This window comes from Schistocerca piceifrons, chromosome 1 (genome assembly GCF_021461385.2).
Source record: "Schistocerca piceifrons isolate TAMUIC-IGC-003096 chromosome 1, iqSchPice1.1, whole genome shotgun sequence".
Taxonomy (NCBI): Eukaryota; Metazoa; Arthropoda; class Insecta; order Orthoptera; family Acrididae; genus Schistocerca; species Schistocerca piceifrons.
Window position 1 is genome coordinate 367,861,429 of NC_060138.1, and position 144,179 is coordinate 368,005,607.

At 41.5% G+C, this 144,179-nt stretch overlaps 2 protein-coding genes across 2 annotated transcripts; one reads left to right on the forward strand and one right to left on the reverse strand.

Annotated features, from left to right (window-relative positions):
- The first annotated feature begins 32,555 nt into the window (after nt 1–32,555).
- LOC124786459 (ribonuclease P protein subunit p14) lies at nt 32,556–59,489 on the forward strand. The gene is made up of 3 exons (XM_047254264.1): nt 32,556–32,713; nt 32,912–32,999; nt 59,130–59,489. The coding sequence occupies exons 1-3, from the start codon at nt 32,682–32,684 to the stop codon at nt 59,340–59,342; spliced, it is 333 nt and encodes a 110-aa protein (XP_047110220.1). The 5' UTR covers nt 32,556–32,681; the 3' UTR covers nt 59,343–59,489.
- Nucleotides 59,490–64,460: 4,971 nt separating this feature from the next.
- On the reverse strand, nt 64,461–110,380 carry LOC124717081 (tetraspanin-3-like). The gene is made up of 4 exons (XM_047243782.1): nt 110,260–110,380; nt 99,049–99,129; nt 87,014–87,127; nt 64,461–64,587 (listed from the first exon to the last, which is right to left on the reverse strand). Exons 1-4 carry the CDS (start codon nt 110,335–110,337, stop codon nt 64,507–64,509), a joined length of 354 nt encoding a protein of 117 aa, XP_047099738.1. The 5' UTR covers nt 110,338–110,380; the 3' UTR covers nt 64,461–64,506.
- Between the last annotated feature and the right edge of the window lie 33,799 nt (nt 110,381–144,179).

Here is a 144,179-nt window from a genome sequence, read left to right on the forward strand (position 1 = left end):
AGCACCACTGGTGAACCAGCTCAAGAATCATGAAGATGATGTCTATAATTTGAGTGAGATGGAGTTTTCACTTACAAGTAAGTATACGCTCATCTCTTTTTTTACTTGAGTACATGTATGTATATAAATTTTCAGTACTTATTGAACATGGTGTTTTTTTTTCACTTGCTTTCCAGGAATATTAGGAAACCTAATGCAGTTACCTGCACCATTGGCTGCACCGGCGCCGACAGCCGCAACGAAACAGTGCATGTTCAGATTTGTGCAAACAGCAACACCAGCATCACCAGTGCCTGGAACATTGCGACCACCAGAGCTATCGATATCTGCATCGCTGACATGAAGGCCTGCGTGAGCTGCAGCAGCACTGTTGCTGACACTGGGTGAGTCCTCTGTAGTTTTAGAGATCATCTATCGGTCAGCAGCAACCTCTCTGTCCATTCTGACAGTGAATATAAATATGTTCCGGTATGGTAGACAGAATTATCATTTTCAGTTATTAGAAGCACATTTGGAGGCAGGATACTGCTTACCTGCATGAGTGCATACCTGTTCTGGAAAGCGAAATTTCCATAAACTTCAATGTACTGTGATATACTGTCATTAAGTGTAGCGCTACATTTATAATGTGAGTTCACCCTCCTACCTAAGGAGGGCATCTCCAAGAATGTGATTACATATAAGCAAAGTTATAACAGCAAGATAATGTGGGACACCTCAATTGCTGACTGGTTTGAGGAGTTTACCCTGGATCCAATACAGAACTGATTTTTTGAGTTCCAAGTAAGCTCTAAATAGAGTCATGTAATTCGATGTTGACATGCTTGCATTTGATCCAACTCGTGGTCGATCCTCCTTTATCCACCTTACAGAGGATGGAGCTAAAAAAGGGGGCATTATTAGTGTCAAAATGGCAACGGCCTTGCCACAGTGGATACACTGGTTCCCGTGAGTTCAAGATACCACTAAACTGGTGACGTATAATCCCGAAATATCTATTCATGTACACGGCATGAAGGAATGTAAGTCAAATGATGGAGTGTTACATACAGTCATTGGGCTCCTTTACTTTGCCGGGCTCACTGGTCGGCATCAGAAACATGAAGACTTGTTGTTAATCTCCCAACGGCCTTACCATAGTGGTAACCTGGTTCCCGTCAGATCGCCGATGTTAAGCGTTGTTTGGCTGGGTGATCATCTGGTCTGCCGAGCGCTGTTGTCAAGCGGGGTGCACTCAGCCCTTGTGAGGCAAACTGAGGAGCTACTTGATTGAGGAGTAGCAGCTCCGGTCTCGCAAACTGACATACGGCCGGGAGAGCGGTGTGCTGACCACATGACCCTCCATATCCACATCCAGTGACCCTGTGGACGGAGGATGACATGGCGGCCGGTCGGTAACGTGGACCTTCCAAGGCTTGTATGGATGGGGTTTAGTTCAGTTCTGTCATTAACCTCACAGGATGAAAAGCAGCACTACAGCTGTATCAATAGCACATGTCAAAATACCCACTCAGGAGAAACAATAATTTCAAGTATTTTCTCTACCTTCTGCTGTGTACCCTGACTTATGATGTCTTCTCATCCTGTGACGAACGACACGTACATTTCGCGGCAATGTAACCCAGTCTTAACCGTTTTAATTTGTACATTGTTGATAATCCTGTGGGATTTTTGCTTGCTTAATGTGAAGACCTTGCAAGGAGAGTTGATGAGATTTATAGCATCAATATTCCTATGACCAAAATGCAGGAAGAGAAATTACTGTACAAGAGAGGAGTTCGTTGTTATATTTGTGGACAGCTATTAAATAAAAAAAGCAGAAACACTGGATGGAGATCGTTGCCATGTAACTGGCAAATTCTGCAGTGCTGAACACAATGCTTACAGTTGAATTACCAACTCCCATGACACTTACCCATTTTCGGCCACAGTTTAAGTGAGTATGATACGTAATTCCTAGTTGTGCTTCCAGCTGATTGTGATCTGAGCAAAGATCAGGTTAGTGTCCCACCCAACAGCACAGAGGTATGCATTAATTCGTTTTCGAGGAGAATCATCAAAAAAATTATGTTGTCCTTCTTGGACTCACCGAGATTCATACACGCACCACTACACAAACTTGGTGAAATGATGGGTGAAGTAGATTTACAACTAACTCGAGCTGCTTTTCCCAGTGATGCTAAGTTCCAGTTTGTAACGGAAAAGTGAGTTTTCCCATACGAATATCTAGACTGGAGGGAGAAATTCAAAGAAAACCACATTGCTCGACATAACCGCATTCGCCAGAAAACTTTCAGGCACTGAAATACTGGAAAGAGAGTAGGGGAATGCACTGAGTGTACGGCAGAAATTCAACATATCTAATTTAGGGGAACGAGCAAAGCTTTATAAGGCCCCTGGCGTACGCTTCCATGCAGACATTTTCGAAAACTTCTAAAATGTATAACTGGAAACATATCATGTGGATCTTGCCAATTACTATGCCTTTCCAGAGTTTTCATGGGACGGCCTGATAAAAAAGACATCTGACAACATTAAATTCTTGACAAATGTCGACTTGCTGTTGTTGTAATATGAATCTGAGACTTGCGGGTGGCTTTGCCTATGTATCCACAAGCACACCGAAGCAAATAACCCACCAATACATCAGCAAGTCAGTGAGTCTGGCAATGTAACTTACATCATGTACTTAGTTGTAAACAACGTATAAAGGCATCCTGTGCAGCAGCCTTTACCTGTTGAATGGTTTCTATAGCTGACAGATATGGAATTCATTTGACTGAATCAAGTCAAAGATGTACCAGAAGATTCTGAAAAGGTAGATGTATACTCATGAAGCAGTGAGTGCAATGGAGAGGAAATGTCCAATTGATTCGTATTTTTGGATTTCCAGAAAACTTTTAATACTGTTCCTCAGAAGTTCAAATTGAGTGCCTACGCAGTAATCGTCTCAGTTGTGCTGCTGCATTCGTGATTTCCTTTCAGAAATGTTACAGTTCATAATAATTGACAGAAAATCATCGAGTAAAATGGAAGTGATATCTGCCGATCCCAATCTGTAAAAATGATTTAGTTGACATTCTGAGTAGCTACCTTAGATCGTTTGCAAATGATGCTCTCTTCTACAATCTAGTAAGTAGCTCAGAAGATCAAACCAATTGCAAAGTGATTTAGACGAACTATCTACATGGTGCGAACAAAAAAGAAAACAACTTTATGAAGTAAGACATTTGTCGCATGGTTTCCGCGCTTGTAACTGCCTATTTTACAACCCTGACCTCTCTCGCTACGTTATGCCAACACCATATGGGGACAATGTTGTGGTGGTGTTAGCTACGCATCGCCCTCTTCCCACAGCAATGAGAAAGCTGATTCGCTCAGTGAAAGTCATCGTAAGGTAATTAAACATACATTGACGAGTACAACTGATATGTAATCTACAGCATTATTTCCAAACTGCTATGGAGTAGACACAAATAAATATACGGTTTGGAAAACGAGAAAATTAATTTTATTTCTTGCGACTACCGCAAAAACGCGAAATATCGACGCGTTGCTCCAAACATACATTTTGCATGCACCAAGAACATGCACGGAAAGACGAAATATGATAGCCCTGCGAGACACAGAAGTTATTAGACGCCCTTAAACAAAATTGAGCCGGTATTAGAAATGCAGCGGGCCTAACATTAGTATATTTCGAAAAATGTCACGCATATTTAATCAAATTTTGAAACCGCGGAGAGGAAGACTGATAATGTACTGCTGACTGCAGCTTGAGAGTATTGTCACGGAAGTAGACTGGAAGCTGCAGTGACCTGCACACAATAATTTTCTCTGTTGTTTTCCTGTGAAATACCTTCCACTGATAGAAAAATTCTGACTAATAGTTGAATTACGTTCGTCTTGCCGGGTGGAATCTGAAGTATCTTCACTTCTTTGTTAGGATGGTTTAATGAACTAGAACGTTTATAACCTGACCACGACTCTGGAAGGAAAAAAGATTTGTTCCCGCAGAACTGAACAAAAGCATGATGCATGAAAACTGTAAGGTTTTCATTTCCCATTTTTCCGACTTCGTCGCGTCTACCACAAGATCATTTGTGTAGAACATTATTCTTTTGACACGTGGTCCAAACGTCCTATTGATTCTTGAAGACATACATCTAGTTTAGGCAGTAATGAACCATCCAGACTAATTATGGGCATTCTAGTTTATGAATGCAGTCGTGGACTGCACAGTCGCTTCTATATATTTTTCCCCTTTGAATGAAAGTGTTCTTTTAGCACACTTTTTTTAAACCTGACTAGTCTACATTATAAACGTTAAGATTCACTAAAACTAGGGATCTTATGCTTTGCATTCGTAATAAAAGCGTCAATCTTTTCGGCTTGAATACTTCGTGTTCCGACCTGTTCCTCGAAATAAATTTTGTTATTTTTCTTGCAGCAGTTTTATGTGATCTTTTGAAGCGAATAATCCAACTCTGAGAAGCTGTAAATTCTTTAGCGTTTATCGCGTTGGCAATATCTAACGGCCAATCACGTAATGTCGTATCGCTGACACTACATGACTTATCTGGCTTCGGTAAATAGCTCAAAAAGTTGCGCAGTTAACTCCATCGCAATTTGCAGTCGACTCTTACGACGGCCAGACTTCGTTTTTCCATCTATCAACAGAACGGATAAAGCGATATTTACTCTGAGCAGTACTGATACGTAGGCGTGTCTTACCACTGTCGTTCAACCGACACATCACCGGTTTTTCTTTGTCTGATAACGTAATTTTAGTTCCAGGTGTTGCTTTCGGAGACAGTTGATGATTATAAGTGGCACAGTCACTCAAAACGTCTCATGAGTACAACTTTCTTCAGTTTCTTCATCGTCTGAGGATTCGTAGTCTAGAATATCAAGTGTTTCAGCACATGTCTGCAATGTTTACATGCTCGTTTAGAAGTTGAATTTTCATTTCGTACATCACATCGTCTTAACGCATGTTTTGTTGATGCCTCATTTGGCATTTGTTGTATGTCTCCAAAGCAAGCAATAAAACATTGACAGGATTCGACAACCCCTGCGAAGGGAGACTGAATGTTCAGCGTAAAGTAACTTGAGGGATATAGATGTAAATGTACAGAATATGTTTTACAAATCGAACCAGCATCAGGGTGAAATGCTTCGAAATTCAAAGAAAGTGCATCCCAAAGAAAGGAATATTAGTTTCCCTTTTTCACCAAATGTTTGCAGCGATATTCTTCTTTAGTGAACGGTCCGATAACACGCGAGCAATGTTCGTCAGACCAACAGCTGGCGACTCGCGGATTCCAGGGCTGGCCAGCCTTCACTTGCTAGCACCAAGCAAGAAAAACAGCCGTTTTCGTGCAGGTGACTTTCAGTTCATGTCAGCAGCTACAATTCTGCGCACAGACCTTTTTCACAGTTAACTAACAACGGTAAAAAAAATCGATACTGTTTCATCGTGACAAACCCGACCACTCCCTTGTAGGAGGAACAAGTTAAATTTCAGTTACACAATAAAGAACATAAATCTAAAGATTGTCATTTCATCTAAATACCTAGGAACTACAAATACGTTCAGCTTAAATCGGAATGATCACTTAGGTAACGTTGTGTTGTTGTTGTTGTGGTCTTCAGTCCTGAGACTGGTTTGATGCAGCTCTCCATGCTACTCTATCCTGTGCAAGCTTCTTCATCTCCCAGTACTTAATGCAACCTACATCCTTCTGAATCTGCTTAGTGCATTCATCTCTTGGTCTCCCTCTACGATTTTTACCCTCCACGCTGCCCGCCAATGCTAAATTTGTGATCCCTTGATGCCCCAGAACATGTCCTACCAACCGGTCCCTTCTTCTTGTCAAGTTGTGCCACAAACTTCTCTTCTCCCCAATTCTATTCAATACCTCCCCATTAGTTATGTGATCTACGCATCTAATCTTCAGAATTCTTCTGTAGCGCCACATTTCGAAAGCTTCTATTCTCTTCTTGTCCAAACTATTTATCGTCCATGTTTCACTTCCATACATGGCTACACTCCATACAAATACTTTCAGAAACGACTTCCTAACACTTAAATCTATACTCGATATTAACAAATTTCTCTTCTTCAGAAACGCTTTTCTTGCCATTGTCAGTTTACATTTATATCCTCTCTACTTCGACCATCATCAATTATTTTGCTCCCCAAATAGCAAAACTCCTTTACTACTTTAAGTGTCTCATTTCCTAATCTAATTCCCTCAGCATCACCCGACTTAATTCGACTACATTCCATTATCCTCGTTTTGCTTTTGTTGATGTTCATCTTATATCCTCCTTTCAAGACACTGTCCATTCCGTTCAACTGCTCTTCCAAGTCCTTTGCTGTCTCTGACAGAATTACAATGTCATCGGCGAACCTCAAAGTTTTTATTTCTCCTCCATGGATTTTAATACCTACTCTGAATTTTTCTTGCTTGCTCAATATACAGATTGAATAACACTGGGGCGAGGCTACAACCCTGTCTCACTCCCTTCCCAACCACTGCTTCCCTTTCATACCCCTCGACTCTTATAACTGCCATCTGGTTTCTATACAAATTGTAAATAGCATTTCGCTCCCTGTATTTTACCCCTGCCGCCTTTAGAATTTGAAAGAGAGTATTCCAGTCAACATTGTCAAAAGCTTTCTCTAAGTCTACAAATGCTAGAAATGTAGGTTTGCCTTTCCTTAATCTTTCTTCTAAGATAAGTCGTAAGGTCAGTATTGCCTCACGTGTTCCAGTATTTCTACGGAATCCAAACTGATCTTCCACAAGGTCGGCTTCTACTAGTTTTTCCATTTGTCTGTAAAGAATTCGTGTTAGTATTTTGCAGCTGTGGCTTATTAAGCTGATAGTTCGATAATTTTCACATCTGTCAACACCTTCTTTCTTTGGGATTGGAATTATTATATTCTTCTTGAAGTCTGAGAGTATTTCGCCTGTCTCATACATCTTGCTCACCAGATGGTAGAGTTTTGTCAGAACTGGCTCTCCCAAGGCCGTCAGTAGTTCTAATGGAATGTTGTCTATTCCCGGGGCCTTGTTTCGACTCAGGTCTTTCAGTGCTCTGTCAAACTCTTCACGCAGTATCGTATCTCCCATTTCATCTTCATCTACATCCTTTTCCATTTCCATTATATTGTCCTCAAGTACATCGCCCTTGTATAGACCCTCTATACACTCCTTCCACCTTTCTGCTTTCCCTTCTTTGCTTAGAACTGGGTTTCCATCTGAGCTCTTGATATTCATACAAGTGGCTCTCTTTTCTGCAAAGGTCTCTTTAATTTTCCTGTAGGCAGTATCTATCTTACCCCTAGTGAGATTAGCCTCTACATCCTTACATTTGCCCTCTAGCGATCCCTCAAAATGGTTCAAATGGCTCTGAGCACTATGGGACTTTACATCTGTGCTCATCAGTCCCCTAGAACTTAGAACTACTTAAACCTAACTAACCTAAGGACATCACACACATCCATGCCCGAGGCAGGATTCGAACCTGCGACCGTAGCAGTCGCGCCTAGCGATCCCTGCTTAGTCATTTTGCACTTCCTGTCGATCTCATTTTTGAGGCGTTTGTATTCCTTTTTGCCTGCTTCATTTACTGCATTTTTATATTTTCTCCTTTCATCAATTAAATTCAATATTTCTTCTGTTACCCGAGGATTTCTACTAACCCTCGTCTTTTTACCTACTTGATCCTCTGCTGCCTTCACTACTTCATCCCTCAGAGCTACCCACTCTTCTTCTACTGTATTTCTTTCCCCCATTTGTGACAATTGTTCCCTTATGCTCTCCCTGAATCTCTGTACAACCTCTGGTTCTTTCAGTTTATCCAGGTCGCATCTCCTTAAATTCCCACCTTTTTGCAGTTTCTTCAGTTTTAATCTACCAGTTTATAACCAATAGATTGTGGTCAGAATCCACATCTGCCCCTGGAAATGTCTTACAATTTAATACCTGATTCCTAAATCTCTGTCTTACCATTATATAATCTATCTGATACCTTCTAGTATTTCCAGGATTCTTCCATGTGTACAACCTTCTTTTATGATTCTTGAACCAAGTGTTAGCTCTGTGCAAAATTCTACAATGCGGCTTCCTCTCTCATTCCTTCCCCCCAATCCATATTCACCTACTATGTTTCCTTCTCTCCCCTTTCCTACTCTCGAATTCCAGTCACCCACCACTATTAAATTTTCGTCTCCCTTCACTACCTGAAAAATTTCTTTTATCTCATCATACATTTCATCAATTTCTTCATCATCTGCAGAGCTAGTTGGCATATAAACTTGTACACCTGTGGTAGGTGTGGGCTATGTGTCTATCTTAGCCACAATAATGCGTTCACTATGCTGTTTGTAGTAGCTTGCCCGCACTCCTATTTTTTTTATTCATTATTAAACCTATTCCTGCATTACCCCTATTTGATTTTGTATTTATAACTCTGTATTCACCTGACCAAAAGTCTTGTTCCTCCTGCCACCGAACTTCACTAATTCCCACTATACCTAACTTTAACCTATCCATTTCCCTTTTTAAGTTTTCTAGCCTACCTGCCCTATTAAGGGATCTGACATTCCACGCTCTGATCCGCAGAATGCCAGTTTTCTTTCTCCTGATAACGACGTCCTCTTGAGTAGTCCCCGCCCGGAGATCCGAATGGGAAGGGGAAGGTGAATCAAAGACTGCGTTTTATCGGCAAAACACTTACAGGACGCAATAGATCCATTAAAGAGACAGCCAACACTACGCTTCCCCATACTCTGATAGAGTACTCGTATTGCTGTGGCATATAGTATCTTCACCAGATAGGACTGAAGGAGGACATTTCACCGAAAAAGTTCAAAGAATGGCAGCTCGTTTCGTGCCATCGCGAAATAGGGGAGAGAGTGAATTTGGATGGCAACTATTAAAACCAAAGCGTTGTCGTTACAGCGAAATCTTTTCACGATATTTCAGTCTCCAACGTCCTCCACCAAATGCGACTCCAATAACATAGGGAGAGAAGCTCATCATAGTAAAATAACAGAAATCAGAGCTCGCAACGAGAGACTTAAGCATTATTTATTGCCATGCACTGTTCGAGAGTGGAACGGAAGTGTAATTGTGTGAATATGGCTCAATGAACCCTCTGCCAGGCACTCAAACGTAATTGCACAGTATTCATTTATATAATGAGATTTTCATTCTACAGCGGAGTGAGCGCTGATGTGAAACTTCCTAACAGATTAAAACTGTGTACCGGACCGAGGCTCGAACGCGGGACCTTGGCCTTTCGCGGTCAAGCACTCTACCGACTCTTTTCTTTCTTTTTTTCAATTTGTTCGTTATTGTTCGTTGCGTTTGGTCTGGGCGGACGCCATATGACATCCGTTCAATTTGATTCGTTTATTCCTTTACTCAGTTTTTATTATTATTATTATTATTATTATTATTATTACAGAGGGCAACCGGCCCTCTGACTGAACACGCTGAGCTACTGTGCCGTCTGTCAACTGAGCTACCCAAGCACAATTTACGACCCGTCATCACAGCTTCAATTCCGCCAGTACCTTGTCTCCTACCTCCCAAACTTTACGGAAGGTCTTCTGCGAAACTTGCAGACTAGCTGTCCCGGAAGAAAGGATATTGCGGAGACACGGCTTAGCCACAGCCTGGAGGATGTTTCCAGAATGAGATTTTCACTCTGGAGCGGAGTGTGCGCTGATATATGACATTTACATGTCGGGTAAATGTAGATTTTATGTGAATGCACGTACCACTAGTCCGTGTGACGTGCACAGCAATTTGCCGCTATGTCCAGAGTGCTGATTTCTGCGAAACAGTTCCCACCCCAAGCTGTTAACAATGCTGTTACGAAAAATAAGGTACATATTACATTATCGTAATTTCCAGCAGCTACTCAAGTTGGGGTTGAAACTGGATAGAGCCACCACCACTATTTCCTACAAGCAGCATTTCTGGTTCAAGGAATGTATTCATATGCACATCAGAGAAAAGTGTTTACAAACCTTCGAATGATGCAGTTTTCGGCAAAACTATAGAAAATTTTAGAGAACATCACGAAATTCACTTACACTATGTCATCAAAAGTATCCGGACACCTGGCTGAAAATGACTTACAAGTTCGTGGCGCCCTCAATCGGTAATGCTGGAATTCAATATGGTGTTGGCCCTTAATGACAGCTTCCGCTCTCGCAGGCACACGTTCAATCAGGTGCTGGAAGGTTTCTTGGGGAATGGCAGCCCATTCTTCACGGAGTGCTGCACTGAGGAGAGGTATCGATGTCGTTCGGTGAGGCCTGGCACGAAGTCGGGGTTCCAAAACATCCCAAAGGTTTTCTACAGGATTCTTCAGGACTCTGTGCAGGCCAGTCCACTACAGGGATGTTACTGTCGTGTAACCACTCCGCCACAGGCTGCGCATTATAAATAGGTGCTCGATCGTATTTAAAGATGCAATCGCCATCCCCGAATTGCTCTTCAAAACAGTGGGAAGCAAGAAGGTGCTTGAAACATGAATGTAGGCCTGTGCTGTGTAAGTGCCACACACAACAACAAGGGGTGCACTCCTCCTCCATGAAAAGCACGACCACACCATAATACCAACGCCTCCGAATTTTACTGTTGGCACTACACATGCTGGCAGATGACGTTCACTGGGTATACGCCATACCCACACCCTGCGATCAGATCGCCACATTGTGTACAGTGATTCGTCACTCCACACAACGTTATTCCACTGTCCAGTCGTCCAATGTTTACGCTCCTTACACCAAGTGAGGCGTCGTTTGGTATTTACCGGCGAGATGTGTGGCTTATGAGCAGCCGCTCGACCACGAAATCCAAGTTTTCTCACTTCCCGCCTAACTGTCGTAGTAACTGCAGTGGATCCTGATGCATGTTGGAATTTCTGTGTGATGGTCTGGATAGACGTCTGCCTATTACACATTACGACCCTCTTCAACTGTTGGCGGTTTCTGTCGGTCAACAGACGAGATCAGCCTGTGCGCTTTTGTGATGTACGTGTCCCTTCAACGTTTCCACTTTACTATCACATCGGAAACAGTGGACCTAGGATGTTTAGGAGTGTGGAAATCTCGCGTACAGACGTATGACGCAAGTGACACGCAATCACCTGACCACATTCGAAGTCCGTGATTTCCACGGAGCGCCCCAAGCTACTCTCTCACGATGTCTAATTTCTACTGAGGTCGTTGATATGGAGTACCTGGCAGTAATGGCAGCACATTTTAAATGGGGCACAATATTCAGTAAAGATTTTGACGGTTTGGAGACGACTGAGGTTTTGATAGATATCACGAAACCTGTTTATGTGAATATGTGTATATTACACCCATCTAAACTCCACATCTATCAGTTCCATCATGAGTTGCGAAAACTCATTTCATGGATCCAAAGTTACTGTATAGAGATGCAGACAGCTTCATCTGTTGGGTGAAGTAGTAAAGAGAAGCAATAAAACTGCACCCTGATGCCTTTGATACGTATGGATATGCAGCGAGTAATCCTTATGGCATGACGCCAGCTAACAATAGTGTTATAAGCTTGATGAAAGATAAGGCAAATGGGTCACAAATTTGAAGTCTGTATGCACCTACTAGAAAATGTATGCATGCCATACAGACACAGTTGCTCTCTCTTGGTTAAAGACTACTTGAAGTGTCTGCACAGTGGTGTTGGTGGTGCTGGTGGTGCTTCATATGCCCCTCTATATATGGTGTACCAAGTCAGCATTCAGTCACGAAGACATGAGGTGCACACTGTATTACAGCTGAAAATTGGTCTGTTGCGACATGACAACAAGCATTCATTTGAGCTGATGAGACCAGAATCCTACCATGACACACTACTCATTTGAGTGATAGACTGTATGCACGAGTGTTGTATATATGATGAAAATGTGTGTGTGTGTGTGTGTGTGTGTGTGTGTGTGTGTGTGTGTGTGTGTGTGTGTGAGAGAGAGAAGCAGCATGATCTACTTACCATGTTATGCATATATCTGTATTTATGTATATATCTGTGATTGTATGTGAGAGTGCATGTACAAGTGTGAAGTGTACTGTTTTGCACACCATGTGTATGAGTACACAGGGTTCTTTGGTAAGCGTGACAGCGTTACGGAGATGTTTAGCAAACTCAAGTGGCAGACTGTGCAAGAGAGGTGCTCTGCATCGTGGTGTAGCTTGCTGTCCAGGTTTCGAGAGGATGCGTTTCTGGATGAGGTAGCGAATATATTGCTTCCCCCTACTTATACCTCCCAAGGAGATCACGACTGTACAATTAGAGAGATTCGAGCGTGCATGGAAGCTTTCCGGCAGTCGTTCTTCCCGCAAACCATACGCGACTGGAACAGGAAAGGGAGGTAATGACAGTGGCATGTAAAGTGCCCTCCACCACATACCGTTGGCTGGCTTGCGGAGTATAAATGTAGATGTAGTTAGATGTAGATGTACATACTGTGTTTGTGAAACAGGGGGCGCACTATGCTTATATTCTATGTATTGTTTGCACACTGATTAAGTTTCACTGCTTCTGGCCATAACAAAATGAGATCATATTTAGTTTAATGTTGTGTCTCACAAGGGGACTAGGTTAAAGTGCATAATCTGCATTCCAAAAAACATCTGTCAACTGTGATACAACATTATAAATTGTGCAAGTACTGTACTAAACTGTTGGAAGAAGAAAACATAAAAGGGCTTCAACTGTAGAAAACACATTAACCTGTGAGATATATTTCGTATGTATTTCTTTCTGGACATTCTTAAAGTATTTTTTGTAAATATTTTGTATACAGCTTTTTGTATCTTGTTTTTTCTGTGTATGAAGTAGTCCTACTTGTGCTGAAGAACATATTATGTGAAACATAAAGCGAATTAACTACTCCAACATGGGGTACAGATATTCTCTGTAAAAAACATATTATCTGAAATGTTAAATCTATTTTGGAAAAAAGAGATGAAGCAAATAAATACATCTGCACTGCACATCTCTTTTTCTATAAGAATGGGCACATGTACACTATTGAGTGTGATCAGTTTTACAGTATGCAAGCAAACATATGCACAAAATATTCAAGTATACAGTAGGCAGGTGCATCTGAATTGCATGTGTCCAAGAAGAGATGCATTTACACTTCATTAAAAGTGTTGAAATATGAACACCTACACTTAGCACCAAACACCTAGGTGAGCAGCAGAGTGGCCTGGCAGGTCTCAGTGCTGCACATGGCTGGCTGACGGCGGAGGTTCTGTCCATGCCTCTCTTCTGACATGGCACATGACCCAGTAGTGGTCCAGTGGAGAACTATATGCGTGGAGACTGCAGATGAGATGATCCCCGATGTGCTATTTGTTTAAATAAACACATAAACTTTCTCACTCTATTCCCTATAGTTTTAAACTTAGGGCAAGTCAGCTCCAAACTTACAGTGAGAACCATGTCAGCTGTTTCAGTGACATAGAGGTGTGTGGCAAACGGTTTAAACACTGAAAACTTGGCTAGCAAGATTTTAAACTTTTGACAAGTGGATCTTAACATCAAGGAAAAACCGATGATTTTTTTGAATTTGCCAACAGTTCTTATGTTTAGGAGAGAATTCTTAACTTGAAGCAATTGACATCTGACAACCATGCAGGCTGCACCAGGATCCCAAATCTGTCATCTTTAGTTCTAACGTCAGATAGTTAGGGAAAACCCAGGAAATTCGACGGCTATGCAGGCTGCACCAGTATCCCACTGAGCACCACCTTGGATTTTCAACTAATAAGAATAGTTGCTTATCTCAGATTTTTTAAATTTGCTATCTCTTTTTTAATGTCCCACCATTTTACCTATAAGAAAATTTGGCTACTTTGAATTTCTCATCAAATTTGAATTACCCACCAATTTATACAAGGGGCAATTTGCCTGTGTTAGAGGGGCATAGGGAAATAGGAAATATAGCAATAATGCACGACATCATTGAGGAGAAGGGGAGGGGATAAGAGGGGGGGGGGGGGGGAGGAAAGGTCGAGACTCTGTCAATGACGCACCTAGGGCATGAACCGGCTTTGTTCTTGCTCTTTTTCTGTGAGGTGCGTGTATTAATTCCTGGATTGCCATTCATGGTCTTTCTTGATCATGAATTTGAAATCAGTATGAAGAAATAGTGTTGGATGGAATTGTCCTTCAGTAATGCTCCTCTTTGCTAGGTAGTCGACTATTTCATTACCTAAAATTCTGTGAAGACCTTTTATCCAGTAACAAGTAGATGTCTATGTCATTTTTCCTTGGTTCTTTGATGGTCTCCGATCTTCGATATATCCTAAATATATCTGTCAGACGGCCTGTCGAATTTTGGATTTTGCAATTTCTCCATAATGTTTTGGGAGCTCATGACTATCGGCATGAGCGTAAATGTCTGTGCACCATAGCAAACAGCCACCCTTATGGTCAACAGCCCCCTGTATAGAAGGAAGTGCAATCATTTTACAGATGCCATTAGAGTGCTGAAGAAGACATATCCCAATTCCTCTTCTGTTTTAGGACAAGCATATGTTACTCTAGTTCATAACTGATGTGCTTCCCATTTCTTAAAATGAATGACAAATATCCCACTAGCGCTGCATTACAGAAGATTTCATGCCAAGAGCAAGGTAATTTCCAGTCCTGTAGAATTATTGTGAAGGAATTTCGCCATTTCTTGCACTTTCTTACAAGCAGAGCAGTTCAGTTTGTTCTTTTTATGTGAGATTTTTGTGTTCGCCCTGAGAGTATAGTCACTGTCTTTATGGAGTTAAAATCAGAGATATGATACACAAGGCCATCAATTTGCTTACATCTTAGTCTAAACAACAACAAAATATCAGAAAACACCTATTATCTTAACTTTTACTTCATGTACTGAAGCAATTAAATGGAAAGATATATTCATTGAACTGAAAGCTAATTTTGTTTTGAATAGTTCCCCTGACATATGTTATGCTGTACATAAAATAGAGATTTTTCTCAAAATGCAAATGAAATCGATTTACTAGAGCACTGTCAATAAGATAAAGGAGAAAACAAGGCCCAAGAACCATTTTCTGCTCTAACTCAGTACTTCTAAACAAACAGAAGGACTAATTTTAGTACGTATTGCCACTTCTAATGACACACAGGAAAGGATAAACACCAGCTGTCACCCTCTTAATTTTCGTCACAATCCTTTTCAATGACCGTCGGTCACGATCACTCAACTTACACACTTTCGTCCACGTTGTGAGTTAGTGGATGATGTTTTCCTCTTCCCCTGTACAAGGTATAAATCTTAGATATGATGCGTTTTGAAACAACATACGCTTTGGCCACCTTGGTTAGGGGAGCACCCACCATACGAGCGCCAACGATTTGCCCACGTTCGAAGTTACTTGGCTGCGACATAATGCCCTCACAACCCCACAGAACGCTGTTATAACCACGGCTGACACTTGCTTCGTATTGAGGGCATTAAACACATGTCTTTCATGCGCAACGTACAGACTCGGCTAGCATCTGCATTTATGTTCTAGCATGCATTTCTCTCCGCTTTTCCATATTTTTTGTCCAGCCACAGTATGTCACTGCTATATTGCTTACTCAAATTAATCTGTCACTCTATAACTGGCCACCAAACCCTTTATATTTGTTCAAAATAATAAAATGTTCCACCAATGGATGTCACTCTATCAGAATGATAATATTGTTTTGTCGACTGATTTCACCCTCTACAAATAAATTGAATAATCACTCACTGTTGCCCTTACAATCGATGGAATACTTCCAAGCTTATTTTAATCACATCAGCTGACAGTTCATATAATTTTTGCTGCTAAGGTGCATACGATCGTTCTACGTGAAACCCAGACAACGTCTCTGTCCTCAAATTCTGGTGTGTGGTGGGCATTGCTCGTGCATTGTCAAACCTAATAGCCAGACACGACCCTGTCGGAAAAAGGCGCGCTCAGCTCCTAAACGTTCTAGAGAACCAGCGACACATAAGGAATACGATTTGCTATGTCATATCACTATTGATGGGCGTATCCCTTACAAGATGTAAAAATGATTTGGAAAGTGTTACCCAAAAAACCACAAGTGCATCATCAAAATATAAGTGTATTGATTACAAAACAATAAGGATGTGCAAAGATATGTCTTACTAAGAAACGACAATTTGCAGCCATATTTATACAATATAAAACACGAAAAATCAGCTGCCAATAAAGAGTTTGAACAAATTCATAGCATCAGATCAGTAAAATATCATCTTTTAACTTAGCCAGATCAGTATGCAAGTATGTATGTGCTGTATGTGAAATGTGCTGTCCAATAAAGGAATTACAGTAAAAGGTCTCCATATAAATAAATGGTTCGATCTGATTAAAGAGTGTGCAAAGGGCGTTCAAAAAGTTTTGCACATTCGGTTCTAATTTTTTTATTTTTTGCAGGAGAAGAATGAATTTTTTGGCGAACATACTGGGAACATTTAGCTATGCATTGAGCCTACTGGATGTGGCCTCCGTCAGCTGTGACACATCTGGCCCAATGTGCTTTCCATGACGTAAATGCACTTTGGTAAAATTCTGGGGATTGCCTTTTACACCATCGCTTGACACAGGAAATAAGGTCTTTCTCACTATCAAATGTTTTACCGCACAGGTGGGCCTTCAGACGACCAAAGAGGTAAAAATCTGATGGAGCCAGGTCCGGACTGTAGGGTGGACAAGGAACAATTTTCCAACCCATTTTCCTGATCTTCTCCTGTGTCATAAGGGCTGTATGGGTTTGGCATTGTCATGGTGTAGTCTGATGAGCTGATGCTGAATCTGTGGTCTGTGGGTCTTGATGCGGCATTGCAGCTTGTCCAATGTCAAACAGTAATGCTCCCGGTTTATTGTGGAGCCAGGTTCCAAAAAGTCAATGAAATCCCAGAAGAAGGAGCCATCACCTTTCGGCCTGCTGTTCGTGAAAGTCTTGGTTTCTTCTTCTGAGGGGAACCCGGATGACACCACTCCATGGATTGGGTTTTGCTCTCAGGTTCGGGCAAAAACAATGATGTTTTATCCTGGGTAATGATGCCATCAAAGCACTGTTTCCACTCTTCACTAAAGGTCTTCATGACACCCTGGCACACATTCTTCCTCATCGTTTTCATTTCTCTTGTCAATAATCTGGGCACCCAACGTGTACAGATTTTTCTGTACCCTAGTGACAGTACCAGTGATACCACACTATCCAATGACAAACGAGTGACTTCAGCAAGCTGACGTGTCATCACACATCTATTATTTTGTATGATTTGATCAATGGTCTCCTTATTCACATCACTCACTGTCGTTGGCGGTCTGCCACATTGTGGATTGTCCAGTAGAGAGAAATCACCTTCTTTAAACCTCTGCAACCACCGCTGGATACTGCTGCGATCCAATGTGTTCTCCCCATAAACAGGGAGCAACTTCCTGTGAATGGATGTGGCAGAGTCACCGCCGGTCTTGAAAAGGAACTCCATCACCGACCATTGCCGCAACCTGACATCTACTTCACGGTCCATTATGTCTGACCTGTAAGCAAAAGAAAATACTTTTATATACTGCCTTATAGCTAAATTTTCCAAGGATGTTCACAAAAAATTTCATTCTCCTCCAGCAAAAAATTAAAAAATTAGAGATGACTGTCCTAAACTTTTTGAACGCCCTTTGTATTACTGATAGCTATAAAGACGAAAAAACGTCTGGTGAATTCTTTCATGGAGCAGTAGGTCATACATAATTTTAAAAGTTACAAGAAGCTATTATATTGTAAAGTTGAAGATACCCAAAGCATAATAGAGGGTGCTTAAAAAACTGTACTCTATTCTTAGAGGAGAAAGTACTGATGAAAACTATAAAGAAAATCATATAAACATTTCTTCAGGATCAAATACTTGTAGAGATAAGAGATAGGGATCATTTTACTTCTCTTGTGAAGACTCAGTACTCAGTGGTTAGGTTGTCTTCCTGCTGACATTCAGTGCTCATTTCTTACTGGTTTCGTTTGTCTCTATATGTAGTCCTCTGACTTCGTTGTTGTTGTAAGAATAACTGTCTCCTGCAGCAGCAACACCATGCATGTTGGTTTTAGACTGTGCTAAGATGGGAACAACAAGATCAAATAACATGGCCTCCACATCCATCTGACCTTAATCTTTATATTTCTAGCTGTAGGGACATTTAAAAGCATTGGTGTATTAAACAGAACTCAACAAGAGTGGGAACCCTGTGCAGATGTCCAAAAATTAGAGCATCAAGTATGTTCACACAAGTTTGAGACACTTTGAGAAGGAGAACGGAATAATTTGTAATAATGAGTTGTAGCCACATTGACTACCTCCTGTGTGTCAAGAACGAGAGCATAGGAAAAAATGAACCTTGCCTCAAAAAGTATTTGTTTCCATCAATATGTTAACTGACATTATTTCTAGTTTTGATCAGTGTTATCTCACTTTAAAAAATGGTATCCTCATTTTTCTATTCTTTGTGTACTGAGGATGAAAGAAATCATAGACAGGTGGGAAAGAAGTTTCAGAATTAATGCTTGAACTACTATCACTGATCTCACAATTCGTTGAGGGAACTGAGCTTCTAACACATTATACACATCAAAAACCATTATGTAAGTGCACAAAAAGTGAAACCATTTGTTCACCAGTAAGGAAAATAGTTACAGAAGACTGATTTTTATCTTTCAGTAAGTCAACAGAGATGTTTACTTACAGGAAAGTTGATGTTTACTGATGCAGTTTTATCTTGTTTGCTTCTAATGACAAGTACATATTTAGCAGGCACTGAATGTGGCCCTACAGTTAAACATGGAGGTTGTTCTGTCAAACATGCTTCTGATCTTACACATAGGGCATATGCAATTGTTGCTACTGGTAGTAGTTTAATTAAACAGTAGATTCTATTGTATGAAAATGTATAAATATGCTCTTATGAAACTGGATCCACTACTTGATCAAGCATGATAGCGTCATAGAAGATGTTTTGGCTGAAACAGCCCACTTTAGAATGAGAGATCTAACTGTCATAGAAAGCAGTTTGTAAGCACAAGGCAAACTGAATACTTCCTGGTGATATTTACAGAATAGACTTTTTAAATTGGTCATGGAATTGTAATTTTCGTACTTCTGATGTAGTACAGCCACATCTTAAGAACTGTAAGACTACCCTTCATTCTATATTCGAATACATGTTTTCTGCAATATCACTCAAGATCATGTGTGTTGTCTTGTGCAGTTAGTACGCTTGCTTAGTGCTGTCACAGATTAAAAAGATCGAGAGAAGCATCTTATACTAGGCTTAATGAATGCTACTGTGTTTCGATAATTTCTATTAACTGGAAAACAAAAATAATTCCCAGTCCATAAGCACATGTCCTAGTGCAAATTGCTTGGTAATCAGCGAGTATGTTACTCTTCATTTGCACAAGGATCATGATCAAATCTATGATCTGCTATGCGTGTTCTATTCTAATTTCTCACCTACATTCACCATTTGGCTTTACTACTCTTGCATTTGCCGTGTTTGAAATTAAAATTATTGGATATGAGGACTGAATGTTATGCTAAACACTGTTTTTCATATGATTCAAACATGATTCAACACCTTTGTTCCATCATAAGTGGGTTTTCTTCAATTCTGTGAGATGTGAACATATTTTAAGAGATGACTGACCTACCGAAATTAGGCTTAAAGATAGTTTTTTATTGTTTTTGTTATTATCTTAATTTTAAATTATATGGTTATGCAGGACCATTTCTACATTGTCATGTACTGGTAGCTTTTCAGCTGCAACCAAACGATGTAAATGTGAGTTTGGTTGGCGAGTTAACACATCACTTCATGTTTGCGTAGAGATATTTTGTGCAGTTACATTTGTAACTAATAGTAACGATGGTTATTGTTACCTTTGCCACGAGAGTGAAGGTGGACTAACAGCTTCGGAATTTACCAATACACTCGTGCATTTTATAGAAACGTACATCCGAAAAGATTCAGAAGTTACATTTTGCTTTACAAATACTTGTTTCTGCATTCTTGTGAGTTATTGTGGACCACAAAAAATTGTACAAAATATGAGTAGTATTTGTGCATGGTTCTCAATAACTCATGAGAACGCGAAAGAAAGAGGATCTGCCAAAGCAAAACATAATGTCGCTAGGCAGTGAAAACCTTAGAACTCAAATTGGTCAAATTTTACAGGAGAAACAAAAAACTAATTATTGAAATCACATGGGGACCTGATTAGTCAAATGTAGTGGTTTCTGCCACACAATATGGGTCCGATCATTGGTACATAAGACTTTATTGTGCCCTTCAAATTGTCTGCCTGTTTTTGAAGTTGCGAGGTTTTCACAGTTATTTTTTTGGTAGTGATGGAGATCAGAGGCATGTAACGAGTACACAGCTAAAAATTGAAATGAATGAATGTTTAATTTGTTTTAAAAAGTACTCACTTAAACTTTGCATTATTTGTGTATTATGAAACATCTATAAGATTACAGATATAAAGTGAAATGAATAATTTCACTTTGATCAAAATATTGGAATCTGGATGTTAATAAATTACAGTGTTTAAAAAATATGTTGTTAACTTTAATTAAACTTTTATTACTGTAAACATTTTGTGCAGTTTATTAACATTTATTATTTTTACTATTACTGCTACTGTCACAATCAGTCATAAGTGGCTGTAAACAAGTTTATTTTCGGCTGCATTTTTTTAGGCATGGACATGTTCTCTATTTGCAAATGTGAGGCAGTGTGTCATAAAATGAACGCACATCCTTAGGAAGGACCAGCTTTAATTGTTGCAAATGCGTAAACTTTTCTGCACTGATCTTTAGTGGTGAACTGTAGAGAGGGGCACTGTAAATGAGCTGGGTGTGTTTGACATCCTTCTTGTAAGTGGTTCCCACGTATCGCTGAATTTCAATTTATATTCCATTTTTCCGGAGGGGTCATACTAGAGACAATGGTTATCAGTCACTGTTGGATCCCCAATCTTGGATCCTGGCCGAATAGACGAATACAACGAGAGTTTATCACAGGACTTGAAAAACGTGTGGTCCAAATAATTGACAACGTAAGGTCTAGGACTTTGTCTTGCGGTAGTACAAACTTCTACATAGCAGGATTATAAATGTGTTTGTTTTTTAACTTCCTTTCAATGGTGGAGTGCATAGAATCACACTTCATTTGAATGTGACTTTTCTCCAGAAATTTTTGCACTATTGTAATGACTTTCTGATTGGCGAGATGAGCCAGTGCATTACTCATGACTGAATTTCGATTCTAGTACGTGCATTCGTTGCTATAGAAAAAAGCTTCTGAATATTTTTGGACGTACGTTTCTATAAAATGCACGAGTGTATTGGTAAATTCCGAAGCTGTTGGTCCACCTTCACTCTCGTGGCAAAGGTAACAATAACCATCGTTACTTTTTAAATCATAGATGGCAAAGTTGTGGACCTTTAGTTTGGCTTTACAGTACAGTGCAGATGCTTTTAGTCTGGGAGAAAGCAGAAGTGCTTGAAGGTCCATAGTAAAACACTCTAGCTGGTCCTAATTTATCACTATTTTTCGCTTCCCCTGCCTCTGTTTTTCGGGCCATATGCAAAGAGAGATTGCCTGTCTGGTGAGAACGACAAAGATCGCACTGGTCCTTTTTAGACATAAATGAGTTAAGATTATTTTCATCGAATACCTATCAGAACTGTTTGTAAGCAGCTGGGATTTGTCCTCTTTTCTTGCAAAATTCTATATATATCCTATGTAGTTCTGATTTACTCTGCCAATTAGGTTCCAAGTAGAGTTTTGTGAAAGAACGACGGCAGTAATGCGATTCCAGTTTCGGCACTCTGCAAAAAAATCTGACGCTGATTGTCGTCCGCCTGAAACTTTCGTAGGTCTCTCCTGCATTTGAGGCCCTTCTCCAAGCGTTCTTCCTGATGCACTAGATGCCTATGTTCTGACACTCCATTCGCCTGAGCACAGAGTATTCAGAAACATAGTCTTGCAGACAGTTTTTCTCTGTCCTTCTATTACATAATTGTAATATAGTGTGTTAGAACGGTGAGATTTATGAGATTCTGAATTATTTCTGTCTTTTAACTGGAACAGGGTAGACATGGCTTCACCCCAAGACATATACTGCCAGAAATGATTAAATATTAGCTGTCTCTGCTCTTCTGTAATATCCTTGCAATTCCTGTTCCGATTTAAGGAAGAATGTTTACAAGTACATCATGGTTTCATTTCCCTCCTACTTCTGCTAATTGTTGGTTTCTTTTTGCCAAACTCATATTTTTGCATTCCTAAATAATCCTGTCCCCTATTACGTTTTTCTTTCTGCAAACTTTGAAGCGATTGATTGCTTTTCCTTTTACGGCGCTGCTTAGTACTTTTTACTCCCACATCAACTTCGTCATCGTCGTCTTCCGTGCTGTTGTTACTGCTATGGTCATTTTTGTTTTTATCTGGATAATACACATCACTCCTGCCACTGGAGATGTCATCCTCGCTGCTGTGTTCGGAAATACTTTCAAACTCAGAAGTGGAATTCGCCTCTGTATTGGCTTCTTTTTCCGCATTATCTGTAGTGTAAACAATAATGTCATCAATAATATTTAAATAATTTAATCACCTTAACTTTCAAACAAGGATCTTACTTGAAGTTACAGCAATATAAACTACAGTTTACCTTCATTTTGTTGGTCTACTCTTTCTTTTGGTGGAGGACAAGGAGGAACCTGACTAGAATCTTCCTCTGGTGATTTTATACGATATGACCCGTTGTCGACTTGTTTCACAAGGTGAAGAGTGCATTTATTCTTTTTACCCATAGCTGAAAACAAAGTAGTTACTGTAGAATGTATAGGATTCTGTTAAGTTCTCGTATGTACCGAGTGCAGTTTGCTTTACGCACGATGAAAAACTCGTAAATCAAAATTGTATTTAACGAGGTCATTATTAATTCTGTATATTAAAATACAATACATAACTGTACCTAGAAATACTAACACATACCTGTTGCAATAAAGCAGTGTTCGGTCTGTCAGTCAAAAATGTTACTATCACATCAAAAAACGTTTTAATCTCGGAGAATGTGTTCGCCCTGCACACTTACAATGGCGATTACCGGAGATGTGAGGTTTACACCACAAACTACATATCGCTGGAGTTGTGAGTTTTTCATTATTGCCGCCTGATGGCGACACCGTACAACTCGAAGAAGGAAGGTTTCAACAGGCTATGTGGCATAATTGTCTACATTTGGTAATGGAGTTACGTGGATTTCATTGTCAGATGGAGTTATGAGGTTTTCATTGCCTAGCGACGATAAGTGAACGCAAATATATGCATGAAATGAACAGTGTTCAGCAAAGGCGTTCCTGATTTCAAAAATAAAATCTCGATAACTAAGAGTGACAGACAAGTGCACCAAAATGTATGTTAATTGTGAAAGCTGCAAAAACTTTGCGTAGAAGTTTCGAAATAGTTTGAAAAGCTGCTAACATGTGGCACTGTATTCTTACTGCTTTAGTGGGCATAAGTAAACTCCTCATCTGCAAACAGTCCTTGCAGTCATATCACAGTCTTTTCGAAATGTCCATCAGTAACATTACAGAAGCGGTGCAAACGAGCAATGAAAGTTGCCATCACATCCTGTATTGTCTTAACGGAAATGGATTCAGATGCCACACAGCTCACCAATTCAATACCGTCCAGCATGGCAGAATTTATTTATTTATTTATTTATTTATTCCATGTGATCTGGTGGTACACAGTGTGTTGCAGATGTCGGAAAATATCATTTAACATTGTTAACATATATTAACATAGGCCTACAGTATCCTAATGTATTATGTTTCTCAATGTTTTCAATTTAACGCAAACAGCAAGATTACTGTTCTAAGTATTCATTTACAGAGTAAAAACAGTGACACAACAAATATGACTTCACGGCTTTGCTAAATTTTATGTTGTCTTCGATGGACTTAATACTAGTGAGAAGATTGTTGAACAGTTGGAGGCTCATGTGGAAAGCTCCCTTTTGTACACAGTTGAGTGTTTGTACATATAACATGCAGGTTTGAGTTTTTCCTGGTGTTGTGTTCATGTATTTCATTATTTTTTACAACTCTGGTGTCAGTTGGCACTATGTGGTTTCCGAAAAATTTTAGAGTCTCAAGAATGTAGAGGCAAGGCAGTGTAAGGATTTCCAACTTTCTGAAGATGGGTTTGCAGGAGTCTCTGGGTTTGCTCACAGTAATAATCCTCGTTGCTCTCTCCTGGATTCTGAATGTGCTCAGAGCAGTTGGAGAATTTCCCCAGAATATTACACCATATTTTAGGTGGGCTTTTTATGTAAGCGTAGTATGCACAGGTTAATGTTTTCAGGCTAGCACATGTTTTCAGTACTCTCAATGCATAACAGCCAGTACAGATCCTGGCATTTACCTTTCCTGTATGTGTATTCCATTTCAGGCTATCTTGAACCCACAGACTCAGGAATTTGAAAACAGTGGCGGTATCTATTGACTGGTTATTTACAGTCACAAATGGCTGAGAGGAATTTGCATTTTGTGTTGTGTGAAAGTTCATGGAAGCTGTCTTTTTGGTGTTGATAGTTAATCTGTTGATTTTATCCCAGATGCCGAGTTGTTCAGTGGCCAAGTTCACAGCTTTTTTCACAGCCTCTGTATTCTCCCCTTTGAGGAGTACAGTCGTGTAATCAGCAAATATTATTGTTTTGTGTGCATCAACATTCAGACTCAAGTCATTAATATACAGGAGGAAAGAGTAGGGGTCCCAATACTGAGCCCTGTGGAACACCTTGCATTACAGTTTTATTACTTGATAGTTTTTCGGTTATTGAGTTGCTTTGTCTATTAGTATATTTCATGCTGACATTCTGCATCCGATTGGTTAGGAATGTAGCAATCCAGTTGTTTGCAGTTCCTCTGATACCATAGTGTTCTAATTTTTCCAGTATATTTTGTGGTCAACAGTGTCAAAAGCCTTTGACAGATCCAGAAATATTCCTGTTATGGGTTGTTTTCTATCTAACAAATCTAGCGTATTTATGCAGTCATATACTGCAGTTTCAGTAGATTTGTTGCTTCTGAACCCATGTTGAGCTAAACATAGTAAAGCTTTTTTTTCAATGAAGTCCATCATTTTTTTGTACATTATTTTTTCAAAAACTTTAGAAAAGCAGGATGAGATTGAGATAGGCCTGTAGTTATTCATACCTTTATTATCACCTTTTTTGAAGACAGGAATTACTTTAGAAAGTTTCAGAGCTTCAGGGAAGATACCTGCCTGGTAAAAACAGTCACCGAGGTGAGTTAATGGTTCAGCAATTGTGTGTTCACAATTTTTGATTACAGCTGCTGGGATACCATCAATTCCAGCTGAATATGACTTTTTTAACTCTCTGAGGGCTTTTGCAACATCATTTTCAGTGACTTTGGTAATGAAAATTGACTCTGCACATATGTGATATTTTTGGTTTGCTGGTTGGTAATTTGTGTTAGGAATATTTTGGACCAACTTTTCAGCTATGCTCGTAAAGAAATTGTTGAATGAGTTCACAACAACTTCGGGATTAGATATAGATTCATTGTTGAGTTTGATTTCTATGTTCATGTGTGAAGCTTTCATTTCCCCTCTTTCCCTTTTTATGATATTCCACATTGCTTTTACTTTATTGCTAGATTTGTCAATGTACTCATCATTCTGCACCCTTTTTACTTGTCTTATCACTCTTCTTAGGATACATGTGTAGTTTTTATAGTATTCTGTTAATTGGGGGGAGTCACCACTTTGTGACTTGACTCCGGGAAACAGTGTCTTTCAATATTCCCCACAGAAATAGTCACAAGGACCACGTAGTGCGAATATGTAGGCCACTCAATCATTTCGCCAGTAAGCTTACAATCATCCAACGCAATGACTCTATTCCTGGAGTATTCATCAAAAAAAAAAAGTTCAAATGTGTATGAAATCTTATGGGACTTAACTGCTAAGGTCATCAGTCCCTAAGCTTACACACTACTTAATCTAAATTATCCTAAGGACGAACACGCACACCTATGCCCGAGGGAGGACTCGAACCTCCAGCGGGACCAGCCGCACTGTCCATGACTGCAGCACCTTAGACCAGCCAGCTAATCCTGTGCGCGCGTATTCATCACGAAAGGGAAATACCTGTTCAATGTGATGTGTTCTAGCACCATCCTGCATGACCACTCTGTGACTGGTCAATCCTCCAACACCAGATGTGTGTCGACAAACTGTTCCAAAATTGCACCATAACGTTCACTGAAAGTTTCTTGCATGAAAAAAGGGCCAGTAATGCTCTACTGCATATTCCAACCCAAACAATGACCTTGGGAGAATACAGTTGTTTCGCCGGCCGCTGTGGTCGAGCGGTTCTAGGCGCTTCAGTCCAGAATCGCACTGCTGCTACAGTCGCAGGTTCGAATCCTGCCTCGAACATGGATGTGTGTGATGTCCTTAGGTTAGTTAGGTTTAATTAGTTCTAAGTCTAGGGGACTGATGACCTCAGATGTTAAGTCCCATAGTGCTTAGAGCCATTCGAACCATTTTGAAATACAGTTGTTTTGCTTCACGCAAATGGGGATTTTTGGAACCCCAAAATCGCCAGTTTTGTTTACACGACTCCATTGCAGTGCAAATGTTCTTCATCTGTGAACCAGCCCACATCAAATCCTTCATGATCAATCATAGTGAGAATGTAGTATCTTAAGTCAGCCCTCTGTCGTGCAGCTCGCATAGTTGTGAATGTAAACATGTGTCAGCTTTGTCTCAGTATTTTCTGCATGCTGAAACGCTTCAAACCAGTCTCTGCTGCAGTTACTCAGATGGGTTTCCTTGGATTTGCTGAATAATTCCAGAAACTGTGGCGACATTTTCAGGAGTAACTACACTTTGCCTGGGGCCAACATTCCTCGACAGATCAACAGTCACACTCCTTGTACATTGGAGTCTGGTGAAGAGCCTGCATATAGTTTTAGCATCATGTCATTTTGGAACATTAAATCGTATTTGAAAACTCCACCTCATTGCCATGTGGCTGTATGCTACACTGTGGTATTCTAGCACTAGAAAACATGTTGCTCAATGGAATACATGATTTCTACATCATCCTTTGGTATGATAACCATCTTTCAGGTTTCAATGGTGTAACTGTTCGTTCTGAGCTGCTGTGCGCTATTTATAGGCGCTATGCATTGCGATTACAGTGCCATCTGTTAGCAGCTTTTGGAACTATTTCGAAACTTATGTATAAAATTCTAGCAGCTTTCACAACAAACATGCCATTTGTTGTAGTTGTCTATCGGTCTTAGTTTTCAGGATATTAAATTTTGAAATTAGGAACACCTTCACTGGACACACCATAGGTATTGTGACCAAACAATTACGTTTAAACGTGGAATGATAAGTTAATTCACCAATCAAATTAACATAAACGTGATTTGTGTATGGATGAAAACGTAACAGTACATGTTAATGTACAAATGGTCCTGCAAAACTGTATAATGTAAAATTAAGGTAATACCAAATACAATTTTCATAGATTAGTTATTATTTAAAACATGTTCACGTTTCACAGAACACAATCCAGGAAACCATAAAACTACAGCTAATGTATAGAGAGAGAATTATTGACTGAAATTCTTTTACAGTAACTTAAAATGTGCTTTCTCACAGTAACACATAGTTTCATATATACTTAGCCAGTAACTATCGAGAATTTAGCATATATTTCTATGGACTTTAACTACTAACATTTCAGTACTACCATTCCAAACTAAAAATAAAGCAGTTGGAAGGGAATATCCATATCTTCCTTGAAGAGGTACATTTAGCAATCTAAAATATAGCTGTGACAACTAACTGAAATAATGTACCATACTGTTAATTTTCAAATATAAATTGTCTCAAAAAAGTGCAAGTGATTCACGAACGAGAATATTCTAATAAATGCCTGATGTGGCCTTATAGGCAACATATGAAAATAGATCTAATTGTGCACAGCTCATAGTTAAAGACTCTGAGACAGAGCCACCTGAAAATATACACTGTGATTCATAATGCCACCAACAAACTTTCTGAAACTTTAAGGGAGGCCTTCTGATTATTTTGATGTAAGGGGCCCATGATCTCTAGTGGCTCAGTAGAAAGTAATAATTAATTATGTTTAATTCAGTTTGCTATAGCAATCACCCTTGTTTCTGTGAAACAATTTTCACAATAGTGAAGAAGCCTTTAATCCACACATGTTATAAAAAAGTATATATATGTGTGTGTGTGTGTGTTTGTGTGTGTGTGTGTGTGTGCATGTGTGTGTTTCCCATATCCCCTCCTAAACCACTCGATCAATTTCAACCAAACATGATACACATATACCTACGAAACTTGAGAATAACAATGTACTGAGGAGCAGTGAAGATCAACAACGACACAGTCCCATGAGGCTGCTAACTCGTAGGCGGTCTCCTAATGAGCTGTAACGACACAGTCCTATGAGGCTGAGAGCTCGTAGGTAGTCCCAATAAGGAAACCTCAAACGATGCCTTTGTCTAATGTATGACCATAGCAGCAAATTTCTTTTTTAATCATTATTTCATTATCATCATCAATGTATATAAGGTATTCATTTTAACTGAAGACATTGAAATATCTCGAAAACTACACATTGGAATAAAAAAATGCTACAATCCCAATTTGTCTCAGAGGAGGTATCCAACGATAGCACACTCGATCCCCCATCCCAGCCCATCTATGGATTATAAGTGGCCAACCTGTTCATGAAAGTAAGAGTCATGTATCTGCCTGCATGTATATGTGTATTTGAATTTACAGTGTCAAGTTAGTTATTCTGTTTTTAAAAAACTTGGTATTGTATTTTTATTGTCAATATCACATGCACTTTTCTCCTCAAATGTTATATCTATTAATTCACAATTATGTCACAATTGAAACATTAACAAAACTACAACAAAATCGATAAGCTGCAGCAGAAGAATAATACCTGCTCTACATACTGCGTTTTTAGCCTGGAGGTAATTAAAGCTGTGCTTCACATTCTGCAACATGAAAAATATAAATATATTCGTAACTGTTTACACTCAATGAATAAATCTAATTTCCACTTTATATCTGAGTAACTTACCCACTGTTTTACAAGAAGTATTCACTATCTTCCTGCAGTAGAAACAACAATGTCAAAATAGTAGAATTAAATTTACAGAAGTAAATTTACTGAAGGATTAATTTAATTGAAGGAAATGAAAATATTTCTTGTTAGTAAAAACATAGTTTTCATATCTGAGTTATTTATGGATTAATATAACGTAAATATTGAACAGGATAGCATGTAAATGTACGTGCGAATAAGGACATTTGAATTAATGCTGTTAGCTATTATAGCTGTTACTGGATGTACTGTGATTAGTGTTACCAGGAACATTTAATTTAATGTTGTATTTGTGCTTCATGTCAAGGCAGTAAATAAACTGTACAGCCAATATGGAATCAACCAAAAGTTGCACAGCTGTTATAGCAGATGCAACTAGATTTCCTTTACAGACATTGATGCCTTGTAGTGAGAACCAAGACAGTTACATTTAGCATAGGAACTCATGTTTGGAAACGTACTGTTTTCCTGCTACATGCAAAATACCCCAGTACATTTTCAAATCTTAAGCATTTCGGCGCCACTGAATAGAATACTGATCATCTAATGCCTTGCATCTACTACAGGTTTATTTACATGCCACTCAGTTGAGTCTTCGATCTGCTCAGAGTAGTTTGTACCTGCTGTTGTGCTTGTGCTCTTTGTTCATGTGCATAACTGTGAAGTAGTAATCATCCACTACAGTACAGAATGCAAGGTGTACGTACAGTTCTTCTCTAGGGTGTTGCTGTTGACTGTGGTGAACTACCTATTTGCGGAATACATGGCGAAGCTCAGTGCAAACGGAGGGCTGCTCATCAATTGTATGTGGAGCAATTTCCACACTGCCAAACACTTCTACAATCCCTCTTTTCTAAGGTTCACTAGGTGGGCCTCAGAGACAGTTGCATTCATCACCAGCTTGGCTGACTGTTGTGCTCCATGGTGGTGCTGCACACCCAAGTTTGAAGAGGCCATACTCCATGGAGTGGAAGGAGACATGACAATTAGTACCAGAAAAATAGCAAATAGACTGAATGTGGATCACTGCTCTGTCTGGCCTGTTCTGCATGAGCACCAGCTACACCCATACCACCCCAAGAAGGTACACGCAATGCAGCCATGGGATTTTACATCCCAAACCCATTTCTGCAGGTGGTTCTTGCACTACTGTGTATATGAACCCAACCTCCCATGGCAGATCCTTTTCGAGCATGAAACCAAGTTCACCAGGGAAGGTGACCTCAGTTCCCACAACAGCCAGTTTGAGATGATGGAAACGCTATGCTGTGTGTCCCCATAAGTTTCAGAAATGATGTGGCCTGAACATTTGGCACGATTCATGGATGCATATGTGGTTGGGCCGTACATTTTTCCATTACATCTCACAGGTGCTGCGTTCTTGCAGTTCCTTGATGATGTACTGCAAGGGCTCTTGGAAGGTATGCCACTGCATGTGTGTCAAAACATGTAATTGCAGCATGGTAGTACGCCACCTGTTTTTTTTTTTTTTTTTTTCAAATGCAGTATGATATCATCTGAACCAATGGTTTGGGCTACAATGGATTGACCGTGGTGGCCCAATTGCATGGCCTGCATGGTCTCCCGACCTGAACCCACTATATAAGTACCTGTGGGATCTTGTGAAATCCTTGACTCCTATGGCATACACCTACTCGTATGGGTTACAACTCTGTTAAATTGGGGAGCATATGTACCAGAACATGATACAGAGATATTGTATTTGTGGTGAGGTCAGTGGTCGTTACATCAAGCCCTACTTGTACAACATGCAGTAAGTATCAGAGAGAAACATATATTGTGGTATTTTGTGTGTAGCAAGAAAGCTGTGGTTCTGTATGTGGAAAATAACCTCAAAGTCTGTAAAGGGAATTTAATCACCCCCTGTGAATCAAACTTAAAAAATATGCATATCTGAATGGTGGCTGGTTGTCAGAATTAATAGACACACAGAAAAATTACAGACCAGTAATAAGTAAACCTGTGATTAAAATATGTGAGCATCTGAATGATAATATGTCAGTCTCAATCATTATGCATAACATATAAGATTACACAATAATTTCACACAATGAATTCTCTTGTCTAGAAACAGAATAGGAGCAATGAATTAAGAAATGATGTGTCAGTTTGGATTTAATTTTTTTTTTCAGTGATTCACTTAGGTTGGGTCTACTGAAATGCGATTTTATATTCCTATTTCCATATACTTGAAGCTGATTGCATAAATTGTTTGCTGATTATTTTTCCTTATTGTAACGTTAGCGACCATTTTACGTTTGACTGACAATTCCAAATATTATTTTGAAATGTGTAAACGTTAAAAAGAATGTTTGGTACTGGATTTTAAGCTATTTGGATGTCAGTTTACAGACTGAAATCCCTCATGTAAATTCAGTTCGCCTTGATATTGCAGATGGCTTACATATTACTAATTTTTCAAAGAAAGAAAACAAAATATTTACTAGCAACCCACACTAAAACTAAAGTTCGCAGTGTTGTAAACAAAGAGGAAAACGTCACTCAACTCCAAACAAACTTGCAATGATGGAGGTACCGGTACCGTATATGACTTTCGTAAGCATTGACACAGTTCTTATGGTGCTTCTATTCTGTCACTTGTTGTTAATATACGTTTTATAATATCAATGCTGACCCTTAGACTACCGATTTTGAAGGTTATACAAATTAAATGCTAGATACCATGAAAATCCATAATCAGATTTTGAAAATCTCAGTCACTGGCCGTGAATGATTGGTACGTAAAATTGTGCGTAAAAACTGTACCTGCTATATGACTGATTACAAACGGCATATTTTACTGCATTACATCTCTGAATTAAAATAGCATAGAGGACCTCACTTAAATTTAATAAAATGGCATGTAAATCCCTTATTAATTACATGAATTAAGATTTACTTAAACTGGCCACAGAATCGACTCAAGTGGGACCAACATCGATTTCTTAGTTTGCTGGGTATGACGCAACTTCATCAAATAATTATCGATGAATAAGAGACGGCCATGGCTGCAAATACTTTCATCTGTGTGTACCATTAATGCACTTGCGTTAACTGATTCTGGCTGCAGAAGCTTACGCACTTAACAGTTTTTTATTTCATGAGCTTTTAAAAATGGCGGCGTTTATTTCATCGGTCATCAATTTAAACAATCGATGAGTGAGAGTATATCGATAGTGTCTTAATTTCACCCTCTGCCCGAAGATCACCACGCTTCCCGCAGTTGGTTAGGAGGAGCGTGAGGTCGTGAGGGTGGGTGTCAGTTTATAGTTCGTTTCTTTTTTGTTCTGCAATGAAGGAGCGTAGCGCCTTTAAAGTAATCTGTTTATAATGAGCGATTATTACTATCTGGATGTTTCATTGTTAGTAAAGCTTCTGTTTTTAGCGTTTGTATGATTCAGAGTTTGGTTACGTTTTGTTAAACCGGCGATGCTCACCGAGCGCGCTTAGAAATTGTTTATACTCTTCTTCTTGTGTATTAATGTTACAATATTCATAAATCTGAAGTTTACAACTTTTGCTATAAATAAAAAAGTTTTTAAACATCGTTTCTTGTACAGGGAAGTGATACCGGCAGAGAAGGAGAAGGTGTCAGCTGTATATTTTAAAAACCATGTTATGCAGTCCATGAAAATTTTATTTGGAGAGGTACGTATGTGTAACTTGTTTTACTATTTAATGACAGCTAGCAGACTTTCAAGAAGTGCTTCGCCCAAAGCTAGAGTGGTGGTTAATTTATTATTCGTTGATAAAATCAAACAGACAGAAATAACTGGCTTCGTTTTTGTCGACTCATTATGAGGATAACGTTATGCTTTTTAGATGATGCAATCGTGTGCGTAACTTAAGACATAGTTCGGAGTGGTGCACAGTGTCGTGCTTTTATAGAAATGACTCGTAACCGGTCTTAATATTTTGCAGTGCATAGAAAAAAAACTTTAATGAAAACGGTGTTCTTGTTTTTCTGAACATTTACACGTAGGAAACCCATCTGTAATTCAGAGATGTAGTAACAGATCAGTCTACCTGAGCAATATTTGTTTTCTTTTTCTTTTCTGTATTTTTAGCGGCCGCATACAGGCCAAGTATCATTGAACTGCGCGTTCTTTAAAACACCTAGTGAAGTTGTTTATATCGAAGATAGGAAACCAGTCACTTGATTACATTGCCTGCGAAAACAGTTTTTATCTTTTTTTGTCTTATTAGTGCCAGAAAATGATCCGCATTGCCTCTTACGCCTTACCCTAGAAATTAATTTTTTGTTGAAATAATGTGTTACGAATACTGTTTTCATTAAATATTGCACGAAACCATTCCCTAAACGTTTGCTATGAAAACCGTGCTGGTATGTTTATAAACAAGCTGAATTGTAGAGATAATTTCCTCTGAGGGAAGGGGTGGAGGGTCAGTCAAGTAACAAGTTTTTTCATGTTCAGTGTTAACTATGGGAAAGTGTTTTACACTCTTCAGTCAGGAAGCTTGTAGTAAAGAAGGGCTACTCAAGTGTTAAGACATGTGGAATGATATGACGTGAGACGTTGCATCAGAAAATATTTTAAAAGGAAATAGAAATGTTGAGGCTTTTTTTATTCACTTGATTTTAAATTATTGTGCTCTAACTTGTGTAATTAACTATAATGTTCTTTGTTTTCAAATCATTATTTATTTTTATAACAGAGATAACCAGTTTTGTACACAGCTAATTCCTTCTCCACCCACTTTTGTTGTTCGCTATCCCATGCCCACCAACCAGCTTCCACCCAAGTGAATGGCCACATCAAACTGTGGTCAAGAGCTCTCTAATGAAGAGCACAGATGAGAATTGTCTGTGCAACACAGCCTTCATTCTTGTAATCGTTCTGACATCACTATCTGCTAGCTCACTGCTCTACCTCCACCCTGCGCCAGCAGTTTGGCTTCACTCGTCCAGCACTCATTACCCTCTTCCCTCCATTCTTCCCATTCTCTGGTCTATCAAAAGTATTGATCTGAAAGATATCAAAATTTTCAGTTTTGTTTATTTGCCTGAGCAGCTCAACAGCTCTACTGTTCGGTGAGTTATTACATTTATTCCTAAATATTTGTATTCTGCCAAAACTTTCCACTATTTTTAATCAGTTGTCATGGCTGATTCTATTATTTCAGTCCATGGTGAGAGTGGCTCATAGTTTGGAATATCTGTGCATTACCTTTCTATAATAGGGACACAACTCATGTGTGCCTTCTGCACCTAAAGAAAATTTTGTTACATCTTCTCTGTGATCCTTGAAAAAGATAGTCATTCACAAAATTTGTTAGTTCTTGTTCCTTTGCTGTTATTTTTGTGTTGTTGTAATTGTTTGCCTTTTTGGTTTCTTGTTTTATGACGTTCCATGCTGCTTTACTTTTATTTATTGTATTATGTATCATTTTATATCCATAGACAGTACCCTGTAAGCGTTATGTAAGTGTGATGATAATTTGGAAACTTTAGATCAGTACAGTGCTTTTCTTTAGAATGGAGGCACAATATTAGTGTCCATGGGCTATCTAATACCTGCAATTATTGATTTACTTTCTTTAGTCGCTGCTGCTGCAGAATTGGTCTCCGCAACACATAGTTTGAACATTGTGCAGAATTTAGAAAAGTATGTAATTTAGGCTTGCAGAGGATTCCTTTAAGTCCCCAGTATTATCGCATTTTCTGAGCCTACCTTTAGACTTATGTTATCTTAATGATTTGAGAAGCCAAGGTCTTTTATACGGGCCGTGATTCACTAAAGACTTAACGCCTCTTTTAATTTGTGAAAAAAGATTTTTTTTTTAAGTAAATGATAGCATCCTAGGGGGCACATACTTTTGTTACATCATGGAGTCTCAACTCTGGTATCGGTAGAGATATTGAAGCAAGTATGATTTTTTTAAAAATAGAATGGTGTTTCTTGTATCCATTCCAAAAGCACTTGAAAAGGCTAGTACAGTGATATAATGCTTATTAATTTTGAGGTTGAAACTTCGCAAAAGCAACAGAAATATCCTAAAATTAAAAGGCAGGTTGGACAGGGTGGTTGTTGTTATAAACACATTCATGCTAGGCTACTTCACTGTATCAAGCCTTTCGACTATTTTCTTGCCTGCACTGCAAAATTAGCAATAAGTGTGGCTTATATTAGCAGGTCATTTCTGCTTAAACATTCCTTGCATGCAGACATGTGCACCAATGAGGAGAAGTATGGCATGCTGGATTTTTACAGCAAATGTCAAAAAAAATCCAGTCGAAATGGTATGATGGGGAATTGGAATCTCTATTCTGATCATTGCAGTCCATTGGACCAGACACTGCACAAATTATTAGGTCACTAATATGAGCAAGCAGCTTCAACATCAAACAGAGGATGAGGATGAATACTGCAACTGACTGTGCAAATGAAGAAGCTGCTCTGGCTATGACATTCATCAGTCTGCATAGAAACACAAGGCATATTGCCAAGGAATGCGGGATCAGACGGACAAGTGTTATTCACATCTTGCATTTACATAAATTTCATCCTTATCTGTCACTACATTAGGCACTTGGAGGATTGATTTGAAATAACAAATGGAATTTCGTTGATTTCCTCTGGGGTGCCTGGGAGCTGACACCACATTTTTCCAGTGTGTGGTTTTTACTGACAAAGCAGTGTTTATGCACCATGGTAATGGAAATATACGTAATATGCACTACAAGGCAGCTGAAAACCTATGGTGGCTCCATCAGGCTCAGCACAACTACTAAAGAACGGAAATATGTGGCGCGGCATCATAAAAAATTCAGGATTACAGAAGTGTCTGATTCCACTTGTCTGCTTTGACCCATGACATCACCAATATGGTGGAAACAACCATTCTCAACATCTCCAATATGGCACCTATAACATCATTACCTGAACAAGACATCAAACACGAAAATACATATAAAACCAACAAACACATCTCCCTCCAAAGATATAATCAAACTAACAGGACCAGTGTGGGAAATTGGGGGGGTTTTCAGTGGGGACAAAATAAATATGAAAACACACACACACACACACACCACGACCCCAAACCGCACAAAACGACAACATAAAACCACCACAAAATTCCCAAAATCCGCTACACTTACAATATCGACAGGAATAGCTCACTTCCCTTCACCTACATAGCTCAACCGCAGTTGTTGATACCACAAAATAAAAACCAACTATTCCAAAAATTATAATCACACCGCAACTTTTGATACCATAAAACCAACATCTAAAACAACAATAATTGGAATGGGGTACTTGCCTTGACCTATATAGGTCAGCAGCAGCTCATGATACTGAAACACATGACGACTCACTGGAATCAGACACTTCCCGTGACCTGTGTAGGTCAACAGCAGCTCGTGATAGCAAAACACACAGCTACGATGACACATTGAAATCAAACTCTTCCCTTGACCTATATAGGTCAACAACAACTCATGATATCAAAACACACACAGCTACGGCGACACATTGGAATCGGTCACTTCTAATTACCTATATAGCTCAAATACAATTGATGATACAAAAAAAATTGAAATTGAGTACTTCCCCTAAGATACACAAATCAACCAAAAGTGCCGATGCCAAAATATCAACCACCAACACCTGCAGTAAATAACACTGACCCAACAACACATAAAAATCCTGCGAACAGTAGACCCAAGAAAAGACTACTTACCCCATAAAAAGTTCCGGTGCCACACACACAAACAAACAAAAACCCCAACTCGCATATTCTGCTTGCATATGCCGCATTTTACTATCTCCGCGACAAGCCCAAGAAATTGCAGAAACTTAATGACGGACAACGTGTCGTCCCCCATTTCGACCTGCAGATGCACACTATTAAACTTAGAAGTCATATCCATACCTAAAAAAAGAAGCCACAAATTGAATTGAATGACTTACTGTGCAACAAACAGCAAACCAGTAACATCAAATGACTCCACAATAACATAAATACAATGGAAACTTAATTCTTAACTCACTGAAACTAATTTCCGTTCTTCTATAACAGTCACAACCGATAAATGCACACTTCAAGCACCGACACCCAAATGAACCCACACACTACACAATGTGCAGACCATACACACACCACCAGAGAATGCCACAAACCACAAGAAGACGAAATCTACAAACACAACACACTCGTAAACTAAACTCCGCGCCGTCGTGACCACCACACCCTTATGTCACTGGTCAATGCCGACTGGTGGGATTGGGCGCCTCAGTTGACCCAAAAATTCTACTGAGATATCTTGGAAATACGTATGCAAACTTTCTTATGAATGATGCCCTAACTACGCAAGACTATATGCACCATTAAATCGCCACAGCATGCAACGTGATATCATCCAGTGTTCTTTCATCTGTTCATCTATCTCTCAAACAGTTATTGCAAATATGTATGAAGTTGATGCTGAACAATTTGGGCACATGCTTAAGTAAGAAAAGTATTTATTTTATTGGTGACATGTTGCCAGTCATTCTGAATAAAATGTTTAGTTTATTTCAAGTGTAGTCTGCATAGTTTCAATTTCAAATAATTTGTCCAACATCATGTGTTTTGGCTTCTAAGAAGCATTCAGGTGTCTCCAGGCAGAGACAGGTCAGGATGTTTTTCCTCCAAATTTGCAGAAGTTTATGCAGCAGTTTTGTCCCCCAGTTAAATAGGACTGTTTATCATTTTGAAGTCTGAGCAACTGACTTTTTTGTTTTGGCTTTGACAACATACCTGCATGTGAAATAGTTTTCGTATATCACATCTGATGCCCCAGAAGCTAACATACGCCACAATTCCATATAGAAAAATCATAGCTGATTCTTTATCTGCTATGTAAGAAATGGGAGTTTTATCTTAGTAGTGTAGGCCTGTCTTGCTGCATATAATGGGGGAGCCTGGCATGAGAACTCTGCTTAGTGGTATTTATACTGCCACAGCCGACTCTGACCTCATTGCTTTCCGTTTTTAATGCGTTATTTCAATTCCTTTGTGAAAGATTTCGATGCCAATATTAACAAATGATATGCCACTGTAATTCTCTTTCAAAGAGCTATTGAATGCAGTTATGAAGTATGCAGGTCCATTACAAAAACCATACTTCTTTCAATGTCTCGGTTGAAACCAGATTTCAGAGCATTATCCACACAAAAGCTGGCATGTCTCTCAGGATACTAGCAGTTGCGGAAAACCTCTTTTGATATCTGGAACCTTTCAGGGAATAAAAAGGGTGTTATGTGAGCCACAGTGTATATAGGCCTATATTGCAGTTTTTGCTGCTGCTATCTGTAATTGCATGGTCTAAGACTGACAGTACCTTTTTATAACTTCTGTGACAGTGTTTAACACTTGTGTTTTTACAGGTATTCACATACCCACATATAATTATGTAAGTTTTGTGAGATAAGACTCTGTCGAGTTAATTTGTTAAAAATCTTGTCCACAAATGTCTCTTGCCTGCTATAAATGCATCATCCATCCCTTCCTCCCTCTCCTCTTCGGTAATTCTGCAATAACAGCTTGCCATTCTGTAAGATGTGAGCGAGCACCGAATGCTGTATTTCAGCAACTCTACACTAGTGCTCAGTCACACAAACAACATATTGTTCAGAAGCTTTAGATCCATGACAAGTTATTGTACATCATTTTTAATAGACTGTACATTTAGATGAAAGATGGACAAGTCTGTGTATATTTCTGGGATGTTTATCCTTAAGATTTCTTTTTGTTTGCCGTTACCTGTGGTCATACGCCCAGTGTGGTACATTTTATCTAAAGTGTACCTGTTGCAGAAATCTCTAAATCAGTTAAAACACATGGTTCCCAAGATGAATCCTATAAGGACCTGGTTCTTCTGCCCATAAACACAGGGACTGAACCATTCAAGGCCCCATCCCAACCCTCTACACTTAATTAACCCCACTAACCTCACTTTCCCAACACTATTCAGCCATACCTAGCTCCCAGTGGTCTTAAAAAGCACCAGTGCAATGTGTGTCACATCAGCAGTCACCCGTATCATTTCCAGCTCCCCTTGAACTCCCTCTACAGCATTGTCAATGCGTGTGCAATCATGGTACTGGAATAGCTCAACCAGGCACACATTTGTGCCCCCAGTTAAGGGGCTTCAGTGTTGTTCAGGTCACCACCTATGTCATATATCCTCTCACTTTCGAAGCTGTTCCCTGCTCCACTTACTATTACCATCTGATCATCTTTATTTAAATTTTACATGAAGTCCCTAAACCCTCTATCATCTGATTGGACCTTGCATTTAGCTTGAAAAAGCTAGTGTGCAGATACTGATTCCAATTTCTCTTGTAACTGAGGACCTTTATCTGTGGCATGACTACTACCTTGCAGTCACAATATACATTTCCCTCTAATGAGCATTGTTCCTATTTTTCCTGGTCATGGACAAAGTCTTCGGCAAATATCCTACTTCTGTTGCTGCTTGAGGCTCCTCTAGACTTCCCTCCGGCAGCTGGAAGCTGTTTTTGGGACTTGTATGAAGTCGGTCCATATCCCCCACCTCCTGGTCTTCTTACCAGCTTCCAAGTTCCAACCTCATATCTTCCACATTCCCTGCTTACATTCTCATTAACTACTTCCTTGCTTCTTCCAACTGTGCCTGAAGAGCACAGATTTTTCTTTCATGCTTCTATATTAAACTATTCCTACTTCACAACTAGCAGCCCCAAGATGGGACATCTGTGACATCCACAGTGTTCTCCCCGCTACACTTACACCACTGAAACCAGTTACTGTAACCTTCCCTATGACATCTCCCACAGTTCTCACTCATGGTCAATAACAAAAAACTAAAGTCTAACTCCTAGCTAGTAATGTTTTGAAGTAAAAAAAACAGGCTGCTAAATCTGTCAGATCTAATTTTTGGAAGGTAGTGTTCAATGCGGGCAGGATGCTAGTTCTACCACTATTTGAGAAAAAATAAATCTATTTTTACTTTGCAAGCAAAGTACAGAAGTAAATGGAGTAAAATGTTTGTTTTAGATTTGATAGCCCGCTATGAAACAAAACGTAATTTTTAAATGGTTTATTGTGAAGCAGTAACCTGTCCACTTCTATCATCATCATTACTAATAGCGATTTTGATTTATAAGGACACATACTATTAGTTCTACAAAGGAAAGTACCCACCTCAAACAGCTGTTTCTGAATAAAAAAAATTAAAATACAGAGAGGTTCATGTTCTACAACCTGTCCAGGTGATTTATCTGTAAAACTGCATTGGTGTAAAATTGACATTTGAAAATCAGTGAACCAAAGGCTTCAGAAGCTAAAGTTGTTAAAGAGAAATAAATACGGTGTAACAGATAATTATGATCAGCAGATTCACAAGAGTTACAAATGAGGTATTATTTAGTGAGAATCCTGAACATCATCCATAGAAAGAACATAATGTTACCTTGTACAGTACAGAAGACAGTACAGCCTAGACATTATTGGGAGAAGAAGACATGGGGAGGAGGAGGGGGGAGGGAGTGTGTTATGCACATGTTTTAAATTCCAGAACAGGTCAGCTGATCATCCCATTCCATAGTTGCCAGAAGGTGCATTTTGTGTGAAGGCAATGTAAGACTCTTGGTAAAAGCTTGGATTGTAAGCAAATTACTTCATGTTCCTGAGTTGCAATATTATACATGTAACTGGTCTACATATAGCAGTTGTTTTATTGATAATCTAAAGCTCATTTGTCTCAGGTTTGATATCAACCACTGTTTTGACTTTGGATAAAACTCATCAGCTATGGCAGCCCAAAACTTAACAGTGTAAAGTGACAACCTTATTCTGCCAATGACTGTGTCAAAAAAGTACAGAGGTATAGATAATGTCCAGGGCATGCTGTTGTCATTTTGATGGGAAACTGATAATCACAGCCAAATAGAATGTTGGTCTGGAGTACATCATTGTATAGAGGCAATTACAGACGAGAGAAAATTGTAAAAGAAGGTGATTGAAATGGTTGAAATGTAATATCGGGTGAGGCATAAAGGATGGGTGTTAAAAAAAATCGTTACTTGTGTTTAAAAAAAATGTATTTACAGAATAATAATCAAATGATACTGCCATTTTATACAATTAATGCTTGAAAACGTCATCTCCCAGGTGATGGCCATTTTCAGCGATGCACTTTTCAGGCTGCTCTCAGAAGTTGGCTTCCACTCCCTCCAGCATTGCTCCGTCATTTTGAACATCTTCCTCACGAATTGCTTCCTTCAGTTCTTAAAGTGTATGTAGTTTACGCCCATTACTTGTGTCTGGATGTAACCGCATAAAAAATAGTTGCACATGGACAGGTCTGGGGAGTGAGACGGCCAAGAATACAAAAAACAAGTCTGAATAGCTTCCATTGACTTTCTTGCTGTGAGAGTTGTGAGCCTGTCCTGCTGAAACCAAACATACTGGCTAGAAATAAATTTTCTTCTAGTTCAGGTAGGAAGAATTCAGTGATCATCTGTCTATAACGTTCTGAGGTTACAGTTACAGTGCTCCCGTTATCCTTTTAGAAAAAAGTATGGACCAGTAACATTTGTACCAGCTACAGCACACCAAACATGTGGCAGCTACAGCACCCTAGTCAGCCAGCTTGGGACTATGTAATGGTCTCTCATGCATTAGTTTCAGGTTTTCACTGGCCCATTAATGACTGTTCTGCTGATTTACCATGCTGCTTTAATGAAAATGAGCTTAATCACTCATAAACAAACTAATGTCATTTTGATGAAGTATGACCATTTCCTGAGCAAAATTTAGCTGCTGTACATAACCTCTAGGGCTAAGTTGTTGCACCATGGCCATTTTGTAGGTATGAAATCCTAAATCAATATGCAAAATACACCTTACTGTACGATTACTTAGGTGCAGTTCAGCAGAGTGTTTCCTAGCAGATCAACCAGGACTATCAAGTATGGCTTGCCGAGCTCTTTCAACATTTTCTGCAGTGCATACTGAGCAAGGAGCCTCTAGCAGTTTTCTATTCATCACTGTTCCTCGTAAACGAAATGATTCAACCCAACGTAAAATTATGTTACAAGTGGGAACACTATCATGTCTCATGAGATTGAAATGGTGATGAAACTCTCACTGAACTGCAATGATAGACTCATTATTATACACAGAACTATCATAAGCAAACACACAGTGGTGCACAGTCCAAGGCTCCATGACCTCGGTGAAACAAAATGGCAGGAGCTACCAAACACACAGCCACATTAGTCCAAACAATCCTACTACCTGTGTCTGAATACTATCTGTTCTAAAAATGTCCATCCTTTCTCCCTCACCCTGTATTACAGAAAGCTGCTGAAAAATATTTTTGTCATTTATTTAAATCAGAAACAAATGTAATACGTAGTAATCACCAGTAAAAGCAAATTAAAGAATTATCAACTTCAGTTGCAGTTGAAGTCACAGGCAGATTATCTTCTCTGTAAGATGCAGGTCATAGTAGACAATTTAGTACAAGTTTTGTTGTCTGTGCTTCTCTGCTGTCACAGGTGGTTTTATCCGCAGAGGAGTGCCATTACTGGAGATCACCCCTGGATCTATGCAAAAATTGACCCATGCCTTTGGAGAACAAATCCACAATCATAGGTTTTCAAACAGATTCAAACCCACCCAGCTATCAGCAAATTTACATGCTGTCCCACATAATAAAATAGTGGTTTGGCCGAATCCATCCATATTATGAATATAACATGTAAGACTACTGCCAACAGATGGTGTCTGCTAAATTTGTACATTTGACTGAAACGTATACACCCACACTGAATAGTTAATTGTAAATTTTTTGTGAGATTACAGTTCTTGAAGATACTTACTTAAAATATGTTGTTTGGCAAGTTTAGAAGACATCGTAAAAACATCATAAAATGTTTGTAATTTAAAAGACAGAAGCGCCAATATCCACAGCGTTGTTGTAAACCTGTTGTCCTTGAGGCTTGCTTCCTTTTTCATGTGATCGCTGTTTTGGAGTTGTGCTGCGAGCCGACCAGTCATCTCCTAACTGTCGCCATAGGAAGAGGACCAGTCATCTTGAACAGCCATATATGACAAATCACCTCTGCAGTAAATAGTTATAAGTACTGAAATGGGCATTATGATTGATTTCGTCATTTAGGATTAGAATCAGATATTGCTTTTTGTGACCCAGAGTCTACTTTCAAAGTTCCTTCCCTTCCATCCTATCTAATTTTGACTGTAGTCATTTCATTTAACCCTGCATACAAACCCGTATCATGCCTGCTATTACAGATTTTATGATTGAGCTTGAATTTTAACAAGTTATTTGTACAAAAGCCAATTTTAATATTTGCTTTATGAAAACATCCCATAATTTTCCATGTGAGTTAAAACTACATACTTTTTGTGGTTATTACATTCTTAGCTGTGACTTCCACTTGTTTTTTAGTTGCTTTTCCACTATCTCATCATAAATTTGCACCACATCCTTGCTCCCATATGAATTCACCATAGCCAACTGCTTTAAAAACGCTGTTCATTTTGTCCTTCCTGCTGGCTTAGTGGCAATCTTAACAAGCTATGAACCAATGCTGTAAAATATTCGCACTTGTATTGTGGATGGTGACCTGAACGTTCATTATTATCTGTACATTAATGTTTTCTGAATATCTAAATTCATATTTTTTATCATTATTTACTAATGTTAAATGTAATGTACTAAATGTAGTTGCTCTCCTCAAAGCCCACACCAATTAGTGTTGTCCAATGATGTCAGGTATTATTATTATTATTATATATTTAATTTTCGCAGCTAATTCATAACTGTTCTTCACATTGAAAGCTTGACAATTTATGTATGCTGCCTTCAATCTATCACTAATTCTTTATTTATCTTGTAATGGGGACAAGTGCTGTAAACAATAAAACGTATAGGTGTTTTCTGTATATGTAGCTACATTAGTCAGCATACTTCAGGGATTTGTGGGTTCATTATTGAACATTTGTTTTCATCCTCTGTAAAGTGAAACATACTTTTATTTATATTCTGCTGTATAACCAGGAAATTTCAAACTGATGTACACAGAAAAAATATATAACAGAATATTTTCCTTATGGAGGAGGAAAAGTTTAAACGTAAAATAATGTACCCACAGCTCCCCGAAATACGCTCACAAATAAATCTACATGAATATGAAAAAGTCTGTACTTTCTATTGTGCATAACATCTGTTGCCCACATTATAAAATAAATAAATAAATAATGGATTGAAGGTAGCATATACATATCATCACTCTTTCAATATGAAGAACAGTTATGAATTTGCTGAGAAAATTAAAGATACAGTAATATCTGAGGGTGTGTCACTGCCACTGTTGGACATCACTAATTTGTATACAAATATTTCTGTGAAAGAAAAATAGAAATCCTCAAAACACAAAAGTAGCATTAGGAGAAGTCAATGAACTAGTGGTAATGTTTCAATTGATATTGTTGTTCAAAAATCTACCCACCATATGGCGACAGGGGAAGGAGCCATTGGCTCCAAAAGCTTTCAAAAGTTAAACCCTTTTATGTGTGTGTTCCCCTACCACTGCATGGTTTATATTATGTTATCAGTACTTGATTATGTTCGTTGTGATATTATTGTTCAGTTATTTCACATGCAGCAATGAAATTTATTTACAGAAAGATGAGTGAACAGTAACAGTTTAGCTGGAACCCTGCTGATATTTTTATAAATTACTTAGAAAGCAACTTCTTTGCTGAAAATGCCAAAATTACAGAGAAAGTCATACATTACAGGAGATATGAGTATATTATGCGAAGGAGAAAAAAAACTTAAACCATAGAATATAAAATTAATTCTAGGAAAACCACATTAAGTAAAGAATGATGAAAAACTTGAATTTAGCATGTGCCGACCACAAATAAAATTGTTTTGCACCATTCCATCATTGGTAAGACCATATCTGTTCCTTTGTTATTGTTTCAGCCAACACAGTGATAGACTGTGTTGTCATACGTCCAAGTGAACAACAGTAATAAAAAATAAAAAATGAGCTAGGCCAGAAAAAAATTGCAATTCGTGCAAGAAAATTATCGGAATTACAGTCTAATGGCACATTCCCACAATAAGGCATTTGCCTACAAGTTAATGAGTGATCTAATAAGTGGTTGGCTAGGATCTGATGCAACAGTGCTGTTTAATCAGTGGAGATCATTACTGTGGGTAGATACCTGTCCATTACAACAGATTGGTGAAGTGAAAATTTATTTCATTATTGTTTAATTAAACAGTGCTTCAGCACATATTATGCAAGTTTATTTTATTGTTGCTTAATTAAACTAAGGTTCATCTACGATTTAGCTCTTACATGTTTCTTTTGGTAACAAAAAGACAGCTATTCTTTACATGTGTACAAAAGTACTTTGTGCACCCACTGGTGCTACGAAAATCTGTGTGACCACTTGAGGGCTAAGATTGCCGCTAAGGCAGCAGGGGGGGGGGGGGGGAATTTAAAGCAAGTGGCTGTGGTGAAGGCATACAGGAGCAAATACATAGTGAAAATTTATGAGATTAAGAAAAAGAAACTGAAAGAAATAAGTAGAAGTCACATCGTAGCCTGAAAGCACTCAATTGCGAACATAAGCAAAATTTGGACAGCATACATAGGGCTCAAAAGGGACGACCCTTTAACGTCTTAGAGGAACTTGAAATCTATAATCACAAAAAGCAAGATTAAATTCTAATTCTGAATGAGCAGAGTGAAATAAATCATAATGCCTATTTTAAGGCTACGATTACTTACTAAGATAATGACTGTTGCAAATGAATGTCCAAGGTGATGGGTGAGAGTGTGTGTGTGCAGCAGTGGGCAGTTGGAACATATATTTATTTATTTCAAGTTTGTGCTACCAGCCACTTTTTGTATAAACAGTGCACAAACATAGCCATTATGGCTGAAAATAATTATGGAACATATATTCTGTGCCTGACATTGGTGAAGGGGCCCTCCTGTCCAGCCCTCTACTCATGGCAGCAGTCAGCCCATCACTGGTCAGCTTATGGTACAACACCAAAATAGTGATTACATGATGAAGCAAGCCACAACGAAGACATGCTTACAGGAATGTCATGGATATGAACATCGTCCATCTTTCAAATTACAAATATTTTAGGTTGTTTTTCATAATGTCTTTAACTGCGACAAACCACATATTTTAATTGAGTACCTCCAAGAATAGCATTCTCACCAAAAAAAAGAAATTGTTATTAAGTTAGTGTTGTTGTATACATTTTATACAAATGTGAGAAATGCACCAGATGACACCTGTCAGTTGTAGCTGTAGGGACTATGTTAGTAATGTGGATTATACCAAACCACTTATTCTTTTCATTAGGGCCTACTTAGGACCACAGGACTCATTTTGACACTTAGTCTATTTTTTCTTAGCCCCAAAAGCTTTAATTTTCTGGCCGTGAGCAAGCTTTCTCTCCTCTGTTACTTCAGTGTACTGATTCCTGTACTTTTTTTGCTGTTGTGGGTCATGAGGGAATATCCCTTGGAGAGTGATCTTCCAGAATTTGGACTGATATTGTGTGGTTTCCAGTAGAATTTAAAATTGTTCCAGGTCTTATTTCACTGTGGTGAAACATTTGTTCTTGGAGGCTTTCCTTCTGTCTGTCATGGTGAAGATCCTGTTTCTGAGTGGATGGGTTCTTGTGTGTCAAATGTCCATAGAAGGCCAGTAACCTTGTCCTTATAGTTGTGACTTCTTGGTGTGGTCACTGTTGTCTGATCCTGTGGGCGGCATCATCTTCTCTTATTGGTTCTAGTATTCTCCTTAGTATTTTCTGTTCCTTGACCTCTAGTTTCCTGAGTGAACCCTTCCTGTTCATCAAGAGCCATTCAGAGGCACATAATATGGAGGGCTTTACTGCTGAGTTTGTAATGTTTAATATTCTTGAAAATATGAATACTCTTGCAGGAGTGGCACATCTGGTATCTATTGACAAGTTCTCACTCCCATTTGAAATCCACCCTCCTAAATGCTTGACTGCTGGAACTTTACGAGTAGTGGTGCCTTCTAGTGGAATTGCAGATGGGGCTTCCCTTACGTTATTAATAAAAGTGTATATATGCTGACTGTCAGTCGTGTCTAGCTCCAATGCTTTAGAGGCTCTGTAGTTGTTGAGTAGCCTCCTCTGTATTGTTGGCTGCAAAGGCTAGGCAGGATATGTTCAGGTTATCTTTATGTACCCAAACTTCACTTCAGTTTCTGATGGTAGTGTGAGTCCATTCACTTACAGATTTTCCAGTACACAATTGAATAGATAGACAAGAGGCCATCGCCTTGCCTAATTCCCTTTCAGTAATGAAACTTTCAGAGAGCTCACATTTAAATTTGGCTTTGGGGGTTCTGTTCCTATTATTATTATTATTATATCAGTGTGGCTGTATAAATTTTATTCAAATGTGACAGTTGTACTAGACACCTTATATCACTAGTATTCATAATGTTGATGTGGTGCAGAATGTAAATTGGCAGATAAGTGGGCAGGCTAATCCTGGAACCAATACATTGAGGCACATTCTGGTACATGGCGTGGTGTGGTAACATTTTTTGTTTTCTAGAGTATTTGCTGATTAGGTACTTTACTATTTTCTGCAGATCAGTGGATGGTTCATGGTGAATGGAAATGGGTCATTTAAAAATGCGATCAGACTGATGATAATGCGGTTTGATACCTTCATTCTGGAGTGGGAAGATTAACTCCAAAATGAAGACTGTTGAGTGCCCTCCACACAAACCAATTCTGTTCACGCCCAGGTGGGAGGATTTACAAAGAGAGGGGCTGGTTAGAGAGATTCTCAAGTTGAGAAGTCCACAATTTTCTTCCTTGCTATAGCTGCTACCATGTGCATGGCCAAGGTGATCCTCAGGAAACATCTCCTGGAGATAACCGTGGGGCTGCTACATGTGCTCACATAATGGGTGGTTTTCTTGATGAGTCTGATTTGTTCTCTCTGCATTGGCAGCTACTTTACAGTGAATATCTGGTGGTGCTCTACTTGGGAGCTGATAAAGTTTTACTAGTAGCATACATTTCAAATGACACGCAATAAGCCTACACATTTCATTTTGGTCCTTGTCAACTAAAATTGCTCTCCCAGGGGGTCCACAACTCTTTTGTGGATACGTGCGTGGCGAGCACGGGGCCCCGAGCTATTGCAGCCTTCTTTCTCTCCAGGGCTGCATTTCCTTCCCCTTCCCCTCCTTTCCCCTCCTTGCTCCTTTCCCATCGCCCTCTCCTCTCCCTCTCTTGGTGTCCTTGCTTATGTTGGCCCCCGCTATCCTCCTGGTTCTGTTGGTTTTACAATTCGGCTTTGTTGCGTAATCATCTCCTCCTTTTGGCATTCCTTGGTCCCCCTCTGGGGTTTGACCTCCATTACAAAATTTCTCCTCCGTAGTGTGAGCCATTTGGGGAAGAGCACCTCACCTAGTGTCTCCGACGTGCGCCCTCCTAGTACGTTCCATCTTTTCTTTCACGTCGTTGTCTGATGCTAGGGTGCATAGCAAGCACGGTAACCAGTCCGTGTGGTGGGGTTGCTATGTACCCTTTTGGTTGAGCCCCCTGAACACACAGGGATCACACTTCTGATACCTGAGCTGTGACCTCCTCATGCATGCCTTGGAGTGGTTGCTCATCATCCTGGAGCATCGGAACTCCCGGCAATGGCCGCCGTGCCAGATGGCCCTTGCTGTGGCTGAGTGGCGCCCGTGAGGAGAGCCCCTGATCGGAGTAGGTGGTATCAGGGCGGACGCTATGCAAATGAAACGCATACGGGTCCAGAACTCTGGCCGTTCTTCTGCGGCCGTCTCTCTGCGTGGAACTGATTCTTCAGGTGCTGCTTCTCTTGCCCCTTTGGCCTTCCCTTCCATGGCTACCCCCTGGGAAGAGGGTCAGGCCCGTCGGCTAGGGGCGAAACCTTTCCCCCCTTATCTAGTTTGCACCAGGACTGATGGAGATACTTTCACCAATACCAAACCTTTATTCTTTGTGGAACACATTGAAGACAAGTTTGGCGAAGTGGAGTCTCTGAGCAAGATGCGGTCAGGTTCGTTGCTGATCAAAACTGCTTCAGCTGCCCAATCTGCAGCCCTTCGTGCCTGTACCCATCTTGGCACAATTCCTGTGTCCATTACCCCCCACCAGTCTCTAAATATGGTACAAGGTGTGATTTTTCACAGGGACCTCATCCTTCAAACTGATGAGGAACTTCGGGACAATCTTGGACGGCGGGGTGTTCACTTTGTTCGGCGTGTTCAGAAGGGTCCTAAAGACAATTGCATTGATACTGGTGTCTTTATCCTGGCCTTTGAAGGGGATACCCTCCCTGAGAAAGTTAAGATTATGGTTTATCGATGTGATGTGAAGCCGTACATCCCACCTCCTATGAGGTGTTTAAAGTGCTTGCGTTTTGGACACATGTCTTCCCGCTGTTCACAGGCCCCTCACTGTGGTGACTGTGGACGTCCACTCCATGAGGGGAGTCCCTGTGTTCCCCCTCCTGTGTGTGTAAATTGTCATGGTAGTCATTTTCCACGTTCACCAGATTGCCCAGTATATAAGAAGGAAAAGAAGATACAGGAGTATAAGTCCCTCGATCGTTTAACCTACACAGAGGCCCGTAAGAAATATACACGTCTTCACCCTGTGTCCATGACATCTAGTTACGCCTTGGTTACATCTTCACCCCTTCCTCCCCCTTCCTTACCCCCCCCCCCCCCCGCAGACCCCCCCCCCTTCCCCTGCAGCTCCCGCACCTCCTCTGGAAGAAAAGACGGTTTGTATCAACTTTTGGCGATATAAAGCGTTCCTTCCGCCATCCTTACATCTCGGTCCCGTTGTTCTCCCATTCGTGGAAACAACCAAGTTTTTAGGGCTCACGTTGGACAGGAAACTGTGTTGGTCTCCACATGTCTCTTATTTGGCGGCCCGTTGTACACATTCTCTTAATGTCCTCAGAGTTCTTAGTGGTTCAACTTGGGGAGCGGATCGCACTGTCCTGCTTCGCTTGTATCGGTCCATAGTCCGATCGAAGCTGGATTATGGGAGCTTCGTCTGCTCGGCCATCCCTCTTACGCCGTCTCAACTCCATCCACCATCGGGGGTTACCTCTTGCGACCGGAGCCTTCTACACTAGTCCTGTCGAGAGTCTTTATGCTGAAGCTGCCGAATTACCATTGACCTACCGGCGCGACGTACTGCTGTGTCAGTATGCCTGCCGGCTGTTGTCTATGCCCGACCACCCCTCTTACCAGTCCTTCTTCGCCGATTCTCTTGACCGTCAGTACGGGTTGTATGTGTATGCCCTGCTGCCCCCTGGAGTCCGCTTCCGTCGCCTGCTTCGACAATTGGATTTTGCCCTCCCTACCACCTTCAGAGAGAGTGAGAGCCCGACACCACCTTGGCTCCAGGCTCCGGTTCATATTTATCTCGACCTCAGCTCACTCCCGAAGGAGGGTACTCCGGCTGCAGTGTACTGCTCACGGTTTGTCGAACTTCGTGCTCGACTTGCCGGTCACACCTTTATTTACACCGATGGCTCCAAAACTGACGATGGTGTCGGCTGTGCCTTTGTCGTCGGGGCCGCCACCGTTAAATACCGGCTCCTCGACCAATGTTCCAGCTTTACGGCCGAGCTTTTTGCTCTCCATCAGGCCATTCAGTATGCCCGCCGCCACCGCCATTCATCGTATGTACTCTGCTCTGACTCACTCAGTGCTCTTCAGAGCCTTGGAGCTACCTATCCGGTCCATCCCTTGGTTCAACGGATACAGCAGTCCCTCCATTCTTTCGCTGATAATGGTTCTCCTGTCAGCTTTCTGTGGGTTCCCGGACATGTAGGAGTGCCTGGGAATGAGGCTGCAGATGCTGCAGTCCTCCTGCCTCGGCCAGCCTCCCATTGTGTCCCGTCATCTGTCGTTCATGGGGATGTTTGTAAGAGGCTTGTGTCGTTGTGGTGGGATGCTTGGTCATCCCTCCAACGAAACAAGCTCCGGGCAGTAAAACCGCTCCCAACTGCTTGGACAACCTCCTCCTGACCATCTCGGCGAGAGGAGGTCCTTCTGACCAGGTTGCGGATTGGACATTGCCGGTTTAGCCACCGCTACCTGCTCTCCGGTGACCCAGCCCCGCAGTGCCCTTGTGGTCAGGCATTAACTGTGCGCCATGTTTTATTGTCGTGTCCCCGCTTTAGTCAATCTCGTGTTGTCCTGTCCCTGCCATCTACTTCACCGGATATTTTAGCTGATGACGCTCGAGCAGCTGCTCGTGTTCTGCGTTTTATAACTTTGACTGGCTTGTCCAAAGACATCTAACCTTTTTACTTATTTTATCTGCATCTTTGTCAGGTCTTTCTGGTGTCCCCCCTCCCCTTGAGTTTTACTAGATTCCATGTGCTCTAACAACAGTGACTGGGCGCTAATGACCTCAGTAGTTGAGCGCCCTTAACCCCCACCAAAAAAAAGAAAAAAGGAACCTCCTCTGGGCGCTGCTCCCCCTCCCCAGCCGGAGAAGTGTCCCACTCCTTCGGCGTCTGCCGCTCAAGGGCGCCTCTCCCGGGATGCACCTTCCTGGCCAAAGGTCTGCTGCCGCGGTCTGTTGGACCCCAGGTCGCCCGGTCTCTTTCTGTTCCTGATCTTGCTGCAGCTGGCTCCTTTATGCCACACAGCCCTCCTCGATCTCAGCCTGAAAAGAAGAAGAAACATAAGTCCCGGGACAAAGAGCCTCTGGTGTCACCGGAGGTCCCTTCCCCGACTTCACAACCAGATTCTGACCTGTCGTTCATGGATGTCGCCCCCTCCTTGTCGGTGACGGGTGGGGACCCGGTGGTATGACTGGCTTTAGCGTGTTCAGCCCCCATTTAAACCATCACTCTGTGGTTCTCCAATGGAATTGTAATGGATACTATCGTCACTTTTCAGAATTGAAATCCCTTCTTTCGTCCTGCAGCTTGTGTGGTTCTCCAGGAATCTCATTTTACTGATGCTCACTCACCGACCCTCCAAGGGTTCCGTGTTTTGTGTCGAAATCGGGTCGGATCCCTGCGGGCTTCTGGTGGCGTTTGTACGTTAGTCCGTACAGACATTGCTAGCACGTGGATTCCTCTTCAAACTACATTGGAAGCGGTTGCTGTTAGGGTCCACTTAGACTCTGCGGTCACAGTTTGCAATCTTTATCTCCCTCCTGACAGGATTCTTACACCTGCTGCCTTAACTGCCCTTCTTCAGCAACTTCCTCCTCCCTTCCTCCTCCTTGGGGATTTTAATGCTCATCATCCCTTGTGGGGCAGTGCCTTTCCATCTAGACGGGGTCTTCGTATAGACCAATTTATTTCAGACCACGACTTGTGCCTTCTTAATGATGACTCCCCTACTCATTTCAGTGCCGGTCATGGTACCTTTTCTGCCATTGGTCTTTCTCTTTCTTCTCCCTCTCTCCTCCCTTGATTACACTGGTCGCCACACGACGACTTTTGTGACAGTGACCATTTCCCGTTGATTATCTCGCTCCCTTCCTGCTCCCCGATGGACAGGTTATCTCGTTGGTCTTCCCAACGTGCCGATTGGCCTCTATACACTGCACAGGTCATGTTTTCTCCCTCTTTGTCGGGTTGTATTGATGACGTCCTACGTGACGTGTCTGACGCGATTGTTCGCGCTGCTAGCCTTGCTGTCCCGTGCTCATCTGGGCCATTTCGTCGCTGGCAAGTCCCATGGTGAAGTACGGCCATTGCCATCCGTGATCGCCGTCGAGCTTTGCAACACTTTAAGAGGCACCCATGCGTAGCCAGCCTTACTACCTTTAAACGCCTCCGTGCTAAAGCCCGTTATTTAATCAAACAGGGTAAGCGGATATGTTGGGAACGATTCGTTTCTTCCCTTGGTTCTACTCTCCCGTCAGCTCAATTGGGTCCTCGAATCTCGGGATCTATTGTCCCCTTACCAGTGTGGCTTTCGAGAGGGACGGTCTCCAATCGATCATTTACTTCGCTTGGAATCCGCAGTCTGGCAGGCTTTTTCCCAACGCCGCCATTTGGTTGCAGTGTTTTTTGACCTTCGCAAGGCCTATGACACGGCTTGGCGCCATCACATCTTACTTACCCTTCATCAGTGGGGTCTTCGGGGCCCACTCCCGATTTTTATCCGCCAGTTCCTGTTCCATCGGTCATTCAGAGTTTGAGTTGGTACTGTTTTTAGTTCTCCACGGACCCAGGAGACTGGCATCCCACAGGGTTCTGTCTTGAGTGTCCTTCTTTTCCTCATTGCTATCGATGGACTTGTGGCCTCTGTCGGTCCCTTGGTCGCCCCTGCCCTGTATGTGAATGATTTCTGCATTTGGGTTAGTTCCTTCTCTATGGCATCTGCAGAGCGGCAGCTCCAGGGAGCTATACGGCGTGCCTCTGCATGAACCCTCTCACACGGGTTTCAATTCTCTCCTTCAAAATCGCGGGTGGTCCACTTCTGTCGCCGTACTATGATCCACCCTGATCCAGAGCTCTATCTCGATGCACAACGATTGCCTGTGGTCCCACAATTTCGTTTCCTGGGTCTTCTTTTCGATAACAAGCTCATTTGGGTGCCCCATATCAGACTCTTGAAGGTAGGATGTTTCCGTAAACTCAATGTCCTTCGCTTCCTTGCCCACTCCTCTTGGGGTGCGGACCGTTCCCTCCTTCTCCATCTTTATCGTGCTCTAGCTCTGTCTCGCTTGGACTATGGTTGTCAAGTTTATGGTTCAGCTGCTCCTTCCACACTGCATGTGCTGGATCCAGTCCACCATCGTGGTATCCGTTTGGTCACCGGTGCCTTCCCTACTAGCCCTGTTGATAGTCTCCTGGTTGAAGCTGGGATCCCCCCCCCCCCCTTTCTGTTCGGCGGTCCCAGCTTCTGGTGTTTTATGCACTCGCTATCTGTTCCTCTCCTACTCATCATTCCTATTCTATCCTGCTCCCAGACCATGGACGTCGCCCACCTGACTCCCGCCCACGGGCGGGTTTACCGGTTGGGCTCCGCCTTGCGTCTCTTCGCCGTGATTTTCAGCTTCCTTCTTTGTCCTGTCTTCCTCGCTCCCCCCCCCCCCCCCCCCCCCCCCCCCCCCCCTCTTTTGGTTAGTTCCTCGGCCTCGAATTCGGAATTCGGATGGATCTCCGCTGAGGTCCGAAAGATTCCATCCCTCCAGTTGTGTTCCATTCCTTTTTCCGGCAAATTTTATGGGAGTTTCGGGATGCTGTTGTTTTTTACACTGATGGCTCTAAATCTGCTGATCATGTGGGGTATGCCTTCACGTCCTCTGTTGGAATGGAAAATCATCTGCTGTCACCTACATGTGGGGTGTTTACTGCGGAATTGATGGCAATTTCCCAGGCCCTTACCTTTATTAAACAGTCCCAACACAACCGCATTTTGTTATGTACGGACTCGATGAGTGGCCTTCTTACTATTGACCGGTGTTTTTCGCGCCATCCCTTGGTCTCTGCCATCCATGACCATCTCGCTGATATTCACCATGCTGCTTGTTCCATTGACTTCCTTTGGGTCCCTGGCCATGTGGGTATCCCGGGTAATGAGCTCGCTGATCGTTTGGCTGGGGGAGCAGTCACTTACCCCCCGTTTTCTGTAACCCCTCCTGCAGCAGATTTACAGCTTCACATCAAATCCCACTTCGCACAGTCATGGGCCAGTTCTTGGGACGCTACTTCCCTGTCTAATAAACTTCGTGCGATTAAGGTGACACCAGGCCCGTGGCGTTCTTCCTTTCGCCTCTCCCGAAAGGACGCGACCACACTGTGTCGTCTCCGCATTGGCCATACCAGGCTGACCCATGGTTTTCTTTTGCATGATGAGCCACCCCCACTTTGTGGTTGTGGAGCCTTCCAGTCAGTAGCCCACATTTTGGTTGAATGCCCCCTTCTTTTGGCTCTGCGTGCTAAGTACAGACTCCCCCACACTTTACCTTTGATGTTGGCTGACGATTCCCGGATGGTCTCTCTGGTTCTCGGTTTCCTCCGGGAAAGTGGTTTTTATTCTCAGTTTTAAGGTTTTTAATCTCTCCCTGGTGTTGGGGCAGGGTGGTGAGTGTTTGGGTGTCTCCCACTGTAAGCCGTGTTTGGGGATTCCCGATTCACCTCCCTGACCGAGATCCTCTTTTCTTCCCCTTTTACTCTGTTTTTACCCCCTTTTTTTGGGATTAGTTAGTCTCCTTTTCCCATACGTATTTCTACATTCTAGCGGTTGCACCTTTTAAGTCACAGGTGGTCTTGCCTATGCTGCTTCAGCATAGCGTTGTGTTCGTTCTCTTACTGACTTCCCTCATTTTGTTTTTTGCCATTGGCAACATTACTGCCCTTTTACATTTTTCCCTTTTTCCCTTTTATTGTTCTGACTTTCCTGAGATGTCCCATTAGCGGAATGGACCATATTTGAAACAAGGGAGTGATGACCTTGCTGTTTGGTCCCTTAAACCTCAAACAACCAACTATAATTCCATGGATAGATTTGCACCAGACTGGGCACACTTGCTCTGCAGCCCTGTGACGTGTTTCTGGTTTTGTTGTTGTCATGTGGTGTGATCAAAAGCCCCAAATGCTATAGGTGACCTTTTGAAGGATAATATTTATGGCTTCCTCCTTCATTCTTGCATTTTCGCAACACTGCTTGTACTTCAGATTACGATCCAAAGTGGCTCCCAGATATTTTGGATGGTGCAGATTTAATAATTATATCACTTGCCAAGTGATGTTAATGTTAACTTTGCTACATGCTTGATTTGATTAAGATAAAACACACACAGTTTGGTTTTAGTTGGGTTTGGACGAAGTTGATTTTTAGATTAATAGACACTAAACTCTTTGTGCATCTGTTGGGTGGACTGTAGTATCTAAAATAGATTTGTCTTGACTCACTAGTGCCGGATCACTGCTGTAAAGGAAACTCCTTGTTTTCAGCAGAAGTAGCTGTTCATTGGTATAGATGATATATAACATTGGTGAAAGAACACTTCCTTGTGCTAAGCCTCTCTTAGATATCTCCATCAGTTATGTTGACCCTGAAGGTCCACGTAAAATCTCCTGGTTTGGAGTGAACTTTGAATAAGTTTGGTTAAATCATAATCTGTCATTATCCCCTAGCTTTTCTGTGACAGTGTATTGGTGATTGGTAGTGTCACACGTCAATAAAAGCTACTCCTGTAGTTCTGCAGGTTTCGGAGTCACCCTTAGTGTGTTGCTTGAGATTGAAGACTTGAGACAGATTCTTTTGTGTCCTGAAGCCTGCTTGTTCTTTTATTAGATTGTGCTGTGCAACAAGAATCAAATGGTTGTTACATTCACATGAAAATTTTGAGCAGATGGCACAACAAAGATATTGAACTGTAGTTTACTGGCGTACCTGATGATTTTACAGATAAGAATTGCATTTAGTTTCCTCTGGGTTTCAGTGAAATCGTAGGCTTTTACACAGTTTTGAAAATCGGCAAAATCCCGTCTCTTGCTTAATCGCTAAAGTGTTTGATATGCTCCATTCTGATGTCTTCTACCCCTCCTGCCTTGGTAGTTGTGGTTAATGGCTGCATTCAGTTCTTTCATATGAAAAGGCTGTAAGATTTCACTACTCTCCAGTACCCTTGCCCATGCAATTTTGTAATCTGACTTACATATAGGATGATCGGTTTACTGTTACTTGCAAGTTGGCAACTAGTCCTTTTCTCGTTGTTGGATAGCAACTAGGATACTTAAGAAACCTCCAGGGTTTGTGGCTACTCTTGCGCATATGACTCGTACATCAGTTGACACCAAGCATCATCTTTGTTCTTGGATACTGCTGTTAACAGATCTTCTCCAACCTGCAGGACCTTTTCATTAAAAGGATCAATATCAAATAAAATAGTTTCCCAAGTATTCCTAAGTTTCTGAAGCCAGATCTTTAATGTATTGTGGCCTCCAGCCACATAGGATTCAAATACTGCAGCAGTGCTTCATGACATTCACAAAGTCATCATCTGATTCTGGAATTAATTGAATCATACATATGCTCTTGTCCCGTGCAAAGGTGGCATTGTTAAAATTATACCTTCTTCGAAAGGGAAATTTCTGTGGTTGGATTGCAAAATATATCAAGCATATAACAGAATGGTGTTGCATGCGAGGATTGCCTGTTCCACTGATTTCATTGGTAAGTGAAATATTTGTTCACAGTGATGAGATCTAGATAACTTACAGTTGTTGAATGATGCTAGAAGTTATTGTGTAGTAGGCTGAGGGTACCCATTCTGCCATAATTCCTCCAATTCTGCCAGTATTTGACTAGCCCAACATAGTATTATGGCTGGTGAAGTGGCAAAGCCCAAACGTGATGCACTAATACTGGAAGTTACTGGATTCCACAAATCTAAATCCAGTGCTCAGGGGCTTATAAAGAGATGTTATGGAACAATTACTCATTTGTTCTGTGAGAATTTTTATATTGTCTTCCACTTATATTCCCATGGAGATAATCTGCATATTAAGCTTGATAAAGTGGCCTTGCTATATTGTCAGTGAGGATATTCAGTTGCTAGAATTACTCCTCTGTTTTTGGAGTGACAAAAGTTCAAGTCCCTGAGTATCCTGAATTGATATTAAGAACAATTCTGGTATCTAGCTTAGTAGTTCTTCCTTTTTAGATTTAAGACCTTGCATATTGACAGAAGCAGTCACTTTTGGCTTTGGAAAGGACCGGGTTTGTATTAACAACGTTTTCATTAAATTGCTTCTACATTCCCAGTATTCAGTTCTTTACCTGACTTCCTAACCCAGTTACATATGTGGGTGCACCACGTGCAGGAATCAGCTTCACCCTCAACCTTACAATATTTTTTTTTTAGTTAGTGGCCTGACAAGAAATGAGGTGCACTGCAGAATTGTGGGGGGACAGGAATATATGGGACATACTTATCGACAAGAAGGGACAGGATGATAGAACATAAGACACCAGGGAATAACTTTTATGGTGTTAGACAAAACTTTGCAGGGGAAGAATTGTACAGGAATATAGAATTAAAATGTATCTACAAATAATTGAAATCGGTTGTAGGTGCTACTCTGAAATGAAGAGTTTGTTTGGCTTCGGAGAGAGAATGTGGTGGACCACATCAGGCCAATCAGAAAACCGATGAACCAATTAAAGAAAAAGGAGAGAGCATATGGGTGGTATAGGAACTATCAATAGCAGCTGCTGAATTGCCTTAATCAGTGAAGTATTCATTTGTCTTTCAAGACTTCACTTCTTTCAGAACTGTGGGGTAGTGCTTTTGCTGGAAGAAATGCAAAATAAGAAAAAGATAAATTCAAAGGTACTGGTACAAGTTAATACATTATATTTTAGGTGAGGTTTGTTGATTTGGGGAAAGGGTCAATGATCACTATTTTTAGAAAACAAACTGCAAAGGGGTGTTAGTTACCATCCTTTAACGATGCTTCTTAACATTGTAAACTTGTATTCCGTCCGTCCTGTAACCATGTAAGAAAATAATTATTTTGTGACATTAGGACTGAACACTTAATCTGTTGTATTTTTCTAGGTCGTAACTTTTTCAGAAGATTGATTACACAAATTAAGTAGCTGGTGATGGTTTTTTTTTTTTTTTTTTTTTTTTTTAAATATACAAATTTGATTTTAACAGTTACCTGCTTACAGATAAATTTGTTACAGGTTGGTGCAAGCATTCCTGTTGATGTACTGAAGTACGATATTGAAAAACAGCGTGCTGTTCTTCGCTGCCCGGCAGAGTCCTATGTGAAATTGCATAGTTCTCTAACTTTACGTGGTGATTACGGTGGCAGTTCGTGTGTTTATAAAGTGCATCAGACCAGTCCATTTCTTCTCTCTCTCCTTTCAAACAGTAGGACATACAGCCATGTGTAAGTCTTTGTTTTAAAAAAGCCTGGCCAAGACTTTGTATAGTTCCTTAACTGTGATTCTTGGTTGTGAAAAATGTCTTACTGTCGTGAAGAAGGCAAAGACAGAATAATATTTGCTACAAAAGAAGATCATAAAGTTCCAAGCAAGGTCCAACTCCCAGCACCTGATCCGCAGCCTGGACTTATTCTTCCAGATGGCAGTATCAACTGGAACTGTCCTTGCTTAGGAGGTATGGCAACAGGACCCTGTGGTGTACAGTTCAGAGAAGCTTTTTCCTGCTTTCACTACAGCACTGCTGAACCGAAAGGAAGTGATTGTTATGACGCTTTTAAAGAAATGCAGTCTTGTATGTCAAAGTATCCAGCCCTATATAGCCGTGATGATGACAAAAATGATGATTTAGACCTTGAATCTTTATCGGAGGCCTCCCAGGCAGATGCAAGTGACAAACACCCACAGCAAGAAAAAACAAGTGACAAAAAGGCATAGCCATTGCGTTTTGTAGCAGTTTTTGGTAGCATTGCATAATATATGTTGTAAATAATGTGAAGGGTAAATAATGTGAAGGCAGTTGTGTTGGTTTCTCATATGCAGTGAGATAAGAAATTGACTTGCTAGAAATGTTTAATTTTTGACACAATGAGGCTGACACCAAATTTGCAGCAATTTTCAAATATTCATTATACTCATGAGTTTTTTTTCATGATGTGTTGTACTTAATGCAACATCTGTATTCGTCGGGTCAGTAGAGCATGTGCAAGTATGCTGACTTATTACAATATTGTGTGTGATGTTAAGAAATTGATGCCTTTCGTATTCTGTGCTCATTGTTTCTGACAGTGAACTGAACACCAGTGTGAATGCCAAGTTTGTGTTGTGGAAGAAGCTTCTTGTTCAGTGCCTAATTATGAAATAACCCTTCTGATGGGCAAGTTACATTTCACATTCTTGTCATTTGCCCAGAAATAGAGTATTTATAAACAAAGCAGAAAGCCGTGCTATTATATGAGAAAACCTTGTTATTAATGTGTAAAACTGTTATTAAACTTGTTGCAGATATTTATATTTCACTGTAAAGACAGTAATAAATAGTCATGTTTGAAAAACTGTTTTTTACTGTAGGTTTTGAAAGGGGAAAAAATCCTGCTGTTGCGGAAATGCTTGAAAACTTGGGTTACTTCACAGATTTTGTTTTACTGAATTTTGTATTTTAATACTCTCCAAAGATACAAAGTAAATAATTTAGATTGTGGTGGCAGAATCAAGATGTTGATCCTGTCAGTGTGCTGTTTGTAAGGAAAAGATATGCATACTGGAGAATATTTTGACTTCCTTGTGCTGTGCTGCTGATTTGAGTTTCATGTCAGCATTGTTGTCCTCAACATCTTAATAACTTACCAAGGTTATAAAATTTTTAGAGATGGCAAACATTACTTATAAAACAACTTTAAAAACTTTATTTTGTGGTAGTTACGTCCTCTTCACATACTAGTAAGTGCAGTCTTTGAACAAGTTGGAGGAGTGCCTTTTTGAGACTACAATTTTTCTACACATTAACAGAATATATGATTTGATGAATGTTAGTGACAAATTTGTGTACCAGACTGAGACTGAAACTTGGATTTTTGTGTTTTGCAGGCATTATACCACCAAATGTGCTGTGTGCCAGTGTCCCACTGGTTAACTCAATTTCAGTCTGTCTCATTTCCTTACTTACTATTCAGACTTTACTCTGCCCACCATACATCAGTTTGTCGCAAATGTTTATTGCAGTATATGCTCTACTACAAGGGTCATTTCAAAAATTGTGCACACCATAAAATTATGATTCCAAAAAAATTATTTGACTTGTTCTCCATGGAACTTCCATTCTTCACAATAACAACAGTGCAGTGTTTCAGCAAGTCTTGTATCCTTAAGTACCTGCATCAGAAACCCGCTCAATATTTTGAAAACATGTTTCCTCAAGTTTAGGGTACAAATCAGTCCAGTGGGCTCAAGTCAAGAGTGTAGGGTGGATGGGGAAGAATTTTCCAAAAATCTCCTTACTTGTTTCCAATATACAGTCAAGCATTACCATGCAGAATGAGCACTCTAGCTGCCAAAGTGTCAGACCTTCTTGGGCTAATCTTTGATTACAAAACATTTCACAGGAAGTCCATGTACCGGGTGATCAAAAAGTCAGTATGAATTTGAAAACTTAATAAACCATGGAATAATGTAGATAGAGAGGTAAAAATTAACACACATGCTTGGAATGACTTGGGGTTTTATTAGAACCAAAATGCAGGATGGCGCTCCATCCCGTATTGCTAGACGCGTGAAAGATCTCTTGCACAATTATCAACTTTTTAAATTTTTTAGGGTGATTACAAAGAAACACCACTCCTTCTCCTCCATCCCCCCCCCCTCCTCCATGGCAATAAATGTTATTGAAAATTTGTTAGTATTGTGAGGATTAAAGAAAATTAGAACATGTAATAGGTAATGACTTGTAGCAAGTGCTCAGAGGCATTTCTCATGGAATCTCAAACTATTTCATTGTTCATTGAGAGGCTAATATGAATTGCTCACACACCACAGCTCAGATCCTGGGTATGCTCTTGATAGTAGCTTTAAGAAAACACTTTTTGTAGGACCTTTGCTAAAATAATGAGAAATTGCCAAACAAGACAGACTAAGTAAAACAGAAAGTATGAAGAAACAATGGAGGCTTACATCTTTGCAGCTTCTACAAATGATATCTTTGATATGAAGAACCACCTTTTCTACTGCAAAATCAGGACAAAGTGCACCTACCAGGTATCTGAACACTTCTTTACTGTGAAGCTGGTATCTGTACAGACACCATTGGTGATCTTACAGCTCTCAAAGAATGACATTATAATGAAATCTAGACATTCAGCTGCTTACAGGCATTGATAAATATCAACGAGACAGTTGAAAAATGTGTGCCCTGACTGGGACTCGAACCTGGTACCTCCTGCTTACATGGCAGACACTCTATCCGACCGAGCCACCGAGTACACTAAAAGTGTAGTGTGTGGACAGAAAGTTGAAAAGTGTGGGTCTCAAGGGGTGCGTGCCAGTCGCGCTATCGTCTGTCCTCGTTGGCTCAGTCGGATAGAGCATCTGCCATGTAAGCAGGAAGTCCCGATCGGGGCACATATTTTTCAACTGTCCCCGTTGATATTTATTAATGCCTGCAAGGATATTTATCAATGCCTGCAAGTAGCTAAAGGTCTGGATTTCATTATAATTTCATTCTTTCCTTCTGTGTGAAAGCAACTAACAAGTTGCAATATGGTAGATAACCGTCAAAATAAATACAAAAGAACCCTGAAGGCAGTAAGTGTTGTTAGTATCCCATTTGCTTCTAAGAAAAAATTTTCCCTCAGTCACTTACCAATGTGCATTGTTTATAGAGGTAAGCACTGACCCATTAAAAACTCATTATGTTTATAAGCCCCTTAAAATCTCCTTGACTTTTTACAAAGGAAGTGTATGAACCATGTACTATTTTATGTAAAACACTACTTACTGAGAAAATTACCATCTTGTCTTTGATGGACCACGCAGTTTTTCCACCCAGCAGCAGGCAGAGTATTATGCAAGAATATTTTTTCACAACAGTAGGGCTGTCATACTTATCCAGTACAAACTGTACAAATTTTCACCTGCACTCTGCACATGGAAAAAAATATATATTACTGTGAGGAAGCCTTAAGAACTGTTAAAATAACTCTCCAGGAATTGTGCTTCTAACTGGAAGAGAGAAAATTCAGTGAGAGGCAAGTACTTCATGGCAGTGTAGAGAAATTCTATAGTCTGAACAACAACTTTGAAGAAGTGTAGAGCCTTTTCACAACCACTGTCCTGTGTTCTGGGTGAAAAAATGTATTCTGATTACAGTCTTGCTGAAACATCTGTTCTACTATGATGTTAGTGAAGTCTGAAGCTCATGGTCTAGCGGCTAGCATTGCTGCCTCTGAGTCACGGGGTCCTGGCTTCGATTCCCAGCCAGATCAGGCATTTTCTCCACCCAGGGACTGGGTCTTTATCTTGTCCTGATCATTTCTTCAAAGTGGCAAGACTGGACAGGGGAAAGATTGGGAATTTGAATGGACACTGATAACCGCGCAGTTGAGCGCCCCACAAACCAAGTGTCATCATCGTTGTCACATTATTCCATAGGGAAGCCTCACTTCATGGTAATATTCAAGATGTTGAAGCATCAGATATGATAATCGTGCAACAGATCTTTGTTTTAGTGTTTCTCAGGCTTGGTTACACTGACTATATCATAATGGATACAAATGATTAATGGAAAATCTCATATAAAGATGTGAAACAAATACTAACAAAGAGACAGAGGGGCTGGCCAGTACTTATCTCAGCTCAGTACAGCCGATAGATGACACAAAACAGAACAGAAAATTTACATTCCTAGCTTTCGAAACTTCGTTCCTTCATCAGGGAGGAGAGAGGGGGAAAACCATGCCTCCATCCTTGCTACCCTCCCTGTTTACCTTTTCCTGTTGCTTCATAACCTGGGTCGTGAGTAACTAAATCCACTTTCCCTTCTTCCCTTTTTTCCCCTCTCTCCTCCCTGATGAAGGAACAAAGTTCCGAAAGCTAGGAATGTAAATTTTCTGTTCTGTTTTGTGTCATCTATTGGCTGTACTGAGCTGAGGTAAGTACTGGCCAGCCCGTCTATCTCTTCATAATGGATACATTCAGTTCCTTTGCAACGCCTTGTAAGCTTTTTTCCCTTTGCTTGTATCTGCTTCTAATCCTGTTGCCAAGAAAATACAAAAGTCACATAATACATAAAAATACATTAAAAATGGTATTTCAATTAAATAAATGTTCATTATTTATGCTTCATAAATCATTAAAATATACAACACTGGAAATAAATTTATTGCACCACATTACATGTCGTAACAAGGTTACCTTAAATTTGAATGCAAGAATACATTTTCTCAATTGGTGGTTATTCTTTCTTTGCTATTCAAAATTGCATTAAGCACAACTTTGATGCCAATTGGGGGAAATATGTAAAAAAATTTACTCGGGTATACATATCACTTGACTTTATTTCTTAGCACCATTGTCACACATTTTTTCTGGAAATGAGAATCGAGACAAGCCAAGTTCCAACATATTAACTGCTCATTCGAGGAGTTACGGGATGAATATTTCTCTCTGCTGCATACCTCCAAGTTGCAAGCAGCAGCACCAGAGCCTAAAAATGAAAGTATTTTCAAAATTATGTTTCTTAATATATATATATATATATATATATATATATATATATATATATATATATATATATAAAAATACAAAGATGAGGTGACTTACCGAACAAAAACGCTGGCAGGTCGATAGACACACAAACAAACACAAACATACACACAAAATTCAAGCTTTCGCAACAAATTGTTGCCTCATCGGGAAAGAGGGAAGGAGAGGGGAAGACGAAAGGAAGTGGGTTTTAAAGGAGAGGGTAAGGAGTCATTCCAATCCCGGGAGCGGAAAGACTTACCTTAGGGGGAAAAAAGGACAGGTATACACTCGCACACACGCACATATCCATCCACACATACAGACACAAGCAGACATATTTAAAGACAAAGAGTTTGGGCAGAGATGTCAGTTGAGGCAGAAGTGTAGAGGCAAAGAAGTTGTTGAAGACAGGTGAGGTATGAGTGGCGGCAACTTGAAATTAGCGGAGATTGAGGCCTGGCGGATGACGAGAAGAGAGGATATACTGAAGGGCAAGTTCCCATCTCCGGAGTTCGGATAGGTTGGTGTTGGTGGGAAGTATCCAGATAACCCGGACGGTGTAACACTGTGCCAAGATGTGCTGGCCGTGCACCAAGGCATGTTTAGCCACAGGGTGATCCTCATTACCAACAAACACTGTCTGCCTGTGTCCATTCATGCGAATGGACAGTTTGTTGCTGGTCATTCCCACATAGAATGCGTCACAGTGTAGACAGGTCAGTTGGTAAATCACGTGGGTGTTTTCACACGTGGCTCTGCCTTTGATCGTGTACACCTTCCGGGTTACAGGACTGGAGTAGGTGGTGGTGGGAGGGTGCATGGGACAGGTTTTGCATCGGGGGCGGTTACAAGGATAGGAGCCAGAGGGTAGGGAAGTCATCTTTGTTTTTTTATAGCTTTCGCAACAAACTGTTGCCTCATCAGGAAAGAGGGAAGGAGAGGGAAAGACGAAAAGATGTGGGTTTTAAGGGAGATGGTAAGGAGTCATTCCAATCCTGGGAGCGGAAAGACTTACCTTAAGGGGAAAAAAGGACGGGTATACACTTGCGCGCGCGCGCGCGCGCGCGCGCGCGCGCACACACACACACACACACTCTCACACTCACATATACCATGGTATATGTGTGGATGGATATGTGTGTGTGTGCGCGAGTGTATACCCGTCCTTTTTTCCCCTTAAGGTAAGTCTTTCCGCTCCCAGGATTGGAATGACTCCTTACCCTCTCCCTTAAAACCCACATCCTTTCGTCTTTCCCTCTCCTTTCCTCTTTCCTGATGAGGCAACAGTTTGTTGCGAAAGCTTGAATTTTGTGTGTATGTTTGTTTGTTGGTGTGTCTTTCAACCTGCCAGCGCTTTCGTTTGGTAAGTCACATCATCTTTGTTCTTTGTTTTTTGATAAATTTTTCCCACGTGGAATGTTTCCCTCTCTCTCTCTCTCTCTCTCTCTCTCTCTCTCTCTCTCTCTATATATATATATATATATATATACAAAAAAATTCATGGTAGTTTATATTTTCATTTATTTATTATTAGCAGTGTTTAAAGATTAAATTTATTGAATCAAATTTAATGTGTTACATTTTAAACTGATTTTCATGCCACCAGCCTGTCTTTTTCCGAACTGTTTTCCTTCTATTGAACCAACTATTGAGCTGTATTCAAGGTTGTATGCTAGAAGGAAGTCTTCCTCTTGGCAACTGAATATGCAGTGAAATAAAAGATTCTGACTCTGTCTGTATTGCATCACATACTCAGCTGTATTCAATTCCCCACAGATGAAATGCCACTTTCAAACAAAATGTGCCGTTATGAATATGTCATTGTCTTACCTGGTTTCCTGATCTTTCAGTGACAAAATTATGTTGTCCTCTAGCATGTTCCGAGGTTTTCCCTAAATATTTGTTGGGGCTCCTGCTTCAGATGTAGTTATATGTTTGCCTGTAGTGCATAATCTTGTGAGAACACTGACACCAAATTGGTGTACTACATGTATATGCTACAGCAGCCAGAGACAGTGTCCGTGTGTCCGTGTGTGTGTGTGTGTGTTTTTTTTCTGGTCTTTTCATTGTATCTGCCTGCGACTTAATGCCTCCTCTATATGGTGAGTAAAAATCTATCCTTTTCAAGCAGTGGAAAATCCAGGACCGAATAATGATAATATTACGAAAAGGATAGTTGCTACTAACCATATAAAGTGCGCGTCATTTATGACGGCGGCCGAGTTTAGGTTCGTTCTGCGCATCTAACGTCACAAAACAGTGTCAGCCAATGAACAGAGAATTACGTTGCCAGAGCTCGACTGCAGTGCAGAGCACGGACGAGTGTCTTCAGTTTTAGAAACGTTCAGTCATAAATAAAGTAATTGAACAAAAGCAATGTCTTGATAGCAGACTTTCTTTTATAGAAAGTTTGGAAAAAGCATTCTTAATACCAATTGCCTCATATTCCATTAATTAATTAAACCAAACAAGCAATAAGCCTCCTAATTCAGGCGATAGCAAGGAAAGGTGTTTGTATCATTCTCACTAACCGCTTTTTCACAATAAAGAACAGCGTTAATTGTTTATTTCCTATTGTACTTCGACAAAACGTAAGTAATTCATACTCATATCAACAGTGTTTGTCGGTATTTTGCGTATTATTTTAAAGTCCTCCAGAAATTGTATTAAATGATGAGCTGCTTTAGCGTAATGGTTAAAGTGTATGGCTGCTGGGTGAAAGGTTCTGAGTTCAAACCTTGTTCAGTGGTTAACATTTTCTTTATTTAAAAACAATATCAAAGTGTCTTACTTAATGAATTTTATTCGTTTGAATGTAATTTTTTGAAATTTCTAGTGGCAACTAAAATCGACCATATGGAAAGTATACGCTATGGACTTTTACCTCTGCAAACTCTTCAAAATTTCGTGCATTGGTTTACTACATCTAATGCTGCACAATAACTGCGTTGAACATCGAAACAAAATTAAGACATTTATGAGGGGAATGTATCAGTCAAGAAGATCTGTAAAAATCAAATTTTTGGGCCGAATAGTTTTTGTGGAAACGAATGATAAAGTGTGTCAAAGCAGTCGAAACACCATGTGTCTGCACAGGCGAGCAGTGCAATGATGACAAAATCGTGCACAGTGCGGAATGCGGGGAGCACGTCTCTAGCAGCGAAAGGGTTAATGCAGCCATGGTGGCTTTACTTCATAAACTGCGCGTTCCCCCCCTAAACGTAAGTTTGCGAACTATGCTATGGCGCTGCTTCTCTTGGCGCGTACAACTGGCAACGCAGCAATCTCCCGCGTCTTGACGGGCATGTGCGAACCGCCAAGATAAAAGAATTGAACTATAGTGAAACTGCTGAGCCGCAGATAGGCACAGCAAAAAGACCTTCATCAAAATGAGACCCCCCCCCCCACACACACACACACACACACACACACACACACACACACACACACACTCTCTCTCTCTCTCTCTCTCTCTCTCTCTCTCTCTCTCTGGCTGCTGAGGCCAGACTGCAAGCAGCACTGCATAATGGGAGAAGCAATCTGGATGGTGGGGGTAAGGAGGAGAGTTGTGTGGGGAGGGGATGTAAAGTGCTGCTTGTGGGAATATACAGGAAGCTAGGTGCTGTCAGTAGGTTGGATAGGTGGGGGACAGCAGAAAAGGAAAGAAGTAAAACGGCTATGCGTGTCTTGGTGGAATAGAGGGCTGTATAGTGCTGGAATGGGAACAGGGCAGGGGGTAGGTGGGTAAAGGACAATGACTAATGAAGGCTGGGTTCAGGAGGGTTACAGAAACATAGTATATATTCCATAGAGAATTCCCAACTGTGCAATTCAGAAGAGCTGATGTTGGTTGGAGGGATGCAGGTGTCATAGGATGTGAATCAATCATCAAAATGAAAACCATTGTGTTGGGCAACATGATCAGCAAGTAGGTGGTTCAGAAGTTTCTTGCCCACAATTTTGTCAGTGGCCATTTGGGCAGACAGACAGCTTGTTGGTTGTCATGCCCACGTAGAATGCAGCAAAGTGGTTGCGGCTTAGCTTGTAGATCGTGACTGGTTTCGGCGGTGGTAGGTGGATGTATGGGACAGGTCTTGCACCTAAGTCTTATTTCAGAGTGTGATGAGAGGTAATCAAAACCCTGGCAGAGAATGTGATTCATTTGCTCCAATCCTGGGTGGTACTGAGTCATGAGCAGAATGCTCCTCTGTGGCTGGACAGTGGGACTTTGGGACGTGGTGGGAGACTGGAAAAATAAGGCATGCAAGATTTGGTTTCGTACAAGGTTGGGAGGATTATTTCAGTCTATGAAGGGTTCAGAGAGACCTCTCAGTATATTTTGAGAGCGATCACTCGTCACTGCAGATGCGATGATCACGGGTGGCTAGGCTGTATGGAAGGGACTTCTTGGTATAGAAAGGGTGGCAGCTGTCAAAGTGGAGGTGTTACTGGTGGTTAGTAGGTTTGATATGGACGGAGGTTCTGATGTAGCCATCTTTGAGGTGGAGGTCAACATCTGGAAAGGAGGCTTGTTGAGTTGAGTAGGACCAGGTGAAGCAAATTGGGGAGAAGTTGTGGAGGTTCTGGAGGAATGTGGATAGGGTGTCCTCACCCTCAATCCAGATTGCAAAGATGTCATCAATGAATCTGAACCAGGTGAGGGGTTTAGGATTCTGGGTTTTTAGGAAGGGTTCCTCTAGATGGCCCATGAATAGGTTGGCACAGGATGGTGCCATGCAGTTGCTCATAGCTGCACCCCAGATATGTTTGTAGGTGATGCTTTCAAAGGAGAAGTGATTGTGGGTGAGGATATAGTTGGTCATGATGACTAGAAAGGAAGTTGTAGGTTTGAAATCCATTGGGCATATGGAAGGGTAGTGTTCAATAACGGGAAAGCCATGGGCTTTAGGGATGTTAGTGTGAAGGGAGGTGGCAACATTAGTGATGAGCAGGAGATCGTGTTGTAAAGGAACAGGAACTGTGGAGAGTTGGTGGAGAAAATGGTTGATATCTTTCATATAGGAGATTAGGTTGCAGGTAATAGGCTGAAGGTGTTGGTCTACAAAAACAGATTCTCTCAGTGGGGGCACAGTAACCTGTCACAGTGGGGCTCCTGGGTGGTGTGTTGTAATAAAAATAAATAAATAAAATAATTATTAAATACATATGCATATTAAAAACATTTAAAGGGGATAATTCAATTGTGTTATTAGAAATGTTCTGTGCTGGTACGAATTTGTAGACTACTGGACTTCTTCTCTTACATTTCGATTGTAGATGCAGGCAGTGGTCTTAAAGTACACCAGTGCATGCCATAAATGAGAAAATCCCCCTTACCTGGTTTCACTTCACTTGAATAAAAAAATACTTAATACTGGTGCCAAAGTTTTTCTTATTTTGAAATAGGTATGATAAAAAAACACTCGTAGCCTGTCGTATTCTAAATGGCACATCTTAACAGAACCTCTACATGCAAGAGAGTAAGAAACAAATTTACGTACAAAAAAATGAATGATGTTCTTTCATTTGTCTGCACCTTACCATGCATTCATAGTTAACGTCTTTGCTATCGCTTATGGTCGATCGGTGTTTCATTTTTATTTTTAATAAATTTTAGCTCTGATATCCTGGGGTCTTTCACCATGTACCTACACTATTGCCCTCACACTGTACGTTGACATGTTTACATTTGCTGATAGGGGTCAATGCCCTTTACTTGTCGGCTTCCGTTTTATTTACTGGAATGGTTATGTCGGCTTATCCTATGTATGTTAGAGTTCTACAAGAAATTAAAAGATTGTGCACATAATATGATAGTCCATTACATATTTGAATTTAGTGCGCTAACAATAATGTTTGGTTTGCTTCATTGTCACTGCCGGGTTTCGCGCTTGCACACTGGCAGATTTGGCGGCAAGAACTAGTCACCAACGGTCAACATGTCAGCTGCTACTATCGCATGTGCGTGCACTCGTTTTCTTAGTGTTGATGTCACATTGAGTGTCACACTTTCACCTGAGTGTCACACATTAAATAATTGCCATGGCGTTTGTCTTCATTCTGGATGCACTGGATGTATGCTTATTGTTCAAAATCCGATGCTGTGGCAGATCATCTCCATTTTTACAGCCCAGGCATTATTATTACCCATCGTATTTGCATTTTCAGCGGAGAGAACCCCAACCAACAGTATCCGTCAGTGAGGTAAGTACTGGCTCAAACAATTATATTTCACTTGTTAATGTGTCCAGTGTTGTGAGCCACAATACTCAGAAATTATTTCATTGCACACGCATGTTCATGTTGCGCCACTTGACCATCCACTTGTTGAAACACACAAATAGCCACCCAAAACATACTATGCTTAAACTTCTCTTCGTTCACATTACATACACATTATCATGATACTATACAAGCATATCATACATTTATGCTTCATTTTATAGGTAGCTTTTTATCACTTATGGGAGCTCGTTTCTTCCATAGATAGAGGAGGGAGAAAAACATTGGAAAGAGGACTAAAACGTTGTGCATTGCTGGCCTAACTATGCTTGATGCTGCCGCCTTTGTTAGCGAGGGAAGAAAGGAAATACTCATCTACTGATTCAAGGATTTATGAGGAAATGTTACTCATACAGTCATGTTACCAAGGAACTTTCGCTTCACGGAAATAATGTGTACTGACTAATCATTCACGTGATATCACGTTGTTTCTTCATGTGCTAATGGTTCAAATGGCTCTGAAAACTATGCGACTTAACTTCTGTGGTCATCAGTCGCCTAGAACTTAGAACTAATTAAACCTAACGAACCTAAGGACATCACACACATCCCTGCCCGAGGCAGGATTCGAACCTGCGACCGTAGCGCGTAGAACCGCATGGCTACTCCGGCCGGCCATGTGCTAATGCTATTTACTTCGATTCACATGTAGCTTAGTGTGAAATATGACGTTTTAACCATTGTAGGCTTATCTTTCTCAAATACCTGGAAATGTCATTATTCAAGCTTTTATGTGACACGATAAAAATTAATTGCTTTTTGCAAAATCTCATGCTTAAATGTTTGTGTACTATGCAGCGAATAGGTACTGATAATTATCATGGAGATACACTGTGATGATGCATTTTTCATTTGCCTTATGATCTTTGCATAAATATCCTTATAACTAAATTGTTTAGTTGGTGTGGCCCGTTTCTTCATTTGGTACCTGCTACTCTTAATGTAATTCTCTTCTTCTGTGCCATGATGGTACACTGGTCGCTGAAAGAAAAAAGCTTAAAACTAATTGCATCATGTAGCTCAATGGCCACTGATACATCTGTTTGCAGATATTTCCATACTTTGTTTAAATTCACAGACATTTGTTTATTCTGTTACCCATTATGATCATTTACTCTGCAAAGAAGATTATTTGACATTTCTTACAGTATTTTGTCATTTGTCCTTAACTTACAAATCTTGTATAATTTTTCATAATGCTTTCGTTTGCTTGTAAATATGTTGTATATAGCTTAGTATTTAATTAAATCTCTGTGTACATATATCAATGGGTTCTCTAGTTCTTAGACAGTAGATGTATTTGCATAGTATTTCCATTTACTTTGTATTTAAGTTAGGTACTTGTACATATTGCATTCCTGTTTAGTTGCGCCTTCCACCAGTCTGTCGTGCATGCGCACAGGTCAATACCACCTCTCCTACTACTGACATCAGCTCATATTGTTGAGGGCGGACAGCTGAGCCATAAGCTAATTTTGTTTATACCTTTGTTTCACATTAAGCAGTGCATTACCTACCATTGCTGTTAATTTTATGCCTATGTGTACAAATCAAAAGAATTAATTATGACTATATAGATTACTTTATCTTAAATTACATTTCACAAGAAAAATTACACTTTAGAGTTATGTACAGTATGTACAAATATCTTGTGATAGAAAGAAAAAATGCTACCTAGCTTCATCGTTCTATAAAAGCTTTTATATCTTTGTGAGGGTGGAGACCCTTGTCTCTCCCTATTTTCGGACGAACTAGCCTGTACATCCCAGGGTATGGTATTTTGGAAATTATATATGGCCCCAAATAGAGTAATTGCCACGTCTTATTCAGTTTGCCAAATTTTGTCGATTTGTCCATAAGAGGACTCGTCCTTAAAAAAATTGTGCAACATGTTTCAGTTTCTTATTATAAATTTTCTTTCAATACTTGGCCTGGTTTCCTAGTGTAACCGTGGCTTGTATGATTTTGTTGTGTAGTGTCATTTCTGTAGTGGGTACCTTTGGTGTGGGCAACTCCCACTCATTTGTCTGTTTTGTCTGAGCATCAATTTATTAGGTGTGAAACCTGTTGAAGAATGTGGAAGGTTATTGACAACTTGCATGAAGAGAGTTACGTACTCTACCAATCGGATGTGTTTGTGAGGAGTGTACATCCTAATAAACCAATTAAATTATTTAAAGACTCATTCTACTGGGCTTGCTTCTGCGTGAAAAAAGCTTACTAATATGTGCTCTATGCCCTGTGAGGTCATAAATTGTTTCAACTTTTGCCCAACTAAATATGAAGCATTATAAGTTAATAGTACCTTTGGTTTACCTATTTTTCCCAAATAGTCTTTTTCTGATTTTGTGGCTGTTGCATTTTTAATGGGACAAATTTTGATATGTTTCAAGAAAATATCTATAGTCTATTATGTATGTTACTCCTCCTTTAATTCTTTGATATGGACCAGCTATGTCCAGGGATACTATATCTAAAGGTTTTTTTAGTACTGGATGTAGCTCAGTATATTTTGACACATTGGACTGTTTTGATTTTTGACATATTGCACATTTTCTTAATACCTGTAGGACTCGCCTTCTCAAATTTGGAAAATAACAAAGTGTTGCAATTTTTTCAGTACATTTACCGACTCCATAATGTCCCCATCCTTCATGTGTATGTCTTAAAAATCCGTCGACATATTTTTCAGGAAAAACACACACACACACACACACACACACACACACACACACACCACTGGTCAGATTTTTCATGTTTCCTATGAAACAAAATGCCCTTGTACTCCTGATACCATTTACTGACCTTTCCACCTTCATCCTGCTTACGGTTTTGCATGACTTTACTCCATCTGCGATCTTCCTGTGTACAACTTTCATTTTCTTACAAAACTTATGGTAATCAGACTGTTGTGTTGTACCTTGCATTAATAACATCCTGAGTTCTACATCCTGCTCTGTTAATTCACCAAATTCCTGTAAGTCTTGTGATAACCTGTACAAAGGGCCTGCAATAACATTCTGACTTCCTTTAATATAAATGATCTCGAAATTGAATTCTAGTGAGTATAGACACCACCTAGCTAATCTGTGGTGCAATAGTTTACGTGTTAAAAAAAATGACCGTGACCGATGGTCACAGTAAACTTTGGTATGCTTGCCCCACAAAAAATATTCAAACCTTTTATATGCCCATATTACTGCTAAACTTTCCAATTCTGACACAGGGTACGATCCTCCTGCTTCTGATAATGTGTAACTAGCAAAACTGATGACCTTGGGTACTTCCTTACCTTCTCGCATCTGAGACAAGCATGCAAAGTATCCACGTGGGCTACCATATTTGCCATTGAATGGTGCGGGGTTGAAAACCTCGCATCTGAGTCTTTTTTTGCAGTGCCTCAGACCAGTATTTGTTGAGGGAAAACTCATTCAAGTTGGATATAAGTGTTGCAGCATTTGGCCACTTCAGTTGCCCGCCCGTAAAAGAATGTCACCTTGCATATATCCCACAATAAATCTGATTTTCTGTACTTCCGTCCAGTTGCGTGGAAATGCATGACAAAAAGCACTGATAAATACTACAGGATTCATTCTTTTACCTTTGGTAGTGAACGTAGTAAACTGTCGATGTCTTAGCGAACCTTCATCTGCAAAAGTAATTGATAGATGCATGGCATTTTCAGTCTTATTTATGTTGTTATTGTATTTACCTGTAATTCTGATGGGTAATTGTTCAGGTATTGGAGTTGTTGGGTATGCTTACATTTTGCACTCTACAGCTGTCACTAGTACCTGCTGTGAGACTCGTGACAATTTTTGGATAAATACCAGCAGGTTATGGTTTGTTCACTGTAGCATGTGTATTATTTACATGCATATTTTGAGATACGGTAATATTTCCTTCTGAAAGAGTGCGGATCCTATTTTCTGCAGCTTGTAGATTAATGTTTATCTTGTTCACTATTTCATTTTCTTTTTTCTGAATAGCCTTCTCTACTACATCTGTGTATAACATGCAATTGGGTACTAACTTCTCTGCAATGGTATTACCCTTATCTAATGTACCTGCTTCAGCTTGTCTAATGATATCACTCAGATTTTCATTGATGTCTCTCTCCTTCTTAGCAAATACTGAGTCAACTTCTAATGTTGCTACCTTTAAAGTAAGCTCTTCTACAGATACAGGTACACTTTCGTAGTCTTTAGTTTGTTAATGACAGTGGTTACCTTTTTTACTGTCGAAACGAGCTGGTTTTGTGTGGCTTCAGTATTTGTGTTTGCATCTGCGATTTTCTTTATCTGTTGCTCTACTAGATCATTATGGTCGTTAAAAGAATCTACATTCTGTCTTAACTCCATATCATCATTAACTTCAGAAAGTACCTCATGCTTTACTTGTTTTTTTCGTATCATTCAATTTTTCATCAATTTCGAAAATTTTTTGTGAAGTCATTGAATTTCTGTGAGACCATGTATTCCAAATCCTTGATCCTTGAATACTTGTTTTTGTCCTTATTTCATTATATTTAGATTATGTGTGACAGTGTTCAGATTGTGTGTCAATTTATTAATTTTGCTATTCATATCTTGTTTCATATCGCTGAAATTTGTGTTGATGCTACCTAATTTCGTGTTTGTTAGATAATAACTGCCATAGCAGTGTGTCAGTTGTAATACTGTGGTTGTTGTCAGCTGTAACTTTCAAGTTAATGTTTTTGTTGTAACCAATTGGTGTTTATGACGTGTTGTCAAAATTCATATTGGAATCGCTCTCCAGTGTTTCCTTCATGAGTGTTACGTAGGTCTGGGAGATGTGTGGCATCAATTGTAAGCATTGTGTCATCAAGGTTATTCTGTTGTGGAGCGTTGCTATCATTTGTCACACCTGCGACACTCATCTCTGATCTACTTAAACTTTCTGCTGTTGGCGTGCATGGTGCTTGAACTTAAATTGTTCGATCACGCAATTCTACACCACCTTGGCTGATTGCGTTTTCACTGTCGCTATCAACAACGGGCATGTATTTTTTGGCCTTGTTATATGAATGTGCAAGAAATAAAATTTTAACAAAAGTGTAAAAATTTCACTTGCTAGTTATTACAGTTGACTATTGTAATTTACATGATGTCAAAGACTGTTTTACGTCTATCATTATACGCAAACTATTGTGTCACAATTCTTTATGTTTTACAGACAATGTGTATCCCACTGAAATTTCCTGTAAATTATTCAGAATAAAATTCAAGGAAAGGAATAATGAGGAAAAGGTTTCTGTCTACATCAAAAGAGGCACTACCAAGTGTAACCATGGAAGCAACTTGTGTAGCCGTCCTACCTCTGCTGTGCTAAATAAAACAGCTCACTGTGGAAAACTTTATGTAACCTGCGTCCAATTCTTATTACTTTCCATAATTTCCTCTCAATTTTTGCCTTTCTGCTTTACTTGCTCCCCCTCGTGATTCATGCAAACAGAAAATACAGAGAATTAGTTTTTATGATTCATAACAATGTCACAGAAATTTCTTACTATAACAATAGTTAGCAAATCCTACTCACAACCGGTGCCTTGAAATCCTGGCACACAGCTCGACAGTTGTGTTGTAATGTAAATAAATAAAATAATTATTAAATACATATGTATATGAAAAACATTTAAAAGGGATAATTCAATTGCATTATTAGAAATGTTCTGTGCTTGTAAGAATTTTTAGACTCTTGGACTTCTCTTACATTTCAATTGTGGATGCAGGTAGCGGACTTAAAGTACACCAGTGCATGCCATAAATAAGAAAATCCTCCTTACTTGGTTTCACTTCACTTGAATAAAAACTACTTAATACTGCTATCAAAGTTTTTCTTATTTTGAAATATGTATGATACAAAACACTTGTAGCCTGTCATATTCCAAACAGCACTTCTTAACAGAACCAGAGAGTCAGAAACAAAATCATATACAAAAATTAATGATGTTTTTTTCATTTTTCTGCGCCTTACCGCACTTTCATAATTAATGTCTTTGCCTTCGCTTATGGTCGATTGGTGTTTCATTTTTGTGTTTAATAAATTTTAACTTTAAGGTATCCTAGGGGTCTTTCATCATGTGCCTGCACCTACCCAGTGGCTGGGTTTATAGAAGTATGAAGAGAGTAGGAGTGTGGGGAGTGGAGAGAGGTGGACTCTGGGTAGAGGTTCTGGGATGGGCCAAAGCATTTGAGATCCTTCTGGATTTATGAAAGGGGGTCATTGTGGCACTGTTTATTGGTGAATAAATCTGACAGCTGGCAAAGAGTTTCTGTCAGGTAATCCTTGTGGTTTGAAACAACAGTGGTGGAGCCTTTGTCAGCGAGTAGGATTATAAGGTCTAGATCAGTTTTTATATGGTGGATAGCAGTTCTTTCTGCAGGTGTAGGGTTATAATCTCATGCTTCAATATACTAAGTGGTGCTATACAACGTATGTCCATGATGGTATTGTAAGCTGTAATAGAAGTTGGCTTGTCGATTTTAAAATAACAACTATGTACACACACATTAGTGCACTGATTATAAGTGTTCACGTTATCACCACTTTACAACTGACAGATCTAAGCATAAACATTCTTAGTGATACATAAGTACATCAGATGGCTCAGTGGCAGTACAAATCAATACTATCACCTCACATTAGATAAGGCATGGATCTACTGCTCCATATAATTATGTTTATCTAAACTATCATCAAAACATATAAGCTAAGTTGGTATTCTAAATTTTTTAAAAACTGTCTGTAAAACAATGTGCAACTTTCATAAAACATAACTTAGGCTAAAGCTTTTTATATCACTTTAGAAAATTCTTAAAAACATTTTATAAACATTCTTAACAATTCTTTGCCAAGTTTTCCTTTTATGTAAAATCACAACCAATGTGACAACCTATAACCACTTAAAAGCTCTTTATGTACAGCTAAAGGTATCGCAAGTAGATTGATTTTAGTACATCTAGGAGTAGCTTGATATCTACAGGCACAGGCATGATATTACATCAAGAATACATTCAAGGTGTGTGTAACAACAGTGGAGCTGTTTAATGTTTGTGCTTTTGTTGTCCTTTACAATGTTTACGTGAGCTTATCCAAAAGAATACATTACTGGAGGTCCAGTGGGGGATCTTAAATTGAGCCTATGATCTGTCATTACCAGCTGTCCCTTATGTGTGGCTGTGCTAAAACAAATATGTTTAGATGACTAATGTCAAAATGCCATCATGTAACAGAACATGGCCAGTGTCCAAATCATCATAATTTTAAAAATATTTGTCATACAATAAATCCATAAGGCATTTTTCATACAGAATTACTTTATATGCCAATCTTTATCTAAAAAAACTTTTTCTAAAAATAGTTCTAAATTTTTTAACAATGCTTAATGACAAATTACATAAAATGAAACCAAAATCTTTTTTTAAAAAAAAATCTTATGTATGCCTTGTAATGCCATTTGTGAGCTAGTTTTATTATGTCCATAATTACTAGGAATTAAAGGTGCAGTTTATACATTATGATAATTTTCATCTGGAAAATATACACTGTACTTATTTTCCAATGGAGCAACAATTAATATTTTGCATTTGTGTTAGCAACCAACCTGTTTGTGCTACGTTGTATACGACAATATGTTATTCAGCATCTAGGTGAGAGCTCGTTACCTGATGTCTACCTGCAGTTCAGTCACCTGATGTCCAAATGAAATCTCTTCCATTGTTTGATCTGATCAAACACATGATTTTAGCAATCTTGGCAGTTGAAAATTTATTCAATGTTCACAATACTATAGATCAACCCCTTGCTGATGATGTCAGAACTGTATAAATGTGAATTGGTTGTAAACGGTACTTCTAACCTTTTCACTGGTTGTCACCTGGAGCTGAATTTGTGAGAAAGATCTGACACTATTTTTGTATTTGGTACTCCTGAACACTGAAATTATATCAGAATATAAAACTGTCTTGACAATTCATGTTACAAAACAGGATCATTCAGTTATTGCATGCGGTAGTGTTTACAATTCTAGCCTCTCATAATGAAATGCAGTAAGTCATTCCGTCACCCAAGTTTCTTTCTCTCGCTTACGTAGATCTTCACATGATGTAGGCAGATCATCAGGGCTGTTGCAAATAGGTAGCAAATTGATTGACCACTTAGTGTAACGATGAACAAATTCCAAATTGATAAAAGGATGACTCTTGGCATGCTGCAATTAAATGGTTGCTAATAGTGACAATAGAATAAAACAGAGTAGCGCTGTGCAGCCAGCTTGATGTAAACACTTTTTGTTTTTAATTCTTCAAAAGTGTTTGAATCAAAGCATACCCATGGTCCCATATTGTTTTATGCAGGCATGGAGCAATGCAAAAGAAAGAAAATAATTAAAGTTATAGTAATTGCAACAACAGAATGCTTCTAGGCCATTTTCTGAGCCTTCAACAAACAAGATGTTATCAAGAATTGAAACAGACAGTGCCCTGAATGGTACTCAGACCTCTAAGTTGTAGTGATTTTTTTCGTTTCCAGATACTGGTGCAAATTTTACACACTAGGACAGGAAATATTCCTCGGATAATTATTCTTCCATTAATCTGTTAAGTGTCGCATAACTAATAGCACCCAGAACAATTCTAATAGTCAAAAAACACATATTTTTAAATTTTTTTGTTTATCCTTTGCCTTTGGTCATGTTCATACAATTCTTGTAATTTTGTTGCAGGAATGAAATAGAGATGCATTATTTATGAGATGAAATCTGCAATTGTAGCATCTCTGATATACAATTTAATGAAGAATATTTCTTTTTTTTACGTGTGTAGTTACAAAGTACAGGAGACAATTTTTTATTGTGATCGGATAGATATATAAATAAGCAAACACATGCTAAAAAAATTTAAGACTGTGGAAGTAGACCACTTTAATGCAGGCAAATATTCCTCAGATAATCCAACAAAAGTATTATAGAATATCTAAACTAAAGCTAAACTTTCAGATTATTTGGTAGAATAAAATAGTGTTCCAGGAATAATGGTTTTAAATTAGGTCTAAGTGTTCTACCAAATTGCTTGATTTTATTTCTTGTGGAGCACTATTATGCAGTTTTTTTTTACCCATGTACTTAATATTATCAACATAGGTTTTGATTTTATAGGTTATTATTTATAGCTGACTTCTTGTTCTTGCTACAGCAATGACTATCTTTCTTTTTACGGGGTGTTACTGGAAAGTTTTAAGAATGGCTCTGCTACTGCTTATTGGTTTGGCAGGCAGGTACACGGAGGGTGAGGAGTGGGTCATTGCCTTGTCCTTAAATGCCCTCTGACAGGAAACTGCGTTTCCTATACTCAGTTCATTGTAGCAGCTGGTTGAGTACGGATCTGTTAGAGCTTGTTGCCATATTCTGTCAGCGTGAAAATGGACATAAAAATGGAGCAAAGAATTTGTGTGAAATTTTGTTTTAAAACTGAGAAATCAGCTTCTAAGACTTATGAACCATTAAAAACAGCTTTTGGAGATAATGGTGTGAGCCAGTCAAATATTTTTGTCTGGTTCAACAGATTTAAAAATGGCTGCAAATCATTTGAAGATGAACCACAGTCCAACTGCCCTTCCACCTCAAAAACGAATGAAAATGTTGTGAAATTTCATGACTAAGTGCACTCTGATTGTAGACTTACAATTAGGGCTGGCGAACTTAATTTAAGTTGCTATGCAATTCAGTTAGTTTTAACTGAAGATCTGAACATGTGTCGAGTGACCACAAAATTCATTCCAAAAGTGTTGTCAAGTGACCAGAGGCAATAACGACTCGAAGTGTGCCAAGAACTGATTACTCGGACTAAAAATGACTCAGATTTGTTAAATAAGGTAATTACAGGTGACGAATTATGGGTATATGGACTTGATCCTGCAACCAAAGTGCAGTCTTCGTAGTGGAAGACTCCAGGTTCACCACAACCAAAAAAAACACGCAAAGTCGCTTGAAGGTGAAGACAGTGTTGGTGATTTTTTTGATTCTACCAGTATTGTGCATCATGAATTTACCCCTGGAGGGCAGACAATTAACCAGGAATACTACAAATGTGTCTTCAAGTGTTTTTGCGGAAAGGTGTGGAAGAAAAGGCCTGCATCGAGGAAAGACAGGAGTTGGGTGCTACACCATGACAATGCTCCAGCTCATCGTGCCTTCTCCATCATTGAATTTTTGACCAAATTCAAAATTCCTGTGCTTCCACAACTGCCATATTCCCCCGTTTCCTAAACTGAAATTTTGACTGAAAGAGAAGCAATTAGACTCAATTCAAGCATCCAGGCAAATATGGAGTGTGTTCTTAACACACTTCAGGAAAAAAAAATTCGAAAAGTGGAAACACTGTTGGAGTTGGTGTGTTCAGTCAGAAGGGAACTACTTTGAAGGAGATGCATCACAGTGCATGTAAGTACCACCATTGTACAATTACAAGCCCCTTCTTAAAACTTTCCAATCACTCCTCGTATGCTGTGTGCAAATTCTCTCCCCCTTCCTCCGTGCTCTGGTCCTGTAAGGAGAGCAGGAAGAATGAATGTTTAAATGCCTCTGTGTATGCTGTAAGTAATCTAATCTTGTCTTCACAGTCACTGTGGGAACAATACGTAGTGGGTTGTAGTATATTCTTAAAGTCATCGTTTAAAGCAGGTTCTTGAAATTTTGTAAATAGGCTTTCTAGGGATAGTATACATCTATCTTCAACAATGGCTCGAACAAACCTGCGATCATTTGTGCTAATCTTCTCTGTATATGTTCAATATTGCCTTTTACTCCTGTTTGGTACAGGTCCCACAGTTCAGCAATATTCTAGGGTGGGTCACGTGATTTGTAAGCAGTCTTCTTTCTAGACTAATTGCATTTCCCTAAATTCTACCAAGAAACACTAATCCGCTTTACCTACAACAGCCTATGTGATCGTTTCATTTCATATCCCTAAAAAGTGGTACACCAAGGTACTTTTACTAGTTGACAGATTCCAAATATGACTTGTTGATACTGTAGTCATTTGACATTACTTTTTCATTATGTGGAGTTCACAGCTTTACATTTTTGAACATTTAAAGCAAGTTGCCAATCTTTGCACCACTTTGAAATCTTACCAAGATCTGACAGATTATTTATGCAACTTCTTTCAGGCAGTACTTCACTGTAGATAACTTTGTCATCCACAATAAGTGTGAGGTTACTATTGATCTTATCCACAATGTCAATAATATTTAATATGGACAGAAAGGGTCTCCAACCGACTTCCCTGAGGCTACTTGAAGTTACTTCTGCACCTACTGATGGTTCTCCATCCAAGATAACATGTTGTGTCTTCCCTTCCAAAATGTTTGCAATCCAGTCACAAATTTCACTAGACATCCCATACAGTTGTACTTTTATGATAAGTGTAGATGTGGTACCGAGTCAAAAGCTTTTCAAAAATGGAGAAGTACTGCACCTATCTGACTACCTTGATTCATGCCTTTCAGGAAGTAATGTGAGAAAAGTAAGAGTTGGCTTCACATGATTGATGTTTTCAGATTCCATTCTTGTTGGCATGGAGGAGGTCATTCTGTTTGAGATATCATAATACGTTTGACCTCAGGATACATTATAAGATTCTACAACAATTGAATATTAAGTGTATTGGATGGTAGTATTGTGGATCACTTCTGCTACCCTATGCTTTCTTCAGACAACTGTGCATGGCTTTTTGTTCAAGGGAACTACAGTAGGTTAGTTAGAAGGATTAAGTCAGCTACAAATTCAGCAAAGAATCTGACAGAGATTCCATTATGCCCTGGAGCTTTGTTCAGTTTTTGCAATTTAAACTGTTTCTCAACACCACTAGCACTAGTATCTATATCACTCATTTTGCAATGGTGCAAGAATTAAATTGGGGACAGTACCCCAAGATTTTCATTTGTAAAGGAACATTTGAAAAATAATTCAACATTTCTGCTTTTGCTCAGCTACCCTCAATTTCAGTCCCTGTCTCACCCGCTAGTGTCTAGACACTAATTTTGGTACCGCTTACAGCTGTTACAAATGACCAGAATTTCTTTCGATTTCATGAGAGGTCCTACTTTAGTTGCAGAGGGCTTCACACATTGCTCTCTTGACAGACAAATACGTGTCATTCAGCATCTCCCTGTATCTAGCCTTATGTCTTGCTTTACACCTGTTATGCAGTAGCCTCTTTCTTTGAGTGACTGTGGAGAGTCCATCCCATCATGAACTGTTCTACAGAGTACAAATCTATCAAGCGCATGTTCAACTATTCCAAATGTGTTCACAGTTCTGCATACCATTCTCAAGAACTAAATGTTTAGAATTCTTTACAGGCATAGGACACAACTGCCACTTAACCGAGTTTGCTGAAAATATAAATACTTCTACTTGTTTTAATTTCCCTTCATTCTATCCAATGTATTTCCATCATGAGGGGACTTCCGAGTAATTTTTTCTAGATCATTCTCAAAGAATGCATATAGTAATGTTTTGCATGACGTTTTGTCATGCCCACCAGTTGAAAACTGTAATTTTCCCACTTGATAGATGATTCAAGCCTCTCCAGTGATGCCAGTATGAACAGGGAACATACACACTAGTGAACTTACATGTTCTCAAAAGTTTCTAGAGGTGAATCTGATGGTCAATGGAAGGACCCAATTATAAGTTCATGCAGACACTTGATACGACGTCTTTCCAAAATAATCACGTATGTAGTTTCAGTTTCTATCTCGGTGGATTTAATTTTTCTGTGTACTGTGACAAATACACTACATCCATTTACCATTAACCTATCCTTTCGATATACTCTTAGATTTCTTTCCAAATATCTCACTGCAGTCAACTGTGGGTTTTAACCAGCTCTCTGTACCTAATAAAATGTGAACTCCACAGAGTTATAGAACTGCTTCAAACTCTGGCACTTTGTTGTGAATGCTTCAGCAGTTAACAAATCGCCCCCTACAGTCATTTTTTGTGAATCTAATACTGACATTTCTGGGTCCCCTATAAACTACCAATATCTGGGTTGGCTGGAGAATAGCCCAGCCAAAAAATAAATGAAGTATAAAAAAGGAGTGTGCTACCGGTGTAGCAACTAGTGATGTGCAGAACTTACTCAGTATTTTCTGAATATGGTCTACAAGAGAATGTTAATCTGTTTTTCATAGCATAACTTGGTAGCTGCCTAGCAGTTCTGATTTCTCAACAGAGAAAACCTTACGTGATTTCACAAACCATTCCTGGTTGACTGATTTGTTGTATTCCATATATCCCATAATGAAAGGAAATCTTCAAGAATGTGGAACAACTTAGGGTAAACAATAACAAAATGAAGTGGCTGTTACATACTGTATGGATATAGACATACACTCCTGGAAATGGAAAAAAGAACACATTGACACCGGTGTGTCAGACCCACCATACTTGCTCCGGACACTGCGAGAGGGCTGTACAAGCAATGATCACACGCACGGCACAGCGGACACACCAGGAACCGCGGTGTTGGCCGTCGAATGGCGCTAGCTGCGCAGCATTTGTGCACCGCCGCCGTCAGTGTCAGCCAGTTTGCCGTGGCATACGGAGCTCCATCGCAGTCTTTAACACTGGTAGCATGCCGCGACAGCGTGGACGTGAACCGTATGTGCAGTTGACGGACTTTGAGCGAGGGCATATAGTGGGCATGCGGGAGGCCGGGTGGACGTACCGCCGAATTGCTCAACACGAGGGGCGTGAGGTCTCCACAGTACATCGATGTTGTCGCCAGTGGTCGGCGGAAGGTGCACGTGGCCGTCGACCTGGGACCGGACCGCAGCGACGCACGGATGCACGCCAAGACCGTAGGATCCTACGCAGTGTCGTAGGGGACCGCACCGCCACTTCCCAGCAAATTAGGGACACTGTTGCTCCTGGGGTATCGGCGAGGACCATTCGCAACCGTCTCCATGAAGCTGGGCTACGGTCCCGCACACCGTTAGGCCGTCTTCCGCTCACGCCCCAACATCGTGCAGCCCGCCTCCAGTGGTGTCGCGACAGGCGTGAATGGAGGGACGAATGGAGACGTGTCGTCTTCAGCGATGAGAGTCGCTTCTGCCTTGGTGCCAATGATGGTCATATGCGTGTTTGGCGCCGTGCAGGTGAGCGCCACAATCAGGACTGCATACGACCGAGGCACACAGGGCCAACACCCGGCATCATGGTGTGGGCCGTACACCACTGGTGATCGTCGAGGGGACACTGAATAGTGCACGGTACATCCAAACCGTCATCGAAGCCATCGTTCTACCATTCCTAGACCGGCAAGGGAACTTGCTGTTCCAACAGGACAATGCACGTCCGCATGTATCCCGTGCCACCCAACGTGCTCTAGAAGGTGTAAGTCAACTACCCTGGCCAGCAAGATCTCCGGATCTGTCCCCCATTGAGCATGTTTGGGACCGGATGAAGCGTCGTCTCACGCGGTCTGCACGTCCAGCACGAACGCTGGTCCAACTGAGGCGCCAGGTGGAAATGGCATGGCAAGCCGTTCCACAGGACTACATCCAGCACCTCTACGATCGTCTCCATGGGAGAATAGCTGCATTGCTGCGAAAGGTGGATATACACTGTACTAGTGCCGACATTGTGCATGCTCTGTTGCCTGTGTCTATGTGCCTGTGGTTCTGTCAGTGTGATCATGTGATGTATCTGACCCCAGAAATGTGTCAATAAAGTTTCCCCTTCCTGGGACAATGAATTCACGGTGTTCTTATTTCAATTTCCAGGAGTGTAGTTACAAATGTGAGTAGGTAAGTTCTACTCAGTTGCTTGTTAGTCTGTTTTATAGAAACTGCATGCAGTGACTGCTTTTGCCTGTTAGTGTATAACTTGACTCATCCCACATCCTTGAAGGTTCTCCATCATGATGGGATTTACAGAGAATGATGTGTGAGTATTTATTCAAGTCATAATGATAATCTCACATTACAATATTTCAAATAAGCAAAATCATGCAGCTGGTGCTACAAATAAACACTAATAGTTATACATCGAATGGAACATGATGTGTAAAATGTTTTGCAGCCCACCTGGACAATAAACTAAAATGCACATAGAGAAACTAATCAAGAAACTCGGGTGGAGATATTTTGATCTACACATCCCCAATACAGGAAAAAATTTTTCCAAGTAGACTTTCGTCTCTTTATCCAGGGTTCTAAGTAATGTCTAACATAAACCAAGAAACTGAGACTCCCCCTACATTCAAAAGAAACTTGAAAACTTATCTTAGTATGCACTCCATCTATAATTCACCTGGTTATCTAGATTCAAGGATTGAAGATTCCTGCTAGCAGCAAGATAAGTAAATGAGTTTCTTTTCTTATGACATAGAAAACTATTTTTGATAAATGTTATTTTGGCCATGTAGATATTACACTGGCACCAGGAGATAAACGGCAGCTATTTGATATAACTGAGGTAGCAGTAACTTTTTCAATCTAAAAGCTTTACTCTTCATTTTACTGTGATAAATCTAGCTTCATTCCACATCCCTGAATGTTCTTCCTCCACAATGGAATATCATGAATGAAAAAATCCTGGGGAATAGCATTCTGTGCATTTCCAGCAGTCTTATTAGTGGCTGCTTGTTTAGTATCTATCTGTAGAAGCCAAGTTATTTGTTTCTTGTCAGTCTTTGAGAGTAGGAGAGAAGTTTAATGTTTTCATTTACTTTTATGTGAAAAAGTTACATTTTTGTTATTCTTTCTTAGTCTTCAGATACAGTGTCTCCAGTCACTATTGCTCATCAAACACACTCCTGTTTCACCACAGTGAATATTAATCTATTCCTGCATTCAGTAATATGAAGAACCTCTCACCGCCTCAAGTGGTTTATTTATTCAGTTTTTATCTGTAGAAGCTATAAGACTGTTCAGAATTCTACTTTTTTAAAATAAAATTTGAGTTTAACATCCTGTCTCTATTATCTTCTGCCATGCAGTTAATTATATAAGTTCTGTTGTCATGATTGGGGGCTTTAACATTCAAAACAAAGACAAAAAATGAAATTTACCAGAGTAGTGATGGCTACAGAAATAAATCCACACAGGAAAGAAGCTGTTGCTGCTAAGTCCAATGCTGCCACATCCAGGCAGCCTTGAGCAAAGTATGATGTAGAGGAGCAATTCTGAAAATAAATGGTTAAAATCTTCTTAAAGTTTTGCTCAACATCTTTGCTAAAAGATGTCATTACGTACAATACCAAAAAGCTGCTATAAAGCTCAGCTTTGATTAAACTAGTTTCAATTATTTTGTCTACATGTGGCAGAGCTTTTGTTCTGAATTCTTGCTTTCCATTTGAATTATGAGTTTAGTTTCTATATCTGCTGTATTTGTGAGTGCATGTGTATGCCATGTATGTGTATATAAATAAACTGCACGCTGTATCAGCATGAGCCAGTCAGTAGAGGCTACCTGCAGTCACCACTGCACCATCTACTGGCGAATCACACCTATATACGCACAGAGCAGTGCTGACTCACCCTCTTTGTGTTCTTTTAGTCAGTCTGTACTGCTCACATCAGTTGTTTTGTGTATCGCTTATGTTGACCTTCCGTATGATTCTTTTGTCTTGATACGTGTGTGAAGGCACAAGAGGCTTATTTCCATTATTACCAGAGATTTATGAATAAAGCCATATTTGTGTTACTTTGATCAGTTTCATGTATTTCTTGGTTACTACACAACTGGCAATGAGTTTGGAATGGTTTCCATGTGTGCAGTTTCATTAGATTGGGTCATTATGGATGCCGTGCTACTAGCTCTGATTGAACAGCTCACATCAGTTATGATCGCTTTGTTGGCTTCCATTAACAGATAGGGTACCATTCCACCCACTTCCTCCATGTGATGATTAAGCTGAGGATTAGGAAGCTTACGAAAGAAGATTCAGACAAAATTTTATGGCTCTTGATGTGACAGACTCGAACTTGTGCAAAGCCTCTTTCCTCTCGTGTATTTCACCTAAGGTGTATTGATTGCTACGTCAGCTTGTCTCTTTACAAGAACTGGTAGCTCTTACATTTGATCACATGTGCGGTTTATTGTCCAAGAAGGATCGCATACAAACACGTGTCGTGGCAGCACAAGTTGAATTTTACTGATGCCACACGAAACCAAACCAGTCGTGCAGGGCCTGGGCAGTGAACTTCACGGCCTCAGCTGTAAGTGTCAGTTCATTACTGATGCTCACGACGATTCTTACGCAGACACTATCAAGTGGGATGTAATTATCTGTTAAGCTCCACATAAGGAAGTGAGACAGAAGGCTTTACTATGTGAACCCCCACACCCCCCTCCATTGTCAGGAGTTTGGCAAATAGTACAGTCTTTTGAAGTTCCTCGGGCAGCAGGTCACCAAATTGAAGAGTGGGCCGAGATGACAGTAGTGTCACAAGATGTGCCCACTAGTATGACAAACAGCTTCAGCATGTTCTAAGCACTGAGCTACTTTTAATGCCTGCCAGAAGAAAGACCACATCATCTCCCTGTGTCATTCACTAAAGGTTTCTCAGGATATGGATGTGTATATAAATTGTGTAACTCCAGTGCTCGTGACTTCTCCCAAGCTGTTTATCGAGTTAAGTGATTTTCGCCAAGTGCTCTGGCTACAGGTTGGCAGGTGCTGCAGTGACATTATTGAATTGTCAAATCTGTGTGAGTTTAGACTTGCCACCGTTGACACTAGTCATGCAGAAGCTGGTCAGTTATAATGAACAGAACATTGCACTGTGGGACAATTTACGGCTTCTGCCTCTTATAAGTCAGTGGTTTGTTCCATTACTATTTGGCGATTGCTGGTGCTGGTGTTGAGAACTTGTTTGGAGTGGATGAGTTTCAGGCATTTGGATTTTCTATCAGCAACACAGTTCACTTTGTGTCCAATCAGGTACCATATTCTCTATTGGAAACACTGTATGGGAAGTTTTCAAACTTGTTTTCAAAATGTATATGGTGTGCCATGAATTTTTCTGCTCATATTTCTTTTAAATCCACAGCTCAGCCCCATTTTTGTCATGCATGTCCTGTTTCTGTCGAAATTGAAGGATCAAGCGAAAGCACTGGACGGTCTCCAGTCTCTAGGGGTGGTGCATCCTGTTATGGCTAATACATGATTGTCTCAACTGGTTGTAGTTCAGAAGCAGTTGCGGAAACTTTGCCTCTGTGGCGACTTCAATGTGCAGTTGATCATGGATACATATCGTCTCCCACGCCAGGAGGAACTGTTGGCGAAAATATCAGGTGGCCAGTACTGTTCCAAAATTGGTTTGCCTGGAGCATATCTGCAGGTTCCTGTGAACAAAAAGGTCTCTCTTAATATTTGCACCTCCCTTTTGGTGTGGTCAATACCCCTGCTATTTTCCAATGCTTTCTAGAGCAATTGACTATGCCTGCCCCCATGTTGCATTAATTATCTGGATGATATTGTTCAAAGGGCTCCTCCATGGCTGATTTCTTGAAAAATTTACACACCTTGTTTTCTTACAGTCCACAGACTTATGATGTAACCTTGCAAAATCTAGGTTTTTTCAAACTTCTATTATTTATTTGGGGTTCGAGTTCTCACAGGATGGGGTTCACCCTCTGCCAAACCACATCTTCTCCACTGTGATGTCTAGGCTTTGATCCTCATACACAAAGGAGCTTCAGGCCTTCCTAGGGAAAACAGTCTACTACCATAAATTTCTGCCAGGAGTGGCCACATTCACCCACCTGTTGCATGCCTTGTTACTCAAGAACGTATCTTTTTGCTGGAGCCTGGATTGCGAAAATGCCTTTGAAATTTTGAAATCCAAACTACTCTCGGTCCCTTCTTTAGCTATGTTCTCCCTGGCCCAGCACATAGTTTTGGTGAATGACAGTTCACAGTATGGCCTCAGTGCGGTCCTAGTGCATTGATATGCCAACAGCTCTGAGCAACCTGTTGCTTTTGCCTCTAAATTGCTCACTCCAGCCAGCAGCATTACTCTCAAGTGGAAAAAAAGGCTCTTGCTGTAGTCTATCCTCTCCAGAAATTTCATGGTTTTTTTGTATGGCTCCAAGTTTCACCCAATTACTGACCATAAAACCTTAGTTTTCTTGTTTAATGCTGACATTTCCCTATGTGACAATGCAGCACACCGCCTACAATGCTGGGCGCTGTTCTTGTCTTTTTACAATTATGAAATCCATTTTTGACCTACATCTAAATGTGCCAACACAGATGCCTTGTCCAGCCTACGTGTGGGTCCTAATCCTTATTTTAAATGTGAATAATTGCTTTGCTTCCTTCTTGATACTGAAACTCAGGCTGTGGTCAAATGTTTCCCAATTAGAGCCTGCATATAGTAGCGCCATTGCCGTCAACACAGTTTTTCTACAGGGAGTTCGGTTAGTTCAAGAGGGCTCACCATAATAAACTGCTGGGTAAGGCTTTGAACCCCTTGCATAACCATTTTTCCTTATGGTATCAACTCTCTGTTTTTTGATGTGTTTTGCTGCTATCCACAGGAAACCTCTCTCAAAGAGTAGTCATTCCCGCCATGTTAGGTTCTATGCCTTCTCCACTAGGGCGATTAGGAAGTTTTGTACACTAAACTGTTAGCTAGGAGACATGATTTTTGGCCTGGTATTGATGGCAAAATTATCTGTTTTGTCATGGCTTGTGATCAGTGTGGCCAGCAATAGGCAGCTCCCTGGGCATCTCTGTACATCAGCCATGGGAATGCATTCATGTACACTGTTCTTGAATTCCCATCGGTTCTTGGTTGTGGATGCATTTTCCCAATTTCCTTACATTCTCCCGTGTGCGTCGACATTGGCTGGGATCACAATTCGTATGCATTTGAAGTTCTTTTTTTTTTTTTATTGGACGGTTGCCTTGTACCTTAGTTTCCAATTACAGGTCTCAGTTTGTTTTGCACAGCTTTCAATTGCTTTGTTCTTGTCACTGCATTTGTCATGTTACACCCTCAATCAAATGGTGAGGCAAAATGACTAGTGCGTATGTTCAAGTCCCAAATGAAAACGTTTGTTGCGGATTCTTCACCAGATGACGCTCTTCTCCATATTCTGAGTACCTATTGCTTCACGTCTATGGGGGAGTGGAGCCTGGCCGAGTTGCTTCACAGCCAGCAGCCACACATGCTCCTCCACCTTCTGTTGTCTGAACTGTACCTGCCACAGTAGTGTTCATTTGGCCACTTCACGTCAGGATTGCCAGTGTGGGTGCAAGGGTTTGGTCGCTGGCCCAAGTGGACACCAGCCACCGTTATCCATCATCACGGAGTCCGTTTTTGTGATGTTCATATGGCCGACAGGCTGGTGACGTGCCACTTTGATCAGTTTCACCACCAGAAGCTATAGCTTTGCAGGCTTCGTAACCACAGCCCACCTCACCAACCTCCACCTCCTTCCACCTCAAGCCCGTCGTCACCTGCTGTAGAGGTGCTGGTGTCAGTCCTCCTCCAGCCTTGGCTACTTGCCACAGTCTGCTGTTCCACACAGGTTGCCTCCACTGGCCCCCTCGCCATCATCACCTCAGCATCCCTGTCCAGCCCCGTCTCCTCTGCACTGAGGCATGCCTGCCAATGACAATGCAGAGATGGCAATGACACTCTCCTGCCCTGTGCTGTTATCAGGTGCCGTGTGAACCCACCACCCTCAGGCATGACGGAGTCTCCTCACATTCCGACCCTATACTCTGATGCCTGCCTGGCTTATCATCCTGCCACCGCCATCAGCACTGGCTGCTGCCACCCAATATCTGATGGATGTGTGTCTCAGTGAACCGCTGGCATCTCCTGCATCGCCTGGATGCCCTCTTTGGATGAGGGAGAAGTGTGCTATATCCTGCTACTATAGTCGAACCCGTGAACAATGGCAGTTGGCAAGGCAAGGACAAGGATTACAGTGATGATGATTCGAAGTGATAGTTGCAGTATGCAGATGTGCCTGCTTTCTTGAAGAAGGCATATATTCTGAAATTACATCTCTCACTTGCTAATGTGGAATGTATCACTTACCAACACTATCAGCAATGGCAACTCGCAACAAATAGTATAAAAATTCATTAATCAACCCACTACAATCATGTTTAATGCTCACATTAGCTACAGCACTGAGAGCAGATCACTCAGAACACTACTGAATGCTCATGACGTGTGACTCTAACTATAGTGCATGTGAGTGTGAGTGGGTGAATGTTGTGTCACCGTGTTTGTGTACTTAAATCAACTGCCAACTGTATCAGCACAGGCTGGCCACTAGAGGCCACCTGTAGGAAGTGTGCACATTGGATGGTCTCTGCCGCGTAGTCTACCAGTGACTCATGCCCATATACACACAGAGCAGCACTGATTCACCTTCACTATGTTCTTCTAGTTTGTACTGCCTCACACCAGTTGTTCTGGGTATCAATTATGTTGCACCTCCTGAACGATTCTTTTGTCTTGTTACATGTCAAGTCACAAGAGGCTTATTTCCATTATTGTTCAGAGGTTTATTAATAAAGCCATATTTTTGTTATTTGGATTGGTTTCATGTATTACTTCATTACTACAATGTCAGTCTTCCTTAGCTTGAAGAAAGAGACCAATACTGCTACTTTGAAAGACGACATTGTCACATATTAATAAGTGTCAGTGTAGTTAAAATCAATCTGGACCACACATTCACAACTCAGCCAAAATGGTGTTGTGAGGCTTGATTTTTTTTTCTTTTATTATGATAATACAATTCAAAAAGTAAGTGTTGCTATTAGGTAATGTAGAGATGCATGCTGCATTAACATACCTGTCAATGTTTGAAAAGGGCTATCCATAAAACTCACATGCAACAAAAAATCTAATGATTTTCAACATGCCCCAGACTGACAAAAATAATAATACTTCTGGGCTACAGAATACAATAATTCAAGCTTTAAACAGGATACTTCAATGAAATCACCATCATACTTACATGATAGGCCAATGATGAATATAACAATCAAGAAGAAATCCATGTTAAACAGCAGCACGTGTGGTGAATATTGGATGTTGGTTTGGAGCAAACATAACAGGCCTTCCTTGATAAATTAAGCAAGAATGCCATAACTGAATAAGGCTTTACGCAATACAACTTGTTTAATGTAACACAGGCAAGAAATAATACACTCCTGGAAATGGAAAAAAGAACACATTGACACCGGTGTGTCAGACCCACCATACTTGCTCCGGACACTGCGAGAGGGCTGTACAAGCAATGATCACACGCACGGCACAGCGGACACACCAGGAACCGCGGTGTTGGCCGTCGAATGGCGCTAGCTGCGCAGCATTTGTGCACCGCCGCCGTCAGTGTCAGCCAGTTTGCCATGGCATACGGAGCTCCATCGCAGTCTTTAACACTGGTAGCATGCCGCGACAGCATGGACGTGAACCGTATGTGCAGTTGACGGACTTTGAGCGAGGGCGTATAGTGGGCATGCGGGAGGCCGGGTGGACGTACCGCCGAATTGCTCAACACGTGGGGCGTGAGGTCTCCACAGTACATCGATGTTGTCGCCAGTGGTCGGCGGAAGGTGCACGTGCCCGTCGATCTGGGACCGGACCGCAGCGACGCACGGATGCACGCCAAGACCGTAGGATCCTACGCAGTGCCGTAGGGGACCGCACCGCCACTTCCCAGCAAATTAGGGACACTGTTGCTCCTGGGGTATCGGCGAGGACCATTCGCAACCGTCTCCATGAAGCTGGGCTACGGTCCCGCACACCGTTAGGCCGTCTTCCGCTCACGCCCCAACATCGTGCAGCCCGCCTCCAGTGGTGTCGCGACAGGCGTGAATGGAGGGACGAATGGAGATGTGTCGTCTTCAGCGATGAGAGTCTTTTCTGCCTTGGTGCCAATGATGGTCGTATGCGTGTTTGGCGCCGTGCAGGTGAGCGCCACAATCAGGACTGCATACGACCGAGGCACACAGGGCCAACACCCGGCATCATGGTGTGGGGAGCGATCTCCTACACTGGCCGTACACCGCTGGTGATCGTCGAGGGGACACTGAATAGTGCACGGTACATCCAAACCGTCATCGAACCCATTGTTCTACCATTCCTAGACCGGCAAGGGAACTTGCTGTTCCAACAGGACAATGCACATCCGCATGTATCCCGTGCCACCCAACGTGCTCTAGAAGGTGTAGGTCAACTACCCTGGCCAGCAAGATCTCCGGATCTGTCCCCCATTGAGCATGTTTGGGACTGGATGAAGCGTCGTCTCACGCGGTCTGCACGTCCAGCACGAACGCTGGTCCAACTGAGGCGCCAGGTGGAAATGGCATGGCAAGCCGTTCCACAGGACTACATCCAGCATCTCTACGATCGTCTCCATGGGAGAATAGCAGCCTGCATTGCTGCGAAAGGTGGATATACACTGTACTAGTGCCGACATTGTGCATGCTCTGTTGCCTGTGTCTATGTGCCTGTGGTTCTGTCAGTGTGATCATGTGATGTATCTGACCCCAGGAATGTGTCAATAAAGTTTCCCCTTCCTGGGACAATGAATTCATGGTGTTCTTATTTCAATTTCCAGGAGTGTATAATAAACACTGCAAATCAATGTGAGTCGGACTATAAGTTATAGTTGAGGGCTTTTTAGCTTCCTGCAAGTCTTCAGAAAATGTTCTGTCATAACAGGGACCAGAATTCTTGGTCTTCAAAATAGAAATAGACTCCAGAGATTCATTGGACATGGATGAGCTGACCTTGTTCTATTATTCTTCACAAGGTTGAGAACACATTCACATTCAGGATTGCTGTGGGGTGTGGTGAGAATAGTGAGCATTACTTTAGAAATTCAGTTATACATAAGAAGTCCATCGGCTCCACGAATTCTTGACATTTGTGCCCCACTGGAATCACTTGCGGCTCCTTGATTTGCAGCCAAGGTATTATCAATCTGAAGAGCTGTGAATTGCCTTGGAAGCTCATTCACCAGCTCATCTGTAGTTTCATTCTCTTCCTTGAATAACATGGTAGGAAACTTTTCCAAGAAAAATGAATGGAAGAAAACTGTGTGTCTTCAATTTTGTCCAACCTAGCAACTTGAGCATGCTTGAGTGAAAACTTGTTGATGATGTAGTCACAGGCAGTATGAAAGTGGATTCTCACCCTGATGAAAAGAAGATAGATTTATCAGAGTCCTTGACATCATTCACTATGTTCGAAGTCTGAATGCCAATAACTAACTATTTATCACTTATTTGATTTTGAATCAAGATGTACTCAACTTCAAGCAGTGAGGAGCTTTTGACAATTTTGGGCTTGACAAACTTCATGAACAACCACTTTAGCAAATCCATTAGAAGTTCCAATAAAAAGTGAACTTGTGGGGGGAAAAGTCTGAAGGGCAACATTCAGTTTGTCAAATACAGGAATAGTCATATGAAAGAAAGTGCAAAAGGCCTTGTTCAAGTTTGAGGACAGGAACAGAAACAATTTTTCCTCATGTGTTGTAGGAGAAAATCTTCCTTTTTAGGATGAGTTTGTCACATTTGGAAGAATATGCTATATTTTTTTGGGCATGTGTAACAGCAGAATCAAGAATTCTCTTCTTCCGATACTCTCTGGATCCGCTTTGTTCAACTCTAATATTCTGAAAGATGTCAGGCTTAAGTTTTGGGTGCATAATATTACTTCCTCCTTGAAGAAAGAAAGAAGCGGACCCCACTCATCCAGTTGTCTATCCAAACATCCGCCTAAAGATAACCACCTAATACATACATGCTTCAGAATTTTCTTTCTCTCTTCAGTGTACATAACTAATGTGCTTAATACACTTCGCATGATTACTTAAATAATTTCTTCCAAGATGTGCAATATTAGTATCTCACTCGCATACCATGCAAAAGGCAAATTTTTCTCCCTTTCTTGATTTTATTATGCATGGAAAATCAACAGAATGTAATTCTCTAAATATCTGAAATTAGGTATTGTTTTCTGTTAGATTTATTCTTGATTCCTACAATACAAACATAGCGTATGAAAATGTGCAAGAACAAATGTCTTGATATATAGTGAAACATCAAAAGAAACCTGGATCACTGGACATCACATAAAATTATAACATTTATTAACACTTAAGGCAGTCAAACACTTCATCGAAACATGTCAAAGCACACAGTCTTAAACCAATTAAATGGACATGACACCAAACTCGTGAACAAAGAATATGCGTATGGTAAAAAACACACATGCACATGTGGAACGAATGTAATTAGTCTACATGTGGCCAAAGAATATCGATTAAATCACAACAAATGAACAGAATGGAACAAAGATTTTGCAGAGTAGAGCCTGCCGACACATAAGATTCACATGGAAGGACTGTTATCCCGGATTTAAATTCAGTTCCGATGATGACACAAACATCACACAGTTAAAAGTACCAATCATATCAAAGAATGAATTATTGACTATTGTAGACTTTCCTTCAACTCACACAAACAATCAATTGTACGGAAGTGGCGTGATTATTGAATGTCAATGTTTCAAATTTTTGTCTGCAGTGTCGTAAAATGACACTGTCCATCTGTAAAACCGTAAAATGCTGCAATTTCCATAAATTTTATGGGTAAACCATAAAAGTTGGCAGGTTTGCTTTAAGTGAGAGACAGAAAAACAAACATATGTAACAGAGAATGGTCAAGAGTGAAAGACGTAATTATGAATGTAGTGAAAATGAAACAGAGGCAGATGTATGGCCTGTTTGAGGCCCAGGCGGCTGCTATGGATGCCAGAGCGCAAAATCTTTTTGGAGGTTGTATCAGAGTTTTAAAAAGAAACGAAAATTTGTCCTGGGAGTGTAAAAAAGCACTTTATCTATGAATCTTTTGTTGTAGGTGGAGCAGAATGCTGTCTTAAGGTAAAGATGTTCTACCTGATTGTTGATACAGCTATACGCTCACTAAAGATTTATTCTTATGGACAATCATAGTAAGAGGCTCAGCTTTTAATGTGGCATTTATGATCTGTACACAGTATGATGGAAAATTAAAAGCCACATGCGTAGTTCTTGAGACTGTGATCAGTGACAGTGATGAATGTTAATGTGTGTGAAAAAACTAAATACTGAAGTTTTGATCTTGGCACCTATTCTTCCTGCTGGAAGTTCTCCTCAAGTTCATTATCTTATATTACAAAAAAACAATTTTACTAACATTTTCCTCAAATGTTTTGTAAGTTTACAAAGTATTCTGACTTTACCTATATCTGTAGCAAGTCGTGTAGTGTTCAAAAGTCAAATTTATGAAGACATATTGCAGTTCAACGCTTTCTCAAGAACAGTCATGTGGACTGTCGACCTCAGCCATTGAAAGCAGTCTCTTGAAGTAAGTAGTTCCAGGTTTGATTTTGAAAGATTTTTCTAGGTTAAAGGACAGAAAAATTTCAATATGTCATTATACAAGACAAAATAAGTGCTTCTTTATTGACCATCACAATTCCTATTGTATTTACTGGGTGGTCATAATCAAACTTCCCTATTTAACATGTTGTAACATGGAAACTAATTACCATACAAGTACTAAACTTGGTAGTGTTAACGCCAAGGACATGGGGAAGAGAAATAATGCAGAATCAGTTCAATTGAAACACTTTTAATATACTGCTATCATACATCGTACCATTACATACCAGTAACATTACTGCTACAAAATGGGCTCAATATGGTGCCCATCAGTGTCCAGAAGAGTCTTAAAGCACATGATTGCATTCTGCACAGGAGAACGAAGCGTGTCCATAGGTATGCTGGCTCCCTCTCTTGATATGCTGTGCTTCAGATTAGCACATGTGTGAATGTTCCTCTCATAAACTCTGTCCTTCAGGTAGCCCCCACAACCAGAAATCACAGGTAGTGAGAGCGGATGATCATGCTGGACAGGCCTTTGGAAATCATCGGCTGATAATTTGATTGTTTGCAAATGTGCTTTAGAGAAGCAGGTGAACTTCATGAACAATGTGCAGTGGGCCCCCATTCTGCATGAATACTGTTGAGTTCAATGTGTCTGTCTCCTGTAGGGTGGTAATGACATGCTGTACAAAAAAGAACATGTATCCCTGAAACCACACCATACAGTGACACATTCATGATACAAAGGAACTTCATGCACAGTGAATTGAGGTGAAGATCCCCACACTCAGCAATTCTGTGTGTTCACCTCACTTGTCAGAGAAAAATGAGCTTTGCCTGTCCATAGGATGGTCCAGAGCTAGTCCTCATCAACTTCAATCCTTGCTAGAAAGTGTTGAGTCAAGTCAACATGTTTTTGTGTGTTCTGTGGTGCAAGCTGCTGTACTACATGAATCTTATACGCATACCATTTGAGAATGGTTCGAAGCACCTTCCGTGCAGTGGACCATGAATGTTCAACTGTTGTGACACAGCACACACTCTGCCTGACAATTGGGAATTGCACGCAGCATTGTCTGCCATAGCAACAGTGATTTCATCAACCACCTGTGGTGCAACCGGTCATTGACCTCTTCCCAGTGCGATGCCCAGTTCTCCAGTTGCTTCGAACTTTACATCAAGCCCTGCACAGCAGGTAGAGAAAGAGGACTCTTCTGTAATCCTTTCAGCTGGCAATATTCTCAAAGTGCAGCTGCAGCATTACTGTTGTTTTGACAATAGAGCTTCACCAATAATGCCCTGCTCCTTTTGTCCAAGCTCAAGTTGACATGTCACCAAGTGCACTGCAACTGGTCAGGTGTGTGAGACTATGAATCATGATAAATGACCATGGCACCTGGTGGCCACAGTTGGACCTGGATGGTGGTGCTATTACCCACGGAAATCGTGCACCACATGCTCTGGACATTAATGCTACCAAGTTTGGTAGTCATACAGTAATTATTTTCTGTGTTATAACATGTTAAAAAGGGAAAATTTAATTATAACCAACTGATATTTCCTAGCGTTATATTAAATCAAAGAGACTGAGCTTAAAGAGCTATGAAGTATATTTATATGGTTAATTCTACTTTTCTATCACTTAAAATTTTAAATCAATTCTTTAATGCCATCAGCTTCACTTACTTCTGTCGCAAGACAGGAACAAGGGACAGAATCTTGAACATTCAGCCAATCACTGTAATTGTCTACACCACAGCACTGCAACTAAGACAAATTTTTAAGTCAAAGACAAAATGAGGCAGATGTAGGACAGAATAAAACTGCTAAACAGCATAGATATCTAATTCACAGTGTTGTATATAACTGGGTGCATATCTGTATATGATATATATTACAGCTAGCAATAAAGTGCCTAAAACTTCAATAACAATCAGAGGTTCAAGAAAACACCTCAGCTTTAAACAAATAATTAAATGTTTGCTATAGGCATGGGACTGGGTCTTGGCCTGGAAAATGACTTTGAAATACTGGATTGCTATCTGTACTGTAGAACTAGCAGTCCCTAACATTTTTCTTAATTGAGAACAGAATTTTAAATGTGATTTTGAAACTATTATAACAAACACTTATGAGTACAACACATTAATGCCACACAAAACATTGGTTTGAAGGGAGTTGTTGCATTAATCTGTAATAAATAAATATGTTAAGTTGTCAGAAATAAAGTCTCTGCTACATGAGACTGCTAACAAGTAATTACAGCATTGTCTGTTTCTATATAGGGTGAACATTAATAAAACCAACAAACTGCAGGGATGGATTCCTGAATGGAAATGGAGGAAAAAAGTTCTAATGAAGATATGTCTGGAAATGGACAGTGTGTGTACAACAAGAACAAGTTCTCCCAGAGCACAGTACAGAGCTGCACTGCATACACTTCGCAACAGTTGTTCAAAGAGGCCTCCACGGGATTGCGGGTGATAGGGATAACAAGAGCTGTCATACAGGATATATGTAATTTTACTTTGACTCACATGTGTTGGCAGGCCACTTGCCTGGAGCTTGTACTAGAGTTGATCTAGATATGCTGTAGAACCTGGTCCTCCAAATCTGGTATACGCTCAGTCTACCACCTCCCTGCATGTTCGTCTCTCTGAAAGGACCCATGATAGCACAAGCGCCCTAGAAGGTTCTGAAAAGTTGTCCGATGTGGTTGGTGTCTGTGAGGGTAGTTGTTTTGGTGCCTCTTGACCGTTTCTATCTGCTTGACCATACACAAACACCATCTTGGTTGTTTTCAACATGAATACTAGACCAGTATGCTGTGTAAACCACACAGCCTGCAACGCACAAGGAATGCATGGTAAGCAATCAGAGGCACTTTATTTGTCAGTGCCAACTACCGTGGCAATGATGCACTTCTGGACACACGTTATAGGACATTTTTTCCTCCATTTCCAGTCAGGAATCCGACCTTTGTCGGTTTTATTAATATTCACCCTGTATAGCATCAAACATGCAAATGAGAAAAAGGCGAAAAAGAGCTAGTTTTAGATGTGTAACTTCCTTCAGGTGACAAAAGAGAAGAAATGGTTGGAGGAAATGGAAACATTCATTTATTAAATAGGAAAGTTGCCCAGGGTTCCTAGTGAAGGGAGCCTCATCCATGTGTTGTATTTCATAGGCAAGTCTCCTTTATCATTGGTTTACTCCTCTGTCTTGCCCTGGGGTTGTTAAGATCCTAAACTTTTATTTGTTTGCAGGAATTGTCAGATATGCATTTAAACTATGGAGCAGGAGGATGTAGTGCTTGGAGAACTGATTAAATGCACAGAGAAAAGTTTCACAACAGCTGCCACCATAATTAGAAGAAATTTATCACCATAGAGGCAAACTTACAAGAAGTTGTGTTCTTCAGGCCACAGAAATATAGCCAGGGTTCTTGACAAAAAGTTGTTTCTACATTAGAATTTGAGGAGATGATATTGGATCATGCTGAAGATTTATCAGTGTTCACTGTGAAATGTACACTTCAAAGAAACCAGTGAAGAGAGTTTTGGCAGAGCAGCAATGGCATCCCATCATAAAATGTGTGTGCAAGCAAAGGGGACATATGATTTTGAGCCCAGAGATCCATTGTAATGGGTGGACTGAGATTGGAAGTCATCACTTTGGACAATTTCTATGAATTCAAGTTGTTGCTGTAAACTCAACTGGTTGTTAGAGGATGTGGTTGTTTATGACAAAAAACTAAATATCCATTTGTAACTAACAGTTCTCTATATCAATGCAATGTTTCAGACACTTGTAACTCATTTCTATGGCTCCCCTTGTAATTCCTTCCTTCCACCATCCCCCTGATTACAGTTCTTGAAGACATGATGAGACGTGAGTGTATCTCTATATATGTACACACCATTGGTGGCTATCTAAATGATTAGAGTTATAATTCTCTGTGACAGGTAGTGCATACGAGTTGTTCATGTGTAGTGTTGTTACCAGGCCTGGTACGGTATATATAGGTTGTGAGCGGCATCAGATGTTGAATGATCGCTGAATGACACGAAGATTAAGCATACATGTGTGAGACAGTGTTACAAGCCCCTGACAGTTTGAAAGGGGTAAAATTGTGGGTCTCCATTTGGCTGGCTGGTTGAATTGTATAAAATGCAGATATGTGGGGTATTCAGAAGTGACAGTGGCCCAGTAGAAGGCATGGAAACGTGAGGGCAGGCAAACTCTGCATCGAAGTTCCAGTGGACCTTGTCTGACCATCACAAGGCATGGTGGCTGTGGCTGTACTGTGAACCAAGCACATTGTAATCCCTTCTCGTATGCATTTGACATCCAAAAATAGGTAATGCACTCCCTCGAACACTCTATATCAAGTTGCACCACTGGTCAGATACTAGTAGCATCCAGACAAGAGAATTACTGTCCCATCCTTGGGCTGCTGTTAACACTAAAACACAAACACCTGCACTTGAATTGGGGCCATGACCAGGAAACATGAACTACTGATGAATGGCATCGCATCGGATGACCATCATTGGCTAATATGGTGGTGACCTGAGGAGAGATCCAATTTTTCCACTTAGGCAAGTGGCACTACTACTGGTGTCATAGTTTTGAGGTGCTATCTGGTATGACTTCTGGTCACAGCTAATAGTGACTGAGCGAACTTTGAAGCACAATGACACATCATGGACATGCTGTGCCCTCAAGTGTTCTCTCTCATGTGACAGGATCATGGTGCCATTTTTCAACGGGACACTGCACGTCCACACACAGCACATGTATTGTGAACAGTTTGCATTATTTTGAGATATTCCAGTAGCCACCAGTTTCACCAGATATGTCCCCAATAGAATATTTGTGGGAGTATCCAGGATACTGAGGACCAATTACAACAGTTGTGGATCAGCTTGCCTCAGGAGAGGATGTAACAGCTTTATGGCACCCTTCCCAACTGAATTACTGCATTTATCCAGGCCAGGGTGTTGCAACATTATACTGATAATTAGGCTCATACTGCCTAGTTCCTTGTAAATTTGACTCAATTTTTTAATCTCTGAAATGACATCACAATCTCTGTCAAGCCATGAAATTTCATTTTGTTTCCTCCACACCTTTCGTGTGCTTCACGTTTTTGCTCGGCTCGTGTATATGCCCAAACATTCTCCCTTCAGAATGAGATTTTCACTCTGCAGCGGAGTGTGCATGATACAAAACTTCCTAGCAGATTAAAACTGTGTGCCAGACCGAGACTCGAACTCGGGACCTTGCCTTTCACGGGCAAGTGCTCTACCAACTGAGCTACCCTAGCACAACTCATGCCCCGTCCTCACAGCTTTACTTCTGCCAGTACCTCGTCTCGTACCTTCCAAACTTAACAGAAGTTCATCTGCAAACCTTTCATTCTCCCTTCAGTTTATTATGTCCTTTACTAAGTACTTTTTACTGTTTAACATTTGCAGGACATCTTTATTGATCACTTAATCAAGGTATGTAACTTCACATATCAAAGGGCTGTAATTGTTTCATTTTTAGCTTGCCCATTGTCCACATTTTGCACCTGTACAGAACTGTGCTCCAAATGTATCATATCACGATTTTTTTTCTTTTCGAGTGTTAACAGCTGTTCATTTATATAGAAAGCCCTTTTGTCCTCGGCACTAAAGTTTTCTTGTGTCTTCCTTCTTTATCTATTTTGCTTACGAGAGAGAGAAATTAATCCACCTCTTTGAAAGTCTTGTCCAGGTGAACAGGTAACTGTCCAGCGTGTGCACCTGTTGTGCACACCGTTACCATAGTTTCATTTTTGCTAGTTTGTATACCATAACCATCAGCTAGCACATGTTGGGTTTAAGCATTCAATTGCTGGTCCCTTTCAGTGACCATCAATATATTGTTGCAAACCGTATTGTTCAATGGTGGCTCATGACTAACATGACTTGAGGATTTACATAAAAGTTCAAGATAAGTACAAAGTTAATTTTCTTTTCAAAAATAAGCTGGCGAATCCTACTTCTTTTATTTCCAAAACTTTCAACAAATCTCTTAGAACTATATACAGTTTCAAACATAACTACAAACACAATATACTACACAGTTAAAATGAAAAACAGTGTCAAAGATATGGACACTTATAACACTTTTTCTATTCTCACAACACAGCTCATCCGGTCCATGGCCTAGAACAGTAGAGGTGTGCCACAGGAGCTTGCCAATTAGAGACTCCTCACCACTGTTCTACTGACTGCCCATTCAAAGCCAGATGCCAGACAACACATAATCGAAGTTTTAACTGTCTCGTAGAATAAAATACTTCTCACTTCCGAATCATGGCATGCTCTGATTATGAAGTCACATTATAAACTCCCTGGACACAATATCTTTCGGCCCCCTTACTAGAACACACTGGTCGCTTTGGTGTGCTGTGGTCAGTATAGAACTGGTACCAGGCAGTCATGTGACCCGCCAGCACTGACGTAAGTCATGGCCGGAAAGTGGTGTGTACGTATCAGCAGGGTGTATGCGGCTCACATCAACCGAGAAATCATGGGAAAACGTGGGAACTTTTTCATCTGGAAAAGAGTGGGATTTTTTTTAATTCCATTAACATTTCATTGTTTTAGTTGTCTGTTCAATTTTTGCAATTTTGACTGGTAAGAACTGATACTCTAATAATGAATTTTACTTTAGCGTGCTACTGTGTCAATAAGATATAAACAAGGTAATAACACCAAAATAAAACTTTAGTTGTAAAAAAAAAAAAAAGCGTCATTTACAACAACAAAACATAGTGCACCACAAGCGCCTGTTGACAGCAAAACGAGTCAATGACTAGGGCGAAGACTATGTAATACTTTATAACAACAAGCCACCTTCGATGACCGTGATGCCAAAACTGTTTACATTTCTAACAGGTCGCGAATAAATATTGTGATTGGTGGTTTGAGAAGCATTACTTGGTTGGTTGGTTTGTTGGGGGAAGGAGACCAGACAGCGAGGTCATCAGTCTCATCGGATTAGGGAAGTACGGGGAAGGAAGTCGGCCGTGCCCTTTGAAAGGAACCATCCCGGCATTTGCCTCGAGCGATTTAGGGAAATCACGGAAAACCTAAATCAGGATGGCCGGACGCGGGATTGAACCGTCGTCCTCCCAAATGTGAGTCCAGTGTCTAACCACTTTCAACGAAAATTTCCTTTTACGCAAACTGAATTATGTTATGTGTGAAAGTGCCCAATGAATTTCTTAAATAACACAGCGTTTGATTCCTCTTCAAAATTGAAACACTTTGAGAACCATCCACTTCAAAAAATTTCAGGCCCAGAAGACCAGCCATTTATACCATTACTTAAAATGTTACTGGCACATTTGTGTTTGGTATATGTTAAAGGGAAACACACACTAAAAAATACCAAGCTTCAATGTTAGTTTTTCATATTTCCTTACGGTATTTCATAGATTACAAATTATGCTATAACGGTGGCAAAAAGTTTGAGTTGAGCAATTTCACACGTAATTGGCTTTTGTATGGAAAAGTCAAAGTGCTCGGTGGAACATGTACTCAGCCATGTACAGGTAACTCACGAAATGTTCGCTGCACAGCAGTGAAATTTATAATAGTGATTGTCAGAAATATATAGCTGTTGGGGATTGAAGGTGTGCTCTTAGGATCCTGCCTAACTGCACTGTCGGGAAAAAAAAACGCAAAAAATTTTTGATGACCAATATTATATGTGAAAGCTTAGCTTCTTGTAGTTACACTGGATGTATATTAATTTAAATCATTAACTTTTCCTGTTTGTGTGTTCATGCTACTTAACAGTGATGTTGCTATCGGCTGACTATTGTACATCACTTGCCCTGTTTTTGTTGTTGTTGTTGTTGTTGTTGTTGTGGTCTTCAGTCCTGAGACTGGTTTGATGCAGCTCTCCATGCTACTCTATCCTGTGCAAGCTTCTTCATCTCCCAGTACCTACTGCAACTTACATCCTTCTGAATCTGCTTAGTGTATTCATCTCTTGGTCTCCCCCTACGATTTTTACCCTCCACGCTGCCCTCCAATACTAAATTGGTGATCCCTTGATGCCTCAGAACATGTCCTACCAACCGATCCCTTCTTCTAGTCAAGTTGTGCCACAAACTCCTCTTCTCCCCAATCCTATTCAATACCTCCTCATTAGTTGTGTGATCTACCCATCTAATCTTCAGCATTCTTCTGTAACACCACATTTCGAAAGCTTCTATTCTCTTCTTGTCCAAACTAGTTATCGTCCATGTTTCACTTCCATACAAGGCTACACTCCATACAAATACTTTCCAAAACGACTTCCTGGCACTTAAATCTATACTCGATGTTAACAAATTTCTCTTCTTCAGAAACGCTTTCTTTGCCATTGCCAGTCTACATTTTATATCCTCTCTACTTTGACCATCATCAGTTATTTTGCTCCCCAAATAGCAAAACTCCTTTACTACTTTAAGTGTCTCATTCCCTAATTTAATTCCCTCATGATCACCCGAGTTAACGTGGCTACATTCCATTATCCTCGTTTTGCTTTTGTTGATGTTCATCTTATATCCTCCTTTCAAGACACTGTCAACTCCATTGAACTGCTCTTCCAAGTCCTTTGTTGTCTCTGACAGGATTAAAATGTCATCGGCGAACCTTAAAGTTTTTGTTTCTTCTCCATGGATTTTAATACCTACTCCAAATTTTTCTTTTGTTTCTTTTATTGCTTGCTCAATATACAGATTGAATATCATCGGGGATAGGCTACAACCCTATCTCACTCCCTTCCCAACCACTGCTTCCCTTTCATACCCCTCGACTCTTATAACTGCCACCTGGTTTCTGTACAAATTGTAAATAGCCTTTTGCTCCCTGTATTTTACCCCTACCACCTTCAGAATTTGAAAGAGAGTATTCCAGTCAACATTGTCAAAAGCTTTCTCTAAGTCTACAAATGCTAGAAACGTTTTGCCTTTTCTTAGTCTAGCTTCTAAGATAAGTTGTAAGGTCAGCATTGCCTCACCTGTTCCAATATTTCTAAGGAATCCAAACTGATCTTCCCCGAGGTCAGCTTCTACCATTTTTTCCATTCGTCTGTAAAGAATTCACGTTAGTAATTTTCAGCCATGTCTTATTAAACTGATAGTTCGGTAATTTTCTTATCTGTCGACATCTGCTTAGAGTTTTGTCAGGACTGGCTTTCCCAAGGCTGTCTAATGGAATGTTGTCTACTCCCGGGGCCTTGTTTCGACTTAGGTCTTTCAGTGCTCTGTCAAATTCTTCACGCAGTATCATATCTCCCATTTCATCTTCATCTACATCCCCTTCCAATTCCATAATATTGCCCTCAGGTACCTCGCCCTTGTATAGACCATCTATATACGCCTTCTGCCTTCCTGCTTTCCCTTCTTTGCTTAGAACTGGGTTTCCATTTGAGCTCTTGATATTCATGCAAGTGGTTCTCTTTTCTCCCAAGGTCTCTTTGATTTTCCTGTAGGCAGTATCTATCTTACCCCTCATGAGATAAGCCTCTACATCCCTACATTTGTCCTCTAGCCGTCCCTGCTTAGCAATTTTGCACTTCCTGTCGATCTCATTTTTGAGACGTATGTATTCCTTTTTGCCTGCTTCATTGACTGCATTTTTGTATTTTCTCCTTTCATCAATTAAATTCAATATTTCTTCTGTCACCCAAGGATTTCTACTAGCCCTGATATTTTTACCTACTTGATCCTCTGCTGCCTTCACTATCACTTGTCCTATGCTCTAAATGTTTGCTGTCACTGGCTGGCGAGATCACGTGACATGATTGGCAGCGTATTTATATGTTCGTAACATGATAATACGCAGTGTATGTGTTGCCGAACATCATAGATTTTTCCAAAATGCATTGTTTTTGCTGGCTTTCGTTTTCCAAAGTGCTGGGAAGTTCTACACCTGTGTATAAAACCTTTACCATTCAAAGGATGGATAAGTTTTTGTAGCTCCAAGGGAATGTATAGTGTCACTTCACACAGAAAAAAAGTACTTTTACCTGGGGTATAGTGTACTTTCACATAGGAAAAAGTGTATTTCTAACTGGGAAATCCGGGAATTTTTTTTTCTGTGTGCATATACACCTTGATCAGTGAGTTGTATGGAACCAGTCCACTTGGGTGGATGTGAAAGCTGAACAGAATGGCACACAAGAGTTATCTTCTATGTGCATGTTACCACACTGTGTTGCAGTTGCCTGATTTATTGCTGTAACAATGTGGACTATCGAAAGTGTCTACAAGGAATGTTGTGCAACATGCAGTCCTGTAACAAAACCTAAGAACAGTGGTAGAAAAAGATCCTAACCAACAGGGACCAGACACAAGTTTCACATTCTAACAGTGGTACTCAGTTTTAAGCCCAACAGGAATTGCTGCTGTCCCTGAACGCAGGGTCCTCTCAGTTTCTGAACAAACATCGCAAAAGTAAACGCTTATAATGGACATTTGGAGTCAGGTATGGCACCGCACAAAATGCCATGTTCACTGCCGCACATAAAGTTGCACGTCTTTACTAGGCCAACCAGCACAAACATTTGACCGTAGCATATTGGAAGTGTGTAGCGTGCTGCTATTTGTCATGATTTGGTCTCTTTGTTAAGCTGTCAAATACACTGATGACCAAATGATGTATAACCTGCATTGTACAGAGGATGTACTCTTGCTGAAGGTGTTTCTCATACCATGACTTGGGCCCCCTGACTCAGGCTACAACGAATATGAATCAAGACCTTTATTTCAACATCTTTGAAGACCAAGCATTTCCCTTTCATCTAAATCTTCAGCATGAATATGCTGTGGACACTCCTGAGTTTCAACCGAGCGAGGTGGCGCAGTGGCTAGCACACTGGACTCGCATTCGGGAGGATGACGGTTCAATCCCGTGTCCGGCCATCCTGATTTAGGTTTTCCGTGATTTCCCGAAATCGCTCCAGGCAAATGCCGGGATGATTCCTTCGAAAGGGCTCGGCCGACTTCCTTTCCTAATCCGATGAGACCGATGACCTCGCTGTCTGGTCCCCTCCCTCAAACCAACCCAACCCAACCCAACTCCTGAGTTTCAAGATGACAACATCTGGGTTCACAGGACTGCACACATAGATTCCTGGTTCTATTGCATCTTGAATGGTCCACTAGAGCACCAAATCTTAGTCCCATAGAAAATGTATGGATTGTTTGGAACATTTGTTGAAACATACCAACAACAGTTTGGTAGCTCTATGTGATGTAACCATCAGCTAGTAGTTTGAACTGGACATTGCATATCTGAAGAAACTTGTGGATTCTGTCCATCACCAGAGACCATTGTTAGAACTACAGGTGGTGTTACTCGGTGTTAGCATGGTATCTCCTTGGTAGTGAGCAATTTTCTGCCCAGTGTACAAATACATATTGCATTAGATTGATGCAGAACTTCACAGCGTTTTTCCATAAGTTTAATAAATACAACAGATACACTTAACAGAGAATTTACTCATTAACACTGTACTCTCCTTCACTATTTGCAACAGTCTGTCAACACCAGGGTAACTTCTCGATTTTACGGTTGTAGAAATCATGTGGTTTTGTGGTGAAGAACTCATTGAACCATGTTCAGAGTGCATTTTGACCCAGAAAGAATGCTCATTGAAGCTTGCTCCATCGAGGGGGGAGTATTAGGTGAATAAGGTGAGTGCAGAATGACTTTCCAACCCAACTCCTGTATAGTGTTTTTTGTCAGTATAGCAGATTACAGGTAGGAGTTATTTTGGAATAGGATCACTGCTCACAGCCTTCCTGATCGCTGTTCTTGGACTGCATCTCAAGACATCTCAGTTGTTGACAATTAATGTCAGCAGTGATGGTTACACTTCAGGGGAGCAATTCGTAGTGCACTGTATCGCACCGTTCCACCAGATGCATAACATTATCTTTTGTGGATGCGCATAGGTCTTTGTATGGGGTGTTGCTGCTTTGTTTGGGCTCAATCACTCTTTACTTTTCCTTACATTAGCATAAAGACACTATTTCTCGTCACCAGTAACGATTTAGGATAGGAATGGTCAGTGTTGTTCACAAGCCGACTGACGACGAGCAAGCAGAGACGGACATATGCAACTACCGATTTTTTCTGATTTTGGCTTAGAGCATGCTGTACCCATACACCCAACTTTCGAACCTTCTTTATTGTATTTCAATTCCCCATCGGGGCGGGCTGGCAGCAGCATATGCGCTGCTCTTCAGCCGAAAGACAGAACAAACAATAGAAGACATTTAAAAATATACAAAGGAGAAAACATGGTAAACGTCGCCCAATTGTGGAATGATCAAAGTTCATAACATTTTCCAGCTCTCGAGTACAATGAAGTGGATCATTCTGGATTAATGCATGTCAACGATCTTCATCAAACATCGAAGGAGAGGGTCACGATCCTTCTTAAAAAGAAAAAAAGAAACATTTTCTTGCCATGCCCTGTCCAATGATATTATTCCCGTATAAGGAGGAAATGTATCTGCCTGTCTCCAATGCTGTCACCCCTCTATTGAACTCAAACAGAATAATACGTCAGAAATGTCCGATTTCTCCACATGTGCTGCATTTTATAGCAACGCCATTCGCTCCCTCTATATGACAAAATGTCACTCAGATAGCATTAGTGAACTATAGATAAAAATGACAATCTATAAATAAACCGTTAGCAACCGGAGTACCAACATGCAAAACAAGAACGTTACGAACTTGTGCACGAACCTAATACAATAATATGACATGGAAATATGTGGCGTGTTCACGCGCGAATCTGTTTCAGATGCCACCAGCATCATGTAGATTTTCTGCCCGCGAAACGTAGGCCTACCGATCTCTGCAAACTGTCCCAAGAGTGCCGGAGGTCTGCGGAGTATCGGCTGAGGGCTGCGCGCATGACGGCGCCCATCGAGTCCCTGGCGGCGCCGGGCACCAGCACGAGGCCGCTGGGCAGCGGGGCGGCGGGGGGCGGCAGGCTGGTGGTGCCGTGGGCGGCGGGCACGAACGCCAGCGCCGCGCGCTGCTCCACTGTCTGCCACGCGCCGCCCACCAGCATCACCAGCGCCAGGCTCGCCAGCGACAGGATCTGCAACGTCACGGAGCGGAACGTCTCTGACGATTCTCGGGAAGAACGTTTTGTTTTCTTGACACACAGCGAAGGTTGCATCAGGACTCTTCACATTTTTCTTACGAGTGTTCTCACACAAAATATACCAAATATACGAAAGCGCAAAACGATTAGGATTTACAATACCAGGATAAAGAAAAAGCTTGCAGTATTTGTAAGTTAGAACATAAGCAGATAAATACTGTTTTCTAATGAAAACCGACCAACATCGAAAAAGTCAGCTCGGTTGACAGAAAAAAATACCGTTTTTGGACGTTGAATAAAAATCTCTCGGTGTACATGCCGCATCAATTCAGGATAAAACTCCGAGCTTTCGACCACTACCTCCATTGTCGTCGTCAGGGCTAAAAAACTGTTGTAAACTATTTTTTTTTCTTTATTGTATTTCAATTCCCCTTCGGGACGGGCTGGCAGCAGCATATGCGCTGCTCTTCAGCCGAAAGACAGAACAAACAATAGAAGACATTTAAAAATATACAAAGGAGAAAACATGGCAAACATAGATATAAAAAAAGGGGAACATCTTGGAAGGCAATAGACAAAAAAGGGGCGACTGTAAAATGGAGATAAAATCCATAAAAAAGTAGCGCACACAAAAAACCACACACTGGGACAATTAAAAGAACACAAGGCACAGTATGACCGGTGCATGAAAGTATCGACGGATGGCGTAGCCCATAGCAAACATTGACAGTGACACTAAGTACAAGGCCAGCACACAATTAAAATCACACCTCTTGACACACAGGAGAAACAGCACTAAACACAATACTGACGTGGCACACTGACGATGATCAAAACGGAGGATCTGCCAGGCACAAGGAGATGAGGGAGACCGGAAGAAGGGAGGGAGGGGAAGAGAGTTGGGTGGGGAGCGCGCTGAAGAGGGCCAAGTAGGGAGGGATGTGCGAAGGAAAGAGGCAAGGATGGGGTGCAGGGTCTCAGGGGGGGAAGGAGGAAAATCCGCTATGGGAGAAGGAGGGGAGAGGAAAAAGGGGGCCCTGGGGAGGGCGGGGAACAAGGCCAGGTTATAGTTGGAAGGAAGGGTAGATGTCACGGCGAAGTTCGTCATCCGGGAGTCGTAAACTGAGGCTCCCACTTTTATATGCAAAGGACGGCTTATGATTGGCTGGAATACGTCATAGCAACAACGATATGGCTCGTAGTGAAGTGGTGCCCTCTACTTCCATAGATGTAGTTTCTATCCCGCGTTGCTTGCAGCACCATCCCTTGAATCAGGAGGTAAAGTGCGGGAAGTTTTCCTCTGCGATTTTTCTTTATCCAATGCACCGTTGGACCTTCTGAGGCCTGTTATGGCAAGAGTTTTAGTTTGAGATGCTTTTACTGCTTTATCCTGTTTGTCCTGCAGAGACAAAATCTGCACTGAGATTTTTATTCAAGAAATACGTCGTGAAAGACTTGTAGCCATATTTTTGGACATTATTTGCCAGCGGTACAGTGCAGATTTTGTATATGCGACACGTAAGCATACCGATCTCTGTAGGACAAACAGGATAATGCAATAAAAGCGTCTCAAACTATAACTCTTGCGAGAACAGGCCTCAGAAGGTCCAACGGTGCTGACCGACCACTGTGTCAGTCCTTGCTGATAGGTGTCACTGGACGCGGAAATGTTGAGGCAAGTGAGCATACTGCTCTTGCAGCCGTTATCAGCTTCCGCGACCAGAGACCCAACTTCTCAATTGACCTCACACGGACTGAGTGCACCCCCCTTCCAACAACGCTCGGCAGGCCCGGACAGCTACTCACCCAAGTGCAAGTCTAGCTCGATAGCACTTATCTTTGTTGATCTGGCAGCAAGTAGGTGTCTACGTACGACCTACTAAATATTGTTTCATGTGTTTGCGTCCATATATTTTATCGAAGAAAATGTCAATGTTCTGAAATATGTGGATGACACTTTCAATTCCTAGGAAAATTGAAAATTTATCATAGGACTCTTGTCAATAACATCGGTCACAAATTTTGCTTTGAGCATTAATTTAATCTGCTATCATGGCTAGTGCCATAATTCTGATACTATATTCATGCTTTTTGTAAGACGGGCTGCCTCTCCTGGACACACACTCACCATTCACAACTGGGCTGAGTGACGAGACTTCGTATAGATATCCATCTAGTGTGATCACATCACCATTTCACACTGCCATTCCGCCTCATTCCACGAAGGTCCATTATGGTCCATCGTCCGGGCCTGGACAAGGTCCTCGTCTTTGGCGGGAAATCGTGAGCTAACCCAGGAACGACTCACGATCCGCCTTACGGGTTTACTCTATCCCACGGGAGAAAGGACGCTGCTGAGAGTGGGTTAGCCACGGCGCATGGAAGTTTTGTGGAGTGTACGCTGTGAAACTTCCTGGTAGTTACAAGCTGTGAGGAAAAGTGCGGGCCGGACGGTGTGGCCGTGCAGTTAAAGGCGCTTCAGTCTGGAACCGCGTGACCGCTACGGTCGCAGGTTCGAATCCTGCCTCGGGCATGGATGTGTGTGATGTCCTTAGGTTAGTTAGGTTTAATTAGTTCTAAGTTCTAGGCGACTGATGACCTCAGAAGTTAAGTCGCATAGTGCTCAGAGCCATTTGAAGAGTGCAGTTTGTACTTGATATAGTTCAGTCGGTAAAAGCAGCGTCCACAGAAGTCAAGGTTTCATCCATAACACAGCTTAGTTTGTTAGGAGTTTTCACAACAGTGCAAATTGTATTACAGGGTGGAAGATTAGTGCAGGGAAGGCTAGAATTTAACTTTCTGGCAAATTGAGGTTCCCAATGTGAGACCACAAGCTCAGCTGGAAGTGGATAGAACAAGAAAGTGACCGTGGCCTTTCTGAGGGAACTGTTCCAGCACTCGACTGGTTAATTTCAGGAAAAGTAAATTAAAGGACACCCACGAGTCAGGATGATGAAATGAACACTACTTCTCTCAAATACGTTTCCAGTGCCAGTAACACAAAAGATACACATAACAGAGACATAAAGCGTCAATAATATATTCTCTTGCATTATTTGCAACAGTCTGTCAAGGCTGAGGTAAATTTTCGTTTCTGCGACTGTAGAAATCACGTGGTTTTGGGCGAAAAACACGTCGAGCTCTGTTCTGAGTGTATGTTCGTCCGGAAATGAAGTTCCTCGAAAGTTGTTCGGTAGGGAGTGGAGAGAATCTGAGGCGAAAGATCAGGTGAATAAGGTGGATGCGGAATGACTTTCCAACCCAACTCCTGTACATTGTTTTTTGTCAGTTTAACAGAATGCAGGCGGGCATTACCGTGGAGTAGCATCACTTCACGCAGTCTTCCTGGTCGTTGTTCTTGGGTTGGGTCTGCAAGACGTTTCAGTTGTTGACAATAAGAGTCAGCAGTGATGGTTATATATCAGGGAAGCAATTCGTAGTATACTACACCGTTGTTGTTCCACCAGATGCATAACATTATCTTTTGTGGATGCGCACAAGTCTTTGTACGGGGAGTCGCTCTTCCTTTCTTTTCCTTATGTTAGCATGAAGACACCATTTCTCGTCAGCAATAACGATAGAGGGTAGGAATGGTCGGTGTTGTTCACGAGCCAATTGGTGACGAGCAGTCAGTGATCATATACGGCCACCCGCCGATTTTTGTCTTTTTGGCTTAAGGAATACTATCTACATCTACATTTATACTCCGCAAGCCACCCAACGGTGTGTGGCGGAGGGCCACTGTCATTACCTCCCTTTCCTGTTCAGGTCGCATATGGTTCGCGGGAAGAACGACTGCCGGAAAGCCTCCGTGCGCGCTCGAGTCTCTCTAATTTTACATTCGTGATCTCCTCGGGAGGTATAAGTAGGGGGAAGCAATATATTCGATACCTCATCCAGAAACGCACCCTCTCGAAACCTGGACAGCAAGCTACACCGCGATGCAGAGCGTGTCTCTTGCAGAGTCTGCCACTTGAGTTTGCTAAACATCTCCGTAACGCTATCACGCTTGCCAAATAACCCTGTGACGAAACGCGCCGCTCTTCTTTGGATCTTCTCTATCTCCTCTGTCAACCCGACCTGGTACGGATCCCACACTGATGAGCAATACTCAGGTATAGGTCGAACGAGTGTTTTGTAAGCCACTTCCTTTGTTGATGGACTACATTTTCTAAGGACTCTCCCAATGAATCTCAACCTGGCACCCGCCTTACCAACAATTAATTTTATATGATCATTCCACTTGAAATCGTTCCGTACGCATACTCCCAGATATTTTACAGAAGTAACTGCTACCAGTGTTTGTTCCGCTATCATATAATCATACAATAAAGGATCCTTCTTTCTATGTATTCGCAATACATTACATTTGTCTATGTTAAGGGTCAGTTGCCACTCCCTGCACCAAGTGCCTATCCGCTGCAGATCTTACTGCATTTCGCTACAATTTTCTAATGCTGCAACTTCTCTGTATACTACTGCATCATCCGCGAAAAGTCGCATGGAACTTCCGACACTATCTATTAGGTCATTTACATATATTGCGAAAAGCAATGGTCCCATAACACTCCGCTGTGGCACCCCAGAGGTTACTTTAACGTCTGTAGACGTCTCTCCATTGAGAACAACATGCTGTGTTCTGTTTGCTAAAAACTCTGCAATCCAGCCACACAGCTGGTCTGATATTCCGTAGGCTCTTACTTTGTTTATCAGGCGACAGTGCGGAACTGTATCGAACGCCTTCCGGAAGTCAATGCTATACCAACGCATCCGATTTTTGAACCTACCGCACTGCATGAAAATGTCGCAGGATGGTGGAATGATCACAGTTCATTACATTTGCCAGGTCTCGAGTACACTGCTTCCTGAACGTCGCTAATGTCAAAACGATCCTCCTTAAAACGAGAAAACCACATTCTTGCCGTGCTCTGTCCAGTGGCATTATGTTCTTACACGGCGCAAATGTTTCTGGCTGCCTCCGCTAACGTCACTCCTCTATTGAACTCAAACAGAAGAGTATGTAGGAAGCGTTACGATTTCTTGGCTCCCCATTTTCTTGCGTTCACAGGGCCAGTCACTACACCAAATGACAAAATGACAATGTATAAACTCAAATAGTAGCAGTGAACTACAAATAAAAAATGACAATTGATAATTAAACCCATAGGACCAGAATACCGACACGCAAAACAAAAACGCTACGAACTTTTGCATCAGTCTAATAGGAGAATACAGCAGTGTGTATTGTTTTGTGTATTAAACCGGGGACCTAGAAACGATGGAGAGACTTCATCCCGCCGTAGCCCTCAGTGGTACTCAACCCCACAACAGGCCACAGCAGTCCACCCGCCCCATCGCTGCCCCACACCGAACCCAGGGTAATTGTGCGGTTCAGCACCAAGTGGACACCCCCTCCCCCCCTTCCCCCGGAAACGCCTCATACCAGACGAGCGTAATCCCAAATGTTTGCATGGTAGAGTAATTATGATGTACGCGTGCGTGGAGACAGTGTTTGCGCAGCAATCGTCGACATAGTGTAACTGAGACAGAATAAGGGGAACCAGCCCACATTTGCCGAGGTAGATGGAAAACCGCCTTAAAAACCATCGACAGGCTGGCCGGCACACCGGACCTCGACACTAATCCCCAGGGCGGATTCGTGCCGGGGACCGGCACGCCTTCCCGCTCGGGAATACGGCAGTAATGTACCATCATACCCTGGCGGGCCAAAATATTATGATCTCAGCCACAGCGAGATTGAATGCCGTCTGGTGGCGTTGCGGGCACGTAGCATGGGAAGGAAAGAATATAAGTACAGCACAGACGAATGGGGAATCATTCTGCGACGATATGGGCCACCAAATGTGGAATATCTTGACATAAGTGAAGTTGACAAAGGACAAGTTGTTATTGCCCAGCACCTGGGATTGCGCATCGGGGAACAGCGAAGCTGATTGACTGTTCGTGTGCTACTGTCGTCAGCATCTGTACACAGTGGTTGAAAGATGGCGAAACCACAAATAGGCGACAAAATGTAGGACGCCCATGACTCATCTCAGAATATGGAGGTCGCAGGCTTACCCGTTCTGTAAACCAGTATAGGAAGCGGTATATGGCAGATTTAACGAAGAGTATAATACTGGTGCAGGCAAAAGTATTTCGGAGCTCACCGTTCAGCGCTTATTGTCGAACGTGGTACTCCACAGCAGAGGAATGCTGTGTTTTCCCATGTTGACGCAACTGCATCTACAATTATAATTGCAGAGGGCACTGTATCATTGGGACTGGACCCTGGATCAATAGAAACGTGTCGCTTGGTCAGATGAATCAAGTTTCTTGTTACACCAGGTCGATGGCTGTGACCACATACTGCTCCATCCAGGCGAACGACTTGTCGAAATACACTCCCGGAAATTGAAATAAGAACACCGTGAATTCATTGTCCCAGGAAGGGGAAACTTTATTGACACATTCCTGGGGTCAGATACATCACATGATCACACTGACAGAACCACAGGCACATAGACACAGGCAACAGAGCATGCACAATGTCGGCACTAGTACAGTGTATATCCACCTTTCGCAGCAATGCAGGCTGCTATTCTCCCATGGAGACGATCGTAGAGATGCTGCATGTAGTCCTGTGGAACGGCTTGCCATGCCATTTCCACCTGGCGCCTCAGTTGGACCAGCGTTCGTGCTGGACGTGCAGACCGCGTGAGACGACGCTTCATCCAGTCCCAAACATGCTCAATGGGGGACAGATCCGGAGATCTTGCTGGCCAGGGTAGTTGACTTACACCTTCTAGAGCACGTTGGGTGGCACGGGATACAAGCGGACGTGCATTGTCCTGTTGGAACAGCAAGTTCCCTTGCCGGTCTAGGAATGGTAGAACGATGGGTTCGATGACGATTTGGATGTACCGTGCACTATTCAGTGTCCCCTCGACGATCACCAGTGGTGTACGGCCAGTGTAGGAGATCGCTCCCCACACCATGATGCCGGGTGTTGGCCCTGTGTGCCTCGGTCGTATGCAGTCCTGATTGTGGCGCTCACCCGCACGGCGCCAAACACGCATACGACCATCATTGGCACCAAGGCAGAAGCGACTCTCATCGCTGAAGACGACACGTCTCCATTCGTCCCTCCATTCACGCCTGTCGCGACACCACTGGAGGCGGGCTGCACGATGTTGGGGCGTGAGCGGAAGACGGCCTAACGGTATGCGGGACCGTAGCCCAGCTTCATGGAGACGGTTGCGAATGGTCCTCGCCGATACCCCAGGAGCAACAGTGTCCCTAATTTGCTGGGAAGTGGCGGTGCGGTCCCCTACGGCACTGCGTAGGATCCTACGGTCTTGGCGTGCATCCGTGCGTCGCTGCGGTCCGGTCCCAGGTCGACGGGCACGTGCACCTTCCGCCGACCACTGGCGACAACATCGATGTACTGTGGAGACCTCACGCCCCACGTGTTGAGCAATTCGGCGGTACGTCCACCCGGCCTCCCGCATGCCCACTATACGCCCTCGCTCAAAGTCCGTCAACTGCACATACGGTTCACGTCCACGGTGTCGCGGCATGCTACCAGTGTTAAAGACTGCGATGGAGCTCCGTATGCCACGGCAAACTGGCTGACACTGACGGCGGCGGTGCACAAATGCTGCGCAGCTAGCGCGATTCGACGGCCAACACCGCGGTTCCTGGTGCGTCCGCTGTGCCGTGCGTGTGATCATTGCTTGTACAGCCTTCTCGCAGTGTCCGGAGCAAGTATGGTGGGTCTGACACACCGGTGTCAATGTGTTCTTTTTTCCATTTCCAGGAGTGTATGTACTGCGCCACAGACGCAGAAAGTTGGGGGGCGTATGATGCTGTTGGGGCACTCGCCTTGCTTTGTGGTACCTGTGGTGGTAATAGAAGGTGCCATAACAGCTGTAGACTACGTGAACATTACTGTGACCACCTGCATTCCTTCATGGTTGATGTCTTCCTCAGCAGGGATGGCATCTACCAGCAAGCTAACTGTCTGCTTTAAAAGGATAAGATTGTACTTTAATTGTCGGAGAAGCATGGTTAGTGAACTCACCTTGATGGAACTTATCTAGGACGATGTTAGGCGCAAGCTTAACGCCAACAACTCACTGGCCTGTAATTTAGTACAATTGCTTGACTTGTGAGTTGACATCTGGTGCCACAAACTCCGGAAACCCACCAAGGACAGTTTAATCCATGCCATGCTGACTCGCTACTGTATTATGTTTCAGTGAGTACCAATACGCTAACGGTTAGGTGGTCGTAATGTTAGTGTGTAACACAGTGATTATGTGGCGCAGAGACTTCCAGCGTGGTCGGACAAGTCGAAAGGACGAAGAATGGAGTGACAGACCACCTCTCTCTGAAGAATCGGGAATCGCAAGAGAGGTAGTGGCCCTGAGGTTCGAAGATCAGTATATCACAATAGAGACGATAGTAGAAATACTGAGAATTGGTCATGGATCAGTTTTCATCATATTGTCTGACAATTTTCGCTCTGCAGCAAAGTGTACACTGGCTTGAAACTTCCTTGCTGGATTGGGACTCAAATCTGAGAGCTCTACCTTTCGTGAGCAAATGCTCACCCGCTGATTGGAATCCCAGTTCGGCACACAGTTTTAATTTTGTATGACGCCATGAACATTACAATCCAGCTCCGTAGCTGAGAGGTCAGTGTGGCTGACTGCCATGCGGGGGATCCAGTTCGATTCCCGATTCTGACAGGGATTTTTCTTCAGTGGAAGGAGTGATGCAGAGTGCGCTCAAACGAATTGAGGAGCTACGCGATTGAGAGATAGCGACTCCAAGGTGTGTAAAGTCGGAAAAATGACCAAGAGAGCGGTGTACTGCCTTCATGCCCCTCCCTGCTGCATCTGTGTCACGCGGATTCGTCAGAGGATCTACATCTACATCTACGTCCATACTCCGCAAGCCACCTGACGGTGTGTGGCGGAGGGTACCTTCAGTACCTCTATCGGTTCTCCCTTCTATTCCAGTCTCGTATTGTTCGTGGAAAGAAGGACTGTCGGTATGCCTCTGTGTGGGCTCTAATCTCTCTGGTTTTATCCTCATGGTCTCTTCGCGAGATATACGTAGGAGGGAGCAATATACTGCTTGACTCTTCGGTGAAGGTATGTTCTCGAAACTTCAATAAAAGCCCGTACCGAGCTACTGAGCGTCTCTCCTGCAGAGTCTTCCACTGGAGTTTATCTATCATCTCCGTAACGCTTTCGCGATTACTAAATGATCCTGTAACGAAGCGCGCTGCTCTCCGTTGGATCTTCTCTATCTCTTCTATCAACCCTATCTGGTACGGATCCCACACTGCTGAGCAGTATTCAAGCAGTGGGCGAACAAGCGTACTGTAACCTACTTCCTTTGTTTTCGGATTGCATTTCCTTAGGATTCTTCCAATGAATCTCAGTCTGGCATCTGCTTTACCGACGATCAACATTATATGATCATTCCATTTTAAATCACTCCTAATGCGTACTCCCAGATAATTTATGGTATTAACTGCTTCCAGACACGATGGTCCGTCAGGATCGATTGTCCTTTCAGGGTCAGAATGCGGAACATTGTTTTACCTTTACTTTGAACGCCGCGCGGGATTAGCCGAGCGGTCTGAGGCGCTGCAGTCATGGACTGTGCGGCTGATCCCGGCGGAGGTTCGAGTCCTCCCTCGGACATGGGTGCGTGTGTTTGTCCTTAGGATAATTTAGGTTAAGCAGCGTGTAAGCTTAGGGACTGATGACCTTAGCAGTTAAGTCCCATAAGATTTCATACACATTTGAACATTTTTTGCTTTGAACATGACAAAGGTCACCACTCCGTGGGTTCCGCAACCCCTCACACTGATTCTAAAAAGCCTGCCGAATTGAGGATGCAGTGAAAACCTTACTGTTACCTCAGACGATCAAGATGACTCCTTCAGCCGCCTAATCGCAATGGACAAGTGCTGAGTGTATCACTATGACACCGAGACAAAGAGATAAAGCAAGCAGTGGAAACGTGTGGATTCACCACCCCCAAAAAAGAGAAAGACCCAACCATCATTGGGCAAAGGATGTCAAATTAAGCACCTTTCAGCCGTGAAATTTCCAACCTTATTTTATTTGGCAACCAGTATCTGCGTTTCACTACGCTATCTTCAGGACCCTGATCGATGTGTAGGAAGAATCTGCCTCGGTTGTGATCAAAACAGGGGCCAGCAGTACTGGTATTATAGATATTTGCTGCAGTGATCACTCCAACCATCACCTACCGACTGTTGGTTGGAAATTTGACGGCTGAAAGGTGTTTAATTTGACATGGTCTATCGAACAGCCGAGACCAGCGACCATCTCTAAAAAGATGGGCATACAGATCATTGGGCAAGGTCATGTTGTATGTTTTTTGGTAATGCCGTGGTGTGGTGTTAACATATTAAGCTTATATACGTAAAACCTTCAGAGGAGCAAACTAACGAAATCTTCTGACGAGGTTACGAGATGCTGTCAAGATGAAAACGGCGCGGCAAGCTGTCCAAGGAGGTGCGCTTGCTCCACGATTTCACGCCAGATTGTTCTGCACAAGATAGTCATATAAGTTGCTTCTTTGGATTATCAGTCTTTTCCGGAGCCCTCAGTATAATTCACCACAGCCGTCAGTGAACATGATACCCAGTGACTTCTTCCTCTATCCTCGAGTGAAGAAACCATTGGATTTTGGGCATTTTCAGACTGACGGGGAAGTTACCTTCAAGGTGGAACATAATACAAATTTCTACAACCAACGTCTCTGCCAAGTCACCCGTTGTTAAAACTGAGTACACAGAGAACGACCAACATACGCACATATGCATGCACAAGCACATGCACCCACAAAACTCATAGATCTTACAAGTCATATGCTTGGAAATTTTAAGTCTATGGTACAGCTATGTGAACGTTAGATTATTGTTCACCCAGCACTTAAAAGCACCGCTTACGTTGCTGTCAACGCTGGTAGATAATCACTGTCGATAATTTATTAGACACTCAATTACATTAGTTTTTCTTGGCATCATAGAGGCCAGACGATGGCGATACGGTAGGTGTCCAACACTGCTCTGGCGTGCCTCTATTCATTGCAGTTAATGAAACCAAGTATTAAAGATGAGACAGAAAGTTATCACGAGAATAGGGGACTAATGACCTCAGATGTTAAGTCCCATAGTGCTCAGAGCCATATCACGAGAATAATTCCAGAACTGTATTGCGGTCGTAAATGGATTACTGGACTATTTCCGCATGATGCCATCTTTACAGTGGTGTCGAGCATACAACATGTTCATCGGGCTCTAATTTGCAGGAACACGTCCTGGAAGGTCTATGTCCCAAGTTCATAACGGTACATCCCTATCTCTTCAAAATGGCTCTGAGCACTATGGGACTCAACTTCTGAGGTCATTAGTCCCCTAGAACTTAGAACTAGTTAAACCTAACTAACCTAAGGACATCACACACATCCATGCCCGAGGCAGGATTCGAACCTGCGACCGTAGCGGTCTCGCGGTTCCAGACTGCAGCGCCTAGAACCGCACGGCCACTTCGGCCGGCCTATCTCTTCCTGTACCACTATCGTATGTTACCTTAGACTTCTCCATTGAATATTTCAAGCATCAGTTCAAATTTCCACCCTACACTCATGTTCATAAATTAAGGATAATGCTGATACATGGTGAAACAACGCTCTGGTGAGCGCTTTTGCAGGTTTAAATCACCTCGGGGTATGACCAGGCGGTGCATTTGACCTGCGGTCGTCGCACGGTGGCGCTGGCAGCAGTCCACATGCGCAGAGGTGTGTTGGTGCATGTCAGAGTACGGTGCAGCGAGTATGTGTGCAGACGTTTTCAGACGTGCTGATGGTGACTGTGTGTTGAAAATGGCTCAAGGAACACATATTGAAGACGTTATGAGGGGTAGAAAACTAGGGCGACTGGAGGCTGCTCAAACACAGCAGGTCGTAGCATGGGCCCTCCCTGTGCCACAAAGTGTGATCTCAAAAATATGGCAACGATTCCAGCGGACAAGAAACGTGCCCAGGCGCTACAGTACGGTACGTCCACAGTGTACAACAGCACAAGAAGGCCGATGTCTCACCATCAGTTCCCGTGGCCTTGCTCGGGACCTTACCGCAGCCACTGGAACAGTTGTCTCCAGACACACAGTCTACAGACGACTGAACAGACATGGTTTATTCACCCGGAGACCTGGAAGGTGCATTCCACTGGCCCCTGGTCACAGGAGAGCCCTTAAAGCCTGGTGTCAAGAACACACAGTGATTCTCGCCGGGTTTTCATCTTGCGTGAACCAGGAACCAGATACCAAGCCCTTAATGTCCTTGAAAGGGACCTGTGTGGAGGTCGTGGTTTGATGGTGTGGGGTGGGATTATGATTGGTGCACGTACACCCCTGCGTGTCTTTGACAGAGGAACTGCAACAGATCAGGTGTGTCGGGACGTCATTTTTCACCAGTATGTCCGCCTTTTCAGGGGTGCAGGGGTCCAACCTTCCTCCTGATGGATGATAGCGCACGGCCCCACCGAGCTGCCATCGTGGAGGAGTACCTTGAAACAGAAGATATCAGGCGAATGGAGTGGCCTGCCTGTTCTCCAGACATAAATCCCATCGAGCACGTCTGGGATGCTCTTGGTCGACGTATCGCTGCACATCTTCAAACCCCTACGACACTTCAGAAGCTCCGACAGGCACTGGTGCAAGAATGGGAGGCTATACCCCAGCAGCTGCTCGACCACCTGATTCTGAGTATGCCACCCCGTTGTGCGGCCTATGTACGTGTGCATGGTGATCATATTCCATATTGATGTCGGGGTACATGCGCAGGAAGTGGCGTTTTGTAGCACATGTGTTTCAGGGCGGTTTTCTCAACTTATCACCAATACCGTGGACTTACAGATCTGTGTCGTGTGTGTTCCCCATGTGCCTATGGTATTAGCGCCAGTTTTGTGTAGTGCCACGTTGTGTGGCAGTACATTCTGCAATTATCCTTAATTTATGAGCATGAGTGTATTTAACTGCCTAGCTTTTGAGCTGTTCTGTCAGTGACTGTAGCACCATCAGGAAAACTGCGAAGGGGACATAAATGATACTGCAGACAAACAAATAAAAATCTAAAGAAACTAACAAATATAATCTACTCCTGGACGCTTCTCTGTATAAGGGATTGCCACATTAATGTTGCTTCTACACGTGTGCTTTGAGAACGATATAAAATGTCTGGGAGAGGATACCTTCTAATTCGTGTATGGAGCTTACCATGAAGGATGGCTAGGCGCACGTTATCAATTACATATGTTGCATATGTGTAGGGCTGCGAACTACTACTAGATACCTTAGGTTTTTGTAAGTTATCTAGTAGGATTCTAGAATTTTTCAAATATCGTTTCACGTTATGTTATGCATTATGCTTTGAGTATCAGCCGGTTCAGAATTTCCGAAGTTTCTATTGCACTCATACGTGAGTCAATCAAAATGCAACCATGCATAGTGCTCTTTTTTGTGGAATGCAGTGCCGCATGTTAATTCACACTGATACAGATTTCACACACTTGAGCAATATTCCAGTGCAGAGAGTGCTTCCATAGTAATTCGGCGTGCTAGGCTGAAAAACTTCTTTAGAATATTTGATAGCTATTTCTTTGATACCTTGGTGGCTGCACAAAGAAGCATAGGGCTACAAACAGACAAGTGTGAGTCTCAAATGCTGGACAGCTACTGGATTTATTTCTGACACCTGGCGACTTCCACAAATGACAGTGCTTCTGTATAAATGCAGAATTCAAGTTGCAGCGTGCTTTGAATCGCATGTTAAACTGTAGCTCGTCTGGAGCTGATTTTCAGGTCGAAGGAAGACGAAGGCTTGTCACGTTGAACAGGTCCATGCATAGTAAAGTACCGTGAAATTCATATAAACTTCCGGGTTTCCATTTAATAACAGCTTTATCTTTTTATCCTTTTACGCCGTCGTTCTTCTCGCGTTAGAAAATTATCACATTCGGAAGTGATAGTACTTGATGGAAGCTGCCAGCGCTCATTCAGATTGAAGCGAAATTTTATCAGCCGGGACTGCAATGAACGTCGCCTATCGAAATCAAAGCAGAAGTAGTAAAATTCTTATGAATGAGAGGCCAATCTATGATGTCAAATAATACAAGACCACAGTTTCGACTATTATTGAAGGCAGTTCCTTTTTAATGCCTCTATACTGGTGCGTATGTATCACTGCTCCTTTTCCCCCCACTAAAAAAGAAGAGGAGCGTTTTGCTAGCCGTTGCGTTGGCTCGATTGTATAAACGTATACGAAAGAGTTCAAATACTTTGTCGATGAATGCTGTTAACTATTTTATCCATCATCACCAACTGTCTATTTTTTGAAAAAATGAGCAACCAACTCCACAGAAGAAAATTTATTTTTTTACCAGTTTCACACACCTTGTGCCCTTCCTCAGAAGATTATAACTATGACATTATTAGCGAGCATCAAATCTAAGCAGGTGTATGCAGCATACTACACGCACTATAATCCACATGTATAGTAGTATGCTGCATGCCCTCCCACCCTTCCCCCCGCTCCTCTACCCCTCTTACGCTCATTTTCGTTTTCTCCCCTGATGTCTGTTCCTCAGTCTCATTGGAATTCTTGAGGGGATCATTGCTATAAATTAATTACAGTGCTTGTTTTCAAAGTCGTTTATTTTCTGACTCAGTCGCAACTAATTCACCATTCGTAATCAGATCATAAGATGGGTACAGTAGTTCACTCCAATTGACAAAGTAATTTTCTCGGTGTTTGGGATGAACTACTACGTCCGTCTTATGATCTCAAGATGGACGGTGGCGGCCGAAACAGGTAATTTCGTTTTGAAATTGTGAATATTTGTGCCGCAAAGCGAACTATTTTCAAAACAAGCATTTGAACAGAACACTCACTAGCATTGAACACAACACACACTAGCATCTCAAGTACGAGAGCATTTCTTTACCTCCATAAATTATATTGTCGTCTGAGATAAAAGAAGGGTATCGTTCTATCTTCATCTTAGAGCCAACAAAGACTTTTGTCTGGATCTGTCTACAGGGTGTATCAAAACTTATGTCAGAAGCTTTGCGGATTTATTCTTGACATCAAAATATTACAAATAGTTGCTATGAACATGAGTCCGAAAATCCTTCGCCATGGAGATATATGAAAGGATTTATTACTGATGGCAGAAAAATAATACAAGTATGAAAGGAGTTATTATTCATCGCGGAAAAATGACACATTTACCGAACAGATTTACATTTACAAAATCGCCCGAGGTGACCAACACCTGCTTCCGTGTAGCTCCTGAACCTGCTTTTCATACTTGGTCGTTATGGGGAACACCTGGTGTATTTCATATTTGATCAAATCCATTTTAGAGATTCTTCCTCAGAACATCGACAGTGGGTCGGGAGTTCAATACACCAATGATTTTAAATATTCCCAAAGGAAAACATACATCTGGTGAACAGACAAGCCATGCGATGGATTCCTCTCGACCAATCCATCTGTTCAGAAACTGGTTGTCGGGATACTGGCAAATTATGCGTGTAAAGTGTGGTAGAGCACCATCGTGCACAAACCACATTTGTTGGATGACGTCTAGATGTACATCACCAAGTAAGTGAAGCAACTCGTGTCTGAGAAATTGTAGATACGACTGTCTAATAGACGTTGTGGGAAGAAGAAGGGCCAATGAGATGATCATGAATGATTCCACCCCACACGTTGAGGCTGAAAACTGTCCTGCCGCACTTCGTTAGGGTTTTCGTAAGCTCAGACGTGACTGTTAGGATAGCTGGAGATCCCATCACGTCAAAAGCCAGCCTAATGAGTGAAAAATTTACATGCTAAGAGGTACAGAAACACAGCACAGTGCTATAACATGCGCTGACGTAAAATTATTCTTGACTGAAAATTGGCTAATTTAGTCCTTGCACCCGTTGAAGGTGATAGGTGCACAGAAGATTTTCACGCAGGATTTTCCAGATCGTCATTCAGTACTAGTTGATGGACTTTCGTCCACAGCACGATGAACCCGTTCTTCAAGCTTATGCTTTCGCACATCGCTTGGTTACCCACCATCTGCAACTCTTTTCTCGAATGTGCCCGTCTCTCTCCCGTGTTGGTGGAGTCGTACAAGCGTTCTTTCAGAAGGTAACTGCCTTCCAGGGCAATGCTCGAGACGTTCTGTGTCGCATTCCCATCCGCTAGGCATTACACGTTGTGCATGTACGTCATTCCAGACACGGACTACATCGCCGTGATATTTTTTGATGAAAGTTGGTCTAAAACAGAATAAACGACAATCAGACAAAAGAAAACAAATGCCAAGACCAACTGCAAACAAGGAAGTGAGTAAAAAATGTACATATGAGGCAAATTACACAACCAGGAGTTGCTACAGTGAATTCCTTTCATATGTCCCTAGCGAAGGTTTTTCAGAACCATGTTCATATAAATTTTTTGTAATGTTTTGATGATGAGAATAAATCACTAAAGTTTCTGATAAAAGTTTTCGCTCACCCTGTATATTCATATACAGCCCAGTCTACAAAGACCAAAAAAGGTCGATTAGGGGAAAAATTGCTTAGTCGCAAATTTTTTGAACATTACTAGGATGGAATGTCCTGAACAACTTACTAAAAATTCTGACCTGTGAGGTCGGGTGGGGTGGGTTTAAAGATCACTTTTTATATTTTTCTTGAAAAACTCGAAAACTGTGGCTTCTAGCGCAAATTTTTCACAGTACAAAATTAAACTGCATTAAATTTCATACTAACAATGTCTTTTGCATTTTGTTCTCTAGGACTAAGAGCTTCTGTGTTGCAGGGAATGGAAAAATCGCAGTTTATTAAATCTATTGTTGTAATGGCATAAAATTAATATTTGTCTCTAAATAAAGTGGGTTAAAAACAAATATTAAATGTTTGTAGCACCTCTAAGTGCAGCAGAGCCGTATTAAGGGATAACTTGTGAACCGGTTGTGTAACGGGGTGAAGGGATGTGTGTGGAGTAGAAGCGCAAGGGAACGTAGGCAGCCGAATCGTGTTCATGCACTTCCCTTCTTCATAAGTCTGCAAACTGAAGATCGAGCAGGTTAGTCGCCACTCCACTACGTCACAAAAAGCAACTACAATGCGTTTCACAAAGTTATATGAGCCTTCCACGGTGTGCCTTATGGATCACAGGCGGTGCAGTGCGCAGACATGCCAGGGGAATGTTTATTTTGCACAAAATGCGTTGACACTACATGGAATACAGATATGAATTACTAATAACACTAACGTAGATATTGCATACAGACATAGGAACGTCAGACATAGGAATGTTTATACAAACACGAGCTCACTGAAGTTATTGTGTCTACTGACATAACAGAACTGGGCAGGAAATGCTGGGAAATTATAGTCTATCTGTAAACTGAAAAGCGAGCAATGCTCACGGTGGGGGAAGCTGCCTTCCCTGGAAGAACACTGCGGTTTCTTTACAGGATGACTAGGAACCAAATTCTCCTCTAGCAGTGTAGAGCTTTACGTAGATTCCGTCCACATGCATTACTTGTGCTAGTGTTATTAGTAACTCATATCCGCATTCCCTGTAGTGTCAAAGCATTTTGTGAAAAATAGACACTCTCCGGATAAGTCTGCACACTGCATCGCCTGTGTTTTGTAAGTCGCGGTGGAGGTCCTGTATAGCTTCGTGAACCACCCCGTAGTTGCTTCTGGTGACGTGTTGGGGGGTAGATAGAGTGTAGAATCACCTATTTGACTTTCAGTCTGCAGATGTGAAAAAGGCAGGAACACAGCTTCCGGTTACCTGCCTCCCATCGCTCTTTTGCCCTGCACATCTCCCCCTTCCACCCTCTTTCACGCCCGGAACACAATTCAACCCTTCACAGAGCTTTACTGCACATAGACGTGGTATACACATTTAATATTTGTTTTTAACCCGCTTCATTTAGAGATAAACTTTAATTTTATTCCTCGAGAACAACATTTTTAACACTTTGCCGTCCGCACGTCTCGTACAAATTTATTCGCTTGGCGCCGGCACTGGATTACCTGGCTTGTCGCCGGCCACTTGTCACCTTTCCGTTGACGACAAGCTTCACACACATTGACTTTTGCGCGCTTTAATTTTCCGGAAACCCTCTATTTTGTCGTATCGTTCCATAAGCTCGAATTTTCTTTTCAAGTAACTTCTCTGCAAGTTCTACACTGTTACAATAATTATCCATGCAGAGGTGATGCCATTTCCATCAGGTGTCAATAGTTCCATCACTGCTTTTGCTAAAGGCTGTCCAGCGCCGGAATATATCTTTAATGAAGAAATGTATCCCATACTCGAATCACAAAGCATGCAAATGAGTTTGCCGTATTTCGTAATTTTCGATGGATTGTCAACTTTAAAATTTAACCATCGACGCCACGTTCTAATTCCTTCATCAACTGAGATATTTTGACTTGGGTTAAACGTTTCTTTAAACTTTTTGGAAAAATAATTAATTACGAATTGCACTTTGACAAGCCGGTCGGTATTATCCGATTTATTGTTGCTGTCGGAAAAATGTAAAAATGATAGTATTTGTCTGAATCGGTTGCGGGACATCGTTTTGCGAAATATTGGTGTGTGTATAAACGGATTCGTTGAGCAATAATAATTGATCTTTGCTTTTTTTACAATTCCCATAAGGATAGCAAGCCCAAACGATTTTCTAAGTTCGGGTCCTGTAACGTCGACAAATTTGGCATTTTTTAAAATCCAGTTTCCTTCTATTGCAATTTTGATTGTAGTACTTATTGGTTTCGTTGCTAATATGTTTCAATAGATCGTTCCTAATATATAATTCTACGATATCTTTGTGAAATATGTTTGGACTCGGAGATCCTTCAAATTTATTATTGGTCCTCGGTAAATCGAAGTCTGACCATTGTGCTCTATCTTCTTCGTCAGATTCAGCCGGATCAGCTGGCAAACGTAGCGTTCGCCGAATTCTTCTTGGACGTATTTCACTAACTTCCTACGATTCTGCTTCACTTTCATATTTTTATATCCAATGTCTTCTTCGAAATCGGTCCCAAGCCGGCCGGTGTGGCCGTGCGGTTCTGGGCGCTTCAGTCTGGAACCGCGTGACCGCTACGGTCGCAGGTTCGAATCCTGCCTCGGGCATGGATGTGTGTGATGTCCTTAGGTTAGTTAGGTTTAAGTTGTTCTAAGTTCTAGGGGACTGATGACCACAGATGTTAAGTCCCATAGTGCTCAGAGCCATTTGAACCATTTTTTTGAAATCGGTCCGGAAGGTCAAACAAGACGTCCGCTCATTCATCGTAAATAATCCTATTGTCTCTTTCATCCACCATGATGAAAGGGCACAAATATTCATAAAAACAAAACACTTCTTCACTTGTGTAATTTGTTGTTACCTAAACAAAACACCAACAGAATGCAAAAGATACACTACTGGCCATTAAAATTGCTACACCACGAAGATTTTACCGACGGGAAGAAGATGCTGTGATATGCAAATGATTAGCTATTCAGAACAGGAGTGGCCGTGCGGTTCTAGGCGCTACAGTCTGGAGCCGAGCGGCCGCTCCGGTCGCAGGTTCGAATCCTGCCTCGGGCATGGATGTGTGTGATGTCCTTAGGTTGGTTAGGTTTAATTAGTTCTAAGTTCTAGGTGACTGACGACCTCAGAAGTTAAGTCGCATAGTGTTCAGAGCTATTTGAACTTTTTTTTTTTTCAGAGCATTCACACAAGGTTGGCGCCGGTGGCAACACCTACAACGTGTTGACATGAGGAAAGTTTCCAACCGATTTCTCATACACAAACAGCAGTTGACCGGCTTTGCCTGGTAAAACGTTGTTGTGATGCCTCGTGTAAGGAGGAGAAATGCGTACCATCACGTTTCCGACTTTGATAAAGGTCGGATTGTAGCCTATCGCGACTGCGGTTTATCGTATCGCGACATTGCTGCTGGCGTTGGTCGAGATCCAATGACTGTTAGCAGAATATGGAATCGGTGGGTTCAGGAGGGTAATCCGGAACGTCGTGCTCGATCCCAACGGCCTCGTATCACTAGCAGTCGAGATGACAGGCATCTTATCCGCATGGCTGTAACGGATCGTGCAACCACGTCTCGATCCCTGAGTCAACAGATGGGGACGTTTGCAAGACAACAACCATCAGTACGAACAGTTCGACGACGTTTACAGCAGCATGGACCATCTGCTCGGAGACCATGGCTGCAGTTACCCTCGCCGCTGCATCGCAGACAGGAGCGCCTGCGATGGTGTACTCAACGACGAACCTGGGTGCACGAATGGTAAAACGTCATTGTTTCGGATGAATCCAGGTTCTGTTTACAGCATCATGAATGTCGCATCCATGTTTGGCGACATCGCGGTGAATGCACTTTGGAAGCGTGTATTCGTCATCTCCATACTGGCGTATCACCCGGTGTGATGGTATGGGGTGCCATTGGTTACACGTCTTGGTCGTCTCTTGAACAGTGGACGTTACATTTCAAATGTGTTGCGACCCGTGGCTCTACCCTTCATTCGATCCCTGCGAAACTCTACATTTCAGCAGGATAATGCACGACCGTATGTTGCAGGTCCTGTACGGGCCTTTCTGGATACAGAAAATGTTCGTCTGCTGCCCTGACGAGCACATTTTCCAGATCTCTCACCAATTGAAAACGTCTGGTCAATGGTGGCCGAGCAACTGTCTTGTCACAATACGCCAGTCACTATTCTTGATGAACTGTGGTATCGTGTTGAAGCTGCATGGGCAGCTGTACCTGTACACGCCATCCAAGCTCTGTTTGACTCAATGCCCAGGCGTATCAAGGCCGTTATTACGGCCAGAGGTGGTTGTCCTAGGTACTAAGTTCTCAGGGTCTATGCACCCAAATTGCGTGAAAATGTAATCACATGTCAGTTCTAGTATAATATATTTGTCCAATGAATACCCGTTTATCATCTGCATTTCTTCTTGGTGTAGCAATTTTAATGGCCAGTAGTGTACTAACGTGGTGTAGCCGGCCACTGCGCGATACTATGCTCACGACACCACTGTGGCGTCGCCCGACGGCATGATGTTAATAATCGGCGACTTCTTTATCTGTTGCAACGCGAAAATTATTAGCCCTAGAGAAAAAATGAGTAGTTCCTTTTTTTTCTAGCAAATTCAATGTAGTTTAATTTTGCACTGGGAAGCATTTTCGCTAGAAGCTATAGTTTTAGTGGGTTTTGAGTTATTCAAGAAAAACGTGAGAAGCAATCTTTATGCCCATCCCCATGTCACGGTCACACGCCACTGTCAGGATTTTTAGTATGTTGTTCGTGACACTCCCTCCTAGCACTGTACAAAAATTAGCTGACTAGGGTGACAGTGTCAGGTGTGACTACGGAATTTTTCCCCATCCTTTGTTCAGCAACCGGCGCTTTCAGCGACTTCTTTCAGTACTTTCCGAGGAAATTATAAGACTTCTATTAAGATGGGATTCGAAAATGGTACAAGTGACTCTAAGCACTATGGGACTTAACATCCCCTAGACATAGAACTACTTAAACCTGACTAACCTAAGGACATCACACACACACACATGCCCGAGGCAGGATTCGAACCGGCGACTGTAGCAGCACCGCGGTTCCGGACTGAAGCGCCTAGAACCGCTCGGTCACACGGCCTTCCATGGGATTCGAAGGCCGGCCGCGGTGGTCTAGCGGTTCTAGGTGCGCAGTCCGGAACCGCGCGACTGCTACGGTCGCAGGTTCGAATCCTGCCTCGGGCATGGATGTGTGTGATGTCCTTATGTTAGTTAGGTTTAAGTAGTTCTAAGTTCTAGGGGACTGATGACCTCGGATGTTAAGTCCCATAGTGCTCAGAGCCATTTGAACCATTTTTTGGGATTCGAAAGAGCACGAAATGCTATCATAAAGTGATTCCGCTGCAAGCGGCAAGACTTTGACACACTGTGTGTCTCGTTGTACATTTTACTGTTAACTGTAGTAATCAAAGGGTGTGATGGCGGTCAGTCCACAGTGGGTGTATCGTCGCCGAGCCGGGCAAGTGGCAGGCGTGGCGCATGCCGGACCGCGATAAGCGCGGCATTCCACTGCCGACAGCCGCTCGCCTGGCCTCCCTCCGGCTCGCCGGATTCCCAGCGTTGCTGCGATGCTACGAACGCGCTCTCCCAATTCAGTACGACACATCAGCGTCGATTCTTTCAAGGCCTCGTCTCAGAAGTATGTCGCTCAGGCAACGTTTTCTTGTAGCATGACTCAACGAAGAAAAATTACCCTACAACGGCAGATTTCCTTAGTCGCTTATTGGTTTGCGTAAATCAAGAAGGGTAAGAATCTTTCAGAAGTAGTAAGCCGAGAAAACATGGAGAGAGTGGCATGGTAGTGACGAATGTAATAACACAAGCGGCATCTGTAATGTAAGAAAGTAACTACTACTGTGAGTAAGAGAAGGTATCTTGGGCAAGAAATTTGGTTTCTTTGCATCCGGACATTACGTGTAAGACGAACTACAATGATTAACCTTTGACAGATTAGAGGCATCTCAAATCCAGACAGAGGATGACAAATGATTCAAAGTTCATAGCAATGCCTGTAGACTGTACCAACAATTTCCAACCACAGATTCAACATACACGGCAAGGAAACATGATGCAAATTGATTATCTGATTATTTCTATCTGCTGTTATAAATTTTAAAGGTGGAGGATAAGGCCTTTAATTCCTATTATAATTTTTAAACCAACTCTATGGCACACATTCTCCTCAAATTTTCGGACGAATGCTTTTCGAATTCTGTATTTTTTTGAATTGCAATTTCTTGATGTTTTACTAAAGCGATGTACTAAGTACTGATGCAAAAACAAATCATTATAAACAAATCATTATCATTATTATATTAAAACATTTTATCTACTTTATTGCCATTTTTATCAAAACCGTAGGCATCTGTGGCACATTAGAAATGTGGGTGACCACAAGTAACATTTGCGGGGGAAGGGGGAGACAGTAACAAACTAGCACCCCTCCCCCCCCCCCCCCCCCGCCCCGCCCCACACACACACACACACACACACACACACACACACACACACATCCATTCAGAATCGATCCCTAGATCCGCACCTGACTGAGTTCAGCTTTATAGATCAGAAGGGCCTTTGATTTGCTATGAAGATTATGGAAACATTAATTAGCACTTTGCTCTGTCAGGACACACGTATCATATAGACATTACTTGCGCTGTTCGAAAATGATGGAGACAACGGCTCCAAAACCATCTTATTGGAATGGTAGCGAGACACACACTATGAAGCAGAATTTTTACAAACAGGAGGCGGCTTTCACTCAGACATAATTACCAAAGTGGTTAGATATCAGATATCCGTCCGTTTTTGGTCAGTGTCTGGCAACAATTTCTAACCACAGGTTCGCCAGCCACAGTGTTCGGTCAAATGTTACGACATTCTTGTAACATGATATTTGGTTTTATACATTCCAAAGCAAGAGGATCACGACCTCATCTCCCACCTGCCCATCCTACCACCACGCAAAAGGTAATATTGAGGCTTATAAAGGTGGTTTGCACTCAAGGCGACGGGCCACGCTATAGTAGGAAGGAGTAGGCAGGACTGCTGCGTACACACCCGCATAAATCCCGGTTCCACTTGCGAACGTCAACAGGCGCATTTTGATTAGATGAAAAGCGACAACTCATTGTCATCCATCAAACACACATGAAAATAATGCGTGCAAAGAATGCAGTACGTATATCTGTTTGAAACTGTACGTCGCTCCACGAAAGACTGTGGCGTCGCAGGCATACGTAAATGACATCTCTGATGCTTATGTTTGTCATTATGCCATTGCAAAGGAAGGGAAGAAGGAACAGTAGAGTTTACTGACCTGCCGACGAGGAAGTCATTAAAGACAGATCACAAGTTCAAATTTAGGAAGAAAATCGGTCATTCCCATGCAAAGGAACCATCCAGGCATTTGCTTCAGGCTTTTTGAGGAAATCTGGAAAAACCTAAAGCTGGGTGACTGAACAGTGATTTGAACCGTCGTCCTCCAGAATACGACTCCAGTGTCTTGAGACCGTGTCACCTCAATCATTATACGACACTGCAGTATGTGAGCCTTTCATTTCACAAGACGGCAGTTCTCGACTACGCTAAGTTTGTTGTGGAAGAGCACCACAGCAAACATTTATCGCAGCCTAGCCTACTTCCAAGCTTGTATCGCTCACAGACGCAGAAAATTTATGGTTCGCAACAATAGTGAGGCGTGTTACTGGTTGACAGCGTCCTCCCCGTTCAGACAGGCGTGGTTCCATGGGAACCGCGGGTGGTGTGGGGCGGAGAGGGAGGGGGCAGTGGAGAGGGTTGTCATGGGTGTCATGAATTCCCTCTTTGCTACTGTGAAACACGTCTCTTCTTCTGAACAGCTGCTCTTAGCACTTGAGGTATGCATTTTAGAGCCCATATTTATTAGATGATTTTTTCTTGTTTTCGTCCATACTACCTCCTTCCAAAATATAGAAAGCAACGAGCTTACAGTAGAAGAGATTTGCTTCACAGTATCGAAGATGGAGAAGTGCTAAGTACTCTGAATGTATGCATTTTAAAAGCCGTGTTTACTAAAAAATTTTTGTTCTGAATGATTGATCCTGTCACATCCCTGAACGTTGACCATTGCTCCTGGGACACATTGTACTGCGTAAATTATCACGTTGTCAAAGCTTCCTCTGAACTGCAATTTCTTGGATATTACGTTAAAATGATATACTAAGAGCTGATCTAAACTAAATATTATTATTATTGTACTAAAATATTATATATACTTTATTGTTGTTTTTATTAAAGTTTAAGGTAGCCGAGGCACGTTAAGCCCTTGGTATAACAGTTCTAAATTGTCGTAGCTGTGTTGGGAAAGTACCAGAGCTCCAAGCGCTAATAGAAAGCACTGATGCTCAAATCGTTACAGGCACTGAAAGCTGGCTAAAGCTCACCTGAAATTTTTGCGAAGAACCTAACGGTGTTCCGAAAGGATAGGCTAAACACGGTTGGCGGTGGCGTGTTTGTTGCTGTTAGAAGTAGCTTATCTTGTCGCAAAATTGAAGTAGATAGTTCCTGTGAGTTAGTATGGGCAGAGGTCATTGTTAGCAACCGGAATAAAATAATAATTGGATCCTTTTACCGACCTCCCAATTCAGATGATACAGTGAAAGGTGGCTACACTGAGCCACAGCGCCAGAGATTGCGCCACAGAGTATTATTCAGCCGCCTCCACTGGCAGTAGTAGTTCAGAGGTTGCCGTGCGCATTGCTTGTTGAGAGGATGTCGATAGCTGTACTAGTTGAGGCCATGTCGTATGCAGTTGTTCTGATGGGTTAGACATCAGATGTTGTTCGAATGGGGATGTTGTAATGATCAGAGTGTATTTTTCGTCAATATATATGAAGATAACAAAAATTTTTTATTTCAAATTTCCCAACTAACAATGCCTCTTGGTCGCATGTTCAGCCAACAAAACATCTGGCTTGTGTTCATGTATTAGACTGTAATTCTGGTTTCTATGTGCAATTATAGTATTTCTAGTTTTTTTTAATTACTTCAGTGTAAATGGTGTTTAAAATATCTTGTCTTATTGAGGAAAAACCGTACCAGATGTGTACGTTGAATCACACTTCCACACAGAGAACAGTTACACTTGCGCTTTGTTGTTTCGTAGCTTTCGTAGTTGCTGGGGACTTAATTAATTAATTGTGTTAACGGAAGTTTCCTTTCATTCTTTGTGGTTATTCTATGCAGTCAGATTGCGTACTAATACTACTCAGTTCCAACCGGTTACGAGACTGCGTAACCGGACAGACAGCTACTAAAATTAAAATTATTTGCATTTTATTTAATTAAGTCCCCATGCAACAGTTGCTGAAAGGTTCAAAGAAAACTTGAATTTGATTTCAAACACGTACCCGACTCATACGACTGTACTTGGTGGTGACTTTAATTTACCCTCGATATGTTGGCGAAAATACATGTTTAATTCCGGAGGTACGCGTAAAACATCATCCGAAATTGTGCTAAACGCATTCTCTGACAATTATTTCGAGCAGTTGGTTCATGAACCCATGCGAATAGTAAACGGTTGTGAAAACACACGTTACCTCTTAACAACAAATAAATCTGAGTTAATAACGAGCATCAAAACCGATATTGGGATTAGTGAACACATGGTTGTCGTATGGAGACTGAATATTGTAACCCCCAAATCCTCCAAAAACAAACGAAAAATATTCCTATTCAGAAAAGCAAAAAGAAATTCACTTGACGCCTACCTGAGAGACAATCTCCACTCGTTCCAAATTAATGATATAAGTGTAGACCAGATGCGGCTTGAATTCAAAGAAACTGTATCGGCAGCAATTGAGAGATTTATGCCAAATAAATTAACAAACGACGGAGCTGATCCTCCTTGGTACCCAAAACAGATCATGACACTGTAGAAGAAAAAATGAAACAAACTTGCCAAATTTAAACAGACGCAAAATCCCCAGGATTGGCGATCTTTTACAGAAGCTCGAAATTTAGCGCGGACTTCAATGCGAGATGCTTATAACAGTTTCCACAACGAAACTTTGTCTCGAAACCTGACAGAAAATGCAATGAGATTCTGGTCGTATGTGAAGTATGTTAGCGGCAAGAAACAATCAGTGCCTTCTCTGCGCGTTAGCAATGGAGATACTATCGAAGACAGTGCTGGCAAAGCAGAGTTAATAAACACAGCCTTACGAAATGACTTCACAAAAGAAGAAGTAAATATTCCAGAATTGAATCAAGAACAGCTGCCAACATGAGTAACGTAAAGTAAATATCCTCGGAGTAGTGAGGCAATTTAAATCACTTAATAAAAGCAAGTCTTCTGGTCTAGACTGTATACCAATTAGGTTCCTTTCGGAGTATCCTGATGCATTAGCTCCATACTTAACAATCATATGCAACCGTTCGCCTGGCGAAAGATCCGTACCCAAAGACTGGAAAGTTGCACAGGTCACACCAATATTCAAGAAAGGTAGTAGTAGTAATTCATTAAATTACAGGCCCATATCGTTAACGTCGATATGCAGCAGGATTCTGGAAGATATATTGTGTTCGAACATTATGATGTACCTCGAAGAAACGGTCTATTGACGCACAGTCAACATGGATTTAGAAAACATCGTTCTTGTGAAACACAACTAGCTCTTTATTCGCAGGAAGTGTTGGGTGCTATTGACGAGGGATTTCAAATCGATTCCGTATTTCTGGATTTCCAGAAGGCTTTTGACACTTTACTACACAAGCGGCTTGTAGTGAAATTGCGTGCTTACGGAATATCGTCTCAGTCATGTGACCGGATTCATGATTTCCTATCAGAGAGGTCACAGTTCGTAGTAATTGACGGAAAGTCATCGAGTAAAACAGAAGTGATTTCTGGCGTTCCCCAAGGTAGTGTTATAGGCCCTTTGCTGTTCCTTATCTATATAACCGATTTGGGAGACAATCTGAGCAGCCGTTTTAGGTTGTTTGCAGATGACGTTGTCGTCTATCGACTAACAAAGTCATCAGAAGACCAAAACAAATTGCAGAACGATTTAGCAAAGATATCTGGATGGTGCGAAAATTGGCAGTTGACTCAAAATAACGAAAAGTGTGAGGTCATCCACATGAGTGTTAAAAGGAATCCGTTAAACTTCGGTTACACGATAAATCAGCCAAAAATAAAGGCCGTAAATTCAAGGAAATACCTAGCAATTACAATTACGAACAAGTTAAATTGGAAGGAACACAGAAAATGTTGAGGGGAATCTAACCAAAGACTGAGTTTTATTGGCAGGACACTTAGAAAATGTAACAGACCTACTAAGGAGACTGCCTACACTACGCTTGTCCGTCGTCTTTTAGAATACTGCTGCGCGGTGTGAAATTCCTTACCAGATAGGTCTGATGGAGTACATCGAAAAAGCTCAAAGAAAGGCAGCACGTTTTGTATTATCGCGAAATAGGGGAGCGAGTGTCACTGAAATGATACAGGATTTGGGCTGGACATCGTTAAAAGAAAGGCGTTTTTCCTTGTGACGGAATCTCCTCACGAAATTCCAATCACCAACTTTCTCCTCCGAATGCGAAAAAATTTTGTTGACACCGACCCACATAGGGAGAAACGATCACCACGATAAAATAGGGGAAATCAGAGCTCGTACGGAAAGATATAGGTGTTCGTTCTTTCCGCGCGCTATATGAGATTGGAATAATACAGAATTGTGAAGGTGGTTCGACGAACCCTCTGCCAGGCACTTAGATGTGATTTGCAGAGTATCCATGTAGATGTAGATGTATTTGAATGCGCATGCCTATACTGCTGTTTCCTTCTTTGTAGGAATCCACCTGTATCCTGTATAGACCTCGATGGCGCACTGTTTTGCCCACCCCTGCTACCAGCACGTCCCCCCTGCCCGGGAGAAACGTCTCTTTGTGACAGGGGACGGAAAAGCAGGTATGCGTTATGCAGGCCGAGGTGCGCGCTCGCGCCCCGCTTGCTGGGACACGCCTGCCTCTATACGCTGCAAATCACCGAAAGGCCGCGCCACAGGCCGCTTTCTACTGGACCTCACTCACGATGTTACTCTGTCAATACTACACCCAACTAGAGGTTGCAAATGCAACTAATTTTACATAGGGACATAATATTTATTTTATACGTGTTGGATCTTATTGAACTACTTGGCTGTTGTTACATTAAGGATTGTTGAGTATTACGCAACCAGCCAGAAATACTTTTTTCACCTCCAACTGCGCAACGCTACGCGCTGTTCACATCCAGCTGCCCATCACTACAATAGCAAATACTCCAACAATGCCAACCAGCCACAGACTGACACAACACAGTCAGTGATTTTCATATAGGGCGCTACGTGGCGTTACCAACATAAAAACCTAAACAGCCTACTTACAAAACACTCAATATTGTGAAAACTACGTAGCGAACGTCAGTATCAGCGCGAGAATTACAAACGTGAGCCAGTTTTATTTTCCTTGAAACATAGAAACGGACAGATTCCACTCGTTCATTCCTATGAAAAACTTTCTAGTAGAGGAAGAAAGAGTGTGTTTAACGGACGGTAGACGAGGTCGTTAGATTCGGTGCACAGCTCTGATTGGGGAGGGAAATCGCCATTGTCCTATTCAAAGGAACCGTCCAAGCATTTATCTTAAGCGTTTAGGGAAACAGCCGGGAACCTAAACCTAGATGGCCTCCTGCGTTTCTACACGACGTGTGCCTTTTTAGAAAATAGATGCACTGGGAACACTCTAGACTTCTATTCAGATCCCCTTCTGGCCATCCAGGTTTCGGTTTGTCACGGGGGTCTCTTATCGTTGGAATTCCTGGGGCTTTGCCCAGTTGCTCCAGCCTAGTAATTCCGCTGCTGCCCGTTGTGTAAGACCAGCAACTAAGGGTTACTAGAATTCTTCATTTCTGTGGCCATAGTGTCCGTAGTTGCTTTATAATTCATGAGGGTATGTTTGATCCGTCGTTGCAACTACAAAAATGCGTGATTTTTTCACCAGACGCGTTTCGCTTTATTGAGGTAAAGCATCATCAGTGGTGGTAATTTTTTCGGCTACTTTCTCGCTTGCATCGGCAAATGCCGTCTGCTACCACAGAAAAACAACGATGTAATTTTTCGGCTGCTTTCTCGCTTGCATCGGGAAATGCCGTTTGCTAGCACAGAAAAACAACGACGTGCTAGCAGACGGCATTTCCCGATGCAAGCGAAAAAGCAGCCGAAAAATCAACACCACTGATTACGCTTTACGGAATAAAGCGAAAGGCGTCTGGTGAAAAAAATCACGCATTTTGTGGTTGCAACGACGGCTCAAAAATACCCTCATGAGTAAGGTTTACTAGGCTTTAGAAACATGGCTTTTGGTCTCTATGTGTTGGCACCAACCTCTGATCGGTTGGACCCTTGGCTACAAACTCCTAACATCATCACAGAATCGATGAAAAACTACATGTAGTAATTTATACGGAGAAATAACAATCACAGCAGAAGTGCCAACTTGTATAATGACGCAGAAAAACTGTCTGCCTACCAGGATCGCTAACACAAACAGTTTCATAAATGTGTTAATGTTGTAATTAGAAAGGCAACGACAATTCCCCGTTCTGGCTTGTGACCCGACTGCATTGTCAATCTCTGCCAATCACGTCACTGAACGTCAGAATGCACATTTGTAGAATTTCTTTGCTCGAATATTTGCAACCGCAGCGATGTATAAACGAGCGGACCTCTATTCTTTTATTTGTACTGAAGAAGTTCTTTAGTAACTGACGACGAACGCAAGAGCGTTGAATGCTACAGTAAGCAACTAGTTTGCATCCACCGTTTCCTTAATGGAACTGGTTCCTTGACTTCGGCACAGCTTTTGCTTCTAACGTTCCTTTTTACATGGCGCACGGCAGTGTGCCGCCGAATACAAGCTTCCGGTCTGTCAGTACTAGATCTATAGGCTTCCTCTCCACATACGCACAAAACATTACTCACCCCTTTGAAAGAAGACTCTAGTCGCTTTGGAATACAGAAGATGTTGTAGAACTGGTAGCAGAGGTCATGTGACCACCCACCGCCACGAAAGTGAAGACGTGGCTGTGTGCCTGCCGTGTGTACAGAAATCAGCACAATAAGGTGGTTCGACGTTGAGGAGAAACAATAGCAGAAAGGAGTTGCCATGCCCACGACCACACCGTGAATGAAGTTACCCGATTTGTTGGGGTATCAACGTTGACCGTCCACCGTGTCTTCAAAGAGTCAGTCTTGTAATACGACGTAAGAACAGTGGTCGTAAAGAGGTCGTAACGATAAGGACTGGAGACGAGTGTCGCGCCTTGTCAATGATAATCGCTTTCAAATCCGACAGGAATTGCTGCTCACTTTGACTGAAGGTCCACCTCAGCCAGATTTCAAGCAAATGCTACGTAGTGAACTGCATGTAATGGGCATTTGGAGCCGGGTCAGCCGCAAAAAGCCATTGCTCACAGAATCAGAAAAAAACTGCACGTCTTCATTGGGCCAAACTATTCGCGAAACTCGACAGTAGCTGACTAGAGATGTGTGAGTGTGGTCTGATGTGGCTGCACAAATGATGCTAGGCGTCAGTTGGTCCGACATCAGAGTGAAGCGTTTAACCTGCAGCGTATAGAGGGTGTCATTGAGGCCGGAAGTGGTCCTGTAATGGTTTGGGAGATTTTTCGAACCATGAATGGGGGATACTCATTGATATTACCGTAGACGTTAACCAGTAAGTATGTTTCAACATTCTTGGTGACTAAGTGATGCCTTTTCGTTTACATCTTTATGATGAATGTTCTGTGGAGACTCCCGTCTTCCGAAATGACAACAGCTGTGCTGACGACATAGCACGCACACAATTCTGGTTTGACAAACACTCAGGCACCGTATCGCACTTCCGCTGTCCCACTAAATACCCCGGTCTTACTTAACCTCCCATTTACTTATTCATTTATTTGCCCACATAAACCTTTTTACAGTACAGTGTATATAGTGTGGTCAAAAACAGTCTGAAAAGCTCTTAAGAATGTTGCAGGGTCGGTTGTATTGAGAAATAATTGTTGAGAAAAAAAATTCGAAACGTTGCTCCGTTGTCGGCCGCTGTGACCAAGCGGTTCTAGGTGCTTCAGTCCGGAACCGCGCTGCTGCTACGGTCGCAGTTTCGCATCCTGCCTCGGGCATGGATGTGTCTGATGTCCTTAGGTTAGTTAGGTTTAAGTAGTTCTAAGTCTAGGGGACTGATAACCTCAGATGTTCAGTCCCATAGTGCTTAGAGCCATTTGAACCATTTGTTGCGCCGTTTCAGTGCTAATTAGGATTGATGTTAGCTGATCAGGCCGTTGTGCGCAACACATTCAAGCGACCCGTCAGATGAAATTATAGCGCACGAGACAGCTCAGCCTTTGGTTCGGGTTCGATCTTTACTACCGTCCCATGTTCAAATTTTGTATTGCTCTCCTCTTCGGTTTTAGGAAACCAAACGAAGAACACATTTGGCGACGCCATATCTGGGGGGCCGTTTGAATTTGAGCGCGCAAAGACCTGATGGCTAACTTCATTGCTAATTAACTCGGAAACGGCACAACAATCAAATTTTTTCTTAACCATTATTTCTCAGGACAAACTATCCTGCAACTCCCTTACAAGCTTTTCAGAATGCTTCTGGCCACCTTATATAACGTAGTCAAGATGTTAGACAAAATCTTTTTATATGTCGGTTTTAAAACTTACAAGCGTACTTCATTTAAATTTTTGCAGTCAACTGGATACCAGATAATGAACAGTTGCAACTTTCAGTAATAAACTGGTTTTATATACTGTACGCAAACAACTTATATGCAGAATTAAAAGAATGAGTTACTCTGCAGTTCTGTAATAGTTTCGCAGTACATAGATGTCACAGTTTTTAAAAGATATGTAGTTCAGAAAGGCGTTTTAATTTCTAGGTAATCTCTTGTACAGTTTTCTTTCTCATGGCAGGGGATTACATGTACGTCATTGTTTCACATGTTATTATAATTATGAAGATTTTCGTTTTGAATAAAACTATTTTCTTTCTCCGGCACTCACTTTTGACATGCATAACTACCCCAACACATAAATGCAGGGAAGGGTAAGATTTTGAGTATTTTTTAATTGCATTCCTGCTATTTACTTGTTTCATTATGTTTTATAATTTTTTTTTCCCTTGAAAGCGTTTTCGTCTGGTGTACATTTCCTCAGTCTCTGACACTGTACCTCAGTAATGAATACTTTCCAGCAAAGTATACTGCCGTAATTGTTCTTGCACTAATGTTGTTGACGAGAATTCTTAGTACATAACCCATTTTTTCCAGTTTTAAATTTGGGGATATGATATGAGAACTCCACTTAAGATTTTCTTGAATACGAATCTCTAGAAATTTAGTTTCGGTAACAGCACTTGTGTTCATATTATCCATCCAAATGCAAATTCATGGGTACCGTTTACTGGATATTTACCATTAGCCTCCACCCAGACACTTCTTTCGTGATATCTTTTGCGGACACACTTCTTTGGCCCTCCTTTCGATCGAAAGATCGGTGTCATTTACAAATAGTATTGACTCTGAATCCGTGAGGGGTAATAGGAAGTCACAGAAAATGTCTGGGGTTGTCCGGAACAGCGGGTGAGGCGTAGCAATCAACATCGCCGCAGTTTGGCGGCGCTACGGGAACTTCAGCTGAATACGTCATATCTGCAAAAACCAGTGCGCATTCTTCCTCTCCGCATGGGGCCGTCATAAAGGCTGGGCTAGATGCGACGTCATACGGTATTAGTGGGAAGTCTCCTGACTAATTTTTTGTCTGGTATGTGTGTGTGTGTGTGTGCGTGTGTGTGTGTGTGTGTGTGATAAGTATGAGTCTTTGTCTGACAGTCCGTTCCCCTCAGTAT

Coding starts and splice junctions, on each gene's coding strand:
- LOC124786459 (XM_047254264.1), top strand. CDS start 32,682: ATGAGCGATTATTACTATCTGGATGTTTCATT. Junction 32,714..32,911: donor TACTATCTGGATGTTTCATT/GTTAGTAAAGCT, acceptor TTTCTTGTACAG/GGAAGTGATACCGGCAGAGA. Junction 33,000..59,129: donor TGAAAATTTTATTTGGAGAG/GTACGTATGTGT, acceptor AATTTGTTACAG/GTTGGTGCAAGCATTCCTGT.
- LOC124717081 (XM_047243782.1), bottom strand. CDS start 110,337: ATGGGCGCCGTCATGCGCGCAGCCCTCAGCCGATACTCCGCAGACCTC. Junction 87,128..99,048: donor GTTCCTGTCTTGCGACAGAA/GTAAGTGAAGCT, acceptor ATTTATTTTCAG/AATTGCTCCTCTACATCATA. Junction 64,588..87,013: donor CTGTAGCCATCACTACTCTG/GTAAATTTCATT, acceptor TTTCATTTTTAG/GCTCTGGTGCTGCTGCTTGC.